This window comes from Euprymna scolopes, chromosome 30 (genome assembly GCF_053919585.1).
Source record: "Euprymna scolopes isolate OS-2025 chromosome 30, ASM5391958v1, whole genome shotgun sequence".
Lineage (NCBI taxonomy): Eukaryota > Metazoa > Mollusca > Cephalopoda > Sepiida > Sepiolidae > Euprymna > Euprymna scolopes.
In genome coordinates, this window is record NC_136511.1 from 46,090,958 (window position 1) to 46,223,822 (window position 132,865).

At 37.6% G+C, this 132,865-nt stretch overlaps 1 protein-coding gene, 1 non-coding gene and 1 pseudogene across 2 annotated transcripts; 2 read left to right on the forward strand and 1 right to left on the reverse strand.

The window, feature by feature from the left end:
* Positions 1-8,876: 8,876 nt before the first annotated feature.
* On the reverse strand, positions 8,877-78,168 carry LOC145254788 (uncharacterized protein F21D5.5-like). Its single transcript, XM_080113575.1, has 17 exons — positions 77,676-78,168; positions 67,714-68,168; positions 56,555-56,725; positions 54,276-54,355; positions 51,747-51,825; positions 48,376-48,462; positions 44,311-44,382; positions 41,231-41,279; positions 37,407-37,474; positions 35,221-35,313; positions 32,478-32,546; positions 27,061-27,088; positions 25,025-25,086; positions 19,952-20,061; positions 13,420-13,507; positions 11,986-12,044; positions 8,877-9,044 (listed from the first exon to the last, which is right to left on the reverse strand). Exons 1-17 carry the CDS (start codon positions 77,809-77,811, stop codon positions 8,897-8,899), a joined length of 1,854 nt encoding a protein of 617 aa, XP_079969701.1. The 5' UTR covers positions 77,812-78,168; the 3' UTR covers positions 8,877-8,896.
* On the forward strand, positions 21,313-21,385 carry Trnar-acg (transfer RNA arginine (anticodon ACG)). The gene has a single exon. It is a non-coding gene; the product is annotated as a tRNA-Arg (tRNA).
* LOC145255011 (U2 spliceosomal RNA) lies at positions 56,226-56,376 on the forward strand (annotated as a pseudogene).
* Positions 78,169-132,865: the final 54,697 nt, after the last annotated feature.

The window sequence follows — 132,865 nt, forward strand, 5'->3', positions numbered from 1 at the left end:
CGGCCTTGATAAGTAGTGACGCCTTGTAAAAAAAAACAAAAAAAAACTTCTATCCAGTCATGGCTGATGGAACAATAACATGCTACCCCGTGGATTAAATAAAGGAATTTGTTTGAAATTTCATGCAGATTCCCTAGTGTTACTCGCTAAACCTGATGAAGGTCATAGGTTACATTGACCGAAACGTTGTGAAAATAAGACTCAAGATGAAAATAATAAAATCCAAAGAATCTAAACATGAAAAGTTAATCTTTTTTTTTTTTTTTTTTTTTTTTTTTTTTACATAGGCATCACCACATTATCATGGCCAAGAGGCCACTCAAGGATAAGGGTTAAAGAGTGTACAGTAGAAATTGGACATTATAGTAATCATTAGTAATGAAAATTTGGTAAAGTTGATAACTTATATGGAACGGCTCATCAAGAACTTATTTACGTTAGACTTGAAGACAACCATATTGTAGTCAGCCGGAAAGCAGGAAAACGGAAGACAATTCCACAGGCGTGCAGTTCTAAGAAAGAAGCTTTGTTCATGGAATCTACGTTTAGGTTTAGGCACAGATAAAGAGTGGGGGGAATTATTGATAGTGTTTTCAGCTAGACGAGTGTTTCTTGTGAAAGTTTGGCGTGGGGGGACCATAGATTGAAGCTCAGTCAAACACTTTCCATGAAAATAACGATACATCAGAGACAAACTCGCAACATCTCTTCTGTGAGATAAAGATTGTAAGGAAGAGAAAAGGACATCTCCTACGAGGCTACGAAGTCTATTTTGAACTCTATCAAGGCATTTAGAAATATAAGAACACCAACATTTTCTCAATTTCACACTAGTCTAGCCCAATTAATAATTTAATGACTAAACAATATTAGAATAATTAAATCTATTTTTAAAATTAACACAACAGCAATAATAAAAAAAAAAAATAAAATAAACATGGTTTAAAAAAAAAATCCAAAGTACTGACTGGGTTTAAAAATGTCTGATCGATTTTATTGCAAAACATTTTCTCGATTTCACACTTATTTGGTTTAATTAATAATCTAAACAAAACTGCAATTATTAAATCCAAAAAGAAAATATAATTTTTTTTAATAACAATTATAATAATAAACAATAGTCAGTTCAAAACAAAACAAATGAACAAAAGCTTCTTTCCTAGAACAGCCTTTTTTTTTTTTTTTTTTTTACACGGTGGTCACCACTTATCAAGGCCCGGAAGCCACTCAGGGATAAGGGTTATTGCAAGTACAGTACGTTAGTGTGGAGATTTAATGAAGTGTTTACTTAAGGGGGCGGTTCATTAGGAATTTGTTTACGTTGGACTTGAAGACATCCAGGTTGTAGTCAGGTGGGAAGCAGGCAGACGGACGGAAAAGAGTTCCACAGGCGTGCAGTTCTAAGAAAGAAGCTTTGTTCATGGATTCTATGTTTTGATTTAGGCACAGATAAAGAGTGGGGAAAATTTTTGATAGTGGATTCAGCTAGACGGGTGTTTTTCGTGAAAAATTGGCGAGGGGGACCAGAGATTGGAGTTCAGACGAGCACCTGCCATGGAAATAACGATAAAACAAGGATAGCCTACCTGTGGAACTACTAGCCTACTTCCCGGTTGAATACATGTTAGCTTCAAATCCGATGTAAACAAATTCTTGCTGAGCTGTCTCCTTGAATAAATTCTACCCAATTTACACCATTAACGATTACTACACTACCACCTTACTTTCATTAACCTTCATCCCCGAGTGGCCTTTGGGCCTTGATTAATAGTAACTTCCAAGTAAAAAAAATAAATAAATAATTGTGTTAATAACTAACAGAACCTGTGGAAATTTCACGGTAGTTGAAAATTTTTAAAACATAAATAAAATGAATAAAAACTAAAATAAAATGATGAATTTAAAACAATTTTTTGAGCAAATTCTTTTTTTAACCTTTTAAAGCTTACAAGAAACCCTCTCTACCACCTATAGCAATGGCCAACGACTCTTTATCTGAGAGTACATCTTTCAAACTGCTTGGCCTAATGTTCACAGGAAACATGAGTTGGAACAATTACATTGAAGGCATTGCCAGGGCCGCTGCAAGAAAGGTGGGCTCCCACTACCGTGCTAGACAACTACTAACACCCGAAAGTATCCTGTACCTCTATAAGGCCACCATTCGCCCATGTATGGAGTATTGCTGTCACATCTGGGCTGGTGCATCTGCTACTAGTCTCTCTCCCCTTGACAAGGTTCAAAAGAGAGTCGCAAACCTGATAGGCCCTGAACTGGCATCTAAGCTTCAGCCTCTGTCCCATCGACGAAATGTTGCATCCCTCTGCCTTTTCTACAAGTATTTTAGTGGTGAATGCTCTGACGAACTGCAATCACTTGTGCCCCCACGATGTGAGCACCCTCGACAAACCCGACAGGCTGCTAAATCCCACCCCCACACTGTAGAGATCCCTAGATGTAAAAGATCTTTTTACTCCAATAGTTTCTTCCCTAGAACCGCTAGACTCTGGAATTCCATTTCAGGTCCCTACCTCCCCAACAGTACTGACGTGCAGAAGTTCAAGTGTAACGTGAACCGACATCTTGCTGCCCAAATCCCTACATAGTACCCCAGTAGTTGTTGCTCCTGATAGTAGCCCCCTACACCAAAGTGGCAATTTGCCTTGTTTGGGGTGAAAATGTAATAAAAAAGAATAAAAAAATAAAAAGAATTGATTTAAAAAATTAAAAACATTTTTATGAAAATTCAACAACACAATGTAATGTTATTTTTTCTCTGAATAATTTTTTTATATAAATTATAAAAGGACATGTCAATTCACTTGCCTATTTTTTTTTAATTTTTAAAAGAAACTATAATAAAATAAAATAAAAACTTAGTCTCCTCAACATTAATTTTTTTTTAATTATAAAATTTGAAACCATAAACAGACAGCCATCTTTTTTTTTTTTTTTTTTTCTTAATTTTTGGAGAGGAAATTGTTTGATTTTTAACTGATAAAGAGCAATTATAAAGAGAGGTAATTCGTTTCTCATTAATTAATGTTTGTGATTTTTTTGTTTTTTGTACACTGGACGTATGGACAAATAAATTAATATTTAGATAATAAAACAACATATTAAAAAAAAAAAAATCAAAAGTATTAACAATTTAAAGATGTCTGATCAATTTTATTGCAAAACAGACTTTTTAATTAAATAGCATTTTCATCAATTAAATGATCATTCAAAAATGTAATAATTTCTTGTAAGAATTGGGTGCACAAGTTGGGAAATGAACCAGTTTTTGTGCAAGAGGTGTAAGGCAATGGAGACGGATGAGAAGTCAGATGTGGAGAAAATATTATTGGATGGCGAGACCATTGAGGTTGTCCAGGAGTTTTATCACCTTGTTGGTATCATTGGAGTATAGGGTGGAGCTGGTGTTGGTGTGATCATAAAACTGGATGGAATAAGTTTCCTAAACTTATTCCAGTACTGACAAACAGAATTTTGACCAAAGGAAGAATCTATCAAATGTGTGTGCACAGCGTGATCATTAGGGCTATGACGAGAGAATATTCTTATTGTTATGACTTTCGAGTATATATCTGACACAGTTAACCAATCACTATCTAAAAACATAAGATATTAACTGATATATACTCGAGAGTCAAAATAATGAAAAGAATATTATATTGTCATAGCCTCAGTGATCATGTATGGAAATAAAACTGAGTTGAGGACATGTGTTGCATGAAAAGAGATATGAGAATGGGTATTGAAAAAATTAGATCTTGTGACATCAGAAGAAGATTAAATCTGGACAGTATGGTGTACAGAACAGGAGACTTTGTTGGTTTGGTCACGTTGAAAGAATGAACGAAAGTGCTGACTTATAGATGTAAAACAGTTGAGATAGTGGAGTCAGTTGGCAGTGGAAAACATGGGAGGAAGTAATACAGATGGATTTGAGAGAAAGAGGGGCAAATAAAGACCTGGGCTGAGATAGGTTAGTGAGGAAGTCAATTTCTAAAAGCTGTTCAATACATGGCAACATATAAAACTGATGATGATGATGATGGTATGAGAATGATATGATGGATGTATAATGCGAATCTTAAAGATCTGATGACCTCAAAGAAAGATTAAATCTGGACAACATAGGGAGATATGTGCAGAACAGGACATTTTGTTGGTTTGGTCACATTAGAAAAAAATGGAAGGGAATACTTGGGTTAGTAGATGCAAAACAATTGCTGTAGCAGGGGAAAACAGGAGGACATGATAAGGATGGTTTTGAATGAAATAGGGATAAAGACCTGGCCAGAGATATCAGCATGTAAAACAAACATTAACTTGAATGATGCTGATGTTGCCTTCACACAAAATTTTAAAAAAATATTTTAATAATAATAAAAAAAAAGGCTGCACTAACAATAAAAAAAAGAATGGTAATATTTTCTTTGGTTCTTGTCCTGAATATCCTTCTCTTACAAAACAAAAATAAAGAAAAATCTTTATAATGTATGTACCCGATGATGAAACGAAAATATCATATTCCAAAAATCATGTAAATTGATCAAGTAGTTTTTTTTTTTTTTTAAATCATTTTTAGGCGATTAATGAAAATTTTTTAGACATTCTAACAAAAATCTGATTATGTTAAGTTAACCCTTGTTTTTTTTTTGTTCAAAATGGTGGGCGAGGCAGTCATTCCACTGATACTCATAAAATTTGATTTTCTTATTTAAAAATAAAACTACTTTACCAATTTATATGACACATACATCATATAGATTTTTCTTTATTTTTGTTTTTATATGAGGGGGGAATTCTCAAGAAAAACCTTTTCTTTGTACTGTTTATGCTCAAGGTAGCAAAGGAAGGCAACACGTGGGAAAATATTGTAAAAAAAAACAAAAAAACTTTGAACAATTTTGCGTGAAGACGAAAATGTTAACAAGTAGCATGGATAAGAGTTTTATATTTTTTTGTTTTTCCTTTTAAGATGTCTTTATTGGTTTAATAAAGAGCGCTATGTTTTAGTTTTAATTCCACCTAGCAAAATGTATAAACAAATTTTTTCAATTTTGACCCCTTAAAACCTTTTTTTAATCAGCTAAAGAACCATAAAAGAACCTACCATAAAAAATCTAATCATTTGAGGCCCCTAGCACGACTTTGCAACTTTTAGTTTCAGGAGAGATAGAGTTTGAAAATATGAAGACAGACAGACGTATAGCCTTTTATATATTGGATTTAGATTATAAGTGTGTGTGTGTGTGTGTGTGTGTCTGTTGTAAAAGGTGAAAACTTATTTTATTAGAAGCTATTTTTTTTTTAAATAAATTTTTAAAAAATAAATAAAACAGTAGTTCATACCACCCCAAGAATAAATTTAAAAAAATAAAAATCTTTATGATGTATGTAACCATAATGGAAAGAAATTATCATACACCAAAAATCATGTTAATAGATCAAATAGTTTTATTTTTATAAGAAAATCATTAGGCACTTCTACACTATTGGGATAAAATTTCGGACATCGTAGCATTGTATTTCACATGAAAACAACAGCATCTACATATACCCCATATTTTTAAGATGATTATATCCAAAAGTTACGAAAATTGATAAGGTAGAAAAATTTTTATTAAAGAAAATAGAATTTAAAGAACACGATCGTGTATGCTTATGTAAGACATAGGAATGTCACAAAGGAGGAAATCCAACAGTTGCTAAAAACTTGCATATGTTATTTTTACAATATTTAATTTTTAGGCGAACAGTTTTTTATATATTAAACAATTATGAAATAATCTTAAATGAAAACCAGACTCCAATTCGTTTCGCTTAATTTTATCAAAAGGCGGCGGCAATTTTTCAACTGTTAACATAATTAAAGTTTTTTTTTTTTAATAATTCATTAATAATCAGGTAATTTCGACTGCATAATTTGGAAGCTACTATTGTAACTTATTAGAATTGCAAAAAAATCTGTTTAAACCATTGTTTTTATCTGAAAACTCCATTTATCGACTACAAAATCTTGTCCCAATTCTGTAGAAGCAGCAATCATTTTTAAGCGAATGTTAGTTTTTCCAATGCACCCCCTCCTCTTTTCATGTTAAGAATGGCTTTCTAAAATATCTTAAAGTTTGAAATATTTGGAATTATCTCTCTTGTCCTGCAAAATAGCATTGAAGTGATCATCTATTAGCCATAAAATTTTATTTTCTTATAAAAATAAAACTATTTGATCAATTTACGTGATTTTAGTGTACTATATTTTCTGTCACAGGTACATACATCAAAGATTTTTTTATTTCTGCTTTGGGGGAGGGGTGCATGGATTTGCACCTTTTCTTTCATATTTACAACCTTTTTTTATTCAAGAGATAACATTTGTTTTCTTTCTTTTTTTTCAGCTAAATAATAAAAACAAAACAAACTTGTGGTTACTTCTGCAGTATAAAGACTGTCCTAGCGTTAGAATCATCTGGATAGTTTACGGAAACCGGCGGAAGTTGTCAGCAAAACGTTGAGTGCCTTAACGCTAATATAAAAAAATCAGAAAAAATTTATTTACCATCATTGGTTTATTATAAGAAAATAAATATTTATTTTGGTTTGAATGAAAAAATCATGAAATAAAACAAAAAAAATAAAAAAGCATTTTTTTGCTATCAATTGTTTGTGGTTTAATAAATATTTATTCACAGAACTTAGCGTTTTTTTTTAATTCAAATTTTGATTTTCTAAAAGTTTTGTAAAAATCTTGCAATAATTATTCAAAAATATTTTCATTTTTCAATTAATTTTTCCATTTTATTAGTTTTATACTGACAGAAATAATATATATTTAAAAAAAAATATCAGAAAACTTTTGTTCAGCACCTTTTGGTATTTTCCGTAAACCACCTGGATGATTCAGACGATAGCACAGTCTCTATACTGCATAAGTACCAACTTTTTGTTGAAACACTCAATAATTTCTTGCAGAAACAAACTGTTTTGCCTGAAATAAATTTGATTCATTATAATTCCTGTTTATAAATTTCTTGGAAAAATGAGAAGGAAATGTAAAAAATTAAAAAGATATCGACTGACTGACTGAAAATCTGGCCACCAGTAGAGTTTCCATACTGGGTAAACATTAAAAGTTGTGGCCAGAGAAGAACACTAAAAAAAAATTCTGTATAGGCATTAAAAATGGTTTCATGCTGTTGTTTTTGTTATAGATTAATAAATGAGGAATCATTTCGTTTTAAAATCTAGTTAGTATTATGCATGTAAAATTGGAAAAAAGAAAAATCACGCTTGAAATGTGTCAACATTATGTGAATAAGGCTACATTAAAACAAAATGGCCACCAAATTTGACCTGAAATTGTATTTAAAAACGAAACTCGAAATTATTCCTCATTTAATATTTATTCTCAATCTCAAAAGACAAAGGATATCCCCTGTAGGGACAGCTGCACATGTAATTGTGTGGCAAGGGTTATGCAATCCCCAACCACACCTCTCCTGAATTAGCACTGCTTGAATTCAGTGGCAAGTAGAAGGCCAGGACTACTGGAAACAATGCAGAGATAAGCGGAGAGCACATACAGAATTTGGAAGCCCCAAATGGTCACCCATATGATACTGGCCAGGCTCATCATTGCTTAACTTTGGGAACCGGTGTGTCAAATGTGATTATGCTGCATTAATGATATTTATTAATCATGATATAAATTAATAATATTCAAATAAAAATAACACAAAACCAATTTTAATGTCTATACTGAATTTTTCTTGTGTTCTTTTCTGACTGCAACCTTTAATGTTTACCGCAAATGTTAAATATTTTAGTCTGTTACAAGTATGGCCTTTGCAAACGTAACATTTAGCAACAGACACATCATTTTCATAAGTGGTATTAAATTTCTCATGTTTATTTGTAATTTGGATAGTTTTCAATTTTTTGCTTAGAAAACTATTGTAAAAGTAATACTGAAAAAAATTAAATAATAAAGATATGACGGTCTTTTCAGTATTGTCACAGGAAGTGGATATGATGTTGAAATATCAATGTTTGGTATGATTATTCTAATCTATTTTGTTCAATAGGGGAACGAGGTAAAAAAAAAATATATATATATATATATCTATCAAAAATAGTTTTAAAAAGAAAAAGTTGACATTTTCTGCAGATACGAAAAAGTTTGGTGCTTATTTAGAATTATACTTATTTTCAAAACAAAAATACAGAAAAAAATCTTCAAAAGCCCTTATGATGTACGTACCCATCACGGAACGACGTCATATTCCAAAAATTATGTAAATTGATCAAGTATTTTTTTTTTAACTAAAAAAAAAAGGTATTATTTTGATCCACCATGAATCGTTTTCATCCATTTATTTCTCCATATTTGTGTCTAACCATTTGCACAAACCTCATCCTAACACTTTAACACTTTTTCTCCTTTTTCAAGAGCTTATGCAAATTATTCTGGTCTGGTCTCTGCTGTGTTAAAAAAATCCCTTAACATACTATTTTTTCTTTACAAAAATTTCAAATACTTTTTATCATATTCAATAAGAGAGAGACAACTCAATATGAACTATTGAAATCAAAATCGACTTTATAATGGATACAATTTCATATTGAAATTGCTAAAAATTGTAACAAAAATAAATAAATAAAAATAAAAAAATGATTTTCTATATATAAAAAAAAATCTACTTGACCCATTTACGTGATTTTTGGAATATGACATCTTTGTTCTGTGACAGATTTTTTCTGCAATTTAGTTTTCTTAAAATGGGTTTATTTCTAAATCAACACAGAAAATTTCAAACTTAAACGGATCAGATTTTCTATTTTTCTGAAGCGTACATCAAACTGGATTTTTATTGTACAACATTTTTTATTTCTTATCATTTTCGTTAAAATAACGGTCAAGAAGGAAAGATGTGTACAATTTCTCGTGCATCGTTGACTGGAAATTTGGAACAAAGTTGACTTTGAGAATTTCTGTAAATCCTTCATCCATGTTTGGCTCCACAAATTTTTTTCTATAAAAAAAAAAAATTTTATTAGCAGCATTTATATTACTGAAATTTTGAGATGAGGATTCATAATTTGGATTATTCAGACTACAAGGCAGAACGCCCTAAAGAAAACAACACTACAGCTTCATTTTAAAACTTATTAAAAAAAATCAATTCAAGTAACTTGATTATGTAGTAATCTATTCAATGTAGCTACCTTCAGCCTCAATCACCACCTTGATATGGGTCCAGAACTATGAGTATGTTTTTCCTAAAAATGCCAGCGGGAGCTTGGCAGATGGCGGCGATCAGGCTGGCTTTGGTATTGTGGGAGGTCATGTTGGTGATGTTCTCGATGTATAACTAAATGAAGTAGTCCAGCAGATTCAGGTCAGGGGAGAAGTGGAGTCAGCGAGAGAACGGTACAAAGTTGTAGTACTCCTGAAGCCAAGCCTTTAGATTTCTGGGCCAGCGCTGAGTCCTGCTGCCATACCCAGGTTCTGCCAGCGGCCACCTGATTGCACCAGAGGTTGCAACCTCTTTCTCATAGAAGAGACGTTGCGAGTTTCTCTCTGCTTTATCGTTATTTTCATGGCAAGTGCTCGACTGAGCTCCAATCTATGGTCTCCCCACGCCAGACTTTCACAAGAAACACCTGTCTAGCAGAAAACACTATCACTAATTTCCCCCACTCTTTATCTGTGCCTAAACCTAAACGTAGATTCCATGAACAAAGCTTCCTTCTTAGAACTGCACGCCTGTGGAATTATCCTCCGTTTTCCTGCTTTCCAGCTGACTACAATATGTTGTCTTCAAGTCTAGCATAAACAAGTTCTTGATGAACCGTTCCATATAAGTTAACAAATTTACCGAATTTCTATTATTAACAATTACTATATTGTCCAATTTCTACTGTACACTCTTTAACCCTTATCCTCGAGTGGCCTCTTGGTCTCAATAAGTGGTGATGCCTATGTAAAAATTTTTTTAAAAAACCCACTCTTCAGCACATTCAGGGACACTTGTGTTGACTTTCAAGCCGACTTCGATGTGGCCCTCATTTGAAACCAAAGATCATAGCTGTGGCCGGCAACTTCATTGAGCTGTACCCTCAAGCGTTGAATTGCCCAGATTTGCATTTGGGACATGCTGGCAATGGTCCTGTTGCCCTAAGTTGGATTGGTAGAGAGCATTTATACAGCAGCGTATCTCCGATTTCACTCATTGAACATTGTGTCACTTTCAAACATGATAGAAGGCTCCTATCGCTCTTGGGATTTGTACACAACTGACCAACTAGTAGATAGTCTGCAACAAAAAAAAGAAAACCGGTTTTCATCAAATGGAAATGGAATCAGGTTGTCTTTTCTAGAGCAACAATTTTATTGTTACACCTTTTACTGTTCTCTTCTTGAGTGTTATTTTCACAATGTTTTGGTTGATGTAACCTCCAACCTTCTTCAGATGTATCTTGTGGAACTCAAGAATTCTTGTATTTAATCTGCAAGAATGCTGACGTAATGAATAAAGCACTTGGGAAATTCAGTTTTAAGTTACACTTTACTGGAGGATAAAGGTTCAATCCTCAGTACAGGCGACACTCAACATATAATTGCAAATTAATTAGGAAAGGGTTCCGTTTGAGATTCTGTGCAGATTCCAAAGTTCAACAAGATTGACGGTTACATCACCGAAAACGTGAAAATAACACTCAAGATAAAAACAACAGTCCGAACAATCCAAATAATTTGAGTTTCTTTTTTATAACTCTTTGTAGCTCCAAACAAAGAATATTGCCACTTCGATACAAAGTCTGACCATAGTGGAATTCTATATGTTGGATAAAGGAACTTGGAGATCATGCACATACACAAATTCCAGGTTTACAGAGAACAAAGAAAATACCATGCTGGGCTTTGACATGCATAGTGACCTCTGATGGAACAAAGAAAATACCAAGTCGAACTTATACACATAATTTGACCTCTGATGAAACAAAGAAAGAATTTGTCAATAAAAGCAAGAGATCTGACAAACAAAAAGACAGAGAAAATGAGTGACGGAGAGCGATGCACGATCGTTACGTCGTTAGCGCGTCAATTCAAACCTCAACTTTCAACACCCTTGCTCAATACATCTGACGACCATTGACAGGCAAAATAATAATTAAATAAAAAAAACACTTTTGTTATGAAACCGTCTCTGTGTTTGATTGTCAAACGGCTGGAACAAGCCAGAGTGTATATATTTATTTAGCAGCACACATCTTTGTAGAAGTGCAACAAACATGATTATACATACGTGACAGTGATAAACAGATAAATCGTTACAGAAAGAACAGGCTAAAATGTCTGAACAATGTACAGCAAGCTTTCAGTGACCTACAACTCCATCCATGATCTCGTCCCTAAATCACAAAAAACACGAAAGTGCAGATTTATCAGGAGCTTGTCTGTATGATCCTTCTCTACAGCTGCACATCTCAAAAGATTGAAGTGTTTGATTTATACTACCTCCATCAAATTCTGCAGGTCTGCTGGCACAATTTTGTTTCCAACGCACAAATCTGAACACGATGCATGAGGATATCCCATAATCAAGCGCTTTTAAAGAGACATCATTCGTTCAGCCACGCTGAATGCTGAAAGACAGGAGAGTTCATCTACAAAGCTTCAGAACCGTTCCAAGATTGGCAAAAATGCCTGGGAGGCCACCTGAAGACATGGCTACACACCATCAAAGCCAATGTTGAACCTACCTCAGATCTATGATATTAATAAAAGAAAATCTTTCTAGACTGAGACAATTAAAATTTTTTTTTTTCCAATCCAGAGTATCTCATTTTTGGGAATTGGATTCCCCCCCCCCCCATTAAAACCCGAACCAACCTTGTGTTTAACTTTGTCCTCATGGGGAGGCAAGTAAATAGGAACAAATTTTACAAGTTGATAAATACAGAACTTACTTGTATGAATGCATGATAATGTCGTTAACGGGTTTCGTTTTATAAATCATCACTCGAAACTGAAAAAAAAAAAAAAAAAAAGACATGAAAAATATTTATCATCATCTGCTTCAAAATGTATCTTGAGTTTCAAAGAAAACTATTAAAAGTATGTTAACGTTAAAAAGATTTTCATTTATTTTTGTTGAAAATAAATGAAATTCTTTTAATCAATGGTAAAGAATAGTAAAAACAAAAACACAAAAAATCAACAAAAAATCCAATAAGACAAAAATAAACTGAGCATGAGGCATCCCCCTCCACGAATGAAAAATTTACTTTCACCATGACTAATGCTTGTGTAAAATTTTTTTAAAAAATCCAAGGTGCGGTTATTGAAAAAAGTATGAATGGATAAATGGTTTGGGGGTAATTTTACCCCTATAATACCCCCCTAAGGGACCAACCAGAGTTATCCTGAAAAATTCGTTTTAGCAAAAATTTACTTTTACCATGGCTAATGTTTGTGTAAAATTAAAAAAAAAAATTCAAGAAGTGGTTATTGAGAAAAGTGCAAACAAACGAATGGACGAACGGATGAATGGGAGTGAATTACCAGGTCCAATTCCTCCCTTTGTCGGGAGCAGGGAATGGGCGGGCAAAAAAATGACAAAAGAAAATCCAAGGAGACAAAAAAAAATTAGGAATGATAAAGGAGACATGTTTGAAGGCTATGAATATAGTTTTCTAGAAAAACACTGTTGGGTTCGAGACAATGTAGGTAAAATGAATAATTAAACTTTCAAGATATACATCATCTTTAAGACGAAGAAAAAGAAAAAATATGTGAAATCGCTTAGTGGAGGTGGGTTAACTATGGCTACTTTAATGGTTATTTAGTTTTAGTGCTAGAACAACAAATGTTACAAGCCATATGACTATGAAATTAAAAAAGTTATTTATTTCATTATGTTTTAATATATTTCAGTTATTTTATGGATCTAACCAAGAATTGCCCCTAGTGACCCCAGATGGAACTGAAGGAAAATATATGACAATTTGAAATTGCAAAAAAAAATTAAAAAATGATGGCAAAAAAAAGTCCAGAAACTTATTGAAGGCACTACATAAATCCTACTAGCATATATACACACGCACACACACACATGCAAAATATATACACACACACACTAGCAGGACTCATGTCCTGGTGTTGCTTGGAATGAAATATAAAAGAATGATTTAACAATAAAAAATATCCATAAAATATTTTAGGTTTTAGAGTGAGGATTGGTTGATTATTATTATTTTTTTTTTGGGGGGGGGGGGGTCAATACTTCTACACAATATGAACGTAACTACTGCTGATGACAAAGCTGAAACAAAAGTTAATATTTTACTGGTAACATCATTTTCATGAAACCCCAAAGTGCTTCATACTTTTCAACCACTTACCTTTTCATTGTGACGTGCGTGGTTTAACGAGGCAGTAAATCTAAAACATCGACATGGGACCATCATCTGCTTGGCAATATCGATGTATCTAAGAAGGAATAAAGAGACATTTAGAAAGAAGCTGAAAGCTGCGGTGTTACAAATTGGAAATCAAATGGTAATTTTCAATAGCGATGAATACAAAATATAGACAATTTATAGAAGGTCACTAACAATGTGGAAATATGCTGGGTTGTTAGAATACTGGAAATAAAATGGAAATAAGTTTGTTTGGTTTAAACTGATTTATACTTTTTATTTATGTTAGACAAGCAGGGGGTACCCGGCGTTGCCCGGGGGTTTGGAGGTAAATCAAAACTCCGGGGGGTTAAAATATAAAAAAAAGTTTTGGTAGGTGAGTATGAGGATCGAACCCGAACCCTTGAGGCAAAGTGTGAAAAAAAAAAACATGCGACGTTAACCATTGGGCCACCGCAACATACAAACAGAAACACGTTTGAATTTATTTAATAACTTAGATTTGGCAGGTGCACATTTTAACGACTTAATGAGGTCAACTTTGACTGCGGGATTTTTATTTTTATTTTCCCAAGATGTGTGTTGGGGGGGGGGGGCCCAGTTCCCCTTGTCCAATTTGAATAGCAATTGTTTGATATAAGGAAAATATTTCCACATTGAATAAAGCTGATTGCTTTCGGACATTTCCGGCGATCGCCACCGGAAAAATACCACCAGAATTAGTGTTGCTTTTATTATAGGAAAAAGCCTAATCCACACACGGCGAGCGAAAACTGTTGAATATTTATCTTCCAGAAGTCGAGCAAATAAAATAGACAGGCGACCTCCGTTGTTAACTCGGAGATATTACAATTTATATGTGATATAAAAAGTTTTAAGAAGTTGTGAGCCGACCGACCACTTCTCTGAAAAAAGCCTTTCTTGGACATACACAAAAAGGGAACATACATACACACATTTTCGCTTTTATATATTATAGATGGATAATAAAGGTACACCTAGAAAATAAATCTTGTACCCTAAAGTTATCTCCCTTGCCAAAAGACATTTTTTTTTTAAGCATGATTAATCTGATCACAGTTATCTGCCCCTACATTGACCATCGGGCATACTCACGTTGACACACCAAAGTTAAGCAACATCGAGGTATGTAAAAAGAAAATGGCCACCTCCTTGTAAAAACTGCAAAAACCTAACATCGTCATCTTCCCTGGCTGGATATACATGCGACTGGGGACTGTTTGTGAATTTGATATTCATTAGATACTTCCTTCTTCAGAGGAAGCCGCTGTTTTAACATGCCTAGGATAAATGCTGCTTCATTCATTCATTCATTCTACACTGAACAGAGGATAACAAACCAAGAAAATTAAATGAAGTACACTTCAAAAATTGGCTCAGCATCAGGCAATTAAATCCTCTTTGTTTCATAATAATTCTTCCAGTTGATCTCTAAGAATGGGTTTCATTCAATTTATTTCTTAATATTTGTGCCTCACCATTTGTGCAAAACACATCCTATCCTTTTTTCTCTTTTTCAATTGCTTATGCAAATTATTCTGGTCTGGTCTCTGCTGTGTTAAAAAATCCATTAACTTACTATTTTTCTATTTTTTCTTTACAGACATTTCAAATATTTTTTAACATATTTTTGAATGACAGAATAAAGGAAAAGCAGATTGATTGTAAAAAAAAAAAAAAACGTTTTTCAAGTTCAACATTGTACTAATAAATATTAATTTAGTTTTATTTAAATTTCTTTTATAGTTTTGCTTTACATAGAAATAATTCCCGCGTTGTAACAGAAATGTGTAAGGAAAAATTCAAGATGGCGCCCGACTCTCTCTTTAACACGGTAAGTTCAGGAAAAGATGTTATAAATGTTGCAGCAATTCAATAATCTTTTTACACCGGTTCTGCACGGATTCCAACAACGGTAAAATATCCTCACACGGCACAAGAAGCAACAGCCACACGATTCCCCAGCCAACTCAATCGTCGCTCCTCCCATCTTTCCCCTCACCCGCTTTTATCGTCGTTCTAGGCCGGCTAAATTTGCATATTCCGAGAATTCGTGTGACTTTGCGAGACATCATAATTTACAAAAGACGGCGGCCACCATCTTGGTCTTTCTTTTCTATTTTTGGTCGGTAACGCTGAGCTGGTCTCGAGGTAAGTCTTTTTCCCCTCATCCGTCTCTCCCACGTACCCACACAACATGCAAACACGCGGGCGCTTATCTCCTGGATGCATGTTACACTCCCCCCTGATCTGATGATCACATAGAGAGCACTGGGGGGGGGGGGGCTTTTAGTGCGTGTGCTTCTGCGAAGAGGTACATTCACTGTTTCAGATTCGGGCTCTGGATCTGGTTCCGCCTCATCAGATGAAGTATCGCTATCAGTCTCTGGAGGGGGCTCACTGAATCCGTGCATCAGCAGCTCATCGCTAGACGCTTCACTGCTTTCTTCTGTAGTTGTGTGACGCACCTCGGTAGCTGGGCGAAGATCTCGCACATGTCGTGGGGTTCTATCGACCAAAACAGACTGCTGGCTAATCACTCCAGATATTTGTCCTCGCTTAAACTTGTCGGTGCACCGATTTCCTGGGGGCCGCACCCACACTGGATCTCCCACTACATATCTGTTATATGTTCCCTTGTCGGTTGGCTGCGTAGTGTTGATTCCCTTCACTTCGACTCGGTACGTGTAAATAGCATTTGCAGGTGCGGTTGAAGGGGACGTCCCGTCCTTTGGCGTAATGTTGTACCAATATGTGGCTTCCGCAATAGTACATCGCTTCCTGGCAGCAATTCTCTTGATGCTGCGATGACTTCTTTCAGCAATGCCATTTCCTGACGGCACATGCGCACATCGCAACCGTAGTCGGACGCCCCACTCATCTAACAACTGCCGAACTTGTTGGCTACAAAACACTGCATCATTGTCAGTCAGGAGCTCTTCTGGCGCACCTCGCTCAAAAAAAAATGGATGATAGGTGGCGAACAACATTTGCTGAATCCTGTCTGGTCATCTGCCGCCACACCGCAAATCTTGTAGGCCCGCAATCAATGAGAGTTAGAAAGGGCTTGCCACTGTAATGGGTAATATCCATGGCCAGCCGCTGCCACACACTCTCAACTTCCAAGCGACCCTTCTGCCATCGCTCTGGTGCAGGATCAATAGACTGGCAAGCCTCACAATTTCTGACGATCTGTCTGACATCCATCTTGGTCACTGCTGGGTATGCGCGCCTCACAAAATAAAGGGTCCTCTTGATACCCGGATGTCCGCTCTGTGCATGAATTTTTTGTATTTGACATGGGTCGATTGCAACTGCACAAGATCGAGCAGTAATCTCCATTCCCATCTTCGCGGCTTCATACCATTTGTGAGGTACACGGGTCAGTTGGTCAGCACGATTACAATGTGATGGCACCAGAGTGACGCTCAGTGATAGCCCATACTCAGATACCAGGTTTTTTAGCGTGTCTAGCCTTCTCCGTATTAACATTTCGCTTGCTGCCTTGGTACGGATTCGTGTCCGTCCTGAAAGTGTGTCAGACACCCAGTGGTAGACACAGAGAGAATCTGTGTACAAGGTCAACTTCTTAGACTGCCACTGCAGGGCCAGATTTACCCCCTTTACAACAGCGTCCAGCTCTGCCAGGTTGATATGCTGAGAATCTGTTACGGGCCGCAGCCAACACGCATCCTCAAACACGTTTCCTCCTTGCTCCAACGATACTCCCAACGCCAAAGAACTGGCATCAACCCACACACCTACATTGTCTCCGTTAACACACCACCGCCCACAGGCAGGGTCCTTCTTGTTCACTCTCTCCAGTGTCTCTTTAATCATCAGAGTTAGTAGGACATCATCGGATATGTCATCCCAACCCATGGTTGTTAAATTTGCTCTGCGTTTAATCACACCAACAGCTGCGCGGAGCCAGCCACAGACCGGTAAGTGACCAACAAGTTTTCCACACCAAGAAAAAACGGTCCGCCTTGTAACGAGGTTGGGGATGCTTGGAATTTCACTGCCACGCCTCCATTGTAGGGTGCCATCTTCTTCATAAACATCCAATCCCAATACACGTGCTCCTTCCCTTAAACGTTCTGGATCCTTGTACGGCCTATGAAAAATTTGCTTCCCGAAAACTTCTACCGGAGGAAAGCGTGGACGTTTTCTTCGCTGAGTTAAAGAAACTCGCAGTTCTGTTCGGTGGAGGGGTGTCGGAGCGGACGCTCGCGTACGCGTTTGTGGCGGGCCTTCCCACTCGGGTGAAGCAGCTACTGAGAGCCTCAACCAGCGTTTCAACAACGACCATGGAACACTTGATGGAACGTGCTCGAGCCATCATCAAAGATGAGGAGGACCTGGGGGAACCAGTTGTGATGGCGACACAGACAGGCCAGATTGGCGCTCGGGAGATTCCGAATCAGAACCCTGCAAGCAATGGGAAATGTTTTTGCTGCGGCCGACGCGGACATTTTGCAAGGAATTGCACCAACAGGGGGCGTGTGCGCTGTTTTAAGTGTGGCGGTTTGAGGCATCTAGCCCAAAACTATGCAGGAAACGTATCAGGGAAGAGGACGTCAGCGCCGCCCTGCTCCCCGAGCAAAATTTGAACAAGGCGCAACCAGTGATGACCGTCTACGTAAACAGGATACCCTGCTCAGCACTTCTCGACTCGGGCTGTTCGCATACTATAGTGAGCGCCAGGCTGTGTCCAAGTTGGACTAAGAGGAAGATCAAAGTCACCACGATAGGAGGCGAGACCCAGACATGCTGTGGAGCTGGAACTGTCAAGATCTACACGGACACCGGTGCAGCCACTAAGATCAATGTGCTCGTGACCCAAGGAAATCTCCTGGGGTTTGACCTGTTGTGTTACTTTCATCTTTCCCCTCTATTAGATAGAGATATAAGCCACCTAATAATACTTTTAATTCTTTTCTATTTAAAGGGAGAAAACTCTTTTGTACTCTAAAGTTATCTCCTTCGGAAAAAGATAATTTTGACGTATTGATTGATTTTTCCAAAAATTATCTGCCCCTAGCTAACTCAAGGATAGAATCGACTTCGCAGCAAACAATTGAAACCTCATAATAATTCTACTAGTTGTAAATTGTTAAACAAATCATTGTATTGTTAATTTCCATAGAACTGTTTTCATTTCTCCACTGACGAGTTATTACAGGAAAGGACCTAAATACCACCCACCGTTAAAATTCAGGTAGATATGTTACATGAAAAGGGATGTCCCCTTTTCATGTAAGTAAAAAAAAGAGAATTAGTTAAATGAAAATGATATCAGATAAAACGGGAATCGAACCCTGTAGATAAGTTTTAAAGAACAGTAGGTTTTAAATGGAATGTCCAGTTAAATTGTTAATTCTTTTAAAGTATTTTATAAATAAAATTTGGCTGGAAAATCTATTCACATTCTTAGAAAGAATGCATAATAAAAATATCAGTTAGAGAATTAACAAGTAGGTTAAATTCTTTTGTAAAACAAAGAGAATGGGAAATTTCCTGGTCGTCAGAAATGGTTTCAAAACGTGCAAATCGCGCATGTTTGAAACGTGAGTAACAATGCATGTTTAAACACAGAGGCATGCCATGCCATGTGTCTAATATGCACGTGTTGGTCATGCAATGACGTCGTGGGTCTCAATATAGTCAGTCGGGGACTCAGTCAGTCAGGGGAGAAGGGAGGAGTCAGAGGCAGAACTGATATAGAAACTTGGAAGCAGGGTTAGAAGAAGAATCATGCAAGACTTGAATTCCTTGATGCAAAGCCATTGACCGGTCGTATGGAAAAATAAACATCACCATCTTCTGCATCTGCGTCTTCGAGTTATGTTTTTCAACAGAAAGGTATTGTGCATTTATATATCATAAGAGCTTTGTGAAAATCATCATCTCAAAAATAGGTAAGAAATATATGTCAATGTTTATGGAAACACTCCCGTTCACAGAACTGTCAAACGTAATTGCCAAACGCACTATCTATATATATATATATATATATATATATATATATATATATATATAATAAATAAAAATAAAAAAATTGAATTATCTGTTAATTATTTATTATTCATTTATTTATTTATCTTCACACAACAACTGTACATTCCTGCATTGTTCAAGCCTTCTAAAAATACTTTTTGTTTTCATCCATTTATTTCTTCATATTGGTGTATTAATGGCTAAATTCAAGGACAACAACTCAATTTGACTAAAAAGATTTTGTTAGTATTCAAAATAATTAAAACTTTGTATATATAAAAATCGTAAATTTTGATTTTTTTTAAGTTGCAAAAAAAAAAAAAAAAAAAAAAAAAAAATGTATTCAATTTACATGATTTTTGGAATATGATATCTTCCGCTCCACAACGAGCACGTACATCATAAAGATTTTTCTGTACATTATTTTTTTAATTAAGTCAAAATCTAAATATGGACCACCATACCTTAAATGTGTGTCTTATCTTTTACTTACCTCTTGCGTGATTCAACATCAGGATTCGTGTTGTCGACAACCACACTTTTGCCAGTTGTTAATGAACGTCTACATAACTCGGCACACTTCTGCCAAGAACCAAGCGTATCCTGAAATGAGACAAAATTCAACATTTATCAATGACTAGCGGGGAGTACCCGGCGTTGCTTGGGTGTTTGGAGGTAAATCAAAACTCCGAGGGAGGGTGGGGTAAAATTTAAAAAAAGTTTCGGTAGGTGAGTATGAGGATCGAACCCGAACCCTTGAGGTGAAGTTGGAAATTAAAGTGTGAAAAAAAAAACATGCGACGTTAACCATTGGGCCACTGCGCAATACTAAGGGGAACACATTTGAATTTATTTAATTACTTAGATTTGGTAGGTGCCCGTTTTAATGACTTAATGAGGTCAACTTTGACTGCGGGGTATTTCATTTACTGCGAGAACGCTTTTTTTTTTTTTTTAATTTTCCAAAGATGTTGGGGGGGAGAGGACCAGCTCCCCTTGTTCAAATTGAATAGCAATTGTCTGATATAAGGTAAATATTTCCACATTGATTAAAGCTGATTGCTTTCGGACATTTCCGGCAATAGCCGGAAAAATACCGCCAGAATTAGTGTCGCTTTTATTATACGAAAAAGCCTAATCCACATGCGGCGAGCGAAAACTGTTGAATATTTATATTCCTGAAGTTGAGCAAATTAAATAGACAGGCGAGCTCCGTTGTTAACTCGAGATATTATGATTTATATGTGATATAAAAAGTTTTAAGAAGTTGTGAGCCGACCGAGCGCTTCTCTGAAAAAAGCCTTTCTTGGACATACACAAAAAGCGAACATACGTACACACATTTTCACTTTTATATATATAGATAAACTAAAATATGGCTTTGTTTTTTTCTTTTTTATGGAATACCAATCCTATTTATGCTTTAGTTAATGCTGAAAGGCACATTGTGATTATTTTAAACTATCATTTCACAATTCCTATTCACTACGTGAAATCATCGAAATGAAACTAATCAATAAAAGAAAAGACAAAATTAAATTAATTGCATTAAAAATAGAAATCATCAAATTAATAAAATTCTAAATGTTCATTTATTTATTTACGTGTGTGTGTGTGTGTATATATACCAATAAAACTTTCAAACGGATGCATCGAATTGAAATATTCTTTTTTTCCTGAAAGGTGTGAGTCTCTAAATTGTCCTTATCTATATATGGTTCGTAACAAATAACGCCGAGTCACACAAAAAGCCCAAAATAAGAGCTTTTGGGCTGTTTCGTGCAATTGCCGAAAAAGTTACCTGTCCATCTCAATGGAATTTAGCACTGTCTAACATTTTTCAGCATACGGATAGGACTTGTAGCGCAATGGATAACGCGTCTAACTACGGATCAGAAGATTCCAGGTTCGAATCTTGGCAAGTTCGTGTAATTTTAACCATCATTTTATCCGTTTACTTATTATCTTTACTCTTAGTTATGGTATTTTTGTTTTTTCAGTGATTTTGTTTTGTGCATATGGAATTTTCCATACTCCAAGTTCACAAGGTAAGTGTTGATGATAAGATAGCGTTGAGTGTGTTTGATGTTGAGTGTAGTCGATTTTGTTTGATTCGGCATTGTGTGTGTCGACATGGTGCAGCCACTAGTTTATAATAAAACCTATTCTAAAAAAAATAAACTGCAGAAAAATTTTTGATGTACGTACCCATTATGGAACAAAGATGTCATATTCCAAAAATCCTAAATTGATCAAGTAGTTTTTGTTTTTACAAAGAAAATCACTTTTTAAGGTTTTTAGCGATAACAGAAAATTCTAGCTTACAAGGCTGCTTTTTATCTTAATAGTTCGAATTGAGTTGTCTCCCCTTATTAAAAATGGCAAATCAAAACATAACGTTTCATTTTGTCATAAAATTTGATTTTTTTAGTTAAAAAAATACTTGATCACTTTACAATATTTTTGGAATATAACACCTTTGTTCTGCAACAAGTACATACATCAGAAAGTTTTTTTAAGGATTTTTCTGTATTTTTGCTTTGAAAATAGGTTTAATTCTAAAGAACACAATTTGATTTTCTTATTTAAAAATAAAACTACTCGCTCAATTTACATGATTTTTGGTGTATAACATTTTGGGACCAAGTAAAGAATAGATACCCTGTAGCAGACGACGCTGCCTGGCGGTGACAAGCGCACATTTCAACTAACACCGGTGATTCGACCTTGACATTGGCATAAGCACATGGCGTCGGTTTTTTGTAAACATGTCAAATAGCAAACATGCTTGAATATTCGGCAACAATTTTTTTTTTAAATATATTTACAAAACTTTTGAAGATTTAAAAGAAAAAATATATATTTACAAAACATTTTTTTTTAAGTAAGTAACAAAACGAACGTATTTAAATAAAAGATATTTAAATAAATGGGTGTCTTTCTGTTTCGAATTTTTTCGACACAGTACATAAAAATCAATCTTGGTCGCAAAAATCCGAAACAGAAAGACACCCATTTATTTAAATACATTCGTTTTGTTACTTACTTAAAAAAAATGCTTTGTAAATATATTTTTTTTCTTTTAAATCTTCAACAGTTTTGTAAATATATTTAAAAAAAAGAAAATTGCTGGCGAATATTCGAGCATGTTTGCTATTTGACGTGTTTACAAACAACAGACGCCATGTGCTTGTGCCAATGTCAAGGTCGAATCACAGGTGTTAGTTGAAATGTGCGCTTGTCACCGCCAGGCGGCGGCGTCTGCTACAAGGTATCTATTCTTTACTTGGTCCACATTTTCTTTCTGTCACAGGTATAAACACCATACAGATTTTTCTTTATTTTTGCTTTTTTAATATAGGGGGATTTCTGGACAAGCACCAACAAATTTTTAAAAAGTTTTTCTTTAAATGAAAAGTAATTAAAAAAATGAGGTGTTATTGCAATTTGGTTCACTTTTCAACAAAGTAAATTTTTTTTTCATTTTCTTAGAATGAACCAAATTTCTAATAAAAATAAATATACAGTTTGGTACAAAAAAAAAAAAAAAAAAGCACCACCCTATTTTGCTTTTTCATGCCAAAGTTGTTTTTTGCAATATTTTTCTATATTTTACAAGTGGCGTAGACAGTAGACATGGGAGATTCTTTTAAAACCAATATGGATGCAACTGAATGCTATACTATGCAGCAGTGGATAAAAATCCATCGAGGTGTAGTTTGCCACAACAGCAATGCAAGAAATATCTTGGAATGAAACAATGTACCTGGTCGTAGCCAAATTTCGGGAAACAAAAAATGTGGCAGATATCCACAAAGTCCACAGTGGTTGACATTGTTCAGTCATAATTCCTGAAAATATTCAGAATTTACAGGAACACTTTGAGGAGTCTCCCAGAAAATTAATACACTGTCTTTTATAAGAAACTGGCATTTCAAGAATATCAGTCTAGTGGATCCTCCGTGATGACCTTAATCTTTTTCCTTACAAAATTCAGATCTTGCAGAAGTAAACCGATCATAATAAAACAGAACGAGAAACATTTTGTGAAGATTATTTTTGATTTAAATGGATTGAAAACTATCCTGGCTTGTTGGATTGGATTTTCTTTAGTGATGAGACACACTGTTACTTGAATGTGCACACTAGAGCAGAATATGTGTTCCTGGGCTCAGGCTTAATCCCCTGAACATATTCATCGCCCTCTTAGCCAACAGAAAGTGACTATGTGCTGGATGGATCATATTACCGTACTTGTGTATATGTCAATCTTTTGTTTACTTTTTATTTCTGTTTTTCCTTTTGTTTTTTTTTTCTTTTCTTTTTTTACTTTTTATTTCTGTTTTTCCTTTTGTTTTTGTTTTTTTTTCCTTTTTATTTCTGTTTTTCCTTTTGTTTTTTTTTTCTTTTCTTTTTTTACTTTTTATTTCTCTTCTTGGTGAGAAGATTTGGAGTGAGTAAAAAAGAAAAAAAAAAAGGAAAAACAGAAATAAAAAGTGAAAAAAATTGACCTATACACAAGTACATACGGTAACTATTATGGACAGATAACTGATATTGTTTCAATTTCACTCAGATTTGAAGGATGAAATCTCCCATCATTCAACTACTATTTAGTGAAAATATTTAAAAAAAAAAAAAATGTTCACTGGGGAAAATTTGAGATGAGGAGGGGTGGGTCAACTTTTATTTAATTTTTAAATTGCATTGTTTACAATCTGCAAACTTCAAATTTTTTAGCAATTTCGAACATGGATTTAAACATTTTTCTAATTTTTAAAAGGTAAATGAAATATTAATTCATTTGCTAAATAAAATACTCTGCTTCAAAATATACATAACTTTAAGTTGATATGGTATTCTATTATTTTTTTCAACAAAAGAAATATTAAAAAATAATTTAGATTCTTATCCACAATTCAATTTAGTCAAAAGAAAAAAATACAGAAAATTCTTTATGCTGAAACCAAACTATCACAGAATGAAAATGTCATACTCCAAAAATCATGCAAATTGATCAAGTAGTTTTTTTTATAAAGAAAATCAATAATTTTAAGTGATTATTGTGAGATAGTATTAAGGCTGATCTCGCAAGTTTGAATTATTGTGAAGTTACCTGCACTTATATATTTCAAGAGGGTGATGCAAAACAGTCCCTTTTTGCTTTATCATAAAATTTTATCTTTTTATTTAAAAAAAAATAAACAAACTATGTGATTACTTTGTGATTTTTGGAATATGAAATTTTTGTTCTATGCTGGGTACATACATCATAAACATTTTCTGTATTTCCTTTTTCTTTTTTTTAAATTAGGCTAAATTCTGCACCAAAATTTTTTATTGTTCATTATTTGAGCTGTTGTTTTTACAGAGTTACTTTCCATTTCTTTTCCTGCTATCTTTCAGTCTTATTTTTTGTTTCTTTTTATGTCGATAGGAGAAATTGCCTAGTGTGGCTCACCCAAGAGTTATAAACAATCACAGCACCTTTAATTCCAAAACTGCATGAAGGAAAAGAGCATTTTTTTTATGATCAATTAAACTTTTGTATATTTCGTCTACTTACTCTATTCGCATGGACATATCCTGCAGGTTTAAAATGCGTCTGTACAAACGTGGATTTTCCAGCTGGAAACAAACAAAAAAATAAGAATAATCATAACAGAATATTTTTAATGTCATTCTATGGATTATTTGAATTATTTGGAATACTGTTCTCATCTTGAGTGTTATTTTCACAACTTTTCCTTGATGTAACTTCCAACCTACTTCAGGGGTATCTTGTTGAACTTGAGAATCTTTGTGAAGATTTCAGTCAAAAGATTGAATATATATATATATAAGCTGAGCTTCATTGTTTGTTTGTAAATAAACAAGCAGCTCAAGCAATGTAAAAGCAGTAGGCGAATGTCTATTTAAATGGACATTTGATGAGATCGTTTGCAGGCACCAATCCCATGGGCCGGTGGGTAGAACTGCCGACTATCAACGCAATCCCCAGCTAGGGAAAGGTGCTAGTCTAGTCACACTGATGACTTATGATACAATGAAACAGTACTGCATATGGATGACATATATATATATATATATATATATATATATATATATATGTAATAATCTGTAATAACAATTAGTTATTTATAGTGATAAGTAATAAAATTTCACATCTAAAAAACAAGAACAGGTTGAGAGTTCCCAAAATTCATAATAAAATTGTCTGCAGGAACCTGGAGGTTGAAGTTTCAATCCTCAGTGTGGGTGATACTCAGAATACAATTGCAAATTACTTAGGATTTCTACTCAGTCATGGCTGACTGAACGAGAACATGCCACCCCTGAAATTCAAGACATTTATTAATCCAGCTGGTGATTGAAATTAGGTGCCTGCTACGTTGCTACATTGTCATCTTTTCCTGACCCTCTTCACTTCCTAAGAATTTTCAGTCAGTCTTTCCGACTCACTTGGATTCCTCCGATCGACTGCCTCGGACTGCCTCTTTTCTAGTCTACCTTAAATGTATATATTAATTCTATACTTCTTTGTGACGTCAGCACGCAGGCCAGACATGTGAATTCCATGCACATACTTCCAACATGTGTTCTGGCAACACAAGTTCCAGATTTTCTCTGTGGATATTCTTTAGTTCCATTGTTCCATTATTTATGCTCCTGACCGAAATTAAACCAACACAACTTTCTGTTTTCTGCATTCTTTGTTGTATAAGTTATTTCTCTTGCATTCCATACTACAATGGATAATTCAATGCATTCCTGGAATCGTATCTAACTAAAATGCATTCATCTTAATTTTTAATGACCACCTTCAATTCCAGAATTCTTCTTCAATATTCGATCCTAATTATTTTATTTCTAACTAAAAACCAAGAGTTGTCCCCTTCAATATACAACACCTTCAACTGTGTTCAAATGAAAACTGTCTTCAATTTTGTCATCAACTGTCACAAACCAAAGACTGTCCCCAATTGTTGCAAAAACTAACCATCACATCTAAAACTGTTTGTAAATTAATTCTAAATCTGTCCAGTTGTTTATCCGTCACACCTTGATTAACAATCCTATTCAGCTTTCCGTTGTGTGCCTTGGTGAACAACTTCCTCTCCATCATTCTTCTGATAAACTGATTTCCTTTTTTGTGTGTCATATTTCTTTTTCTCCCCCACTTCCTAACACTTGGGTCAAGGACAACAAGGAGAACATCGATAGTATCACACTTGACTGAGCTCCAATTCCTGACACTCCCCTCTGTAAAACATTCACAGCAAGAACTAGTCTAGCTACAATCACGGTTTATGGAATCTTCTATCAACAAAGTTTCTTTCCTAGAACATCCCATCTGTGGAACAAAATACTATGGGGCTGCCTTCCAACTGATTACAACATGAAATACTTGTTGAGTTATCCTCTTGGATAAGCAAATTTTGATCATTCCATGCATTGTTTCCAAAATTCTTACATAGTGGTTTTCTTCGTTGTTCAATTGACAATCTTTTTAATTCTTATGCTTGAGTAGCCTCTTGGCCTTGATAAATAGTTACCCATTAGTTAATAAAAAAAAAATTAAAAAGAACTGCAATTACTTACATGCTGGAAATCCAACAAAGATAACCATCTACAAAAAAAAAAATATATAAAATAAAGAGAAACAGTTTAAATAAAAATTCATAAAAGCTTTTAATCAAATCATATTTTAATCAAATCATATTTTAATCAAATCATATTTTAATCAAATCATATTTTAATCAAATCATATTTTAATCAAATCATATTTCAATCAAATCATATTTTAATCAAATCATATTGTTTGTTTGCAAAACTGGAGTTTTTTTTTTGTTTTTTTTATATCTACAGTACAAAACGCTGGTTAGAGTTATTAAGTTTTTGAATTCTTTTCAAAGCAATGAATGATTAAAAATTACTTATTTGAACAGAATATTAGACATAATTGAAAAACTCACTATCTCAAATGTTCAAATTGATAAATATTATCCAGACAACGCTGATAATGTACACCAATGAATTCACAAAAAATGTGAAACAGGTCATTACAGCATAATTTTCGAAACGCGTTGTATATGTATGCGAAAGCAGATGAAAATGTTGTTCATGTTGTGTCATAATCCCTTTCGGTTTCAGTTGAGGTAGTTTATATTCCACTTTGCACTAAAAAAAAAAAAGGCATGAAACTATTTTTCCCTGTAATATATTATTGACAGATTTAGATAATCTCTAATTTTTCAGTTTATGTCCAGAAAGCCCCCCCCCCCTTTAAAATACAGAAAAATCTTTGATATATGTACTCATTACAAAACAAAGATGTCATATGTCAAAACTCATGTAAAGGCAGATTGTTTGTTTATAAAAAAGTGTCATAACAAAATTAGAGAGACATAGCGTGATGTGGAGTGGCGCATGACAGAACGATTCGTGGAACGTGATTTTGGGGGAAGATTCATACAAATTAGCAAAAGAGTCTGTTTCAGAGAGTCAAAGAAAACAGATCAGAAAAGGTCTGTCTCTGATTCCCTGAGAGTATGGATCGACAAAGTTTTCATGGAGGCGACGAGATAGAAATAAATAGCAGCTAAAACTATAGTAAAATAAGGACCCCCCCACCCTCCTTCTAAAAATGAGAAACAATGACGTTACTTCAATCGTGGAAAACTATGAGGACTGAATAAAACCCATTTGTCCAGAAAGAAATGAAACTTGCGTCTGTTGCTTTGCATTGATAAAACCCATTTATTCCAGATCCGATGAACGGTGAAACACAAACCATTCAGGGACACAACCAAAACGCATGAGAGTTAAGATATAAAAAGTACGTTCGGTTTAGTTTTTATAAACCCTCCCCAAAATGGTTGATGTGCCGTAATTGCAAACATTGATGCAATATCACACAGTCAAATTTCTTCAATCTTTATAACTTACATATGACATCCACATATAAACATAAATATAAAACCTGTATATTTCAAACGTAAATAACGGCACGAGTCGACAACTAAATTTTCTGGGATTATTAAGGACATCTCGAATGTGCCAAATGAGAGTTTTTCTCAGTTAGAGCAACTTTTTTAAGTACGATCACGTCAGGGATCCGACTGCTGGGAATTTTTCCCATGATTTCAGCTTTCACCTTGGGATCAACGATCGGAATTTGAGTAAAATCATTTTATAAGTTAATAAAAATTACAGTTGGGAAGGTAAAAATGATTTGAATATCGTTTGTTTCGTTTTAAACCATTTCTTTGCTGACAGGAATAATCTCTATAATGTAAATACCTTCCCCGTTTTTTTTTTTTCTTTTGCAGATTATATGAAAATGTAGTGGAGTCTGGAAAGGTGAAAGTAGGAAAACACGACGATTGGTGAGAATACGAAGAACATTTATATCCAGAACAGGGTTAGTGATACAGGAAGATTAGTAAGTCCGTGGGGAGTCGTCTCTATACGACATCCAGATAGCTCTTATTGAGCAGTCTATACTTGCTGCTTATATGGCTAATGGATAAGTCCATCTTAGTGATTATAAGGGTGTGTATGTCCCCACAACAGAAAACTAGCAAATGTGCCTAGCGTTGCCCAGTTGTTTGGAGGTGTGTATTGAGCAAAAAAAAAAAAAAAAAAAAAAAAAAAAAAGTGGTAGTAGGCAGACAGGCAGGCTCAAACCCGTACCACGAAGGAGGAAAAGAATGTGAAAAAAAAAAAAAAAAAAACGCGACGTCTTTGCCGTTGCGTCCATCACCAAACTGGAAGTGGCGAAGGTTTAAATTAAGGCTAGTCAATCGAAAAGAGGGGATGACTTTCGAAAATATTGGCGTAAAAAGCGATCCCCCCCTTGTAGAAAAGTGCCCAGTTGAGCGTGAAGGAATTAATGTTTTTAGCCAATTTTTTGATATTTGTCGTCCAAAGTCTCAGGCTTCAAAACGATACCAATCTCGTGAAAATCCATTGCCTCTGTAGAAAGTTTTAAGCAGACATACATACATATATATAAACAGACAGGTCAGATTTATATTATAGACTAGCGGAGGTACCCGGCGTTGCCCGGGTGTTTAGAGGTGTGTGTGCTTTTGGGTAAATCAAAACAAAAAAAATAAGCGAAGTAATAACCCTAAAACTTCTTAAAAAATCGTTGCCTGGTTGTTTGTGTAAGGGGGGGGGGGAGTAGTTAAAAAAAAAGTTTTGGTAGGTAAATAAGAAGGATCGAACCCAAAGCCTTGAGACAAAGTTGGAAAATAAAGTGTGAAAAAAAAATGTGAGACGTTAACCACTCGGCCAGCAAGAAATAGTAACTGAAAGATGTTTGAATTCATTTAAGTATTAAGAATTGGCAGGTGCCCGCACTTAATGAGGTCAAATATTAGTAGCAGAGTTAACTTTCACTGCGGGGCAGTTTTTTATTTACTGCGGTGCAGTTTTTTGGGTTTTTTGTTTCCCCAAGATGTTGGGGGGGGAAACCTGCTCCCCATAAAAAGGGGATTGTCCAAATTGAATAGCAATTGTCTGATATAAGGAGAAACTCTGCATTGATCAAAGCTGATTGCTTTTGGACGTTCCCGGTAATCGCACCAGGAACAATGCTGCCAGCTTCGAATTAATTTCGCTTTTATATGAAAAAGCCGAATCTACACGCGGCAATCGAAAAAAAATGTCGAAAATAGAGCGTAAAAGTCGGGGAAATTAAAGACAGGCACGACCCCCCGTTCTAAAGTCGTAGATATTATGATTTAGACATGATGTAAAAAGTTTTAAGAAGGAGTGAGACGACCAATCGCTTCCTTGGAAAAAAGCCTTTTGCGGACATACACACACATATTTTGCCTTTTATATATATAGATTAACTAAAAAGTGAATAGAGGGGGAGAATTGTTAATCTATGTGAGTAATCTCCTTGAAGACTCTACCAGCTAATGAAGTGGCTTTCGGCTAAAAGTTGTACGGCTGCCATTACTGTAAATACATGTAGATAGAAGGAGCACAAATAAAAGATATTCTCGCCGTATCCGTTGTCGAAGTTCGTCATTTCACATGTTTATATTCTTATTTATACACATTTAACAGTCATCGATTTTCAATTAACATTAGGACTTCAGCTTTCACCTTGGGATCAACAATCGGAATCTTGGGAATTTGAGTAAAATTGTATATAAGTTAACATAAATTACAGTTGAGAAGGTAAAGATCGTTTGAATATCATTAGTTCCATTTGAAAGCATTTCTTTGCTTATGTGCTCCACATGAACGGTGCTTAACTGCTTGCATTTGAAGTTTCCTCTATGACCCACCATCAACTGTTATATGTAGTTCGCAAAATAAAACTACTAACAACACGTTTGCTTCTCATTATGTTTCTGTCAGCTAGTGGAAACATGGGGCTTTAGTTGTGTCCAGTATGGTTCAGTTGTGTTTGAGATGAGGCTGTACTGTTGTGCTGTGTGATCAATTTCCTTTCACTGTTTTGCATTTGTGTTAGATTTTCGTGTCAATTTAGTGTTTTATTTTAGTATATGTATACTATATACACAGTCAGACAAAAAAAAAATCATCTGAAGTTTAGAATTTTTATAATTAGAAGGAACAAATCATAGTACTGATCACTACTTCTGCTGTATTGATGTAACTTGAATTAACAGAATGAACCAAAGTTAGTCTCAAGTTTCTTGACTTAACTTTAATCAGCGCATCATTTGGTAGCTCATTTTAATAAAATCTACTGCTTCTTTTTAGAGAACTTCTTGATATTAATGAGGAAGATTTTTTCTAGTGTTCAAAAATTATGAAATCGTTACTTAATTATGATGTACACATTCATTAAAAAAAAATTAGCGCAGAAACCAGACTGGATTGAGAAAAACAAATGTCATTATTTTCAGATCTACCAAATTATCCTAAAGCATTTGAAAAAATTAACTTAAATTTACGAAACAGTTTTGATATGATGGCATAATGCCGAAGACTCGCCACTTCAGACTAGGAAGTAGTTCAGAAGAAAGCGGTGTAAGGCGAAAATCAGTTTTTGGTTAAACAATTTTTTATGATTAGCAACAAATATGGATAAAATCGTTGACAATTGACCTACGTTTTATCGACATCTTTAAAAAGCTTCTTTCTTAGAAGTGCACGCCTGTGGAACTCTCTTTCGTTTACCTGTTTCCCACCTGACTACAACTTGGATGTCTTCAAGTCCAACATAAACAAATTCCTCATGAACTGACCCCTTAAGTAAGACACTTTATCAAATCTCCAATACTAACAATTACTACGATACTATCCCATTGATTACTGTACACGCAATAACCCTTATCCCCAAGTGGCCTCCAGGCCTTGATAAGTGGAGACCACCATGTAAAAAAAATATTAATTATCGAAAGGAATGACTGAAAACATTAAAATGGTATTTAGAAGAATTAACAAATCCCTTTCCCTTTCATATTAAGAATGGATTTCTAAATTTGCACTGGGATGTTAAAATGCACAAGGGACAACTATTTTGGGACAGAAACACATTTTCTTTATTAAATATGTATGTAATAAAAACATATTTGACTATTTAGAGACAAAAACAGTTAAATTTCCAATTACAAAATTCATATTTTAGGACAAAAACACATTTTTATTAAATTATGTAAAAAAAAAAATTATTAAAAATATTTTCACTATTAAGTATTTTGTACAAAAACATATTTTTGCTATTAAATATGTAAATACAAAAAAAGATATTCTCTTTGAGTATTTGTACAAAAGAAAATGCTCAAATTATAAGAAAAATATTTAGAATAAAAAAATAAATTATAAATTTCCAATGCAAAAAAATCAGTTTGATTTTCTTATGCATTGACCTAAAATACACCGGGAACTAATTTTTGCCCTTCATCGCTTTCATCTGAACTAGTTCTTAACCAGAAATAGCAAGTCTTGAGTGTTAAGCATTAAGTTTGTTTTTTTTCTTTTGTAACCAATTTGACAAATATTAAATACACTCATAGATTACTTACTTCTTGCTTTTTTAAGGTGAGAGATGCTTTGAGAGGATCTGTAAGAGGATCTGCCTTTGATAGTCTGCGCTGAAAAGCCAACAGAAAGTAAGGAAATAATTTTAATCACATGCAAACTGAAGTTGTGGAACGTACAGAAAATATAAGATTTTTTTTCACGTTAAAATATATATATATAAAAAAAAAGATCTCATATTTATTCATTTATTAGTGGTATTCACCCAGCATTGTCCATGTAGAGACATAACATGAATTAGAATATTTTTAGATTTAAAAAAAAAAAAATTTTTTTAAATATAATCACATTTACAATTTTTGATTTGAAAGATAAAACTAACATTTGTCAATTAATAAACAAAAAAAAAACTGTTACATTAATGGTATTATCAAAAACAAAAATAAAAAAAATTATGTTTCTGAATTTTTTAGATAATGATTGGTTATTCATATTATTTGGATTCTTCAGACAACTGTTCTCATCTGAAGTGTCATTTCCATGTCTCAATCATAGCATACTGAATAAGGTACTTGGTAAAATTCAATTGTAAAATTACACTCTGCTTGAGGTTGAAGGTTCAATCCTCAATACATCCGGCACTCAAAATACAATTGTGAATCACTTAAGACTTCTACACAGTCGTGAACGAAAGCATGCTATCCTTGTAAATTAAATAAAGAGTTCTATTCGGAATTCTGTGCAGATTCCAGAGTTTGACAGAAACATTCCCAAGTTCGACAAGATACACCTGAAGAAGGTCAGAGGTTACATTGATGAAAATGTTGTGAAAATAACACTAAAGATGAGAACAATAGTCTGGAGAATCCAAATAATATGAAAAAAAATATATTGTTTAAAAAAAGTGTAATAAAATGTTGAATAATAAAAAAAATATTGTTAAAAAAAGGTGTAATAAAATGTTGAATAATAAAAAAAAAATATTGTTAAAAAAAGGTGTAATAAAATGTTGAATAATAAAAAAAAATATTGTTAAAAAAAGGTGTAATAAAATGTTGAATAATAAAAAAAAAATGACATTCTCACAAACAGCTATAAAATGACAAACAGCTAAAAAATGATAAACCGCTTTAACAAAACTAAACAAATTTGTTTATTTCCAATGTTAAAAATACCAATAAAAATATTTTTTTTTTAATATATTCTTTACAGATGTTTTTTATTTAATATTTGCTTTATAAAACAAACAAAATTTGTTTAAAAAACTGAATTTCCGTTCTTTACATTCCAACATATTCCAATTATTTTATGAATCTAACCATTTTTTTTTTACCATAATATTTCAAATAAAAAAATCTTATTTTAATCTAAATGCAGATTCCATGAACTTTCTCAGAACTACCTGCCTGTGGAACATTGTTCTGCTGGCCTGCTTCCCAGTTGAATACAACATGGTAGCCTTACAATCCAATGTAAACAAGTTCTTATTGAGCTGTCCCCATAAATAATAAAATTCTACTCAATTTACACCATTAACGATTACTACACTACAACCTTACATTCCTTAACCTTCATCCTCAAGTGGCCTTCGGGCCTTGATAAGTGGTGACTCCCAAGTTAAAAAAAAAAAAAAAAATAGTTTGAGACCCAATGGAATCAAAGGAAAATTTTAATATCTTAATGTTTCTTGAAAAATCTAAGCTGTATTTAAACTTATTTGAATGTTCTGTTAACATATTGATTTCTATAACAAACAAACATTGACTTTATATATAAATACATTTTTGTTCTGCCAAAATGGCATCAAGAGATTGCAGATAATCTTTCAGCTATAAAATTTGATTTTCTTTTTTAATAAAACTATTTGATCAATTTACATGATTTTTGGTGTACAATATTTTTCTTCTGTCATGGGAATGTAAACCATAAGGATTTTTCTTCATTTTTGATATTTTTGGGGGTTTTTTTCATGAAGGGGCAGAGGGTAGTTATGGACTTGCACCAAAGTTCAATCCTTACTAGAGTCGATACTAATTAAGAAAATAAAATAAAATTTACTTTAACACTTCTACCCAATTATGGCTGAGAAAACAAGAACAATCTACCCTTAGGCTTAAATAAAAGGTTCAGTTGGAAATTCCATATAGATGCTTTGAGTTAGAAAAGCTGCACCTGAAAAAGGTCAGAGGTTATATCTATTTTAACGTTGTGAACATAACAATCAAGATGAGAATACGATAATAGTCAGCTAGTGTCTTCCATAATTTTCTGCGTGGCGATACTGGAACTCATGAAAAAGCTAAACAGTACCTTCGCTCTTTTTATTATATAATTATTTCGTAATTTGAAGCGATTTATTGAAATAAAATATAGAAAAGGATGTTATTGAAAAGTATATTTTGATTTCAATAATTTTATAAACATATAAAATTTCAATTATAAAAAAAAATTATTTTAATAATTTCATAAACATATATTTAAATTTCAATTAAAAAAAAATGAAAGCATAAATAAAAACTGAAAGCATAAATAAAGACTAATTGTGTTATTTTTATCTGTATATTTTTGTTATGTTTTTTTTTTTTGCATACTTTTCAATATATTTTATTTTAATAAATTGCTTCAAAATACAAATAATGAATAACAAAAAACATTGAAAGTACTGTTTTGCCTAGCCACCGGTTCCAGTAGCAGTCACGCAGAAAACTAAGGAAGACACTAGCTGACTATTGGTGTGAATAATCAAAAACTCTGAAAGAAAGAAAAAAAAAAAATGTATCCACGCACTGGATCAAAATCTGGCATGTTGAAAGGTGCTGGCTTTTCTGACAGGAAGTATTCCTCGGGAGTGTAGAACTTGACCCCAATGTTAATAGCGAACTGAAAAACAGACAAGAAAAACATCTAAGTATTTTTTTTTTCTTCATATTATTAAAATAGAAAAACACATTCAATATGTTGAATTCCTTTTCTTTTTTTACTATGGAGGGTCACCTCTTATCAAGGTCTAAAGATCACTTAAGAATAAGGGTTAATAATTGTCAGGTGACTAGTGACTAGTGTTAGGTAACAATCAATAATGATTGAATTTAATTATTTAAGAGGACAGCTCAACAAGAACTTATTTACATTAGATTCGAAAACAACCCTGGGTGCTTCTATATTAAAATCAAGAAAAAATATTGAATTTCAAATAAAACAATTGGTACCTACATAATTTTCATATTGCAAATAGTAACATATCCAAAAATTACCAAAATCAATAAGGTAGAAAAACAATTATTTATGAAAAACAGTTCCGATAAGGTGACATGCTGGGTTAGACATATTGGATCAATTGACATAAACAAAAAGGGAAGCAACTCAGTTGAAACGTAATGTGTAGCAGAGAGAATTTATTCAGAAAACGATAAATATAACATACATAATTTGTGAAGTTTTTAAAAATAAAATTTTTTGTAACTGTTTGGATTTTTTATTTTGTTTTATAAAAAAAATAACTAATTTGTGAGAAATTGAAAACTTAATTAACTCTCCTGTTAATTCTCTAATTCAAATCAGTGGATTTGGAAACCTAATCACTAAATTTTCCAAATGTTTTTCCATTAATAATTATTTTTCTACTTCATCATTTTTCATAATTTTTGGATATGTTACTATTTATGACATGATGATTACATAGGTATCATTTGTATTACTTGAAATTCAATATTTTTTTCATTATTATAATATAGAAGCACCCAACCCTGTTATAGTTTACTGGAAAGCAACTCCAGGAATGGGTAGTCCTAGAAAAAAGCTTTGATCATACTACATTGATAAAATAAAAGTTAACAATCTCAAACCGACATTTAATTTTCATTATAAACGGTGCTTCTATAATGACTATGTTATAGTAAGCTGGGGAACAGCCCTAGGGTATTGTGGTCCACAGATGGATAGTTCTAGGAAAGAAACTTCGCTCATGGAATGTTAAAATGTTGATAAAATAAAAATTAAATATATAAAATTAGCATTTTATTTTTATCATATCTATAAACGATGCTTCTATAGTATTGGTCACAAATGAAAATCGTATTTCAAATAAAAACTTTTTTTGATATACATACGTTTCATGCAAAGTAAAAATAAATATCCTCACAAAAAATTAGATCGAGTAGAAGATCAACTAGAACTTTTTATTAAAAATCAAAAAAAAAAAAGAAATCAGTTTTTTTCATCATATTTTGTCGATCGGCCATTAATAAGAGTACAAGTACCAGTTGCCAAAATAACAGACTGCATTATCTCCCCTGTTTTTAGAGTAAGCTTCAATAGTAATAGTCAGCTAATGTACTTCCTAACTTCCAGTGTATCAGAAGCGATGACAGGGTAAAGCAGTTCCTTCACGTTTTTCTTTCCTACCTCATTCACTATCATATATATCATATCTTTTGCCCGGTAGAAAAAGGCAAAAGTTATAGACTGTTGACTTAGAATGGCTTATTGCAAAATTGATGGTTGAATGTGGTTAAATTTGTGTTCATTTTTGCATTAAACACTAATTTCTATTAATTCCTAACTTTACATTGAACAAATACCATAATACTTAAATTGTTGCACCTTATCATAACAAAGGTTCACACAAAATTTCAGTCAGATTGGTCCAGTACATTCCAAGAAAACTTCTAAAATAAATGTGGTATTGTGAAGATTAATCCTTATTAATCCCTAACTACGCATCAAACAGATATCATAGTACTTTGTTCATGGCACCCTACCATGCAAAATTTCAGCCAGATTGATCCAGTAGTTTCCAAGAAAAAAAAATGGAACAGACAGACAGATTAAAAAAAAAAAAAAATTTTTATGCATCAGTGTTTGTCGTCATCCATTTAAAGAAAGCAGAAATACAAAATGTTGGGTGACATTTTTTCTTGCCGACAACACGCATATATAATACACAAAAAGGCAAACAAGTTTTTGTTACTTACTAAACGATCAGAGCACGAAAAATCCTTTTTTCGTCGAGGCTTCCAATTATCAGGTCTTCCTGCTGCATCTGACAAAAAAAAAAAATGTATTATTTCATCTGCTGGAATATTTGATTGAACAGTTAAAAAGGAATATGTTTCGAATTAGAATTGGAAAAATATGAATAAATGTTTGGTTTATTTTATGGCATATCAACCCTTTTGATGTTATTTAATGCTGAATCCAATCATTTTTATGCTCCAAGTGTAACGTTACCCAACACATTGTAGCCTCAGTCGCAAAGTAGAAAAGAATAGAAAAAAACTTCAACTCGCTTTTTTTTGTTATACAACAACATTTATTTCCTCATTATTCTGCCATGCATGACTTCTCGTTATGGCCGTGATGTTTCTCATGTGATTGTCTTCTCAAATGTGCTCTCGAATGTCATCCACATCTCTTATGTGATCATCTTCTCGAACATGCTCTCTCCTTTTTATAATCTTTTTCCTAGATGGGCTTGATATTTGCATATAGCTGTCCGCACTATATCACACAAGTTCTTGATATCTTCAGATGTTTATTTATGGTGTTTTGTTTGGTTGATTTTTGCAAAAGAAGATGAAAAAGGAAAATGAAAAAACAATAACATTAATGTTTAGTACAGTTTAGGTTAGGAAGCCAGTATCTTCAGACAGCATGATCTGGTAGCACCAGTTGAATAAATGTAATATATTATCTCTTATTATATAAAATTATCTACAGAGTGGAATGATAAAATTGTCACCCTAGAAAAGACATGATTCCATTTCCGTTTGATGAAAACCAGTTTTCTTTTTTTTTTTGTTGCAGACCATCTACTAGTTGGCCAGTTGTGTATAAATCCCAAGAGCAATAGGAACCTTCTATCATGTCTGAAAGTGATGCAATGTTCAACGAGCGAGATTGGAGATGTGCCGCTGTACAACTCATGCTCTCTATCAATCCAAGCTATGACAACAGGACCATTGCCAGCACCCTCAAAATGCATCACTAAATTGCCATAAATAACAGGGACATGCCCAGGGTGATAAAAATAAAGTTTTCGGCCACGGTTATGGTCTTTGGTATGGTTATGATCTTTGGTGTGGCCATCTGCCGAGTATTCGCCGAGCTCCCGTCGGCACTTGTGGAAAAAGCATGCTCCCAGTTTCGAACCCATATCGAAGCGGTGATTGAGGCTGAAAGCGGCTAAATTGAATAGATGTTGGTTCTACTATATAATCAAGTTACCTTTTCTTTTTTTTACATAGGCATCACCACATTATCAAGGCCAAGAGGCCACTCAAGGATAAGGGTTAAAGAGTGTACAGTAGAAATTGGGCAATATAGTAATCATTAGTAATGAAAATTTGGTAAATTTGATAACTTATATGGAACGGCTCATCAAGAACTTATTTACGTTAGACTTGAAGACAACCATATTGTACCTATTTACTATGCCTCCCCACAGGACAGAGTTAGACACCAGGGTCGTTTTTTAACGTGGAGAAAAGGTACAAAAATAAAAATTGTCTCAGTCGTGAAGGACCTCTCCTCCACCGAAAGAGAACAAGAAACAGAAGTGCAGCATACGAAGACAGATACTACACTTTGATCTTGTCCCGAAGGCCAAAGAAGACAACCATATTGTAGTCAGCCGGAAAACGGAAGACAATTCCACAGGCGTGCATTTTGATTTTTTTCAATAGAAGTTTTAAAATAAAACTGTAGTGTTGTTTTCTTACGGGGCGACAAACTTATTGCTTCACAATGTATGTGCATAGGTTTATATATTTACATGTACAAGATTAACTCCTAAACTAACAAGCCAATTTTGGTACACAGCTGCTAGACATAAGAGTGGGTAATGTACAATGTTTTGTTTAATTTTGTGTAAAGTGGGAAGAAGGAGGGTGGAAGCCATTTGTGAAAATCCAGATGCCTCCAATTTTTGTCAAACTTTCACAATAGATATTAGACATCAATTAAGAGTTGAGGATATGCGTTGCATGGAGATAAGATGTGTAATGTTAGTTTTAAAGATAGGCTTTGATCTGATGACCTCAGAGGAAGATTAAATCTCGACAGTATGGGGAGACTTTGCTGGTTTGGCCACATTAAAAGAATGAAGGAGAGTTGTTAGGTTAATAGATGTAAAACAGAAGATGATTATGAAAAAGAAGATGAAGATGATTTCTTCTTTTCAAAACAATCTATAAATATAAAAGCGAAAATGTGTGTGTATGTATGTTCGCTTTTTGTGTATGCCACAAAAGGGTACTATTTCTTATAACTTTTTATTTAAAGTCTAAATCATAATACCCACGACTTACGCACGGGGGTCACATGTGTATTTAATTTGCCTGACATTTATATGCTATTTTCGAGATATTTTTTCGATTGCTGCGTCTTCGAAAAGTGAATGATGGGGCGGGGGAAACTAGGTCAAACATCACACGACTTAACTTTCTCGCACCTGTCAATTTCACTTTATAAACGTTAACGTAAAACACCTATCACTTCCTCTCCCCTCGTGGCTGAGATGGTTAGGTCGCAGGGGTTTTTTCCATTTCGTTTCCACCTTCGCGTCAACACTTTTGGGTTCAAGCCTACCTTTCAACTAAAACTTTTTTTTTTCTTTTACACCTTCAAACACCCGGCCAACGTTTTTTTTTAAAACGAGTTGTTTTGATCTACCCACCCCCAACACATACACCTCCAAACACCCGGGCAACACCGGGTACCCCCCCCCCACTAGTCTATATATATAAAAGCGAAAATGTATGTATGTATGTATGTATGTTTGTGTGTCTGCTAAACACTTTCGACAGACACAACAAAAATTTACAAACTTGGTCTCATATTAAAGCCCTACCCTCCAGATGACAAATATCGAAAAATTAGCCCAAAAGGACCATCAGAAGTGGATCAGCTGATCGATTTTCTGCGGGGGGGGGGGGTGACATTTTAATGATATTTATACGTAATTTAATAAACGCTGAGTCATGTCACGTGACCCTGACGTAAGCAAGCTGTAATGGCGATAGGTATATGAAAACATTGAATGGAGACTTTTGTTATCGGTAAAAAAGACACATTATACACATCAAAATACAAAAATTTCACGAAAGGAAAACGTTACCAAAGTTTTAGTATGTTAAAAATAATTAGATACGATAGTTAAACGAAAAATAACAAGCCAAAAATGTGAAGTAAAAAAAAAATCTATAATAAATCTCACTTGTCTGTTTAAATGTATGTATGTATGTATGTTTGTATGTCTGCTTAAAACTTTCGACAGAGGTGATGGATTTTCACGAGATCGGTATCATTTTGAATATCGACCCTTTCAGGCGACAAATATTGAAAAATTGACCAAAAAAAACCCATTAATTCCTTCACCCTAAACTCGGCCTTTTGTACAAGGCGAGGTCAATTTTTTTCGCCAACATTTTAGCAAGTCATCATCACCATTGGATTGACTTTGGTTAATTTCAACGTTTTTGAACACCATTCGAGTCATGGAAACATCGGCTAAGATGTCAGATTTTCTTTCACTTTATTTTCCGCTTTTGCAAAGGTTGGCGTCTGCCTGCCTACTACCACTTTTTTTTAAACACCTCTCTTCACCCTGGCTGCCTACTGTTGTTTTGATTCCCTCCCCACACTACTAGCATTTTTTTTTAACACCTCTCTTCACATTCACGGGTTTGAGCCTGCCTGCCTACTACCACTTCTTTTTTTTGCTCAGCACACACATACAAACACCCGGGCAATGCCAGGCCCCCATGCTAGTGTACAATAAAGAAAAGCTTCAACTCACCTCCAACATAAAAACTGTCAACAGCATTTACTGGAATGTTATCGTTTTCCTGTATAAAAAAAAAAAAAATAAATAAATTTGAAAAAAATTCAAATAAACATGGCAAAAACAGATAAAACTAATTTCAATGAAGAAAACAACAGGTTCACTTTTTGAGATTCAATCAATTTATATTTCTGAATTTTATTTTTAGATAAGAATTGATAATTCGTATTATTTGGACTATTGTTTTCTATCTTGAGTGTTATTTTCATAACATTTTGACCAATGTGACCTCTGACCTTCTACAAGTGCATCTTGTCGAACTTGGGAATCTTTCTCTTGAACTCAGGGAATCTGCACAGAATTTCAGACGGAACACTTTATTTAATCCACGAGGTTAGCATGCTTTCGTTCTGCTAGCCATGACCAGGTAGAAGCCCTAAGTAATTCGCAATTTTTTTTTGTGTTGCCTGCACCGAGGATTGAACCTTCAACCTCCAGAAGAGCGTCACTTATAATTGAATTTTACAAAGTACTTTATCTATTACGAAACGTTGTGAGAATAACACTCAAAATGACAACGGTTGTCCGAATAATCCAAATAATTTGAATCAATCAATCTAATCTGCACATGGAGTGATGAAACAGCTATTTCAAAATTAAGCAAGACGAACCCATGTACGACTCAGCAGCAAGATTCATCTGAATTCAATGTAAAAGATTTTGAGTTCAACAAAACACCTGAAGAAGGACAAAGGTTACATGACTGAAACGCTGTCACTCAAGATCAGAACGGTAGTCAGAATAATCCAAATTATCAATCCTAACCTCAAAAAATACAGAAACATAATTATGTTGCACTTTTGTCACCTGTCATATATATATATATATATATATATATATATATATTTTTTTTTTATATAAGAAAGTCACCATTTATCAAAGCCTGAAGACCACTCGAGGATAAGAGTTAATATGTGTACAGCGGTCATAGAGACATAGTGATTCTTAATGGAGGAAATAAGGTAAAATTTGATTATTTAAGGGGACAGATCAACAAAAATTTGTTTACATTGGACTTTTAAGATAACCATGTTGTACTTAACTGGAACAGAGTTCCACAGACAAGTAGTTTTGTTCATGGAATTTGTGTTTAGATTTAGGCACAGATAGAAAGTGGGGGAAAATTGTTCTAGTGGTTGTAGATAGATAAGTGCTTTAATAAAACTAGTTGTACTAACCCGGTGTCTTAACTTTCAATTTTGTTTGACTTTTAGTTATACTAGTTTTTTTTAATCAAATTATTTTTTTCTTAAATGAGTATTTTATATTTATTATTTAATTATTGAAATTATTTTGAGATGAGTAATTTGTATATTTTATTTATTTATTTATTTGCGGACTATTATCCTCATCTTTCATAGTTGTTGCTTAACGACGTTTAAGCTAACTATTCCTCCTGCCTTCGTCAGGTTGTTAACTGCGACAGGATAAGAATGCTGAATCTTTAACTGCATCCTCAGTAATTACTGCCTTCCATAGTTGTCGTCTCACCACGTTTTGGTCAACTAATCCTCTGGCCGGCTTTGGGTAGGACTGAAACTGCTATCTTCAGACAATGCTCACCTGGGACTGTAGAGATTCAACATCTCTATCCACTGCGCCACGGGTCCCAAAGGGTGATCAAGGTTGGATTTTTTGGTCTTATAAATCCAAGTTTTTCTTTATTATCTGATCTTCCATTGCCAGGTCTGTACCGAACGGTATTTATTATTTAATTAATTGGAATTCTTCTATTAATTGAATTATTATCTTTTAATGCTGAATTATTTTTTTTTTATTCATTTCTTACTAGAGAGTCAACACTTATCAAGCTCAAAGATCACTTGAGAATCCGGGTTAGTGAGTGTCAGTTGGCTGGTGAGATAACACTGATGATCAGTAATGGTGGAAATTGGGTCTTTTCATTGGTAGATAAATAGTATTTAAAACAGCAATTTGTTTTGTTAATTCGCATTGCACTACTATGACTATTAAAGAGATTTTATCCACACTACAGCATGTGACATCATCTACATCGAGCGTTGATAATGACAATACAAGACAGACATTTTATTTAAAAAAAAAAAAAAAAAACTCTTTCTTTCTCTAATAATGGATAATGCAATAACCAAAACTAATAGAAAAATGTCAAGTTCAAAATCAATGCTTGTGCATTATAATTGGATATCTAGAAAATTCATTTTTAAGTAAAAACACTATTACATAATTGGAAGGTAACCGTGGTTCAATGGTTAACAACACGGACCAACAACCTGGGTGCCCTAAGTTCGAATCCAATTCGTTCCAGAAAATCACTTTCACTGGATGTTGGCAACTTTCATGAGGTCCCTCCCCTAACTACCCGGTGTTTTTCTAAAAAGAATTCTGACAATAAAAATAGTGAGGGAAAACAATGCCAATAATAGAATTTTCGGATTCATATGATATGATGATTATCTAATTATGTATCATTTCAAAATTAGTAAAAAGTACAAAAACTGAGAAAAATGATTACAAGAAAAAAATAAAATGTATTGAATAATGTAGTTTTATCAGTTTCTTTTATTGCAGCCAATTTCATGACAAAATGATTTATCTCCCTTGTTTTTACTTCAAACTTTCAATATTTCAAATTAAAAAATGGTGAATTAGTAATGTCTATAAATTTTTGTAAAAAAAAAAAAGTTCTCTAGCAAACTTTTTACTAAATCATTTTTTGGAATTTTTACTAATTTTTATGGTACATAATTATGTAATAGTGTTTTTTTATTTAAAATGCATTAAAAAATTTTTTTTTTTTAGATATAAATATAGAGCACCAAAAAATCTAATTATTTTTAATAAAATATTTGCATCTTAAACGTGGTTTCAAAGACATTTTGCCTTTTTATTCAAAATGTTAAATTAAAAAAAAGTGTTTCGAGCTTTTTTAACAAACAATTATTTTAGGTAGCCATGTAACGGAATATCAAAAGTTCTTTGCAAATAATATCCTTTAATAGATTACAAGTTTATGTACTTTTCAGGTTGAAAATTTGAAACACAATTCGTTTTACCTTATCTTGTAAGTACGTCCACATACCACTAACGGGTTTTCGAAATACACCGCTGCCTGTTGCCACAAACACCTATTAACAAAAACAAAAAAGGGATTAATATCAAAAAAATCTTTTGAATATGTACATAAAAAGGAAAATACAAACAATCATAAAAATTTAGAAATCCTTAAGTTATTTTATTTTCCTAAGCAGAAAGGTTCCTATCATTAAGGATGATTGAATAAAGGATTCTTGTTCAAAATTCACCCAACATAAAAAAAAATAAAGAAAAATAAAGAAAAATCTGTATGATGGAATACCCACAACAAAACGAAAATATCATATTCCAAAAATCACATAAAATAATCAAGTAGTTTTATTCTTAAACTAGCAGGCTGCCCAGCATTGCCCGGTCATAAAATATGCTTAAATACAATATCTTGATTAATCCAAGTTTCGTATTTATTATTATATTGGACCCAATATATAGTAATGATTTCAAAAGTTAAAAACAAAAATAACTCATGCGCCACCACCAAGAATCGAAACCAAAACACTTAGCTTACAATTTACTTTTTCCTTTGATGTTAATGTCTGAGCTATGAAGACATGTTTGCTGCAAGGTTAAAAATTAAAACATGAACCAATAGCTATTATGTTACACATGTTCATTTGTAATATCGTCGTTTGACCATCACTTGGCAAATTCCATTTTTTTTTTAATTTTCACACTTTTGCACCAATTTTCCCCAGCTAAAACCCAAATATAAAGTTTTATGTCAGTACACCAAAAACTGACAGAGGAGTTTGGCAGGCAAACTTTTTAAACAAATGTATATACGCATACACAAATATATATATATATATATATATAAGAGATTTGTGTTTACTATAACCTTTTTACGCAAATATTATTCAAGTATAAATCATGTAGACTATCTGCATGAATATAATTACACGTAATAGTTAACTAAAGATGATCATCGCATACGAAAAACGAAAAACCTAATAAGGAATTAATTAAAATGAATGTTTAAAAGAATATGCAAATTAGCTAGATCTTTTGCAGATGAATGCAATTCCATGACCCATATATAACAAAGTTGTATTTTCTTTTTACATAAATAGAAAAAGGGTTTTTAATATGAATATCAAAATACAAAAAAAAAAAAAATTCATAGGAGTATAGATAAGAAAATCGAATTTTATTAAAAAAACAAAAAAAAAACAAGATAACTGAAGAATAATTCGTACTTGCAAGATTTATGTTTTGTATATCAAGGGTTGAACATAGTTTATATATGATGAATTAATGTATTTGTTAAGAATAATTTATTTTGTAGAAACAGATTCATTGCAGTTTAAGAATTTGCTTGTTTTTTATAATGGAAAGCATTTTACTGAATGGAGGAATAGGAGACGCCATGTTTGTTTAGTGTTTGCCAATTATATTCAAATATTCCATGAATAGGATTGTAGTCAGATAATCAAAACACCATAAAAATAAGATCCTAAGCTAGAGGGAGTGCTTCTTATTTACTTATGAAAGTTATGTTAGATGAAAGATATCTTGGAATAAGAAAATGAAACAATTTTAATGTAGCCAGATGGAGTGGGGGGCATATAATGAGTCTATGTTAACTTATAAGTGTTAAATGTTCTGATATGATTCGTTTAGAGTATATTTAAGATAGCACATATAACATTTATGATTGTCTTAATTGCGATCTGTGATTGTCTAGTATTCTCTATCGTGTGTTGATGTCTCTTCTTTTCTTTCATATACATATACTAACAGTTTATTGACAGGATGTAAACAAGAAACAGACATCGTTGTCAGTTGGAACACCAGCAAAAACACATATTTCCAATCTTCCTTCCATGCGTCCTGAAATTAAAGATACTTTTCTCTGAAAGTGAAAATGCTCAAACATGAATTATAGAATTACATTTTGATATAATCACTTATTCCTTGCTTGGTTCTTTCTCAGAAATGGCATGCATGGTATAAGATTACATTTTTCTAAGTTGCCCCCTTCTGACTTCCACGGGTATCCTGTCCAAAAACCCTGCTCATCCGCTAACGCGTTGCATATTGAACTGATCTCTCTCATAACTAAGCTCTACGTCTCAAAATCTCTTTTCCATTACATCATCACTACATGTAGCCTAAAGATCTTTGCCCATTTTTGTCACGTTTATATTAAGATCAGCTTAGCTTAAAAAAACGATTAACTAAAATTCCATTTATCAAGTTAACATCAAATTAACACTCCTGAGAATTATTAAATGCAAATTTTTCAACTTAATATAACTTTTTGCACGAATAGCATTTTTCTATCTAATAATTACAATCATAAAAATCAACCATTATAATACTCTTCATAATAATCAACTATTTTACTTTCCGGTGGACTAACAACAACAATGACAGTCTGAGCTGAAAAATGTATCTAATGAAGAAGTCATTTAGTGAGTAAAAGTTATGCTGAATTCGTGTACAAAGTTTTGAAATCAAATGAAACCGACTGATAATTTCCGGAAACATGCATCAGTTATTGGCAGGAGGCATACCTACATTGGATAATACATAGTGCCCGTGTTTATAGCCCTAAGAATAGATAAAAGTTGTTGAATGGAAACAATCAATAGTGTAATATTTTAACTAACAAGAAAATTAATAAACACAGTAATATAAAACAAAAATAATAACAGTGGGAATTATAATAACACTAGCAGGCCGTCCAGTGTTGCCCAGGCATAAGATATGCAGATTACGTATTTATTATTATAGAGAAAATTCTCTATCGATTATTGCATTGAACCTAATATATAGGAGTGAGATCAAAACTAAAAATATATATGACTTGGGTGCCATCAGCTAGAATTAAAACCAAAACATACAACTGTCCACCCTTATTCCTTAGCTTCTGAGCTATATATATATATATATATATATATATATATATATATATATATATATATATATATATAATTCATCTGTCATCCCTTTTTTTAAATTTTATAAGAAAGATGGAATTTCCCGATCGTTGAAGACAAGATTCAAGTAAGCAAGGACAGGCCACAGAGTTTTATAATGATTAAGATTAGTGATAGAAGAGGTACAACAGAAATAATATTAATTAATACTTTCCTACTTTCCTCTATACAAAATACTTGTCTGAATAATATATCGGAGTAACACTTGATACAAAAGAAAATCCAATATGAATAAATTCTATGTAGGACATTGCCTATGTATCTATGTCTAGTCACATCTATCTGAAAATCGTAATATTTGAATATTTTTGTGCATATTCATTCTTCTTGCAGACTGTTATCCTCATCTTCATTGTTGTTGTTTCACTACGTTTCGACCAACTCATTCTCTGGCCTTCTTCGAGTGATTAACCACAACAGGATAGAATGCTGAGTCTTGTAACTATATCCCCAGTAATTACTGCCTTCCATAGTTGTTGTTGCCAACTAAGCCCTCAGGTCAGCTTTGAAACTGCTATCTTCAGCCAATGCTCACCTGGAACCTTAAAGAATTAACGTCTCTATCCACTGCACCACAGGCCCCGAAGGATTAAAAAAAATAAAAAATAATAATAAAAGAATGTATTTGTGTATAGATTGCCTAAATTCATGGATATGTCTATTCATTCGAAAGGTGATTTTCACATCAAATTGACATACATGTTTGGCAACCTTATTTGATTTAATTTGCTATTAAATGCAAATGAAATAAAGGTAAAATGAATCTTGGAAATATATATATGCAAATTGCTGAACAATGGCTGGATTTAAAAAAGAATTTTTTTTTTTAATCCAAAGTAACCAATTATCAAGGTCAGAACGCCACTAGAGGATAAGAGTTAAGTGTTAGGTAGTTAGTGAGAACTCAATGATGATCAGTAATGGTTGAAATTGGGTAGAACTTAGTTATTTAAGAGAATAGGTCAACAAAGCCTTATTTACATAGGACTCTAAACTGAATAAAAGGTAAAAGTGGTAAAAGAACTTATTTCAGGTGTAAGATATATAAACTCTGATTGGAATTAATATAAATGTTGAATTTACCTGAATAGGAATTCCAATTTTGTCAACAATATTTGAAATTTTCTTTTGCATGTCTTCCATTTTTGTTTGCCCTGTTTGAACACCATGCTTAAAAAAAAAAAAAAAAAATTAAGCAGATTTTTATAATGGATCGAAGAAATCAGAATCTCATGCATAAACTTTTCATTGCTTCTTTAAAAAAAAAATTTTTTTTTTGCATCCAAAAGTTATACCAAGCTCTGGCCCCTATTGCATCCCTCAGCTTGTTCTACAAATACTTCCACAAAATGCATTTGTGGTGATGGTAAAGAAAGATTGACAGATAATCGGCCACAATTAGCATGTTCCCACTGTAAAGAAACAGTGGTTGCACTTGCGAGTGAACCTAGAACTGCTTGACTTTGTGGAGATGATTGAATGCACAGGATTATGCAAAGAATGCACTTTTGGCGGCCAAAAAAGCTCAATACACGGAGAGATATGCAGCTAATATTGTATGTGTATGTTTAAATTGTCGCAGTAACATTAGTCCAAAATTCTTTTGTCGTTTTGATACAGATAACATCCCAAATTGACAAGTTCATCTGTTTAAAAAAAAATATTAATAATTCTGCTTGGTTAGTTTGCATATCTACAGTCAAGAGAAAGGGAACCTAGTTTCATGCAAGCCTTCACAGCATATCAACCCTTTTTAGGTTATTTAATGCTGAATCTGGTCATTTTGGTAAATGCTTTTATTTTTATTTATTTATTTATTTTTTTACAAGGTGGTCACCACTTATCAAGGCCCGGAAGCCACTTAGGGATAAGGGTTATTGTAAGTACATTACGTTAGTGTGGATATTTAAAGTGTCTACTTAAGAGGGCGGTTCATCAGGAATTTGTTTACGTTGGACTTGAAGACATCCAAGTTGTAGTCAGGAGGGAAGCAGGCAGACAGAACAGAGTTCCACAGGCGTGCAGTTCTAAGAAAGAAGCTTTGTTCATGGAATCTACGTTTTGATTTAGGCATAGATAAAGAGTAGGGAAAGTTTTTGACAGTGGATTCAGCCAAAGATAGGCTTGCAACATCTCTTCTGTGGGAGAGAGGTTGCAGGGAAGAGAAAAGAGCATCCCCTACTAAGCCATGAAGTCTATTTTGTATGCTTTAAGATGTTTATTTCTTCAAATATTTTTTCATGATGCTTGATTTGTTTTCTTGGTACTTGTACAATTTAATCAAGACATTAAAAAATGAAAAACATCGAAAAAAGGTTATATTGTACGTATGCGTTATGGAACGAAATTCGTCGAAAAAATTTCACTTAATTTCATCAAGTAGTTTTTTTTTTTTTACAGCGAAAAAACAATTTGTTATGATACCGAGTAAAAGGTTTGATTTTTAGGAAGAAAAGCTAGTATTAAAGATGGGGAGGGAGTCTCGGTGCTTTGCATGGAGTTATCTCCCTGTGGCGTGTTAAAGATTTCCTTAATGGCTGACTTCAACGTACTCTCATAAAAACGTGTTTTTTCCGCTGTAAAAAAAAAATACTCGATCAAATTAAATGAAATTATTTTTTCAAAGATCTTCAGTCCAAAACAGATACATACAATATAACCATTTTTAGATATTTTCATTTTTTAATGTCTTGATTAAACTGTACAAGTCCCGTTTTTTTGTTTTACGGCATATCAACCGTTTTTGGATTATTAATGCTGAATCCAGTAATTTAGGTAACTTTTTTATGCTTCAAGTTATTTATATCTTAAAATATTTATTCATGATGTTTAGTTTGGTTGTTTTGTAGAGGAAAATTGTTGTTTTTCGCTTTGCAGAACATGATTGAGTTTTGCAAATAGAAAGAAAAACAATAACATAAATGTTTGGTGACTGTAGCAGCAGTAAACGTGAAAAAAATTGCTTAAAATATTGGTTAATGTCAAGATTCTTTCCAACTCAAAAAAACTTTTACAATGATGACTTTTACAGGTTTTCAGGGGTGCTGAAAAGAAAATATAACAAAAGTGACACAGAAATAATTTTCAAGATATTATAAAAAATTTTGTTATGTGTCAAAAATATCCATGCACTTGTGAATACAGAAATGGCCTTCACTGATAACATAAGGAATTACATTGCTTAAAATCCGGAAAACTACTTGTTTGCAGTAAATTTAAATGCAATATTTGTTTTCAGCATACCCAAAAACCTATAATAGTCATCATTTTAAAGGCATATATATATATATATATTTTAATGTAATTATGTGTGGTCTTAAGAGGGTCTTTGTGAAAAAAGGAGGTTTGCCATTTGGACTTTGGGTTAGTGGTAGGGCTAGAGGTAATTAATTGTGAACATCCTGAAAACTTGACAGAAAAAAAAAATTATTTTAGAGTGGAGAATTAATTTCATATATAAATTTAATGCAAACCAATTAACCATTTCTGGGCTCTTTTTTTTTTTTTTTAAGATGATTATGTGTGATTTTAAGATGGCTTGTATGATGGGGAGGCTGTCATTCGAACTTAGGGTTGGTGATAGAGTTAAAGGAGATGTTTTTGAGGTGGGACTTATCATTCAAATTTAAGGTTAATGGTGCAGCAGGTTCAAGGGAGCCTCTTTTAGGAGGTTGGCTTGTCACTCAGACCTAGATTTTGTGATAGCATAATTATATAATATGTGTGTGTGTGTGTGTGTGTGAAAATGATCCCCCTGTACTCTACATTCGAAATGATTTTTGTTGTCAATTTTTCTTTTTTCCACTAAGTTTTCTAGAATATTCACACATAACTGCCTAAAAAATATTGAATCTTAATTATTTTTTTAATTCACAACTAGAAAGTCATTTATTACTACAATTAAAGTTCAAAACATAAATATATTTAAAAACCAATATTTCTTGAAGGAACCATTATAATACAAAATAATCACAAACTACACTAATTTTAAACCAAAAAGTTTTTTTTGTTTTCAAAATAAATTTATTTCACAGAACTTGTCACTTTAAAGTAACCAGGCGACAGTGGCTGCTGCTTCAGCTACTGGCTAGCTTATAATTATTAACGTTACTAGCCAAATTATTTACCTTTGTTGAAAATGGGTAAAAATTTTTGAGGAAGTCTAATTAAAAACTGCTGGTACCAAAAGAAAAATCAACATAGAATTATCATTTTAACACATAAAAATAATAAAAACATTTTGGCTCTGTGTCTATAGTAGCACACCAGAAATATGACATGTTGAATTTTTTTTAGAAATATTTTTTTTGCAAAAATACATAAATTTCAATGAAAACCTCTGAGGAATGAATGTCACAATTTTAAAATTAGATTTCTTAAAAGCTGTGTCATTCAGTTATGTCTAGATATTCTTTGGAGCAGATTAGTAAATTAGAAATTGTTTATTTACTTACTTGATTTGTGAAAAGTACAATTTTGTAACCGCTATCAAAAGCTTTCTTCAGCTTGGCAGGAATTTCAGGAAAAAGAATCCTTGGAAAAAAAAAAAAAAAAAAGAAACAAGAAAAAATAAAAATCATTAAAAAATCAGAAGGTTTTAAATTAAAAAAAAACAAACTTTACATATAAAATTTATTTTGGTTAAATTTTTGTATATTAACAATTTTAATATTATCAACTTTTATAAATTGTAAAAAAAAGTAAAAAAAAAAAAATTTTTTAAATAAAAAAAATTTTTTGTAAGATTTATTATTTCTATTTTCCAGACTGGTTATCTTATCTTGCTTGTTGTTGTTGTTGTTGTTGTTATAAGTTATCTGCCTTTATTATAAAACTATTTAATAATGTCAAGCAAGAGATAAGAAAGTGTGAAGGAGTGGGATTTTGCTGCTTGTTGAGTTAGTCAGGAGTATACCAAGGGGCACAAGCGCTACGAGTACATCAAAACACATTCCATTTACTCCTGATTCGAGATGGAACACAAATCTATTGCCAAAGCTGCGGGAAAAATGGTGGGAATGTTCTACTGCTCCACTAGATATCTCACTGCTGATGCAATTCTCTACCTGTGTAAGAGACAAGTACATTCAATGATAGAGTACTGTTGCCACATCTGCGCAGGAGCTGCTAGAAGCATCTTATCCAGCCTTGACAGCATTCAAAATAGACTTCGTAGCCTAGTAGGGGATGCCCTTACTTCTTCCCTGCAACCTCTTTCCCCCAGAAGAGACGTTGCGAGCCTGTTTGCTTTATCGTTATTTTAATAGCAAGTGCTCATCTGAACTTTAATCTATGCACCCCCACCCCGGCCTGAATTTCATGAAAAGCACTCGTCTATCTGAAACCACTATCAAAAATTTCCTCCACTCTTTATCTGTGCCTAAACATAAACGTAGATTCCATGAACAAAGCTTCTTTCTTAGAACTGCACGCCTGTGGAACTCTGTTCCGTTTTCCTGCTTTCCGACTGACTACAATATGGTTGTGTTCAAGTCCAATGCGAATAAATTCTTGATGAGCCATTAGTACACTCATTAACACTTATCCTTGAGTGCCCTCCAAGCCTTGATAAATGGTGACTCCTTTGTAAAAAAAAAAAAAAACCAGACACAAGGATGCAATATTGGTGTGATGGGACAGGGGTTAGAGCTTAGCTGACAAAGTGGGATCTATTAGATTAGAGTCGCTTTGTGGACCTTGTCAAAGAGGGAAAGACTAGTAGTAGATGGATCAGCTCAGATGTGGAAACAATGCTCCATGCATGAGTGAATGGTGGCTTTCTAGAGACACAGGATATAGTCAATCTTTTTATATATATATATATATATATATATATATATATATATATATTGTTGTTATGGTAGGAGTGATAAATTCAAATTGAAAGAATTAAAGATAGTGAGGATTAAGATTGGAAGGGTGAGTGGTGGAAATGCAGTGCATATTAATTTTTGAAATTGTTGACTATTTAAAATGTTGGAGTTATTTTCAGGAATATCTATCAAGGAGTAAGTAATGAAGTGAGTGGATGTAAGAGAAATAAGTCCAATAAGCGAGAGCAAAAAGAGTATTAGGATGGGAGCTAAGGGAATTTGTGGAATATGAAGTGGTTGTAGGAGCTTTGTATAAAGGTAGCTGACGGCTTAAATAATGGGAGAATATTAAAGATAGGAAGATATTGATTAAGAAGTTGGAGGGGGTAAAGGAAAAATTATATGTTAAAAGTGTATATGGAGAAAATTAGGTTGAGTTATCCATATTTAGAATTAATGTATGACATATTTTGTATTGTGCGCAAATCTAATTGAAGATTAGTTGAAATTAAATTTGTGGTTTAAAACTAACATGTACAAAAGCAAAGCATTTATAGTGTCATCCAATTTTATGGATCTGTTGTGTTCAATATAAGAAGGTCATATAGCCACAAGGGATTGTAGATATGCTTTCTTGTGTAGTAAGGATGATGTTAGTGCTTTTGTGTTTTGCTGCTAATGATTGTGATTTTGAGTGATGGATTGTACAGTTTTGAAGATAGAGCTGGCTTAAGCAGGGGAAAAATTATGTGTTAATATGATAATCCAGTTAATGTTTTATCAGACATTTTAAAATTGAAAAAAAAAAAGTTAGTGTCCCTCATGATGCTGGTTAAACAGAGCTGAGAGAGAAAAGATAACGAAATATCAAAGTCATGAAAAGAAACTGGAATCTTAGGAAGATCTCTATCAACCAGACTCGTGAGAAAGAATTTCAAAAACTACCTGGTGAATATACCTGGTGAACCAGGTGCAAGAAAGATTCAAACAATTGCACTTAAAGGGATGATTAGAATCTTAGAAAGATCTCTTAGATGGAATATATGAGATAGCGGGTGAATGTCTCACATTTCGGTAGGATGGCCCATCGTCAGCTTCAACAAAATGAAAATTTTTAAAAAAAAGGGGAAGGAAAGAAACATTCAAACTATGCAGTCATACAACACGTACCTCCAATCAGAGGCATCTTGCGGAAAGGTTTTGCCTGATTTTGTACAAATAATTGTGCCGTCCATATCAAAACCAGCAATCTGTAAGAAAATGTATTCGAGTGTTAGGATATGAAACAAAAGACAAAATAAAATATTGTTTTGTTGTTTGCCTACCTGAAAACACTGGAAAGTAAAATAGTCGATCATTATGAGGCGTATCAAAATGGTCAATTATTCTGATTTGTTAAAGTAGAATGTCAGAAATAATGTTATCAAAGTGAAATAAATATTTATAGTTGAAATATTTGCATTAAATTGCTTTCAGGAATGTAACTTGATGGATGCAATGTCATTCTGATATGTTTTTCACTAGGAATGTATCGAGCAGTTTTAGGAATTTAAGGCAAAGAAAATGAATAAACAAAATACATTTTGGAAAAACAACAGGTAATATGTTTTGATGCTACGCAGAGAGTGACGTCAGAAAAGGAAATGAGTTTTAAATTACACATAGAAAGTAGAGACTTAGATTGAACAGTCTGTAACTGAAAGTTGTGTAGAACAGAGACAGGCAATGGCAGTCATGAAAGTACTGAACTGGGTAAATGAAGATATGTAGTTGTGGAGAAATTAGTGTGCCATTTTAAAACTAACAACTCGCAACTACAATAAATTGTACCCCCTCGACGAAAATACCCCCGACAAACTCGACAAGCAGCAGTTCCATCCCTACACGGTTGAGATACCTATTGATTGAGATTGTCGGACTGACTTCCTCATCTTGGTTGTTATTGTCACAAATTTTGCCCTCCGGCCTTCGTCAGGTGTTTTGTATCGAACTGGGGAACCGTTAGGACCACTCGGCCATATGTCACTAGGACATATGGCCGAGTGGTCCTAGACGTTGTATCAAAGTTTACAGTTACCCAAAGGTGCTGAGTTCAATCCTGAACGAAGGCAGTGAAAAAGTAACATTCAAAACAGAGAATCAACAACTATGTCCCAAAGCCTAGCTGGAGTCCGAACACGGTACCCCCGTAATAATAATAAAGGGTTGGGTTCGAGACTCCTAACAAACGGTTCCCCAGTTCGATACAAAACACCTGACGAAGGCCGGAGGGCAAAAAGGCCGAAACGTTGTGAGAATAACAACCAAGATGAGGAAGTCAGTCCGACAATCTCAATCGATGAAAACACCTCATCTCAAAAATACAGACAATTACCTGAGATCCCTAGATGTAAGAAGGCCTTTTACTCTAACAGCTTCTTCCCCAGAATGGCACGACTCTGGAATTCTCTTCCGGTTTCCTGCTTCCCCAACTGCCCTGACATGCAGAAGTTCAAGTGTAATGTGAACAGACATCTTGCTGCTAAATTCCCTACATAGTACCCCTGGAATTTAGGTCCCTGATAGTAGCCCTCTACATCAAAGTGGCAATATGCCTTGCTTGGGATGAAAATGTAATTAAAAAAAAAATATAATAATAAAAGCATGAACCAAGTTGGTTGCTTGAGCTTTTGGTGAGAGACAATGGTTGTAGATTCATGATCAAAGCTTCTTTTCTAGAAACGCCCACATATGGAACACTGTTCTATTGGCCTGCTTTCCGACCGATTACAATATGGTAGTTTTCAAGTCCAATGTAAACAAGTTCTTGTTGAGACGTCACCTTAAATAATCTAAATTCTACCCAATCTACATCATTAACAATTACTAAACTCCCATTTCTTGGCCTTCGGGCCAGGACCAAAGTGTAGTATCTGTTCCGGCAGATACTGCAAGCAAAGACCATATGTGGGGGAAACCCCACATATAAGACCTTGGTCAATGTAGGGGCAACCCTTCATACCAATTGTCACTATCCAGCTCCCATTTTCCATCCATCGGGAGCGGGTCCCCTTTTCCCTCCCCCTCCCTCCACATTAAAAAACGGCCTTGTGCCTAATTTGCTCAGTGGGGAAGCAAATAAATACTTCTTGGCCTTCGGGTCAAGATCAAAGTGTAGTATCTGTTCTTCAGATATACACTTCAATTTCTTGTTCTGTCAGTGGAGGAGAAATTCTTCACGACTGAGACAATTTTTATGTTTGTTCCTTTTCTTCACATTAAAAAAACGACCCAGGTGTCTAACTCTGTTCCGTGGGGAGGCATTGTAAATAGGAACAATTACTAAACTCCCACTTTACATTCATTAACCCTTATCCTCGACCGGCCTTCAGGCCTTGATAAGTGGTGACTCCCTTGTAAAAAAAACAAGTTGTTTAGAAGAATTAGAAATGTATTTTTTTTCTACTTACCTTCGCTCGACTGACAAGACCGATTTTATTATAAATCATAAGTTGGTTGAATTGGCCCCATGTGCTTTTTTCACACGGTTTCACATGGATATTACTCTTCTCGTTTGATTCTGCCTTTGGAGATTTTTTTAATTCCTCTTTTTGCTTCGGGATTTCCTTGATTCTGGCCGTCTTCAAAATGAAAAAAGACAAGAATTTATCACTTAATTATAGCAATCCGTTATTTCATTAAATACAAGAAACAATTTATAACACGTCTTCTTTTTTACAGTACAACAAGAGAGATGTAGGAATTAGGCGAAAGATAAAGAGAGTTACTGAGAAAGAGGGTAAAAGGAAGAGAGGGAAAAAGAGAAAGATACACTAACAACATGAGAGATGGGGGGGGGAGATAAAAAATTTTAAATTAAGATGTTACACACATTATTTAATTTCTATTTAATTTTACATCATCCCAAGCAATGCTGGGTAGCCCTGCTAGTATATTATATAAAAGGCAGGTGTTTGTATGTTTGTATGCCCAGTTAAAAGTCAAAAACCACAAAACAAAGACCTACAAAGTTAGTACATTCTTGACCAATGTTGTCCTAATTTTACCCCCATAATGGCTCCTTGGCGGGGGGAGGGGGGATGGGCAACCAGAGTTATCCCAGAAAATCTATTCTAGCAAAAATTTACTTTCACCATGACTAATGTTTATGCAAAATTTTTTAAAAATCTAAGGCATGATTATTGAGATAAATGTGAACAGACAAACGGGAGTGAATCACTAGGTTCAATCTCTCCTTTGTCGGAGGGGGGGGGGTCAATAATATTTAAAATTTAGAAAAATTTATTCGTTCTCTGCAGATCGACTGAGTCAAGTTTCATCCCGTGGGGGTGAGGGTGGGGGTCGTTTTTTCAATGCTATTATGTACTAATTTGAAAAGAAAACATGAACTCATTCCTAGAGAAATCTATTATATAAAGGAGAGTTTTCCGCGTGTATACCCAGCTGGAGAGGAATGGGCTGAGCAGAGGAGAAAAAGACGACTGGTGAGAGAGAGAGGGGGGGGGTAAAACAAGAAATATAAAGAGACAAATAGGTACTAGTGCACTTATTGATCTGTGCTGAAATAATAACGTTATTATTAAAAAGCCATTCTTAATATGGGGAGGGGAGGGTGTTTTGCAACTATTCTATACTTTAACCTTACAACTGAATAAAAAAAATATCATAAAACTTTAATTATACTTGGAAATATGATTTTAAAAAATAGCGCGGATCAGTAAATGCACTAGCACCCAGAAATATGTTACAAGTTTGCCCTGGGCAACACCGGGTAGCTCTGCTAGTTAATAATAAAAAAGAGGTACAAATTATTTGGATTCTTCAGACTACTCATCTCATCTTAAGTGTTTGCACAATGTTTCAATCGATGAAACCTCTAAACTTATTTAGGTGTATTTCGTCAAACGTGGGAATCTGTCAAACTTGGGGAATCTGCACAGTATTTCGAATGAAACCCTTTATTTAATCCACAGGGATAGCGTGCTCTCGTTTCATCAAACATAACTGGATAGAAGTCCTAAGCAATTCGCAAACGTATTTCTGTATCGCCCACACCGAGGATTGAACCTCCAACCTCACTGTAACTTTTACAACCAAATTTTAACAAGTATTCTATAAACTGTGCCATGGGTCCTTGCAGACTTCCGAGTTCAGCAGAAAGATTCTCAAATTCAACAGAATACACCTAAAGAAGGTCAGAGGTTACATTGACTGAAACATTGAGCAAATAGCACTAAAAATGAGAACAGTAGTCCAAAGAAACAAAACAATACAAGTAATCAATCCTCATCTAAAAAATCCCAAACTGTAAACTATATGAATTTTCACTCAGTTTTTGTCCTTTTTGCATGAGACTAGATGGTGCTTGTAGTTAGGAATACACAGATGAAATATGATAGCTTAAAATAAATTTAAAGGGAAACTATTTGATATACTTACGCATCAGACTAAAGTAGGCATCTATACCAAAACTTACGAAAAATTATCAAGTAGAATTTTAAGCTATTATATAAAGGGCAGTTGTCTGTGTATATGTTTGTATGTCTGGCTAAAACTGAAAGACAACAAAACAAATACCCACAAAGTTGGTATTTTCTTGATTGGCACTGCCCCGGATAATATCTAAAATTTAGAAAAAAAAACAAAAAAACATTCATTCTTTGATCTTAAACTGGCACAGATTTTGTCAGGAATGGAGAGTTGGTTTTCAAGCCAGATTATGTATTGACTAAAAAGAAATATAATTGACAGGGATGATAGTTGGAGCGACAGGCAACTCAAGGAGGCAGCACATATGCTAAAAAATGAAATATTACTAAGCATACCAAGCTTAGAGATTAGTAACATTTGGGAGCCTCCAATTGTAGAAAAAACAAACATTGTACGCCCTTAAAATTTTGGTGACAGAAGGGAGATAATCCCCTGTTGATCATTATTAGAGTTGCTTTTCTATTTTCTTTTCCAAATAACAACCAACATGCCTGAGGACAGTTGAAGGTCAATCCGACCGAAACATTACACTATTAACACTCAAGATGAGAACAATAGTCCAATCAATACAAGTAATATAAACAATCAACCCTCATCTAAAAAATTCAGAACTTTACTAAAGTAAAACAATTTTGACTTTTTTTAAATCAAAGAATAAATTCCATTGTGCTGACTTATTCCTCAAGGAATCTATAAAACTGTTCTGTGTGTGTATGCTTTATCTTGTTTCATTTCTCTTCAGTCGAAGTTCTTAAAGACCAAGGGGGCCCCCTTCCTGGGGCTAACACTTGATCTCTATATGAGATACATAAACATTCCAGTAAAGTTCTTCTTTTACCTCTCAAACACTGAGTTAGTAAAGAAAATGAGAACATAATTTTCCCTTCCCCAATTGACCATTTAAATATGTTATAGTATATCTTTCTTGTGATTTCTTGGATTTATTTAACTCTGTTGTATGCCTGTGAGACCTGCATACTCTATAGAAGAGACCTGAAAGAGTTGGAACATTTTCACCAAATAAAACGGTGCAATATTTTACACATAAAGTGGCAGGACTTAATCATGAACACTGAGGTTCTCCTCCACTCATGGGTAGAAAGCATAAAATCCACAATAACAAGACACCATCTATGCTGGGTAGGACACCTTGCCCGAATGCCTGACAACTGTCTACCCAAGCAAGCTCTTTATTAAAAATTTGCCATTGGAACCAGACCCCATGATGCACCAAAACACTGCTTTAACCCTTTGTGACCTGGTTGATTAAACTAATTCGTTCAGTCATATATAAATGAATATAATGGTATAAATAAAGTGAGAATTAATTCAAACACGCCATGTATGTATTAGTTCAAGGTCTGGGTAGATGACAGATACCTCCAGATTGCAACTTCCCTTTGCTTACATTCAGTATGCTGTCATTTTAAATTAACAAATATTTTTGAATCATCTACATTATAATTCAGATTATAAAGGGTTAAAGATCAGCTCAAATCCACCGTTAAGTCAACCAAATTGGGCACAAATAACTGAGAAGTCAATGCAAACAACAAAGACGAGAGAAGAACAGTATATGAAAAATCTTCAAAAACAACAAAAGACTAAAAGAAGAAACAAAAAGTGTCTGAAGAAAAGCCGGAATATATCAACCTGTGAACCTTCTCCTACTATCCCCTGTGGTGACTGCGACCACCTCTTCCATGCACAGATAGAGCTTGTTTCACATTTAGGAAGTGTCAATGAGCAAAATGCATACACATATCTTAGTTCGACCAATGACAACGACGACATTTTAAGTCATTAATATAGTCGCCTTGAAATTTACATAAAATTCATGTTTCTTCTGGAAATAATAATTTCGAAAGTTTATTTAAATGATATAATACATCTTTGAAATATCAGGTTGCTGCATAAGTTCCCGCAGTTTCATAAAAAAATTTTGTTCTGAAACATGTTTTGATATTTGTCAAAATGTTATATATCATCATAAAGCACTTATTCTGTTCTACAAGATAATAGTCATCATTTTTTGTTCATATAATTTTTTCTCGTCTTTCAGAACCGTCAAATGGATTGTCAAGTAAATAAAAAATCCCATTTTCGACACCTCCTTCTTTTAGCCTTTAATCGAGGTCAAAAAGTGAGTGAAGTGACCAAGGATATTTGTGCCATATATGGAGAAAACGCTGTAGCTGAGAGAACTGTTCAAGATTGGTTTACCAGATTCAAACATGGTAATTTTGACCTCAATGACGCTTCTGGTTTTTAATTTTGGGTGCTTTATTCATGGTAGAAAGGGCTTTATTGAAACATTTGTACAAAAAACATTGAAGAAAATTCGGTTAGGGTGGGTGGATGGTGCAGTTCTACGATAACTTTTTCTAAAATTACTGGATTCGGCATTAAATAACCTAAAAAGGGTTGATATGCCATAAGCCAAACCAACCATCAATCCTCCTTGAACTAATCTGGACTTACTCTGCCTTACATCCTTCTTCTCTCCCCACTCCAATATACAAAGTTTATTTGCTTTGGCTGTTTTTTGTTTTACAGCATATTAACTTTTTTTAGGTTATTTAATGCCGAATCCAGTTATTTTCGAAATAGTATTCATGTTGTATTCAGTTATTTTGTAGGTTTTTATTCTTCAAGATTTTTGTATCTTCAATTGCTAGTTTGTAGTGTTTGGTTTGGTTGTTTCATTAGCAATACCACACCATTTTTTTTTTCTTTAGACTAAATAAACTCAAATCAAGCATCATTGAAAAGAGCATAAAAAACAAAGATATGATATCTTTAGTTTTTTAGAACTGGAATTATGACCATTCAAAGTATCAAAAAATGTGCATTTCACTAGGCATTTTGGCTCAAGTCAGTCCTATTCAAATGCATATAAGCTTGTGACTGAAAATGGTAGGAAATTTGCACGATTTACAGACAAAACCATCTTTAAAAAGCTGTATCTTCAGATCTTTTTAAGGTATTACGATGAAATTTTGAACATATCATAATAGCATGAAGGTTTAGTTGCTGTTATTTACGACCATCTCACTTGGTAACTTGTATACTAATTAGCATATTTCAGTTTCATTTTAACAGCTTTAAGTAGAAGCATCGTAAAAACAACTAAGAAAATGGTAAGTAAGGCTTTTTCATCATAGGAAGTATTATTCTGATGAACATTATCATTTGCCATTATAACATCTTGCCCCCAGGTGTTTTTAGGTAAATCAAAACTCCGGGGGGGGGGGGGATGGGTAAAATAATAAAAAAAAAGTTTTGGTAGGTGAGTATGAGGATCGAACCCGAACCTTTTGAGGCAAAGTTGGAAATTAAAGTGTGAAAAAAAAAAAAACAGTGCGACGTTAACCATTGGTCCACCGCGACATACAACGGAGACACGGTTCAATTTATTTATTTAACTATTATAAACAGGTGTCCGCAATAAAAGTTTACTCTGTTGCTTCGATTTGACCTAATTAAGAAGGTCAAATAGAAGTCACGCAGTTAACTTTTGCTGCGAGGCAGCGTTTGGGTTTGTTTACCCAAATTTGACTGTTTTTTTCCCCAACAGATGTTGGGGAGGGGGAAACCAGCTCCCAATTGTCCAGATTGAATAGCAATTGTCATTATATACAACATTAATCAAAGCTGATTGCTTCAGGATGTTTTTCAGCGCGATGCCGAGAAGGTTGTTAACTTTGAATTAGTTTCGCTTTTTATACGAAAAAGCCGAATCAACACACGAGAAGCCAAAATAGCAATAATTTTGTAAAAGTCGATGTAAATAAATCTATACGCTGTAGAGAATAGGAACGACCGTTAAGACGGGACACACAAAAGAGTGACACCGTCGTCTGATGAGTAGTATAAATAGAGCACGCACGCACGCACCGGTGGAAAAACTATGACTACGACGATAGTCGACTCGGAAACTTTACATGGCGCTACGAACAGGATTTATTTTTCAACATAATTTCTTTTGCCCGATTTTTGGAGTATAATGGCGTCAGGACAACACGAGGATGGCCAATACATGCAGTTGATTCAACAACTAATAAATCTGCAAAGAGAAAACAATGAGCTTCGCGGAGGGAGTGCCTCGAGTCGGTCTAACACCAAGAAACCAGACCGGCCACGTATCGAACATGGATTCACCGACGCGGACTGGGCGCTTTTCATCGACTCGTGGGCCCGATACAAACAAATGTGCGGCCTTACCGACCCCGTGGAAATCCGCAATGAACTAAGGACAGCCTGCTCAAATAAGGTAAATAGACTTTTATTTGACTTAGTTGGGTCTGGAACCCTTAATTCTGTCACAGAGGAACAACTCTTAAGGCATATACAGTTCATTGCGGTGAAAGGTCTACACCCGGAGGTGCATAGACATAAATTTCATAACATCAGACAACAGACGGGGGAGGGACCCACACAGTTCTTGGCAAAGCTTCGGTCCCAGGCACGGTTTTGCAATTTCACGGTTCTGTGCCCCAACGAGAACTGCCGGCAAGCCGTAAACTATTCGGAGGACATGGTAGCTGGCCAACTCGTAGCTGGTCTGGCAAATGCGGAGTACCAGTGTAAATTGCTGGCCGAAGCAAATATTCTAACCACTGTGGAGCAGAAGCTTCACAGGCTGGTTAGTTTAGAAACTACAGAGACGTCTGCTCCTCAGTTGCAACGAGGCTCAGAGGGACACTCAACTTTTGGCCTACTAACAACCAAAAAAAAACCAGCTCGGAAGGAGCAGCCGCTCAAAAACCCTCAGAATAGTCCTTGTGAAGGGTGTGGGAGGACCTCACACCCCAGTGGGTTAAAAGGGCGGAAGAACTGCCCGGCGAGGGGGCTGAAATGTTTTAATTGTGGCGTCACAGGCCACTTACAAAGAGTGTGCCGGAAACAGGAGAGGTCGACCGCGGAGTCAACAAACGATGCCACACGTCAATCGAGTATTTTCGGCAGCAGAATGGAGGGGGCACCGGCATGTTACAATCAAAAAGGTAGAATAGCAGCAGTGTCACACCTTACATGGAGCAGTGGTGGGTTCAGGAGAAGTCCTCCTGAGCCACCACCCTCATTAATGGTCGATGTGTCCCTGATACCAGAGTCCCAGGCTAAATTCGGGTGCGCTTTGGATAAGGGAGTAAGCCGTCGAAAACACCGCATCCAGGCCATTGCAGATACCGGTGCCCAGACGTGTTCGAGTGGCCCAGAAATATTGAAAATATTAGGGTGCACCAACAGGATCCTGATACCTACCACCCACAGGATACGAGGAATCACAGACGAACCCCTAGATATCAAGGGGGTGGTCCTGACTCGGATTAAGCTCGGTCAGAAGGAAACGCGACAAGTGGTCTACGTTTCAGAAAACACGTCAGGATTCTACTTGTCAGAATCGGCCCTCAAAGACCTAGGAGTAATCAATTGCGACTTCCCACATCGAGTATCAAAGGCCGATTTATCGGCTTCAGAAAGTGGGACAGCACCATGTGGATGTCCGAAAAGAGAATCCGTCCCAGACAAGCCAGCGAGGATCCCGTTTACCCCCACTGAAGATAATAGGGAACGGTTAGAGAAGTGGTTACGTGAACACTTTAAGTCCAGCGCATTCAACACCTGCCCCCATCAACCGTTACAAGTCATGGTAGGGAGGCCGCTGGATATAACTTTTACCCCGGGGGCGAAACCATCGGCCATACACACACCCATTCCAGTCCCTCATCACTGGAAGAAAAGGGTAAAGGATGATTTGGATCGAGATGTTGCGTTGGGTATTATCGAACCGGTACCAGCAGGCACACCTACGATCTGGTGTTCGAGGATGGTAGTCGCTCCAAAGAAAGACGGGTCACCAAGAAGGACGGTAGACCTACAAAAATTGAATGCAGCAACGATGAGAGAGACTCATCACACACCGTCCCCTTTTAATCAGGGTTTTCACGCATCCGGGGACGGGTACACGCGCCGGTTCGATGACATCACAGTTGACATGCCTCGAAAGACCCGGTGCATAGACGACACACTCCTATGGGACAGGTCCTTAGAATTGGCTTTCTGGCATACTGTGGACTATATTACCCATTGTGGTAAAAGTGGGATAGTCTTTAACCCTGACAAATTTCAATTTGCTGACGATGAAGTTGAATTTGCCGGCTTTGTGATAACCTCGGACGGCGTGAAGCCAACTAAAAAAATGACGGAGGCTATTCTCAATTTCCCGACCCCAACGAGCATTACTGGTATCAGGTCCTGGTTTGGTTTAGTTAACCAGGTGTCGTATACATTTGCACAGGCCGATATAATGGCCCCTTTTCGAGAGTTGCTGCGGACAAAGAACCGTAAATTTTACTGGGACGACACATTGAATAGACTTTTCGAAGAGTCGAAGAGGAATAGCGTTCAGAAAATCGAAGAAGGGGTGAAAACCTTCGATATGAACAGAGCGACCTGCCTTTCAACCGACTTCAGTAAGGTTGGCATTGGGTATTTTCTGTTCCAGAAGCATTGCCAATGCCCAACGGAATTAGGTCCCAACTGTGGTAAGGACCACTGGAAGATGATTTTGGCCGGGTCTCGCTTCACGAAAAATGCAGAATCTCGTTATTCCCCTATAGAGGGGGAGGCTCTAGCGCTGATTTATGGCTTGGAGTCTTGTAGGATGTTCATCCTGGGATCCCCAGACCTATTGGTCACCGTGGACCACCAGCCCCTAGTGAAAATTTTCTCGGATCAGATCCTGGAGAATATAAAAAATCCCCGCCTGTTCTCATTCAAGGAGCGGTCGTTGATGTACAGGTTCCAGATTAAGCATGTTCCCGGGAAACTCAACGCAGCACCGGACTGCACATCCCGATACCCGGCGCCGTCAAGACACAGCAGACTAAAGGGCACTGACACTTCCCAGCAAATCGAGGGGAGTATACAAGCATCCATCATAGCTGCATATGCACATGACCCCAAGTTCCGAGCGATCACCTGGGATAGGATAGTCGCAGCTGCAGCCACCGATGAGGAGTGCCGAACGTTGGCGTCATACATTCAAGACGGGTTCCCAAGGTCACGCCACAAACTACCACCAGAAATCCGGCAATTCTGGCCGATGGCAGACCAACTATATTGTCTGGAAGGGGTACCCATAAAAGGGGACAAAATTTTGATACCAAAACGGCTAAGAGCCGAGGTGTTAGAGGCATTACACTCCGCCCATCAAGGGCCGAATGTTGTCGAGGTATGTTGGCTAACGCCAGACAGCGGTTATTTTGGCCTGGTTTAGACGCCAGCATCCGACAAACAAGGGCGCAATGTCGGAGTTGCAATTCGATCGCCCCATCCCAGCCTAGGGAACCATTAATGCCACCCATAAACCCAGAATTCCCATTTCAAAAGACAGTCACTGACTTGCTAGATATGCACGGGAAAAGTTACATGGTATACGCGGACCGATATACTGGTTGGATTGAGGTCACACCACTACCATCAGGAAGGGCTGCAGCGGTGTATAACGCCCTGAGGGTTTGGTTTTGCACGTATGGTGCGCCGGAGGAAATATCATCCGATGGAGGGCCACCATTCGATTCACTAGAATACAAATCGTTCCTAGAAGACTGGGGCGTAAAAAGGCGCATATCATCTGCACATTACCCCCAGAGTAATGGCTGAGCTGAACTGGCCGTAAAAACGGCCAAAAGAATGCTGATGGACTGCGTTGATGGCTACGGACACCTACATCATGATCGGGCAGCACGGGCGATGATGACTCATAGGAATACGCCCAGTCAGGACCTTGGATTGTCGCCGGCGGAAATGCTATATGGTCGAACAGTAAGGGGCCATCTCCCCGCACTTCGCAAAAAATACTGCATCCACAAGCGTTGGACGGAGACGAGAGATTTGAGAGAGAGGGCGATGGCGAAAAGGCACGTACTTAACAAAGAACAGTACGACATACACAGCCGCCCCCTCCAACAGCTCCGAGTCGGCGAGTCTGTGCAGGTGCAGAATCAGGAGGGACCAAATCCACAACGATGGGCGAAAACTGGGAGAGTCGTCGAGACAATGGGTAACAGGCAGTACAGGATACGGTTGGATGGTAGCGGCAGGATCACATTACGCAATCGCCGTTTCCTCAGGAAAATCAAACCGGTCATGGATACGCCGGAGTATCCACTCACTCAACAACCCCATCAACCACCTCCCCAAACACCAAGAAGGGAGGACAGCAAACCACCGTGCAACATGCATAAGATGATGGAGGTGGAAGAAGCTGATTGTGACACATCAGAAACAGATATGGAGGTGGACCAAGATCCGATCAACCACAAGCCAATGCAGACGAGTCCGGTCCCACGACGCAGCATGAGGGTAACACGAGCACCAAGGCCACTTTCCCCTCAAATGCAAGGACCAACTCACTACTACATGGAATTCTCCAGTCACATGACCACAAAACGTCGGTAGTGTGGTCACATGGTGGGGGGAGGGCATGTAGAGAATAGGAACGACCGTTAAGACGGGACACAGAAAAGAGTGACATCGTCGTCTGATGAGTAGTATAAATAGAACACGCACGCACGCACCGGTGGAAAAACTACGACTACGACGATAGTCGACTCGGGAACTTTACATACGCGACATGCGTTCTCAAATCCTAGATATTATTATCTATGGCCTATATAAACACTTCTAAGCGATTGTAACCCCCCCCCCCCGGGACCGTGTGCGAGAAAAGCCTTTGCGAGACATACACAAAATGGTCACACACATTTTGCCTTTTATATATATAAATATTCCGATACAAAACCTACTTAAGAACACTGCCAGACACATAAAATACCGTTGTGTGAAATTTCACAAAAATCAGTCCAGCCATTTTAGAGTTTGTACAGAACGAACACACAGACAGACAAAGTTCCTTTTATATAACAGTAGAGATCTTATACCTCACTTTAAACTCCCCCCTCCCTACTCACTGTTTCCATCAACTTTCACTGGTGCTACCAGACCAAGCTCTCTGAAGATACTGGCTTTCTGGTTTAAAATGTTTACGTAAAAAAAAAAAAATGAATAAAAAAATAAAATAAAAAGATTTTTCCAAATTTTTTTTAATTACCTCTTTATGAATTTTTTTTTCATTTTCCGTCGATGACACTGGATTAATTTTTTCCTGTTTTGAATTTAATTTTCCATTGTTCAAAGGGCTTTCAGATTTCTTCCGACTACTCCGACTATTCGGCAGGGAATCATCTTCAGAATGTTTGAATTTATTTGAAGATCTGTCCTTGTGTTCAGTCTTGAGTTTCTTTGCAGGTATGTTTTCTTCTTCCGTATCGAAATGTCGTTTTTTTACTGATTTGTCTTTGACTTGTGAGGAGTTGGGCGAATTCAAGTAATGTTTCCGGACTTTAATCACGTGTGGATATTCATTTGCAAGTATGTGCAGTGTTGAGGTGATGGGTAACCGAGTTATCTCCCCTTTAAAAAGCTCTCTGTCATCAACTGCTGAATTGTTACTGCCCAACTGTTTTACCATGACATCACCAGATTCCCAATCAGCACAAATCTCAACTACAAAAGAATTAAAAAATACATTGCATTATGCGAAGACTTCATCTACAGAGTTCACAATTACACAATATAATCATACATTCATGACAGTTAAACAACAAATGATACTTTTTTTTTACTTTATGGTCACCAAAAACAAAAAAAAAATGGACTAATTATCAAATACATTAAATAGTTACCTTCAGACCAAAATTTTATTTTCATTATAAGCATATAACACATTAATCGACAAGTCCCGAGCCTAACTAATAAAACACAAAAATTCACGCAAAATTCATTTTTACTCATCAACATTGTCTCCTTCTTGGTTGATACACCGATTACAATGCTCCTCTATCTTTTTTTTTTTTTTTTTTTTTTTTTTTTGTAAAACGATTTCTCTCTGCCTTCAAAGTACGCCTCAATTTCTGATATCACATTTTCATTGAAGACTAATCTATTTCCTGGAAGCACCTTTTTTTTTTGCATGGAAATTGCTCCAGATAAGACATGAAGCCATCTTATGTAAAGAGCTAAAATAAAAAAAGAGGGTAAAACTTGTCAAGAGTGCTCTGTTTTACGATTGTTTTGAAAATGGAACGGAAATTTAAATTTCGTTCCATTTTAATCTTTTTTTTTTATTACGCATGCCCCAACAAAAACGAAAACTCACCGTTCACATTCGAAATGTCAACTTTTATAAATTTTCGAGTATGCTGACAAGGTTGAGGGTGTCTATTCCGAAAGCCGTTCTTAACATGAGGAAGTTGGCGGTGTTTATTTTGAAAGCTGTTCTTAACATTGGGAGATTGGGGGTGCCTATTCCAAAAACCGTTCTTAACATGGGGAGGTTGGGGATGTCTATTCTGAAAGCTATTCTTAACATGGGGAGGTTGAGGGTGTTTATTTCAAAAGCTGTTCTTCGTTATACCCGAAACCTATAAAAGTCGACATTTCGAATGTGAACGGTGAGTTGGACTTAATGTAAAATATACCAAAATTTTTACCAAATTGACTTTGTTTAAAAATTAAATTATTTTGTTTTTGTTGATAAAATTTTGTTTTTATAAAAAAAAAAAAATTTTACCAAATTGACTTTGTTTAAAAATTAAATTATTTTGTTTTTGTTGATAAAATTTTGTTTTTATAAAAAAAAAAATTTTACCAAATTGACTTTGTTTAAAAATTAAATTATTTTGTTTTTGTTGATAAAATTTTGTTTTTATAAAAAAAAAATTTTTACCAAATTGACTTTGTTTAAAAATTAAATTATTTTGTTTTTGTTGATAAAATTTTGTTTTTATAAAAAATTTTTTTACCAAATTGACTTTGTTTAAAAATTAAATTATTTTGTTTTTGTTGATAAAATTTTGTTTTTATAAAAAAAAAAATTTTACCAAATTGACTTTGTTTAAAAATTAAATTATTTTGTTTTTGTTGATAAAATTTTGTTTTTATAAAAAAAAAAAATTGGTCTTAGATGCATTAAAAGTAAGCAGCTACTTTTTCCCCGTTGTACCACGTGCTCAAGATCAGAGGAGAGCGCATCAAAGACAACTTGATCGTTTACAGTCTTTGATGTGCTGCCATAGATGGTAGTGTCGTCAGCATAAATGTCTACAAATAATCTTAGAATGTGATTTGGAAGATCATTAATGTAGATCAGGAAGAGAGTTGGACCCAGGATGGACTCCTGAGAGACTCCAGCATAATTACTATGAGTTTCTGATTTCTACCCATCAACCACTATTATGAACATATCAGAGAGAAATGATTTAATAATGGAGAAGACATTTCCAGCTATACCATAGCTGGAGATCTTGTGAAGTAGACCTTTATGCCATACCCTATCAAAGGCCTTTGATATGACAAGAGCAATTGTCTTAGAAAGGAAGCCTCCTTCGAGAGATTCACTAATTCTATGAGATAACCATAAGCACATCTGCTGTAGATCTAGCAGAATGGAAACCATATTGCATGTCACCAAGAAGGTTATTTTTGCTGAGGTGGTTGACTACTTCTCTATTTAACACAGATTCCAGTAACTTACTCATGTCGCACAGGATACTTATTAGTCTATACTGAAAGGGAGATGACCGATAACCTGAATTCTTAAATACAAGGCATACTGATGAGGTTTTCCAGGGTGTTGGGAATTTAATGTAAAATGATAACCCACTTCCCAACGAGATTGTGTTTGTTACTGAATTTTTGAGATGAGGATTGATAATTTGAATTATTCAAACTACTATTCTCATCTTGAGTGTTATTTGCACTACATTTTGGCTGAAGACAGTTTCTTAGACTGGCTAAAAAATAATGGTATAGAGGTCTAACCTATACAATACTACTATTACTACAGGCACAGTGAGGATTAAGCCTTCAATGAAGATTGTGCAGTTTAGCGAACAAATGAAAGAGGTTAAAAAAAAATGAAATATACAAAAAATAAATGTTGCCATACCCCCCCCCCCCAAAAAAAATTTACTTTTATATCTACTTATCTGTAAAAAGTGAATATTTGAAAAAAAAAAAAAAGAGCGTTTAAAACTACTTAAAACCTGATCAAATTATTGTTTTTTTTTTAATAATATTTTTAAGTTAAATTCGATTTTTACAATATTTTTGTTTATTAAATTGTTAAATGAAAGTACAGAATAGTTAGAATACACCCTCCCCTCCCCTCCCTATATTAAGAATGGCTTTCGGGGTTTTTTTACTATACACATAGATTCAAAAAAGTAAATAATAAATGTTCGAAATTTCTTTGAACTTTTTCTTTCTTTAATTCTTTGAATTGTTTTTTTTTTTTACTTTTAGCTTAACTTGCTTTTCTCTTCTCTTCTCTATATAAGTAAAATGAACTCATTTTTTGCCCCATGTGAGTTTGATCTTAATAGGATTAAAAATCACGACATTACATTCAAATGTAATGTCCCCACACTTCAGCACAGGATCTGAGGTGTGCTATAGGACTACTACCCTTACAGTGCCTTGATATTCGTACATTTCTATATTTTTTCCGGTGAGAGTTCACTGCCACAATCGGTTAGAATCAATGAAAGTTGTAAAATATTTTCTCTCTATTCAATTCATACTCCGCCCGCGACCACTTAACACTGCTGCAGATACGTCCACAGGGGAATATACGAGGAACACCAGTTTGAGTTCTTAGTTGCTTAAAAAATATGGATTGGCATTTTTCCGTCGGGTGAAATGCGACTTTACATTCCAGTTATTCTGTGGGTTACTTGTGCCATTTTATAAATTTCTTCTTCTTTTTTTCACTTTTTTCCTCACTTTATATTTTTTCTCTTTTTGTAGGAGGGTGAGGGTTGCGATTCGAAGGATTACTTAAACGAAATGAACTAACATTGGATTCCAGTTTTTACAAGAAACTTTAACAGTCAGCCGCCAGCGTTCTCCAAATCTTGCACCGATTAGTCGCTTTAATATTTTATTTACTGTCTTTATACTTCTATTATGTTTGCACTGATTTCATACGCGATACTAGTTGGGGAGAGCCGACTTCCTATTTTCGGATTAGTTACTTATTCATTATTTATTTCTATATATTGCATTTCTGAGAGTTTCATTAGCACAATTACTACTACGCTATCGATATTGGAATCAGACAACATTCAAATTGGTTAACAGCGACAACAAAGAAAACAATACACCAAAAGAAACCAACACTAAAAAAAATAAAAAATACGGCCAGTTTTCTGGTTTTATTTATTCATTTTTTCTTTCTTTTTCATTGAAACAAAGAAAAATAAATAAATAAAATCTAATAAACATATTTTCATTATACACAGTAAGTTTTACTTTTTTGAATTTTGTTTTTCCATTTAAAAAAAAACAAAAAAATTAGATTTAAATAAACATATTTGCATTTTACGCGGTAACTTTTTTTGGGCGGGGGCTCTTTTTTTCCCCTTTTTTCCTTTGGCATTCTTTCACGTTCGTTTTGTTTTTTTATTTCTTTCAATTTTATGCGTCCTATATTAGCTAAACCAGGGGGGGGATCTATACATATAAAAGCTAAAATGTGTGTGTGTGTGTGTGTGTTCGTTCACCCTAAACTCGGCCACCTCCTGCTACTACGACAATAACGTCATGTTTGACCTAGAAAACGTTCACATTAGTTTCAACCACCTGCAAGTGTTTTTAAAGGGTTAATTTTATCCGTTCTCAATTGTGTGTCTCTTTGGCATAGACGTAACGTGTCAGGCATTTTTTTTTTCACCTTAACCTCGATGCTTCGGGTTCGAGCCTGTCTTTCTACCTGAACCTTTTTTCCTCTTTTACACTTTTTTTTTCTTTTTTTTTTTACATTTGTTTGCTGTTTTGCTTTGTTTTGGTTTTTCCAATTTTTTATAACATCGGGTTTTTTTTAAATGAAAACAGCCCCCCCTCCTACATACACACCTCCAAACATCCGGGCAACGCCAGGTACCTTCCCCCCCGCTAGTATTGTATATTTCACCATTCAGTTTTGTTATGCTTGTGTTGTTCAGCTTGGCTAGTAGAAAAGTAGGTGCTTATGTATTTTTGGTACTGCGCTATTTTTAAATAGTTTTTCAGGTTAAATTCAAGTTTCATGTCCTTTTTTATTATTGTTAAGTGGAAGCACAGAATAGTTACAAAACACTCTCCCCTCGCCATGTTAAGAACGGCTTTTGAAATAATAACGTTATTATGTCAACACTGTATAAAAAATACATAAGTACTGAAAAGTGTTCTAATGCTACACTTCACCTTTTCTGTAGTCAGTGGAGAAGAAATCCTTCTAGAATGAGGCAATTTTTAATTTTGTTCTCATCCAGAGTTGCACGTTTTGGAGAGATGGATTTCTCCACATTAAAAACCGACCTTGTGTCTAACTCTGCCCTCGTGGGAAGGCAAGTAAATAGGAACAAATATGGCAGCTTGTCGAAAATTTAATTCTGAACATAGTAGGGCTGGATGATCCGAGATGGGGGCCGGTTCAAAGGTCGCGAAATGATCGTTATTTCCCGACCCCATATTGGGAGTCAGTTAACCGCTAGTTGAAAAAACATGATGCATTGACTCTCTGGTAAGATATTGGACTAGCTCCGAAAGGAACGAATGACCCCGCATTCCACAGAGGCCCCCGTCCACAGCATACCTTACACCACGCCTAGACTTGGAAGGTGCAAATACGTCGGCAAGCAACGAGTAACAGAGAAAGTACTCACCGAGGTAGTTAGAAAACTGCCTCATCACGTAACACTTTAAACGCAGTATAAGAAAACTACTGGCAGACAGGGAACACCGCAGAACATGGACGATGTCAACTCCCCTCAGAACTCTCTCGAATGAAGTGGTGTGCACCAGGTGATTGAACCAAATAACGACGACCTGACCCAAGGCATGTTCAATATATAACCAAGGACCGGCCAGCCACCCACCACTCCTCCCAGTCGCAACGTAAAATGGCAGAGTCAAAAACGCCCCGGGATAGAACCGACCTTCTCAAAGCTTTCCAGACATTGGACTATCTCTTATTTTTTCCACAAGCTGAAAAACATTTTTCAACGCCAATAAACGCATTACAATACATTAAAACCCCTCAAGAATTTCTGTCATGCGCTCTTGTTCTAAGTTAATAACTAGACACTACTTGTGTTTCAAACTTTAAAATAAGTAAAAACATTAAAGCCTTTTTTTTAGTTTGTTGTCTTTTTTTTGGGAAGGGGGTAATAAAGGTATGTAAAGACACTTTGCAATATTTTTCAATAATTATTTACAAAAAATTTTTCGATACTTGTACAGTTTAATCTAGACATCAATAAATGAAAATATCGAAAAGAGGTTATATTTTATGGCTCCATTTTGGACTGAAGATCTCCGAAAAAAAAAAAATTTCACTTAATTTCATCAAGTAGTTGTTTTTTTTTTTTTACAGCGGAAAAACATGTTTTTATTACATCACATTGAAGGTAGCCATCTTTGAATTTTTGGAACACGCCACGGGGAGATAACTCAGTTTAAAGCACCGACCTCCCCCCCCCATCTTTAATTCTAGCTTTTCTTCCTAAAAATCGAACCTTTTGCTCGGTATCATAACAAATTGTTTTTTTTTTTTCGCTGTAAAAAAAAAAAAAAAAAAAACTATTTGATGAAATTAAGTGAATTTTTTTATTCAGAGAACTTGATTCCATAACGGATCCGTACAATATTACCTTTTTTTTCGATATTTTCATTTTTTAATGTCTTGATTAAACTGTACAAGTACCAAACTTTCTATATGTTCACAATTTATTTTAATCAAAATTAAATTGTTTTCTAAAAATATATTATTTATGTTTACATTTTGTTTAAGTAAAACTAAGAAATTCATTTTAAAAATATTGTTTATATCAATCTTCATTTAAAGGGTTACTTTTCGGAAGCATCGCCGATTTTTGACCTAAACTTCCAAAATTTCAGAACGAGGCTCGTCTGCTGGACCTACTTCCTTTATTAGCACCAATAAAAGCAAGATACGTTCTTTTTTGGATATCCTGGATAAGTTTTCAGTGTTTTTTTATTGAATGTAAAATGTTTATTCGGTTCGAAAACGAGTAATGTTGGACGCTGCCGGGGAACAAGAAATGATGGCTGCGAAGTCTTTGAGGACTCGACAATCACTTCAAAATAAAAAAATAAAACGAAATGGGGTACTGGTCGCGGTAAGAGTTCCCTGCCGAACACCTTAAAAAATCAATGACTTCTCCCCACGCATGCGCAAAGAACATGTTTTAGTTGCCATAGTAATAAAATACATTACTACACATTTATTAATAATATCTCACTTTTAATCACTTTTATCGACTTTTTTTAACTTTTCTTTTTAACTTTTTAATAGCATTTTCTTTTTAAATGACAACGTTAATGTTTATGAATATTGAAATAAAATACATTACTACACATTTATTAATAATATCTTCTTTTTTTTTACTGTTTTACTGTTTGTGTCACTTTTATCGACTTTATTTTTTTCTGTTTTGTTAGAAATTTCAGAATGCAAGGGCGATAACCGCGTGATTTACAATCACGCGATTATTTCAACCAATGGTATTGCGTTGTTCAGTTGCTAAGGAGGATTCAGAATTGGCGGGAATTTTGTGTTTCAAAAAACAGATTTCAACTGGGCGCCGAAATAGACGGACGCACGTAATCTCGCTCCGTGCCTATTGAACAAAGGCATGGTTCTAAAACAAGATTTCAACTCAGCGCCGAAGAAGACGGACGCACGTAATCAATCTCGCTCCGTGCCTATTGAACTAAGGCATGGTTCTAAAACAAGATTTCAACAGGACGCCGAAAAGGACGGACGCTCGTAATCTCGCTCCGTGCCTATTGAACTAAGGCATGGTTCTAAAACAGATTTCAACTCGGCGCCGAAGAAGACGGACGCACGTAATCTCGCTCCGTGCCTATTGAACTAAGGCATGGTTCTAAAACAAGATTCAACTTGGCGTCAAAAAGGACAGACGCACGTAATCTCGCTCCGTGCCTATTGAACTAAGGCATGGTTCTAAAACAAGATTCAACTTGACGTCGTGCCAAGCAGACGCGCGTAATCTCGCTCTATGCCTAATGAACTAAGACATGGTTCTACACCATTTATTTCTCCGCTCATTTAAATGCAGATATTAGCCGGAGGCTAAAATGTTCTACGGATTAATTACTTCATCATCTCTGCCCGCAAAGGGGCATATTATTTTATGATCATCGATCGCAAAGTGCGTTGATCGTATCGACAGTCTGGAAGGATTTCGCGAACCCTCAACCAATTCTACGAGCGGCCGAGTCTACCAGCATCTTTACAAGAAGAAAACTACCTACGCCTTTCAAGGCATGAACTACAACTACCATCGCCTTTCAAGGCAAGAAATACCCGCCATTTGGCAGAAGCTAAAGAGAGCACTCTTTTGCAATATGGACTCCTTTTTTACCCTTTTGTAAATAAAATTATTCTTGGATTTAAGGTGAGCCTTTGTTGCTTTTTCTGAGTCTCTTTCATTCTGCTTAGGCAAAAACGGGTAAGATAATTTCTTACAGTTTTAAATGACTACGTTTTACTGTTTATGTGTCACTTTTATCGACTTTTTCTTTTCTTTTTTAATAGCATTTTCTTAAAATGAATATTAAAATAATTTCCCAACTTTTTTCATTTCTATGTGTTTTTAGTTTTGTGTGTTGAATGAAACTTTTATTTTTCATTACAACAATAGTTATCGACCCCGGTTCTTTGGCTGACAAACGACATCTGTCGGCGGTTCTTGAAACTAAATTACACGCATTCGCTTCATGTTACTGACATTGCAGAAGTGCCAATGGTGCCATAGGTGTTATTGTAAATTAACACTCTTAGCTAATTCCGTAAAATGAGATTCTACTTTTTTAGGCGAATTTGCACCCTCCCCATGTTAAGAATGGCTTTTTAAATAATAGCGTTATTGACACATAAACAGTAAAAAAAAAGATATTAATAAATGTGTAGTAATGTATTTTATTTCAATATTCATAAACATTAACGTTGTCATTTAAAAAGAAAATGCTATTAAAAAGTAAAAAAAAAAGTTTAAAGTCGATAAAAGTGATTAAAAGTGAGATATTATTAATAAATGTGTAGTAACGTATTTTATTTCAATATTCATAAACATTAACGTTGTCATTAAAAAAAAAATGCTATTAAAAAGTAAAAAAAAAGTTTAAAGTCGATAAAAGTGATTAAAAGTGAGATATTATTAATAAATGTGTAGTAATGTATTTTATTACTATGGCAACTAAAACATGTCCTTTGCGCATGCGTGGGGAGAAGTCATTGTTTTTTGAGGGTGTTCGGCAGGGAACTCTTACCGCGACCAGTACCCGAAAGGGTGATAGAAACCCACCCAATAAATGTTACTGTGACATTTAAATTGTTAGACAAACTGTCCCCTCCCTATGTTAAGATTTGCTTTCTAAATAGCACCATTATTTCAGCGCAATAACATGGATGTGCACCTACCCGCCATTGTTGGTCCAGTCATAACGGACATTTACGAGAAATCCGGTTCGTAATATGCACAACTACCGACTTCCGGATCATCATACACTGCATAAAAAAAAAAAGTGCAAGTGCACTTACTGATCCGCGTATTTCCAAGTTTAATTAAAATTTTATATGTTTTTTTTATTCAATTGCAAAGTTAAAGTATAGAATAGGTACAAAACATCCTCCCCATGTTAAGAATGGCTTTTTAAATAATAACATTATTTCAGCACGGATCAATAAGTGTACTAGTACCCCCCCCCCAAAAAAAAGTAAACAATGTCACTTAAGAAACAAACAAAATATTTTTTAAAAATTTGTTATTGTTTTGTTTTAGAAATCAGAATTTTATCTTGTGTAGTAGCCTTTTGGATATTCTAACTCGTTAAACGATTTTACAGGGTCTATATTAGCATTCATGGGGGCCGATCTATTTAAGCACACACAAAATTGAAACGAAACGAAGAGGCAATACTCACGTTGCTCTCTAGAACATCTTGGATTGGAGATTCTTGTCTCTTTGGTCCGACCGATGACCACAGTTTCCCGGTGTGGTAACGGAATGGGTCGGTGCGTCCCTTTCAAACACACCAATTCACAGAGTTCGAACTTCATCGTGGAAATAAACACACAAAATGAAATGCTTTCTGTTTTGACATTAAGAGAAAGCAGAAAATGTCTAAAGTGATCGAAAATCCATAACGAAACAGACACAGCTAATTCAGTAACCAAACAATTAAAAAAAATAAAAACATTCAAGTATGAACAAAACAGACTTTGCTCGGAGAAAAAAATGGTGTCCCCTTCTTTAACCGTTCCTTTTATATTATAATAATGTCAATCTCTTGTTTTGGATGGTTGAAAACTATTACATAAATAAAATTCTAGTTTGAAAATCGTCCGCGTGTTAAAAAAGAAAACGCCATGGAATTAACCGTCACGCACGGGACGTAACTCTGAAGGCTTTACACTGTTTTCTGAATTACGTCCCTTGACAAGGTGATAATCCTGAATGTACAGTCGTAAATTATTTGTAATGAAATTGGTTTTGCCAGTTTCAGTTTCACTGTTTCAAAATAACTTAATATACTTAAAACCATGTTATAGTAAAACAAATAAAGTGAAGCATTAAAAAAGTACGTTATAGCAAGTTTAATCGTACAGGAAAAACAAAAAAGTCCTATCTGCGAGGGCCGGATGTGACACGATGTTACTGGGGCACTGGGGCAGGTTATATAAGGCCGTTTAAGCGTGACTTTAACTTTACAAAGGTCACGGCCCAAAGCCGGTAGAACCACTCAGAAAAACTGTCTGTATCAAACCTCGGCCTTTTGATTAAGTGTATAAATTAAAGAAACGAATTTATTATATAATTTTATTTCTATTAAGATTTTATTTTTACATCGTTTAATGAAAAAAAAAAAAAAAAGAAGATTTGGGAATCTTAAGTAGCTCCCCCCCCCTCGCCATCCTTGACCTCAGTATTTATTGTGGTGAATGAGAACGTTAGGTAGGATCAGCATAGACTAGCAAAGGTACAGTGACGAGGCGACCATAGACCCCACCCCCACCCCCCAAACGCAAATCATGAGTGGCCTTGTGCCTAATTTTTTGTTTTTCTTTATGTCTTTTGTACATTCCAGAGAATAAAAAATATATAACTCAGAGTGTAGTATCTCTACCTTGTTCTTTACGTGAGGTCTGCTATCGTCTGTGCTGTTCTGGCGACACATTCTCATGCCCGGAACACACTGACAATCTTTGTTCTCTTTTTTGGGTTAGCGTTCTGTTCACAACTCCTACTGTGTCTATCTCTTCCCCACCCCCACCTCACGAGGAAGAATCTGAGCCGTTAACTACGACCTTTTCGTGAGGGAAGGTTCGGACACATTTCTGTTTTCCCTCCGATTTACTCCTCACTCCCTCTCTCAGTTCTATCTCCCTCACCACTTCTTTTGGCACCACTTCTTTTTGGCGCCAAAGTCAGCTCCCCACTTTGGACACCGTCTGCATATTGGTCAATAACTCTTTGACCGAGGCTGCAGACACCAGAAAAGAGATATCAGCATGAAAGTCCACATAATAGAGAAGGCTCACCTAAATTAGCCATCAACACCTTCATCAACCACTCCATCCTGAACGTGAACAACCAGGGAGGAGAAGAAGCGAATTGGCATCTTCCTCTTGCCTGAAGAAAAAGGACCCTAAAGCCCTCCTCTTTAAATCAGGGAGGACATTTGCAAGATTGACCCCCTAGCTGCTGGTCAAATCTTCCGTTCCAGCAGAGGAGAAATCTAAAGCTGTTGCTGGACTGGCGATAGATGGATAGATGGGGTGAAAAGACACTGAATCCCCCAACAATTTCTGAAATGCCACCCTCAGAACAATCTCCATCAAGTCGCTTGCTGGTTGCAAAACTCCAGTTTGGCAAATGATGGAGGCAGCCAGGGAGGCCATCCCAGGTACTGAATTAGTTAGAGATAATAACCCTTCTTTGGAATCTTTCAACCCAATGCAAGGAAAGGGTCCCAATCCTTGTACACCCGTCACTGGATTGGATCCTAAAACTAACGTACCTCCTAGACATCGGCAGATTTGTGCAATGTAGTCAAATTATCAAGGAACTGACAACCCTGAGCATGGCACACTGCATTGGCGTCCTCTCACCGGAGGACTTTGGAGACGTGGGTAACATTGAATAGGTGAGTAACCATATGAGAGGCTTGTGGTTTGCAGGCCAGGCAGCTCGAATCCAGAAAGACCTCCTGTCCCTGGGAGTGGATGTGGCTGCACTACAAGAGACACAGTTTCGTCTGTGGATTCTCAGTGGATTCTCAGGTGCTGTCAAGAGATTATGATGTCTTTTCAGCATATGGTAACCCGTGGGGAAAGGGTGTCTCCCTGCTGGTGAAATGCATCTTGTCCACGACAGTAAACATTGTCATAGGGATGACGTGGGCAGGTTGGTCATGGTCGATGTTACCATCAAAAAGTGCACGTTTCGGGTCGTTGGAGTTTGTGTGCCTAGCACCACTCGAGAGAGGGTCTCCTTCTTCCACAATCTCGATGCTTTTGTCGCAGGTCTGAAGTGTGTAATTTCAATAAGGAATTAAAACACCATCCTTGATCTCAGTATAGATAAGGTAGGAGGCGAAGCTAGAGGGTCGGAGAGGTGTGAAACCAGCCTGGCTGATCTGATGCCTACATGGGTTAGCCTAAAAGCTAAGATTAGGAACTTTTCCATCACATACTCTCAACGCCTTACAGCAAATAAGGCCAGAACAAAGAAGTAGCTAGAGAAAAATATAGCTAGAGCCACAGGTTTAAGAGATACTATAAGTCAGGAACTAGCTAGGCAGAACCTTCAACCTGAGGTTAGCAAGCACTAGAAGGGCCAGGTAGTTAAAGCTAGGCTTAGGAAAGTAGCAAACGAAGCCATGAACTCTGATGCAGAAATATGTAAGGAGGTTTCCATGTGTGACTCAGACAAGTATATAACTATCACAAAGCACCCGGACGGACGTACAGATGAGGTTTACTCGGGAGATCTCCTAGGGATTTCGAGAGCATTTCGAAGAGCATTTCATGCAACAGCCCGATCTCCTTGTCCATGAATTTGGCGACTATTTAGGAAACTCTCCCCACCTCGAGGTGGCTAGAGTGGCTAGTTGCAAGGGTAGGATGACTGAGCAGGAGGCCCTGACTGTTCTGGAGCAGGTTGGCTGCAACAAATTATCAGAACTCGATGGTCTGCCCTACGAATTGTATTCAAGGCTGTGGTCCATGTTGATACCGATTCTGATGGATGTGTTCAACCACTGGTTTGACGAGGGTTCCATCCCGGGTCTAGTCACCAAGGGAGTGATCACATTGCTGAGAAAAATGGATAGGCATGGCAGGGAAGAATTAGATGATTACAGGCCCATAACTCTGCTAAACACAATGCTAACAATTTTGGCCAAGGTCCTATTGAATCAGCTACAGATCGTTATCAGTGAATTGATCAAACCAAAACAGAACTATGCCATGAAGGGGGGGGATCGATTCAAAACAACTTGCACCTGATCCGTACGATTTTAGGAGGGATAGAAGATGACACAAAAGTTGCACTGATCAATTTGGATCAGTCCAAAGCTTTCAATAGGATCAACCATCGCTTCCTGGCATCTGTTCTGAAGGCCGTCAGATTCCAACTGGGCTTCCGCAAATGAATCGCCGTACTGTACCATGAGCAAACGGCAGTGGTACAGGTAAACAGAAAGCATTTGAAGTCCTTTACTATCTCCCGGTCTGTGTGTCAAGGCTGTCCGCTGTCTGCCCTGCTTTATATCCTTACATTGAAGCCACTACTTAGCAAGCTGAGGTGGGACAATAGCTTTATCTGATGGATCGAGAGCCAGAGTTTCCACATTCGCTGATTACATCATCATCTTTGTGTCAAGCATCTGAAACCGAGGTAGTGACAGAGGTGCTTACACAGTATGAAAAGACCAGGGAAGCCAAAATCAACCACAACAAGTCAACCTCTCTGCAGTTGGGAGCCTGGAGGAACGTCAACTCCTTTCAGCTGAACTAACAGCCCGGTTCAGATCCTTGGCATGTGGTGTGGACCAGGCCTCCAGCTGGAAAAGAATTGGTCCAAGGTAAAGTTAAAGGTCGAAGCTGCGGTCAACTTGTGGGTTTTTAAGGAAACTATCTTTGAAGGGCAAGGCAAGGCATACGCCACCCACATCTTTCTGCTCATCCTTTACTGACTCACTGTACTTCCCCTGTCTGAGAACTATCTTAAATTCTTACAGAGCAAATTGTCCTCGCTTCTTTGAGACAAAGGGAAACATTGGGTTCACAGACAGGTCTGTGTTAAACGTCTGTGTGAGGGAGGCTTGGGAATGCCTGACTTGAGGTGACATTGAGATGCCGAAAGGTTGGCCTTCCTGAGCCAAACCCTGATAGAAAAGTCTGTGCAGAACCCCACAGTCGAGACTGCTTTTTCCAACCTCATCCTCAACCACAAGGTCGAGGCACGTCAAAAGCCATGGAGTGATACACAGTTCTTAAAAAAGTGTAGGGCCGCACTAAGGATCCTCCCAAGGTCCAACAACCTTTCACAGTTAACTAGAAAGGAATTATATAAGGAACTAGTGAAGGAGGGTCGCCAACGATCCACTCGTCGAGCATTGAGTGTTGTTAAAGGAGGAAATCTGCTCCTGGTGAAGCTGGGCACCAGAATCAAGTGATCTCAATAATTTTTTTTTTTTTTTTTTTACACAGTGATCACCACTTATCAAGGCCCGGAAGCCACTCAGGGATAAGGGTTATTGCAAGTACATTACGTTAGTGTGGAGATTTGATGAAGTGTTTAATTAAGGGGGCGGTTCATTAGGAATTTGTTAACGTTGGACTTGAAGACATCCAAGTTGTAGTCCGGAGGGAAGCAGGCAGACGGAACAGAGTTCCACAGGCGTGCAGTTCTAAGAAAGAAGCTTTGTTCATGGAATCCGCATTTTGATTTAGGCACAGATATAGAGTGGGGGAAATTTTTCACAGTGGATTCAGCTAGACGGGTGAAAGATTGGTGAGGGGGGACCAGAGATTGGAGCTCAGACGAGCACCTGCCATGAAAATAACGATAAAACAAGGATAGGCTCGCAACGTCTCTTCTGTGGGAGAGAGGTTGCAGGGTAGAGAAAAGGGCATCCCCCACTAAGCCACGAAGTCTATTTTGTACTCTGTCAAGGCATGATAGACTGTTTTTGGTCGCTCCTGCCCAGATATGGCAACAGTATTCCATCCTTGGACGTACTTGGCTTTTATATAGATAGAGAATTGCATCAGTAGTGAGATATCTTCTGGAGCGGTAGAAGGATCCCACCATATTTCCAGCGACCTTGGCAACAGACTTGATGTACGTGTTCCATTTCAGATCAGGAGTAAAGGTCAAACCCAGAAGCTTGTCAAAACACGGGGCCTCACCCAGACGAGAGCCATCCATCACAATTGATGCCAGATGGGGATCAGAGCGTCGATGATGTGAGGATAGGAGTTTGGTTTTGGATGCATTAAAGGTAACCAGCCACATCTTCCCCCACTGAACCACGCGCTCGAGATCAGAGGAGAGAGAATCAGAGAGAACTTTGTCATTTACAGCCTTTGATGTGTTGCCGTAGATGGTCGTGTCATAAGCATAGATGTCAACGAATGATTTAAGTATGTGTTTAGGGAGGTCATTGATGTAGATCAGGAAGAGAGTTGGGCCCAGGATTGACCCTTGAGGGACTCCAGCATTTATATTGCAGGCCTCCGATTTTTGTCCATCTACCACTACTCTTATGAGCCTGTCGGAGAGAAATGATTTAATGATTGAGAAAACATTTCCAGTTATTCCGTAGCTGGAAATCTTGTGAAGTAGACCCTTATGCCATACCTTGTCGAAGGCCTTTGATATGTCAAGAGAAATTGCCCTAGAAAGGAAGCCTTTGTCAAGAGATTCACTAATCCTGTGGAATATAACCGTCAGCACATCTGCGGTAGATCTTGCATAGTGGAAACCATATTGTGTGTCACTAAGAAGGTTATTCCTGCTGAGGTGGTTGACTATTTCTCTATTTAATATGGATTCCAGCAACTTACTCATAACACACAGGAGACTTATTGTACTGAGAGGGAGATGACTTATCACCTGAATTCTTAAATACAGGGCAAACTGATGAGGTCTTCCAGGGAGTCGGAAAGCACTTCTCCTTAAGGCAGCGCTTAAACAGTTTCATAAGTATGGGAGCAAGTTCTGGTTGAAGCTTTTTTAACACTATAATTGGGATGCCATCAGGGCCAGTTGCTTTACTGGAATCTAGGTTCTTGATTAGCTTGGCGACCTTATGCACGGATATTTGTATGTTACCTAGCTTGTTCTGTGTTATAGGAGGAAATATGGGGAGTTGATGGCCTTCGTCGCATAGGGTAGAATTAGCTGCAAAGTTCTTTGCAAATAGTTTGGCCTTGTCTGTCGCTGACGAGATGACCTCTGGTCCATTGATAATGGTTGGGATAGAACGCACACTTCTGTTCAGGATCCTATTTGTTATTTGCCAAAACTGGTGGGATCCAAGCCACTGATCAGCTACCTTGGATACTTTGAGTTTTCCTTGACCTGGTGATTGGCCCAAAATGTGTTGCCCCTCAATGCTATACTGAAAAGTGTCGGGCTAGTGAGGTCTTCAGGGTGTCCGTGTTGCAGAACCCCAGCTGAGGAAACACTGGAACACACATTCTTCAAATGTAGCAGATCAGACAGTACTGTGCATATGTCAACGAGGTGATGGCTTACATCGATCCTGACCAGTCTCGCCCTCTGGATATGTCCTATGTCATCCACAGCGCAGAGTCGCCGTGGAACAGGGAGAAATGAAAGGTGTTTTTTGCAATCCTAGCTGTGACCAGAATGGTGATATGGAGTTTTAGAGTGCAGGAGAAGCGCAGGGTTGAATCTTTTGCTGATCAAGATCTGGTCCTCTTCTTTAAGCACCAGTTAAAGGTAAAGATCAAATGTGATTGGAAAAGATTACCCTCCGATGCCTGTGACTCGAGATGGATAAATATTGTGAATCTGTGCATGAGTAGAGTTGCCAAGGTGGAGTTTGTATTCTCCACCTGAGTATGACGCGCATGGTTTCAGATCCTGCAGGACTCCAGACCCCTTACAAAAATTGCTTAGACTAGGTGTTTAGCTAGCAGAGTGAATGGCTCCCTCAATTCCCGATAGAAAACCTCCAAGATCCTCACACACCGATTTTTTTTTGTCCTTGGCTACCCCAATAAATGATCTGGGAACGACCTCATATACCCCTCCAACCCCCAACCCCACTTTCTTTTGATCTTGCCTAGAATTCAGCCCCATGTAGAGAGCAGCCGGCTTGTTTTTGGCGCACAACAAGCTGGAAACAGTAGGCAGTCTATCTTTCAGACAGGGTTGAGAGGGTTCTACTAAGATCTTTTTTGTTTATTTCGTGGACGTTACCTCCCACCCCCCGTATAATTTACGTATAATTTACTCCCATGTTTCCCTTTCTTTCAAGTTCATCCGTATAATTTACTCCCATGTTTCCCTTTCTCTCAAGTTCATCCGTATAATTTACTCCCATGTTTCCCTTTCTTTCAAGTTAATCCGTATAATTTACTCCCATGTTTCCCTTTCTTTCAAGTTAATCCATATAATTTACTCCCATGTTTCCCTTTCTCTCAAGTTCATCAGTATAATTTACTCCCATCTTTCCCTTTCTCTCAAGTTCATCCGTATAATTTACTCCCATGTTTCCCTTTCTTTCAAGTTAATCCGTATAATTTACTCCCATGTTTCCCTTTCTCTCACGTTCATCTGTATAATTTACTCCCAGGTTTCCCTTTCTCTCACGTTCATCAGTATAACATACTCCTATGTTTCCCTTTCTCTCAAGTTCATCCTTATAATTTACTCCCATGTTTCCCTTTCTCTCAAGTTCATCAGTATAATTTACTCCCATCTTTCCCTTTCTCTCAAGTTCATCCGTATAATTTACTCCCATGTTTCCCTTTCTCTCAAGTTCATCCTTATAATTTACTCCCATGTTTCCCTTTCTCTCACGTTCATCTGTATAATTTACTCCCAGGTTTCCCATTTCTCTCATATTCATCCTTATCATTCACTCCCATGTTTCCCTTTCTCTCAAGTTCATCCGTATAATTTACTCCCATGTTTCCCTTTCTCTCACGTTCATCAGTATAATTTACTCCCATGTTTCCCTTTCTCTCACGTTCATCAGTATAACATACTCCTATGTTTCCCTTTCTCTCAAGTTCATCAGTATAATTTACTCCCATGTTTCCCTTTCTCTCAAGTTCATCTGTATAATTTACTCCCATGTTTCCCTTTCTCTCAAGTTCATCCGTATAATTTACTCCCATGTTTCCCTTTCTTTCAAGTTAATCCGTATAATTTACTCCCATGTTTCCCTTTCTCTCAAGTTCATCTTTATCATGTACTCCCATGTTTCCTTGGCCCTTTTCTTGTCACACCAACTGTTCTACATTTACTAACCTTAGGGCAGTATGTACGTTTATCTTTGTTCTTGCTAGTGTGCACAGATGTGTGTGATGTTTTGCCTCCCTGGCGCAAAGGTTAGGGTGGGGTGTTGAGTAGACATTGTTGGGTTCTTTTCCTTCAATTGGCTGTTTAAGGATCTCTTTAGTTTTGGCTGTTTGTCTCCTCGCTTTATAGAGGTTTCCAACTTTGCGCTGGCTTATTATTTCCGCATGTATGTGTTACTCTTTTTGTGGTTTAGAAAGATTTCCATTTGTTGAAAATACTTTTGAGTTCACACGTTTCTGTGAAAACTTTATTGCTTTAGGGAGTGACGAAGAAAGCGAATTCTAATGGAGCAGAGAAGGAAAGAGTGTAAGCAATTATAACGATTTGCATTTCAGCATTTGTAGTTCAATCATCACGTGAAAAGCACGTGAAATATGTGGTATGGTCACTTGCTTTAGTAGGGCCATTTGGGACAACAATGGCCAAGAACTCACCAGAATCTAAATGCAGACTCCATGGACAAAACTTCTTTCCCAGAACTTCCCGCTTTCTCTGGCCTGCTTCTCAGTTGAATACAACATGGTAGCCTTCAAATCCAAGTTCTTGTTGAGTCATCAAACACCTGACTAGTTACACACACTTGGACCTCCCTCTTGGGGGGGAACCTTTGTGGCTTTCGGGCCAAGATCAAAGTGTAGTATCTGTTCTCTGATACATACACAGCGATAGGCAGTCGTGTTCTGGCGACACATTCTCGTGCCCGGAGAGCTTGTTGGGTAGCGTTCTGTCCGCACCCCCACTTTGTCTGTCTTTCTCTGCTCTCCCCCCTCCCCCACGGGGGGGGATCCGAGCTGATAATTTACGACCTTCCCGCGAGGGAGGGTCGGAAACACTTTCTCTCTTCCCTCCACTAACCTCCCACTCCCTCTCTCAGTTCTATCTCCCCTCTTGCCGCCTTTGGCGCCACTTCTTTTTGGCGCCAAAGTCGGCTCCCAATTTGGACGCCGACTCCACGTCACTCATTTTGGTGAATTATACAGAAGAGAGAGAGCTTTTTTCAAAAATGGACACCCCCAGCCCGGGGACCACCAATACAGATACCCCCAGCCAGGAGGCTACCACAAGAAAAACTGCTCCCCAAGAGGACGGCTCCCCAACAGGGGAAGCAAAAAGCAACGGGGCATACCGCCCGGACACGAAACCGAAGGACGCCCCCCAGAAGGGAGAAAACTCACCAGCAGCTCCCCAAGAGGGCGACTCCCCACAAAGGGGAGAAAAAACAATGTTGGACAGGGCATCCCGCTCTGACAACAAAAATCAAGAGGCAGTAGCCCCAAAGGACGATAAGAGAGACAGTGCTCCCCAGGAGGGCTACTGCCCCAAAAGGGGAGCAAATCAAGAAAACGAGGGGGCATACAGCCTAAACCTCCCCAAAACAAAAGGGGCAAAAGCTCCCAAGGACAATGCTCCCCAGGAGGCCGACTCCCCAAAAAGGGAAGTATTTCCTGGAAGAAGTATAGAGCAGGGAGAGTCGGTCCCAAAGGAAAGCGGAAAGGGAAATGCCCCTCAAAATAGCAACCCTTCCGCCAAGGAACAGCAAAAACAGTCCAACCTCACCAAAGATCCAACACCAACAAGAGGGTTGGCATGGGGGAAGACTGTAGAGAAGCAACTGTCCCCTCAAGAGTATAAAGACTTGTACTTGACCAAGTACAGACAATACATAGAGGGGGCAGAAATTAAACCAGTGCCAGGCGCTTGGGAGGCAATCGAAGACAGAGTGCTCTCCCTCATCATCTCGGATATGCCGGAAAACCGCCTCCTAGGGATGAAAAAGGAAGACATGGCAGGGCTCCTACATAAGCTAAATATCCCGGTATTATACCTGTACCAGAGGAGCTACGCCATGTGGGACATCCTCCTACCCACCAAGGAAGATGCAGAGAGACTCTCCCTCCAAGAAATAAAGCATGGGAGAGTCAAACTAACACCTGAATACCAGGGCAAGAGAAGGACTCGGGTGCAGGTATTTAATGTGCCAACCCAAATACCTGCGGAAGTATTAGGATGCCTCTTCAGCCAGTACGGTGAGGTAGAACAGGTGACCCCAATACGGTCAAAAACTGGGACTCACCTGGGCTGCTACACAATAGCAATGAGGCTGAAGAGGAAAGGTTTTCAGGCAATACCACCGCTGCTGACATACAAAGACGCCAGCATAACGGTAGTGGTGGAGGGCCGTCGTCCACACTGTTGGTTCTGCCAAAAGCAGGGCCACATGGCTAGGAGTTGCCCCCAAAGGGTAACCCCTAATCCAATAACCCAAAAGGCGGTCACATCCACTGAGACAACGCCCGCACCAAAACAGGCGGCAACAACCCCTGCAACTGCAGCACCAACCCCAGCTCCAAGGAAAACTCAAACCACCCAGGAGGCCAAGGGGGAAGAATGGAGCACGGTAGTGAGACAAAAGCGGAAACACTTAATCCCTTCTGCCACCGTCCCACCACCAGCCCAAAAATCGAGGCAGGAGCCTCTGCAAATGCAGAAACAACAACAGCCACCGCAGCCAATGCCGCGGAAACAACTGCAGCAGCAACTACTGCAACAGCAAAATCAGCAAGTGCAGCAGAAGCAGCAGCAGCAACGACACCAGCGAGAGCAGCAACAACAAAAACAGCTGCAGCAGCAAATAGAGGAGCAGACACAACCAACGGTCCCCACACCAATCGAGACGGGGATCAAGCGGAGAAAAGACTGCTCCTCTGAGGATGAATCCGCAAGTGAGAGGGAGAGGAACTCAACCTCACCTCTCCCCGGTTCATTCGAAAGAATGAAAAAGAAAAACAAAAGAAGAAAAGAGGAAGAAAAGGTGGCCCCCACTCCCTGTGAACATACACCACCCCTAACAACAAAATCCACTTCCACCCCCAAACCACACACTGCAACAACACCAGACACCGCACCAACACCAGACACCGCACTAACACCAGACACCGCACCAACACGAGACACCACACCAACACCAGACACCGCACCAACACCAACACCAGACACCGCACCAACACCAAACACTGCACCAACACCAACACCAACACCAGGCACCACACAAACACCCGTCCCCACACCAAGGCAAACTGAGCCACTACCCCAAAAAGAAAATGAAAAGAATGAACCGAGGGAGAGGAGAGACTCCTCTGCCTCTTGCAGACCAAAGGTCCTTGCCCCTGAGGAACTATGTTATGTAGACCCTCTATCTGTGGCCACAGACATTTCCCATCGGCAGAGGAAAAACTTAAAACCTCTGCTCGATTACAAACAGATAGAGGGGAAAGATGTAAATATCCCCTCAAATTTCCCGGACGCCCCACTCCTAATAACCTTTGTCAGAACTCCAGAGGCCTGCAAGACCAACTTGTGGACAAGGCTGCAGGCCGCTGAAGGGGCGTTTCCGGGAATTGAACTGGTTAAAAAAAATGACCCTTCTCTTGATGAACTGTCAAAACAATGCAAGGGAAGGGTCCCAGTGTTGGTCCATCCGTCACTCTATAGGGCCCTTAAATTGACCTACCCTTTGGATGTCGGCGGCATTGTGAGAGAAGGTCAGGACATGAAAAACCTGACCACCTTGAGCATTGCACACAACGTCGGTGTCCTTTCCCCGGCTGACTTCGGAGCTGAGTGTAACACACCTTAAGGTAGGTACCATGGCTTTGAATTTGGCTAGTCTGAATGCGAGGGGCTTGAGATCATCGGGCCGGGCGGCTCGCCTCCGGCACGACCTCTTGTCCCTGGGAGTGGATGTCGCTGCGATTCAGGAGACGCATTTCGTTTCCTCTGTGGACTGTCAGGTGCTGGCCCGAGACTTTGAGGTTTTCTCAGCATATGGCAGCCCGCGGGGGAAGGGAGTTTCCGTGCTGGTTAAACGTACCCTGTCGGCGACGGTCGACGTTGTCCATAGAGATGCAGTGGGTAGGCTGGTTGTGGCCGATGTTGCCGTAAAAGATTCTGTGTTTCGGGTGATTGCGGTTCATGCGCCCAGCACCGCTCGTGAGAGGGTCTCATTCTTCAGTCAGCTTGACGCATTTGTAGATTGTCGGAAGCGGGTAGTGCTAATGGGGGATTGGAATTCCATCTTAGACCCCGACATAGATAAGGTAGGAGGCGGAGCTAGAGGATCGGAGAGGTGCGAGTCCAGCCTGGCTGATCTGATGGCTAGATGCGGTCTGGTCGACAGGTTTCGGGTCGAGCATCCAGGGCGGGAGATGTGGACGTGGACCAATAGTGTTTCCTCCTATCCAAATACTTATTTGGACAGGATGTTAGTTAGGAGAGGCGAAGTAGACTTCTTATCTTGTCCCACGTTCACTTGGCTAGGCCAGACGGACCATAAATTAGTTATGGCCCGGCTGAAGCTAGGAAATAGGCCTAAGTTAGCGGGGTACTGGAAGTTAAACACCTCCCTTCTGGAGAGACAAGACTTCCAAGATCAGTTAAGAGAATTGATTAAAAAGGCACTAGTGGGGGCGGTTACCGGGAGTAAGTGGTGGTTAGGTCTCAAAGCCAAGATCAGAAGCTTCTCCGTCAAGTATGCCCAGCGCCTCGCACTAGATAAGGCCAAGACGAAGAAGAAGCTAGAGCAGAAACTAGCCCAGGCTACCGGGGAGGGTGATAGGGTTAGTCAGGAACTAGCTAAGCAGGACCTTCTACGCGAGACTAGCGAGCGTTACGAAGGCCAAGTAGTTAGAGCTAGGCTTAGAAAGATAGGCAACGAAGCAGTCAATTCTGATGCAGACGTGCGCCGTGAGGTTTCTAGGCGTGGCTCGGACAAATATATTGCAAAAATCAAACATCCGAATGGACGCACCCTGGAATCGACTCGGGAGATCTGCGAGGGGTTTCGAGAACATTTCGAGGAGCGTTTTACGCAGCAGCCCGATCTTCCGGTCCTTGAGTTTAGCGACTATTTGGCCGACTCTCCCCGCCTCGAGGCGGCTAGAGCGGCTGGTTGCGAGGGCCGGGTGACGGAGCAGGAGGTCTTTACTGCGCTGAAGCAGGTCAGCTGTGACAGATCGCCAGGACTTGATGGTCTGCCATACGAACTGTACTTGAGGCTGTCGCCCATGTTTCTGCCTCTTCTGACGGATATGTTCAACCATTGGTTTGCTCAGGGATCCATCCCAGGGCAGGTGACCAAGGGAGTGATCACATTGCTGAAGAAAGGTGACGGGCATGGAGGGGAAGAGTTAGATGACTACAGGCCCATAACTCTGCTAAACACAGAGTTGAAGATTTTGGCCAAGGTCCTGTCGAATCGGCTGCAGGTTGTTATCGACGAGTTGGTTGAACCAGAACAGAACTACGCTGTGAAGGGGAGATCGATTCAGAACAACTTGCACCTGATCCGCATGATCCTAGAGGGGGGAATAGATGACGACACAGAAGCCGCGCTGATAAACTTAGATCAGTCCAAAGCTTTCGATAGGGTCGACCATCGTTTCCTGGCATCTGTCTTAGAGGCCGCCGGTTTTAAACCGGACTTTTGCAAGTGGATCTCCATAATGTATCGACAGCCCATGGCTGTCGTGCAAGTGAACGGAAAGCGCTCGAAACCCTTTGTTATCTCTCGGTCGGTTCGTCAGGGTTGTCCGCTGTCGCCCCTGCTTTATGTCCTGGCTTTGGAGCCTCTTCTCCGCAAGCTGAGACATGGGAAGGCAAATTCGGCCCTGCGCGGAATGGCTCTGCCTGGCGGCTCAGCTGCCAAGGTATCCGCGTTCGCCGATGATGTCACGATCTTCGTGTCGGGCTCCAGAGACATTGAGGTCGTGTCGGAGGCACTCACACAGTACGAAAGAATTACAGGGGCCAAGATAAACCGCAACAAGTCGGTAGGACTGCGGTTGGGCGCATGGAGTGGCAACGCAAACCTCCCTGCGCCCTTCAGCTGGACAGATGGCCCGGTCCGGATCCTCGGCGTGTGGTTCGGACCGGGTCTCCAGCTTGACAAGAATTGGTTGGAGGTACGGTCAAAGGTGGAGGCTGCAGTCAGTTTGTGGCTTCCTAGGAAACTTTCCTTAAAGGGTAGAGCTGAGGCGTGCGCCACTTACGTCTTTCCTCTCATCCTTTACCGACTGGCCGTACTTCCCCTGCCTGCACAACACCTAAAAGCTCTCGTCGAACTCTTGTCCTCGCTCCTTTGGGACAGAGGAAGACACTGGGTGAGCAGACAGGTCTGTATTCAACGTCCGTGTGAGGGAGGCTTGGGAATGCCGGACTTGAAGTGTCATCGAGATGCTGAGAGACTGGCCTTCCTGAGCAACTATATGCAGGAGGACCAACCGTGGCACCCCGTGGTTACTGCCGCCTTCCCCGACCTCGTTCTCGACCCTTCCATCGAGAGCCGTCGCAGGCCGCGGGGAGAATCTGCCTACATGAAAGAGTGCCGAGCCGCGCTAAAACGACTACCAAGGTCCAGTGACCTTGTGACTGCTACCCGTAGGGAACTCCACAGGGATCTAGTGAGGGAGGCCGCTGACGACCCGCTATGCGCGCGTTTGGGGTGGCAGCAGAGTGAGATCCGCTCCGCGTGGAGCTGGGCGCCAGGTTCGAGTCATCTGAACAATTCGGAGTTCTCTCTGACCTGGCGATTGGCCCGAAATGCACTTCCACTCAACAACATACAATGCAGTTCTGGGTTTCTGGAGTCGCCCGATTGTCCCCGTTGTGGGACAACGGCTGTGGAAACTACGGATCACGCTTTCTTTGATTGCCGCGAACTCCGCCAGTACTGGTCGTATGTCAGTGGGGTGACGGCTCGCATCGATCCTGAGCATCCTCGCCCAATTACTGTATCCAATGTTGTGGACAACGTGAGGCCGCCGTGGGACCGGGAAAGACAAATGGTCTACGTTACGATTCTGGCCGTGGCGAGAATGGTGATTTGGACGTCGCGTCTGCAAGGTTGCCGGGGGGTGTTGTCTTTTTCTGATCAAGATCTGATCGCGTTCTTTAAACACCAACTACGGGTGAAGATCAGATGTGATAGAAGAAGGCTGCATCGCGCGGCATTTGACAGAAGATGGATACATGTGGCAAGTCTGTGTGTACGAAGAGGAGCCAAATTCGAATACGTGTTCCCCGCCTAGGTGTGGAACGCGCAGTTCTGTAAAGTTAAATTAAACAAGTAGTCTCTCAGCTAGCTGAGTGTGTGTTCCATCCCTCCCCGATTAGGAAGCCTCCAAGATCCCCATCCCCTCTTACCTGCAATTTTTGTTTTTCACCCCTTCCTCTAAATTTTACCCATCTTGGAGAAAAAGAAATACAAACTAACCTCCATCCCTTACCCACAAAATTTTCTTTTCTCCATTCACCCCCATCTAGAGGGCATCCCCACCTAGAGACTGACCCGCAGAAGCGAGGTTCCTTTTACAAACCTAGTGGAACGGGCAGTCTATCAACTAGACGGGGTTGGGAGGGTCCTACTAATCACCTTTTGTTTTTTCTTCCCCCTCCCTCGACACAAATGAATTATTGTTACCATTTTATTGTTATCTTTTTTGTTTTTACACGTCAATAAAAAAAAAAAAAAAAAAAAAAAAAAAAAAAAATGTTTTAAAAATTGGGAGTTACTAGGACGTCCCCCAAGATGAAAGGGTGAATGCGGTATTATGGTGAAAGAAGATACTAGCTGGGAGAAACTTTTGACTTTGTTTAGTTCTGGAGCGACAAGGATGACCAACGACCCCCAAAATCCCCCCTTTTGAGTTGGCCATGTGCCTAAGTTTTTTGTTCACCGTTAATTTTACTGTATTTTTTTAACATGAATAAAAGATTTAATATCTCAAAGTGTAGTATCTGTTCTCTCAGTTACTAAACTTTTCGCCACCGGGCTTTCGGGCTAGGTTAAGGTGTTTTCATACTAACCTTGGTTAGCAAGGACCGACCCCCTCCTTTGGGGAGTCAGGACCTAAAGGACCGACTCCACATTTGTGGGAGCTTGGACTCGGAAACCGATCCCCTTTTTTGGGAGACTGGAATCTCGGGACCAGCACCACTAGCTGGTAGTTGAGACCTGCTTTTGTTGTTTTTTTTGCATGCGTTTTTTCTTCGTTCCGGTCTCTTCCCTCTAGAGACAGGGGATGGTCTAATTTCTCCACACTTAATTGCCTGAGCAGCACTCTGACCTGCCAGGCCCAAACTTTGTCTATCTTCGCTGCTCTCCCAGTGGATCGAGCAGACAGGGTTCTCTTTCTCGCTTCCGTTGGGGTAAGTTAGTGGGTAGGGTGACGTGGGGTAGGGCGGGTGCTTCGTTTCTGCTCCCCTCTGTGGGCAGGGATGCCTATCCCCTCTCTCTCTTAATTGCGACGCGGCACTCTGACCCGCTAGCACCCACTGCGTCTTTCTTCTCTGCTCTCCCCCCTCGCGGGGGGATCTGAGCTGCTAACCCGACATCCCCGTGAGGGGAAGTCAAAAACTCTAATTTCTTCAAAGTCCGCTCCTCCCCCTCCATTCCCCTGGGTTTTCTTTTCCCCCCACTACACTTTGGTCCGCGCCAGCGGCCAGTGCAACCGCCACGATGCCAGGCAGGAGGGGTACGTCACCCCAAATGCGCAGCATCTCAACTGCTAACGACTCCCTATGTGAGGGAGCTGATGCATCTCCCGGCGAGACGGCGCCAGGAAACAAGGTAGGGCCCCGGCGCGCGGCGACCTTGGAAGAAAGCGGGAGGGTAGGGCCGCAGCCCGCGGCGACCCCCCAAAAAGCACCTGCAACCGCTCCCCACGAGGGCAACCCAGCGGAAAAAGCTGCCGTTAACTCACTAGCTGGGGAAAGTGCAGAACCCAGCCAACCAGCTGCACCCCAGGACGGCAGAACCAAGGGAGGAAGACCGGGGAACCCATCCCCCGCTCCCCCAAAGGGCGACTCCCCAACAGAAAAGGAGGAAAACAGCACCGCGGACCAAACCGAGGTGCTGGACGAAGATGTAATAGCCTCCATCTGCTCACTATTCGGCGGGGAAGACAGTGATTGGCCCCCCAACACTCCCCAAGAGGACCAAATACGGAAAAGGGGTGACTCTCCGGCCAGTGGTAACAAAAGCAAGCTGGAAGGAGAGACACCCTTGACAGTACCCACCAAGGCTCCAGCTGGGAACACGGCACCAGAAGGGGAGACACCTCCATCCCCCAAGGGGACAGCCACCCAGCAAAGAAAGAAAATAAGAAAGGACAGCGGCCCGGAGAGCAAACCAAGCCAGGACGAAACAACGCCAAGGACACAATGGCCTACTTTGCCTGGTAACGGCCCAGTTCCGAAACCAAAAATGCCCATAACAGGAGAGAGCCCCACAACACCAGCTACGCCCCCCAACCCGAGTCCAGCTGACACCCACCAGGATGGAGGACCAGCATGGGGCCCCAAAGAGCAGCAAGGGAAGTTGACGCCCGAAGACTACAGAGCACTCTTCGACTCCACTTACAAGGAGTATACCCAGGGGAACAACATCCAACCCCTCCTGGGTCAAGTGGAAGTTCTGGAGAAAAGAGTGCTCTCGCTGATAACTTCAGACACCAAGACAAGGGGTCTGACGGGCGTCAACAAGGACACCATGATGAACGTGTTGCTGGAGCAGAACATTCCCGCCAACTACATCTGTAGAAGGAGTTACGCACAGTGGGATGTTCTGCTCCCCACCTCCGAAGACGCAGTCAGGCTGTCCAGGACCTGCCATCAGAGCAGGAACATAAAGCTCCAACCCATCTATATGAACAAGAGGAGAGCAAATGTTTCTGCTCTAAACGTCCCCTGCTATATGGAGGCCAAACAACTGGGGGCTATCCTAAGCCAGTATGGAGACGTAGAGGAAGTCACCCCGGTCCGCGGATTGAGAAACATCATGACCGGGGACTACAAAGTACAGATGGTCCTGGACAAGGCTGGATTCTACGCCATCCCAGCCACACTCAAGTTCGGAGAGTGGACACTCTCCCTTATAGTGGAAGGGAGGAGGCCTCATTGCTGGCTGTGCACACAACAAGGGCATATGGCGAAGGACTGTCCAAAGAGGAATGGAGGGAAGAAGCCCACAAAAGCGGCGGGAATAAGCGTGACAACAAATCAAGCCGCTGCTCCCGCGCCGGCCGCAAATCCTTCAGAGGCACCGACAGGCTGGGTGACGGTCGTAAAGAAAGGCAAGATCAACAAACAGCCATCCTTGCAGACAGTCACCCAAGACCAAGAACAACCGAAGAGCGAGACGGAGAAAATGGACACACAGACACCCTCCTCCTCAAACAAGAGGAAACTACCAGAATCTGAGGAGGAGGCCACGTCAGAGGCAGAGGAAGAGACAACAACAGTCTCTATGGCCCTGAGCGCAACAGAGATCAGGAGGGCCAGGAGGAGGAAAAGCCGCAAGACACGCGCAAACCCTCCTACCCCCACTGAGACTGAGAAGGACTCCCTCGCAACAACAACACAGGATGAGCCCCCTGTGATCCCAACACCCCAGCAACCCGAACAACCTTCCCCCTCTCCTATAAAGGCCCCAAGAAACTCTTCCCGCCCCTCATCCCGTGACAGGAGCCAAAAAGAAGAAAACGAGCAGGCTACCCCCTCCCCAAGCGCTCAGCCTCCCCATCAACCAAAAGAGGTCCCCTCCCCCACTCCCAAAGTCCGCACTGAACGGACCAAAAAGCTCCCCTTTCTGCCAGGAAGCAGGATTTGTGAAACAGACCCTCTCCAACCGGCTCCGGACCTTAAAGGACAACAGAAGGTCCGGTACAATAAACTCAAAAACTTTGAGAAAGTCGGTGGAGACCTAGTAACAGACCCCACTAAATTCAAGGACGCTCCCTTGTTGACCACTTTCGTTAGGGTCAACAAGGACGGTAGGACTGGAGGAATGTGGGCAATGATTAAGGCAGCGAAGAATGCGATCCCAGGCCAGCAGCTGGTGGATAGGGACCATCCTTCACTGACCAACATTTTCTTTAAATGTGAGGGTAGAATCCCCATGTATGTACACCCATCGCTATACAGGGCACTCAAACTAACCTTTCCCCTGGACGTGGGGGGCGTGGCCAAGGATGGATCACCTTCATCGGATTTACTTACCGGCAGCCTTGGCCAGGCCTGCCATGTCCTCACTGCCCAGGATTTCAGACCCGTCTGTGACAGTGCTTGAGGTAAGTGATCATGTCTTTGAACTTGGCTACATTGAATGTGAGGGGCATCAGGTGTCGAAGCAAGGCCTCGCGCGTTGTGAGAGACTTGGTGTCCCTCAAGGTAGATATTGCCGCTATCCAGGAGACCCACTTTGTTTGTGACGCGGATTGTCAGGTGCTGGTAAACGATTACGATGTCTACTCAGCATATGGCAATACCTATAGTCGTGGAATCTCCTTGCTAGTGAGTCGCACCCTGTCAGCGTCGGTGAATGTTGTTCACGCAGGCGAGGACGGGCGGGCGCTTGTTGTTGATGTTGCTGTTAATTGTAGTGTTTTTCGGATTGTTGCTGTTTATGCTCCCAATGCTGCTGTAGAGAGGGCAACCTTTTTTCGACGGTTGGAGGGCTTCTTAGTGGATCCGGAACGGTTAGTTTTAATGGGGGATTGGAATGCAATCCTTGATCCCAAAATAGATAAGGTCGGGGGGACTAGCGGGTCGGCGTGGTGTGACAGCAGTCTGTCTGACTTGATGGCCTCGTGCGATCTCGTCGACAGATTTCGTCTGGATCATCCGGGGCGGGAGATGTGGACGTGGCATCCTGTAGTGCCTTCCCATCCAAGCACTTACTTGGATCGGATGTTAGTTAGAAGAGGCGATGTAGACTTCCTATCTTGCCCCACGTTCCACTTGCTAGGACACTCGGACCATAAACTTGTTATGGCCCGTTTGAGCTTAAGCGCTAGGCCTAAACTGGCCGGATACTGGAAGTTCAACAGCACCTTGTTGGAGCTGGAGGACTACCGGTTGAAGGTCACTGAGCTAATTCAGCGGGCTTTAGTGGGGGCGGTTACAGGGAGTAAGTGGTGGGTTAGTCTCAAGGCCAAAATTAGGCGCTTCTCTGTCCAGTATAGCCAACGTCTCGCGATAGATAAGGCTAAGGCAAAGAAGCGTTTAGAGGATAAGCTGACCCGGGCGGTGGAGGGGGGGGACCCCCTAGAGTTAGCACTAGCTAAACAAGATCTCAACCGCTTGGCTAGCGAGCGGTATGAAGGTCAAGTAGTTAGGGCTAGGTTAAAGAAAGTTTCTAACGAGGCTGTGAATGTTGACGCTGTTGAGCGTAAGGCTGCTTTAAGGCGCGGTTCGGATGGGTACATTCGTAAAGTACATAACCTGGAAGGACACCCCTTAGTATCGACTCGGGAGATCTGCGAGGGGTTTCGGGAGCATCTATCGGTGCGCTTCACCCAACTACCCGGACTCAGGGTTGATGAGTTTGGCAGCTATTTGGCTGACTCGCCCCGCCTCACGGCGGCTCGGGCGGCTAGCTGTGATGGTCTTATTACTGAACATGAGGTCATTACTGCGTTGAAGCAGGTCGGCTATAACAAATCCCCGGGGCTTGATGGTTTACCCTACGAGTTTTACTTGAGGCTGTCGCCCATGTTGGTCCCTATTCTGAAGGATATGTTCAACCATTGGTTTGCCCAGGGTTCCATCCCTGGACAGGTGACCAAGGGTGTGATCACATTGCTGAGGAAAGGTCAACGGCATGGTGGGAGGGAAAACTTTGATGATTTTAGGCCCTTGACTCTGCTAAACACAGAGTTAAAGATTTTGGCAAAGATTCTTGCGAATCGCTTGCAGGTTGTCATCACTGACTTGATCGAACCGGACCAGACTTATGCTGTGAAGGGGAGATCGATTCAAGACAATTTGCACTTGATACGCTCGATCATAGAGGGGACAGAAGACGACGCCGAAGCCGCGCTGATCAGTTTGGATCAGTCCAAGGCATTCGATAGGGTCGACCATCGGTTCCTAGGATCTGTGCTAGAGGCTGCCGGATTTAATCCGGACTTCCGCAAGTGGATCTTTGTTCTGTATGACAGGCCGACGGTAGCGGTGCAGATCAACGGTAAGCTGTCGGAGTCATTCGCTGTCTCTCGGTCGGTGCGACAGGGTTGTCCGCTGTCGCCTCTGTTGTATGTCCTGGCGTTGGAACCCCTCCTTCGCAAGTTAAGGGACGAGGCGGCTACACCAGTCCTGCGCGGAATAGCTCTCCCTGGAGGCACACGAGCCAGGGTTTCCGCGTTCGCCGATGACGTCACCGTGTTCGTGTCTTGCCTCACGGACGTTCAAGCGGTGGTCGAGGCGCTCGCTCGATACGAAGAAGTAACAGGGGCCATCTTCAACCGTAGCAAGTCTGTTGGCCTGCGGTTGGGGGCCTGGACCGGGGTAAACTCGCTTCCAGGTATTTTCAGCTGGACCGATGGACCGGTCCGCATTCTCGGTGTCTGGTTTGGACCGGGACTTCAGCTGGAAAAGAATTGGTCGGAAGTACAGTCTAAGGTCAAATCGTCAGTAAAGACTTGGATTGGAAGGAAATTGTCCTTGAAGGGTCGGGCGGAGGCGTGTGCTACATACGTCTTTCCGCTCATCCTTTACCGTTTGTCTGTACTTCCTCTCCCTGCAGAACGACTAACCCGCTTACAAGGGCGCCTCGATTCACTTTTGTGGAACGAGGGTAAGCATTATGTCTGCAGAGAGGTCTGTGTTCAAAATCCGAGCGAGGGAGGCCTGGGTCAGCCCAGTCTCTTGTGTCATAGAAACGCCGAGAGATTGGCTTTCCTGGGTCGTTCGCTTGAAGGAGACGCTCCTTGGGTCCCTGTGGTTGAGAACTCGTTTCCCAACCTCAAACCCAACCCTTCGGTAGAAGGTCGTCGTAGACCGAAGGGGGAGTCCAAGTTCTTCTCCGAATGCCGAACCGCTCTTAGAGCTTTGCCGGGGACCAATGTCCTCGATCAGCCAAGGAAGAAACTGTATCGGGATTTAGTGGAGGGGACCGCGAAGGATCCACTTTGTAGGCGGATGGGATGGTCGATGGAGGTTGTCCGTTCTCAATGGCGTTGGGCGCCGGGACGGGAGATTCTGAATAACTCGGAATTCTCCCTGACTTGGCGACTGGTCCGAAATGCGCTGCCCCTCTTCGACGTACTTTTCCGGTATAAAGAACATACCAGCCGCTTCTGTCCGTGCTGTGACGAACGCGAGCCCGAAACAATCGAGCATGCGTTTTTTAGTTGCAGCCGGATACAGCCCCTATTAAAGTACGTCGAGGGGGTAACAGCTCGCATCGATGCCGAGTGTCTGCTCGATCTCGACGTAGGAACTTTTGTGTACAACATGGAGCCGCCGTTCCCCAGGGAGGAAAGTTTGGTTTTCCTGGCGATCCTAGCAGTAGCGCGCATGACCATTTGGATCGCGCGCCTCAAGTTGGTCCACGAAGGGACATCTGTTCCTGATCGGGATCTGATCGTTTACTTTAAACATTTGCTTAAAGTAAAGATCAGATGCGATTGGAAGAGGTTGCCTAGAGTGGAATTTGACAAGAGGTGGGTGCACAGCACTAGTTTGTGCATCCGTCGAGGAGCCAAGTTTCAATACGTGTTCCCTCCTTAGGCATGGCATGGGCGGTGCTGGGTCCTACAGAACCCATCCCGCCTAGGTTAGCATTATAAGTTCAGTAAAGTAACTCTTGACTGGTGGTACAAATGAGATCCTGTTCCTGATTTTATTTTTTGGTATTAGAGAACCTCTGAGTCTGCCCAACCCCCCTGCTCCTCATCTTTATTTTCTGATGCCCCCGGTCATCCCCCTACTCAGAGGTCACCTTCCTACCCCCTCCATCCGTTGCTTTATTTTCTCCCACCTCCATTAAGGCGACTTCCCCAAACCCCATTAGGGATGCTCTGCTTGTTTTCGGTTCCCCGGAAAACAGTGGGGGATCTAGCCACATAGAATAGTACAGGGGGGTCGTACTAACAACACATTAGTAGTTTTTTCTTTATTTTTGAAATGAACACTTTCATTAGTTTTTCCCACTCCACGAACATTTTATGCCAATTAATTCAAGAACTCTTTCTAATGAAATCGAACTTTATTTTCTCACACATACACACACACACACAAAAAAAAAAAAAAAAAAAAAAAAATGCACACACAACATACAGAAATGGATATACAAATTGTACATAGTTAAATTTTACATTGAACGCTGGGGTTATTAGTTAGATTAGGATCCACAGAGTGATTGAGGTATTTTGGTAAATGTTGCCAGTCAAGAGTAAGACTTCAAAGTCTCATCTGTTACATAGTCAAAAAGACCCTGTACCCTCCCCCTCCCAATTTCTTGTAGGGCCTTGTGCCTAATTTTGTTGAATTGAATTTTTTGTACGTTTTTTTTATGTTCAATTTTTTCTTTCTCAATAAAATATATAAACAAGATCAAAGTGTAGTATCTGTTCCGACAGATGCTGCACTTAAGATGATTTGTACCAGTCAATGGAGGGGAAACCCTCTATACTGGGACAATTATTATTTTTGGTAACCAGAGTGACCCCTTTTAGGGGAGCTGGTTTTTACCTCACATTAAAAACGGCCTTGTGCCTAATTTGCTCAGTGGGGGAGCAAATAAACACCATCTGTTCCGACAGATGCTGCACTTAAGATAATTTGTACCAGTCAATGGAGGGGAAACCCTCTATACTGGGACAATTATTATTTTTGGTAACCAGAGTGCCCCCTTTTTGCCTACTTTTAGGGGAGCTGGTTTTTACCTCACATTAAAAGCAAATAAATACCATCTGTTCCGGCAGATGCTGCAAGCTATGACTAGCTATGACTAGCAAAGACCAGATGTGGGGGCAACCCCACATGCCTGACCTTTAACCAGCTCCCATTTCCCACCTCTAGGGAGCTGGTCCCCTTTTCCCCTTCCCCCTCCCTTCACTCCTCACATTAAAAATTGGCCTTGTGCCTAATTTGCTCGGTGGGGGAGCAAATAAATACCATCTGTTCCGGCAGATACTGCAAGCTATGACTAGCTATGACTAGCAAAGACCAGATGTGGGGGCAACCCCACATGCCTGACCTTTAACCAGCTCCCATTTCCCACCTCTTGGGAGCTGGTCCCCTTTTTCCCTTCCCCCTCCTTTCACTCCTCACATTAAAAATCGGCCTTGTGCCTAATTTGCTTGGTGGGGGAACAAATAAATACCATCTGTTCCGGCAGATACTGCAAGCAAAGACGATATCTGGGGACGACCCACGTATAAGACCTTGGTCAATGTAGGGGCAACCCTTCATACCAATTTTCACTATCCAGCTCCCCTACTCCTCGGGGAGTTTGTCCCCATTTCCCCTTCACTCCTCACATTAAAAATCGGCCTTGTGCCTAATTTGCTCGGTGGGGGAGCAAATAAATACCTGGTCCATGTGTGTAAATCACTATCCAGCTCTCATTTCCCACCTCTCGGAAGCTGGTCCCCTTTTCCCTTCCCTCTTTTCCCCTCTCTCCACATTAAAAAACGGCCTTGTGCCTAATTTGCTCAGTGGGGAAGCAAATAAATACAACACCTGACTAGTTATAATCACCAAGATCAAAGTGTAGTATCTTTTCTTCAGATGCTGCACTTCCATTTCTTGTTCTCTTTCGGTGGAGGAGCAGTCCTTCACGACTGAGACAATTTTTATTTTTGTACCTTTTCTATAATAATATGAAATCTGCATTAATTAAAATATCATATTTAAGCATATTTTACGACCGGGCAATGCCGGGCAGCCTGCTAGTATATCTATAAAAGTAAGAATGTGTGCACGTGTGTGAGGACAACTTTCAACCTTATATACTCAACAAATTTTTGATCTACAGATTTGAAATTTGGTATATAGGGTATTCAGACACGTGGAATCGGTTTTCATCCAGAAAAAAGGATCGCTAAGAGGTCAAAATTGAAAAATTGGTAGTTGGAGAGGGGGGGGTATGGGATGTTTATTTGTTTATCAATTGTTGCACATGTGTGAAGTTCACATGACAGCTTCCTTATGTCAAGAATAAGTAGGTTTGAAAACACTTTTTAAAGATTGTTGCAAGCTGGCCTAATGGTTATCATACTTAACTCACTGTCTTTAGGTTTTGGTTTCAATCTCAATTTTTTTTTTACTTACAAGAAATGAACTGTTTAGAAAAAAACATAATGCTCGCATGCACATTATTATACTAGCAGTTCAACCCAGCTTTGCTCGGGCCCTATGTACTGTTCATAACTTTATGTGCATATTTTTTTTTTTTTTTTTTTTTTACATAGGCATCATTACTTATCAAGGCCAAGAGGCCACTCAAGGATAAGGGTTAAAGAGTGTACAGTAGACATTGGACAATATAGTAATCATTAGTAATGAAAATTTGGTAAATTTGATAACTCATATAGAACGGCTCATCAAGAACTTATTTACGTTAGACTTGAACACAACCATATTGTAGTCAGCCAGAAAGCAGGAAAACGGAAGACAATTCCACAGGCGTGCAGTTCTAAGAAAGAAGCTTTGTTCATGGAATCTACGTTTAGGTTTAGGCACAGATAAAGAGTGGGGGGAATTATTGATAGTGTGTACTGCTAGACGAGTGTTTCTTGTGAAAGTTTGGCGAGGGGGGACCATAGATTGAAGCTCAGTTGAACACCTTCCATGAAAATAACGATACATCAGAGACAAACTCGCAACATCTCTTCTGTGAGATAGAGGTTGCAAGGAAGAGAAAAGGACATCTCCTACGAGGCTACGAAGTCTATTTTGAACTCTATCAAGGAGGACAAGTCCTTTCTAGCAGCTAAAAAATGTGGATATGTACGGTAATGTCTTTCTATATATTAGGCTTCCTTTACTACCATAGAGAAAAGTTGGTAGAGATTGCAGAGGTTAATTTTTTTAACTTTGACTCCATTTTTGACCCCTTAACATTTATTGTTTTGAGCTTAAATGAAATTAAAAAGTTTGACCTATGTCCAAGTAACCTACATCTAAAATTTTAAGTGTTTAGGCCCAAAATTGGCGGAGGAGTTTGGTAGAGTCTGCAAAAGTCAACTCTTTCAACTTTGACCTCTTAGCAACCAAATTTTTGCCCCAAAACTGATTAAAAAGCTTGTCTGAATACCCTTTATGTAAAATTTCAAATGTTTAGACTAAAATTTGGCTTAGTATTTTGATAGCGACTGCAAAAGTCAAATTTTTTTAACTTTGATACCATAGCATTTTGGGGCAAAAAACAATTAAAAAGTTTTCTCTATATCTGAATACACATTATGTAAAATTTCAAATGTTTAGACCAAAAATTGGCTGAGTAATTTGGTAGAGACCATAGAGGTCAATTTTTTTTAAATTTGGCCCCAATTTTATTTAACATTTATTGTTTTGGGCTCAAATCAAATTAAAAAGTTTTACCCTACATTTCCAATTTCAAGTGTCAAGACCCAAAATTGTCAGAGGAGTTTGGTAGACTTTTCCAAGGTAAAATCGTTGAACTTTGACCTCTTAACAGCCAAATTTCTGGCTGAAAACCGATTAAAAAGGTTTTCCCAAATTTCAATATCCCTTATACCAAATCTCGAGTCTGTAGACCGACAATTGACAGAGTAGTTTGGTAGGGAAATGCACACACACACACACACACGCGCACACACACACACACACACACACACACACAAACACACACAATTTCACTTTTATAGATATATAGATAAATTGGGTACACTATAACAATCAGTAGAAGATTGGCTCTTGTTATCATTTTCTTATTAAAGTGACTTTCTCTTATTTGCATATCTCCTCTCACGTGATCTCGCGGTTTGCTTTTTCTTTATTTTTTTATTTGAATACTTTCTTTTTTTTTTAATTTTATTAACATGCATTCCTGGACACTTGCCACATTTGTTGTTGCAAAATTCAGTTGAATAAAAGCTTGAAAAAAAGCTCCTCCTGCTTGCATCTTCATTACATTACATTACATTACCACCTTCTTGGCCTTTTGGCGAAGATCAAAGTGTAGCATCTGTTCCGGCAGGTGCTGCACTTAAGATAATTTGTACCAGTCAATGGAGGGGAAACCCTCTATACTGGGACAATTATTATTTTTGGTAACCAGAGTGCCCCCTTTTTGCCTACTTTTAGGGGAGCTGGTTTTTACCTCATATTAAAAACGGCCTTGTGCTTAATTTGCTCAGTGGGGGAGCAAATAAACACCATCTGTTCCGGCAGATACTGCAAGCTATGACTAGCTATGACTAGCTATGACTAGCAAAGACCAGATGTGGGGGCAACCCCACATGCCTGACCATTAACCAGCTCCCATTTCCCACCTCTCGGGAGCTGGTCCCCTTTTTCCCTTCCCCCTCCCTTCACTCCTCACATTAAAAATCGGCCTTGTGCCTAATTTGCTCGGTGGGGGAGCAAATAAATACCATCTGTTCCGGCAGATAGGCCTTTTGGCCAAGATCAAAGTGTAGTATCTGTTCCGGCAGATACTGCAAGCTAGGACTAGCTATGACTAGCAAAGACCAGATGTGGGGGCAACCCCACATGCCTGACCTTTAACCAGCTCCCATTTCCCACCTCTTGGGAGCTGGTCCCCTTTTTCCCTTCCCCCTCCCTTCACTCCTCACATTAAAAATCGGCCTTGTGCCTAATTTGCTCGGTGGGGGAGCAAATAAATACCATCTGTTCCGGCAGATACTGCAAGCAAAGACCATATGTGGGGGCGACCCCACATATAAGACCTTGGTCAATGTAGGGGCAACCCTTCATACCAATTGTCACTATCCAGCTCCCCTACTCCCCGGGGAGCTGGTCCCCTTTTCCCCTTCACTCCTCACATTAAAAATCGGCCTTGTGCCTAATTTGCTCGGTGGGGGAGCAAATAAATACCATCTGTTCCGGCAGATACTGCAAGCAAAGACCAGATGTGGGGGCAACCCCACATGCCTGACCTTTAACCAGCTCCCATTTCCCACCTCTCGGGAGCTGGTCCCCTTTTTCCCTTCCCCCTCCTTCACTCCTCACATTAAAAATTGGCCTTGTGCCTAATTTGCTCGGTGGGGAGCAAATAAATACCATCTGTTCCGGCAGATGCTGCAAAGCTATGACTAGCACAGACCAGCTATGACTAGCAAAGACCATATGTGGGGGTAACCCCATATATCTGAACTTGGTCAAGGTAGGGATCACCCTACGACCACAGTTACTATCCAGCTCCCATTTCCCACCTCTCGGGAGCTGGATCCCCCTTTCCCTCCCCCTCCCTCTCTCTCCACATTAAAAAACGGCCTTGTGCCTAATTTGCTCAGTGGGGAAGCAAATAAATCCACCCACATATCTGACCTTCGTCACTGAAGGGGCAACCCTTCATACCAACAGTTTCTAATCCAGCTCCCACTTCCCACCTCTCGGGAGCTGGATCCCCTCTTTCCCTCCCCCTTCCCCCTATCTCCACATTAAAAAACGGCCTCCTGCCTAATTTGCTCAGTGGGGAAGCAAATAAATAAACAAAGTGTAGTATCTGTTCCTCGGATGCTGCACTTCCATTTCTTGTTCTCTTTCGGTGGAAGGGAGGTCCTTCACGACTGAGACAATTTTTATTTTTGTACCTTTTCTCCATGTTAAAAAACGACCCTGGTGTCTAACTCTGTCCCGTGGGGAGGCATTGTAAATAGGTACATTACATTACATTACAGCTCTAATAATAATAAATGCGAAATCTGCATAAATTAAATATCATATTTATGCATATTTTATGACGAGGCTATACTGGGTGGCCTGCTGGTATGGAAACAAATTAAACATTGAGAGAATAGAACGGTCACCAGGTAGCAAGTGCAAACTAAAACATAAGTATCATTAACCAATTTAAGCCACTGTCACTTTCCTGTTGGTCATGGAGATACTAGAGTTCCACATATCTTTTACCTTTTTGTAAATTTAAACAGAAAGAGATATCGATCTATTTTTTGTGATGAAGCTTAAACTGTCATGTACACATTCTATGTGATTTGAACACTATATGTTATGCAATATGGATTCTAGCTTGAATAGAGTATAAACTATGGTCATGTATTTTAAAAATCTATCAAGACCCACACTGACAGTTAAAATGATATAAATGCTGAAAATGGATGAAAAATATAAATGCTGAATGAAAGAAGAAAATATGAATTTTTGAGATGAGGATCGATAATTTGGATTATTTCGATTATTCAAATCACTGTTCCCACATAAAAAAAAGGTAAAGTTCAGTTGTTAGTGACACTCTTCTGGAGGTTGAAGGTTCAATCCTCAGTGCTAGTGATATGAAGACTACATCTGCCAAACAAATATCGTAGGCCAACAAAAAATAAGCCACTGCAGTCACAATGGCCCAGCTTTTGTCGGACTGATGGTCCAGGACGAATCCTTGACTGGATATGATTGGTGTAAGAAGGAAGACGGCTTTCTTTGTTTCAGGTTGTTGTTAGTTGCAACATTGATTACGTCAAGTAATGACTTGTTGCTTTGTCCCTCACACCGCGATCGCCATCATTTCTCGTCAGACAAGTTTTCCAGTGTTTTTGTCACACACTAGTGAGCAATAAAATAGTGCGTTCCCATTGCCCAAGGACACAGTCAATTTTTCTTGGTTGTTTGGTTTCTGATTTATCACACCCTTTATGAAGCTAACAAAAACAAATGATTTCCACCTTATATAAATAAGTAATCATCATCATCATCATCATCATCAACAACAGCAACAACAACATCATCATCATAACCATCGTCATCATCAACATCATCATCAATAACAGCAGCATCGTCATCAAGATTATCAACATCATCATCACCATCATCATCATCATCATCGCCAACATCCTCCTCCTCATCATCATCATCATAATCATTGTAATCATCATCAACAACAACATCATCATCATAACCATCGTCATCATCAACATCATCATCAATAACAGCAGCATCGTCATCAAGATTATCAACATCAACAACATCATCATCACCATCATCAACATTATCATTATTATTATACCCATCATCATCATCGCCAACATCCTCCTCCTCCTCATCATCATAATCATTGTCATCATCATCAACAACAACATCATCACAATCTTTGTCATCACCAACATCAATCATCATCAACATTAAATTTATTATCACCATCATCATTAACAGCATCAGCATCAGCATCAGCATCAGCATCATATTCAGTTTAACCTCTGTTTTACATGATTTTAAGAAACTGACATCTAAACTTGGCTATCTCCGGCCAGGTTTTTATTTTTCCCTCTTTTCCTCAAGTCCATTTTTATCATTTCCTCCCATATTTTCCGTAGACTTTTGTGAACTAAACCAAAGCACTAGCCATGATTGGCTACATAAACAAGAACCTAAGCAATGTCACCAATTGAATACTCAACTTGAAAAACAAATTATTGGCAGTCACAACACTCTAACATTGGCTACAGACATCTCAGCAAACAATACAAGAAGCAGCCATGGACTACTAAAATATAGCAACAGCTTATGTACAATCTTATAAACTCACTTATACACAAGTCTACACACATATGGATCAAACAACACTTTATTCGTCTGTATTATTCGGTCACAAACTTTTTGTGGGGTGGGGTGCAAGAACTGAAAAGTTGATGTATATTACTAGATTTAAGTCTAAGGGAAAATTTTAGGCAATCCGGCATATTTTTTTAAGCATTTCGTTGTTGCATTACTTCCCCTGTTTTCTAGACGGTGATAGATGATTTGGTGTCACCGACGAAACATCTTCCAACAAATATTTTAACTGAAGGAATTTATCACATTCTTAGACGAATTATTATTATTATCATTATTATTATTATTATTATTATTATTATTATTATTATTATTATTATTATTATTATTATCATTATTATTATTATCATTATTATTATTATCATTATTATCATTATTATTATTATTATTATTATTATTATTATCATTATTATTATCATTATTATTATTATCATTATTATCATTATTATTATTATTATTATTATTATTATCATTATTATCATTATTATTATAATTATCATTATTATTATTATTATTATTATCATTATTATTATCATTATTATTATTATTATCATTATTATTATTATTATTATTATCATTATTATCATTATTATTATTATTATCATTATTATCATTATTATTATTATTATTATTATTATTATCATTATTATTATTAGTAGTAGTAGTCGTAGTATTATCATTATTATTATTATCATTATTATTATTATCATTATTATTATTATTATTATCATTATTATTATTATCATTATTATTATTATTATTATCATTATTATTATTATCATTATTATCATTATTATTATTATTATCATTATTATTATTATTATTATTATTATCATTATTATTATTATTATTATTATTATTATTATTATCATTATTATTATTATTATTATTATCATTATTATTATTATTATCATTATTATTATCATTATTATTATTATTATTATTATCATTATTATTATTATTATTATCATTATTATTATTATTATTATTATTATCATTATTATTATCATTATTATTATTATTATTATCATTATTATTATTATCATTATTATTATTATTATCATTATCATTATTATTATCATTATTATTATTATTCAATCTTTCATTACCGCCGTGATGTCTCTCACATGATCATCTTCTTGAACATGCTCTTGAACGTCATCCACGTCTCTAAGGTGGTCGTCTCTCTAATGTCTTCTTTCTCCTTTTTATAGTCTTATTTTCTTTACCGCCATTTACATAGGTGTCTCCGCACTCTGTTAGATGTGTATGTCTTGATTATTATTGGTGTGCAATAAAGAAGGCTCACTTTCACAGCGAAAGTGTTTTATTTCTCTATGGAGAATTTTGGAGACTTTGATATAGTTTTGGAAAACTCTCTCGAATACAATAGTTTGGAAATCGAATCCTTACTATAAAATTATGTGGGCTCCATTCTTTGCAATGTCTTATCCAAGTAAAGGTTATTTATTGAATTTTATTACCTTTTTAAAAAAATACATCTTTGAATATTAATGTGGTTCATGGGAAAGACCGTGGACACGCGTTAGTATATAAAGAATAATGACAATATTAGAAGGAATTCTAAATAATTTTCAATTACAAAAGAAAGCCTCGCCAAACAGTTGTATATGTTCCTTTTATTTTCTCCCCTAAAGAAGAGATACTACTCCTGATAATTAAGAACATTAACACCTACCATCTTGTACGACACATTATGTTGGTAAATAAAAGTAATATAATTTAAAATTATTGAAAATTCTTTTTAATATTGTTATTATTCTTTTATATATTAACTCGCGTATGGTGTTTCCCATGAACTGCATTGATATAGCCTTCAAACACATTACATGTAATTACCTTTGTGTAATAGAAATCATCACCCTTGCAAATAACTTTGTGTTTGCTTAGTCTGTAAAATGCCATAAGGAAATGTAGAAAAGAAAAGACAAGAATAATTTTGTAAATTCAAAAGCATAAGAGTTGAGTTGAGTTTTTGTTGGACAGTGTAGAATGAGAACGAACGGGTAAAAATAATATCGAATACACGAGGATTTACTGCAAGTTGAGGAAAGAAAGGAAAAAACGACTTTTGTGTGTTGTATGTATCGACAAGTTTGATGCTGCCAGTTATTTTTTTTGGGGGGGGTTGTTTGTTTTGTCCCTTTCCATTTTATAAGCTACCTCGGCGTTTTTATTTTATTTTATTTTCAAGTGACTTTGATAAATTGGATGTAGCATTTTTTCTTTTTTTTTACATGGAGGTCACCACTTATCAAGGCCCGGAAGCTACATGGGGATAAGGGTTATTGTGTGTACAGTAATCAATGGGATAGTATCATAGTAATCATTAGTATTGGAGATTTGATAAAGTGTCTTACTTAAAGGAGCAGTTCATCAGGAATTTGTTTATGTTGGACTTGAAGAAATCCAAGTTTTAGTCAGGCGGGAAACAGGAAAGCGAAAGAGAGTCCCACAGGCATGCACTTCTAAGAAAAAATCTTTGTTCATGGAATCTACGTTTTGATTTAGGCACAGATAAAGAGTGGGGAAAATTACTGACAGTGGTTTCAGCTAGACGGGTGTTTTTCATGAAAGATTGGCGAGGGGAGACCAAAGATTGGAGCTTGGACGAGCAATTGCCATGGAAATAACTTAACAACTATTTTATTTGCAAATTACCCTTTACAATGTGTGAGAAAAGCGAATTCATTGTTATTTAATTTATTATGCGACGAGGTAAGAATCGAAAACCTTTATACATATATTTTATTAGACATGATTTAAGTATAAGGTAGCCTTGTTTTTTAATAAGAATATATATTCAATATTTCTTTACTTATATATAAAGTTTTGGCAGTCAAATTCCTCATCTCATGTGAGATAGTCTTGAAGAAATCCTTTTTTATGATATGTGTCTGGTGTCGCTATCATGTCTATCTCAAAACATGAGGCCTCCCTAAGACGAGGGCCATCCATTTCAATTGATGCAAGATAGAGATCAAAGCGTTGATGATGTAAAGATAGAAGCTTGTCAAACCATGAGGCCTCCCTAAGACGAGGGCCATCCATTTCAATTGATGCGAGATGGAGATCAGAGCGTTGATGATGTAAAAATAGAAGCTTGTCAAACCATGAGGCCTCCCTAAGACGAGGGCCATCCATTTCAATTGATGCAAGATAGAGATCAAAGCGTTGATGATGTAAAGATAGAAGCTTGTCAAACCATGAGGCCTCCCTAAGACGAGGGCCATCCATTTCAATTGATGCGAGATGGAGATCAGAGCGTTGATGATGTAAAAATAGAAGCTTGTCAAAACATGAGGCCTCCCTAAGACGAGGGCCATCCATTTCAATTGATGCAAGATAGAGATCAGAGCGTTGATGATGTAAAGATAGAAGCTTGTCAAACCATGAGGCCTCCCTAAGACGAGGGCCATCCATTTCAATTAATGCGAGATGGAGATCAGAGCGTTGATGATGTAAAAATAGAAGCTTGTCAAAACATGAGGCCTCCCTAAGATATCTATTATTTGTTTGTATGTTATTGTGTTTACATTTTGTATTGCATCTATGTAAATCGTTTTCATTTATTTTCATTGCAGTTTCCACAAATTATTCTAAGCAGTTGATAGTTATCTCAAGCATATCAGAAGGCTAAAGGAACCACACTAACTACAGAAATGTAGTGGAGTCTGGAAAGGCGAAAGTAAGAAAACACGACGCCTGGTGAGAATACGAAGAACATTTATACCCAGAACAGGGTTAGTGATACAGGAAGATTAGTAAGTCCGTGGGGAGTCGTCTCTGTATGACATCCGGATAGCTCTCATTGAGTGGTCTATACTTGCTGCTTATATGGCTAATGGATAAGTCCATCTTAGTGATTATAAGGGTGTGTATGTCCCCACAACAAGAACCAAAACTGTAAAATGTTTGGAGTAAAATTCAAAAACAGCATGAAGTGAATGCGATTGGATTCCTCCGGAGTGTTCCAGCAACAGAATCAAGCTTCTCTTTAAGTGTCATTCTTAGTATCAATGTAGTTTGCTACAGCCAAGAAGCCACACACAGTTGTTATTTATTTGCTTCCCTACTGAGCAAATTAGGCACAAGGCTGTTTTTTGATGTGGAAAGAGGGGGAGGGGAAAAGAAGACCAGCTCCCCCGAGGGAGGTGGGGGAGCTGGATAGTGACAATTGATATGAAGGGTTCCCCCTACATTGATTGCTACAAGAGCAATGGTCTGATATGTGGGGTTGCCCCCACATATATATTATTTAGTGCCAGAACAGATACTACACTTTGAGATATTAAATCTTTTATTCAGGCAAAAAATGGACATGAACAAAAAACTTAGGCACAAGGTCAACTCAAAAGAGGGGGGGGGGAACAATGGTCATCCTTGTCACTCTAGAATTAAACAAAAGTTTTTCTTAGCTAGAATCTTCTTTCACCATAATACCGCATTCGCCCTTTCGTACTTGGAGACGTCCTACTTAGCACCTAATTTTTAAAACATTTTTTATTAGCGTGTAAAAACAAAAAAGATAACAATAAAGGTAATACAATAATTCATTTGTGTCGAGGGCAGGGGAAGAAAAAAATACAAGTAGTGTGGTTAGTATCCCGGGCCAAGTAGGCCATACACAGTTACTAAAGAGTTGATACTCACGTGCTTAAAACACTTATTGATCAGAAATGAAGTAGAGTACAAGCATGACTTGTTTTCACTCTCAGAAAACATAGAATTTTGTCGATGCCTTAGGACATCAAAGATCAAGTCATCAATCAACTGCAGTTCACAGCTAGATTAAAAAATAGGAGTACTTTAATGAATTAGTTTTTTATAACCTTCCATATATAAAGTAGTAACGTTCGTGTGTGTGTATGTGTATACAACTCTCCTATAGCCCACAGTATTAATGCCGGTGTCCCTCAGGGGTCCATCCTGGGCCCAACTCTTTTCCTGATCTACATTAATGATCTTCCAAATCACATCCTTACATCATTTGTAGACATTTATGCTGACGACACTACCATTTATGGTAGCACATCTAAGACAGTAAACGACCAAGTTCTCTCCAATTCTCTCTCCTCTGATCTTGAGCATGTAGTACAATGGGGAAAGGAGTGGCTGGTTACTTTTAATGCATCTAAAACCAAGCTTCTCTCTTTACATCATCAACATTCTGATCCACATCTGGCATCAATTGAAATGAATGGCTCTCGTCTTCAGGAGGCCTCAAGTTTTGACAAGCTTCTGGGCTTGACCATTACTCCTGATCTTAAATGGAACACGTACATCAAATCTGTTGCCAAGGCCGCTGGAAAAATGGTGGGATCTTTCTATCGATCCAGTAGATATCTCACTGCTGATGCTATTCTCTATCTATATAAGAGCCAGGAACATCCAAGGATGGAATACTGGGCAGGAGCTGCTAGAAAGGACTTGGCCTGCCTTGATAGAGTTCAAAATAGACTTCGTAGCCTCGTAGGAGATGTCCTTTTCTCTTCCTTGCAACCTCTATCTCACAGAAGAGATGTTGCGAGTTTGTCTCTGATGTATCGTTATTTTCATGGAAAGTGTTCGACTGAGCTTCAATCTATGGTCCCCCCTCGCAAAACTTTCACAAGAAACACTCGTCTAGCTGTAAACACTATCAATAATTCCCCCCACTCTTTATCTGTGCCTAAACCTAAACGTAGATTCCATGAACAAAGCTTTTTTATTAGAACTGCACGCCTGTGGAATTGTCTTCCGTTTTCCTGTTTTCCGGCTGACTACAATATGGTTGTCTTCAAGTCTAACGTAAATAAGTTCTTGATGAGCCGTTCCATATAAGTTATCAAATTTACCAAATTTTCATTACTAATGATTATTATATTGTCCAATTTCTACTGTACACGCTTTAACCCTTATCCTTGAATGGCTTCTTGGCCTTGATAATGTGTTGATACCTATGAAAAAAAAAAAAGAAAAAGACCAATGTGAACAAGTTCTAATTGAATCGTCCCCCTAAGTAATCCAAGTTACAAAATTCCCACTGTTTACTATGCTAAAATCACAATGACTAATGTATACCTATTAACCCTTATCCTTGAGTGGCCTCTGGGCCTTGATTAGTGGTTACACCCTTGTAAAAAAAAAAAAATAGCTCACACTACTGTACCGATCATGATCAAACCTTGCATTATGATAGTCCCCCACCTGGGCATGGTGCGCACCATTTTTCAAGGTTACGGTCAAAGTTCAAGGTCATAGCATATATATATATATATATATATATACTAGCATGGGTGCCCGGCGTTGTCCGGGTGTTTGGAGGTGTGTGTTGAGCAAAAAAAAAAAAAGTGGTAGTAGGAAGGCAGGCTCGAACTTGTACCGTAAAGGAGGAAAAGAACGGGGAAAAAACGTGACATCTTTGCTGTTACGACCACCGCCAAACCGGAAGTGACGTAGGTTAAAATTAAGGCTAGGCAATCAAAAGGAGACGATGACTTTCGAAAATATTGGTGAAAAAAGCGACCCCTCCCTATAGAAAAGTGCCCAGTTGAGAGTGAAGAAATTAATGTTTTTCGTCAATTTTTCGGTATTTGTCGTTTGAAGGGTTGAGCTTCAAAACGATACTGATCTTATAAAAATCCATCACCTCTGTCGAAAGTTTTAGGCAGACATGCAAACATACATGCATACGTTTATATATTGGTAGCTCAAATTTTCGACTCAAACTGATTAAAAAGCTTGCCCTATCTCTGAATATCCTTTATGTAAAATTTCAAATGTTTAGACCAAAAATAGTCTGAGTAATTTGGTAGAGGCTGCAGAGGTCAAAATTTTTTTAACTTTGACCCCTATTATGACCCCTTAACATTCATTATTTTGGGCTCAAATCAAGTTAAGTTAGATCCATGTCCAAGGAATCTATATCTAAAATTTCAATTGTTTATAACCAAAATTGGCAGAGGAGTTTGGTAGAGTTTATAACCAAAATTGACAGAGTTATTGTGCAGGGAAGTGTAAACATACAGATAGACACTTTCACGTGTATATATATATATATATATATATATATATATATATATATATATATATATATAAAGCCCACACTATTGGACCAATCATGAACAAACCTGGTATTATGATGGTCCACCACCTAGGGATGGTGCACACCATTTTTCAACGGTCAAGCTCATAGCCTATGTATATATATATATATATATATATATATATATACTCTCCTACAGCCCACATGACTGGACCGATCATGACCAAACCTGACATGATGATGGTCTAGGGATGGTGAACACTATTTTTTAAGGTCAAGGTCAAAGGTTAAGTTCAGGACTTTGCTGTATGTTCGGGTACAATAAGTCCTGGGAAAAGCACGGGTATCTTTGCTAGTAAAAAAAATAAAGAAATTAAGGTATAATATTTTTTAAATTTCTATGAACTATAACAAATCCATTTTTTATAATAAAATTAAAAATAATAAAAAAATATTATTGCAATTTTTGTTTTCATATATATATATATATATATATATATATATATATATATATATATATATATATATATATATATATGAATAAGCGAGTGAAGATAATATTCTGAAATATATGACATTTAGGGGGGAGTAATTATGCAATTTATGGGTCGCGGGGTAATTATACAATTGTTAGTAAAAAGTAGGTATTTTTTTTAATTCAGTATCTAAAGACTTCAATTTATTAATTATTTTTTAAACAGTCCCAGAAAACTGACATTTAGTTTTCAACAGATTTACACAAGCTATTTCTTCAAATTGCAAATTTGACTAAACTTTTTACTTTTTAGCCGACATTTTTCATTCTAAACTTTTTCACTAATAAGTATACATTCTTTTTACTTTTAGAGCTTGTACCTTTCAAACGCAATCAAGATTTAAACAAAAACTAATAAAGATATTTATGATAAGCCCCATTTTTAGTAACCATAGTTTGTACAAGATAGAGATATTTTTTGCATGTACCTAAAAGATAAACATATTAATAAAATAAAATTATAATAACATAAAATTAGATGGCCATTTTAAAAAAAGATGGTCACTCTTTTCTAAATGTCCACAAAGACATTAAGATATATTAAAGAATGATTAGATAAACATAGAGTAAGAGTGGACGAGATAAATATTAAGGACAATTGATTTGTTCATCAAAATAATGGGTAACAATAAATGGAAGCAAAAAATGGAAGAAGACAAAGGACCATATTAAGACTCGGAAAATAAATTAATTTAGTCTAAATTTATTAAAAAATAAAAGGCAGTTGATTTTGTTTCCCAAAGCAAAGTTAAAATTTATTAAAGAAATAAAAGCATTGTTTTTGTTTTCAAAGCAAAGCCCAAATTTATTAAAAAAATAAAACAGCAGTTGCTTTCGTTTCTTAAAGCAAAATCAAAATTTATTAGAGAAATAAAAAGCGGTTGCTTTTGTTTCCCAAAGCAAAGTCAAAATTTATTACAGAAATAAAAGACAGATGTCTTCAAGTCCAACGTTAACAAATTCCTAATGAACCGCCCCCTTAAGTAAACACTTCATCAAATCTCCACACTAACGTAATGTACTTGCAATAACCCTTATCCCTGAGTGGCTTCCGGGCCTTGATAAGTGGTGATCACTGTGTAAAAAAAAAAACAAAAAAAACAATTGCTTTAGCTTCCCAAACCAAAGGTTAAAAACAACCAAAGTAATTAAGAAAACATAAAAGATACATTAAAAGGGGTTTCTTTAAAGAAAATTCTTTAAAAAGGTTTATTGATTCGAGCAGCAAGTAGATTTGTCGACCAAAACAAAAACAAATTGAAGAAAATACCAGGAACTAGTCTTGCATTTCTACTTAAATATAAAAAGTCTTACATGGATTATACAACTGAAAATTAAGAAACATGAAAAAATATAAAAATCGTCTTTCTTTAACTGTCCACTTCTCAGTCTTTTTCTTTCTTTCAAAACTAATACTTTCAGAAGGTACAAAAAGTAACATAAAACACTGTTTCTTATTGTTAATCTGTGTGAGTGATCTCCCCTGAAAACTCTCCCACCGGTGAAGTGGTTTCCGGTTGGAAGTTGTGTAGCGGCCATTACTGTATATACTGGGTAGTTAGTAAGGAGTCGAATAAAATATTCTCTCCGTATCCGGTCTCGAAGTCCGCCATTTATATGTCTATATTTTTCTTTATATATATTAACAGTCCTGTATTCCTCTACTAACACTTACAATTCTAGGTGCTTGTTAAGATAGTCAACAAATCGATTTTTTAAATATATCGTTTTAAACAAAAACAATAGTATGTACTAAAATTGTCATATTGGAAATAGTAATATATCCAAAAATTACAAAAAGGATGACTGATAATGATAGCGACTGATGAGTCACATGCAAGCGACATGGACGAGAAGGGACAAACTCTTACCAGTACACACTTACACCACTTGATGGCTCCAGGGTTAAAAATAAAATTCTCAAAGTACATAAATAAGCTATGAGAGAGATAAGTTAGCTATTCAATTCATTATAAATTACAATTAAAACAGGATGTTTTTCAAACATAACTCATATTTTAGCATTAAAGTTTATTGAAAAACAGCTTTAGGGAAACAAACGTTGATTTATTTACATTTAGCCAAATAATGGATGGATATAAAAAAAAGTACTGTCCAAACAGGGCATGGATAGTCTAATTTAGTATATCAACTAATGTTGGAACGATTAATTAGAATCGGAATTCAGAATCGGAATAATCAGAACTTTTTGGGGTTTCAGAATCGTTATTGGAATCAGAAAAAAATTGTGCCTGTTTTCCGATGCCAAAAACGATTCTTATAATTATCTTTTTTCATTTGAGTTTGGTTTAAGAAAAATCTTCCACTGCTGGTTGTAATAATAAAATAATAAATATTTATTGATTTTAAACTACCAGTAAAACTAAAATCTATAAATCACCCCTCCCCCTCACAAGTGTGTTTTTACGTTTGCAAAAATATATGTACATTTAACATGCATTTCATGGTAATCGAGACAAAATAACTGTTTTATAGTTAAATATTTAGAGATTTATAAAGATTCGGAATCAGAATCGAGAATTGTATTGGAATCAGGTATTTAGTACAGAATCAGTAATTGTATCAGAATTGGGAAAAATATTGGAATTGTTCCATTACTAAAAACGTACTGATCAAACGGGGCACGGATAGTGTAGTTTAGTATATACTACTAAAACTCTGATGATCTAGCTTAGTTGTGATCATGCACACTTTTTATTATACGAGGGGTGTTCCAAAAGTAATGCCTCCTACTTTTTATTTTGCCTTAATGAATCACGGTGTATTGCAAATTGCATTGTTATGATGACTGAATTTATGCATTCATGACCTTAAAGTTTCATCTCTCTGTTGCAAATATTGACAGTGTGAAACTCTAAAAAAGCAACCTCTATCATAGACATGTGTCGGAAGCAGAGATGTGTCATTGAATTCTTGGCAAAAAGTACATTGAGAATGGTGTTGACTATGTAGAAAAATAGATTCTTGAGCACAAGAGGTTGCTCGTTTTAATGGTACCACTTTAGTCGTTTTAGTTCTTCAACTTTTGGAGATAAAAATAAAAAAATAGGAGGCTTTACTTTTGGAATGACCTTCATATGACAAGCACAGCCATCATTCATCACTGGCTAAGGTGCATTGTAGAAATATCAATTCTGGAGCACAAAAGGTCGCTTGTTTTAATGGTAGCACTCCCGTCTTCACAACTCTTCAACGTTTTAGTTTGAAATAAGAAAAATAGGATGCTATACTTTTTTTTTTACATGAGGGGGGGGGGTCACCACTTATCAAGACCCAGAGGCCACTCGAGGATAAGGGTTAATGGGTATACATTAGTCATTGTGATTTTAGTGCAGTAAAAATTTGTGGGAATTTTGTAACTTGGATTACTTAGGGGACGGTTCAATAAGAACTTGTTTATGTTGGACTTGAAGACAATCAGATTGTAGTCAGCTGGAAAGCAGGCAAACAGAATAGAGTTCCACAGGCGTGCAGTTCTAAGAAAGAAGCCCTGTTCGTTTAGATGTACAACCCTTGCACTTGAAAATGTTTCTGGGGAACAGATTGGGTTTGAACTTGGGTTGCCCAGGTTTTCATTCCATGTCATTAACCATTCAGCCATTATAACCCCCTCCTTTTATTTGTCTTATCACACTGCTATCCGCCAACATTTTTCTGTCTCTTTCCTGTTGTCCGCTTACAGACATCACATGTGCACATGTCACAATCCAGCCTTGGCCCCTTTGCCTCCAGTTTGCAAAAGCTCTCGGCAATAACGCAGACAAAATGAAAAACATTTATGAACTATTATACGACCAGTAAAGCGCACAAACGCTGCACTCCAAATTCACATGTACACAAGTTCATAGATGCATAAACACTTTCACAAACAAAACTCATAAGCACACGCATAAACCCACACACATACACACACATATACACATACACACATTCATACATACACACACACACACATGCACACACACACACGCACACGCCTTCATGCCTATTCCCATTTACCCTATCAAAGGCCTTTGATATATCAAGAGCAATTGTTCTAGAAAAAAAGCCTCCGTCGAGAGATTCACTAATCCTATGAGATATAACCGTTAGCACATATGCTGTAGATCTAGCAGAATGGAAGCCATATTGCATGTCACTAAGGAGGTTATTTTTACTGAGGTGGTTGACTACTTCTTTATTTAATATGGATTCCAGCAACTTATTCATGACGCACAGGAGACTTATTGGTCTGTACTGTGAAGGAGATTACCTATCACCTGGGTTCTTAAATACAGGGCATACTGATGAGGTTTTCCAGGGTGTTGGGAAGCAATTCTTTTTAAGACAACGTTTAAACACTTTTGTAAGTATGGGAGCAAGTTCTGGTTGAAGCTTTTTTAACACTATAATTGGAATGCCGTTGGGGCCAGTTGCTTTACTGGAATCAAGGTTCTTGATTAACTTTGCAACATCATGCACAGATATTTGTATGTGGCATAGTATGTTGTCTGTTACAGGAGGAAATTCTGGGGGTTGATGGCCTTGATCGCATAGGGTAGAATTAGCTGCAAAGTTCTTGGCAAATAGTTTGGCTTTGTCTGATGCTGACAAGATAACCTCAGGTCCATTGATGATGGTTGGGATAGAACACACGCTTCTGTTCAGGATCCTGTTTGCTATTTGCCAAAACTGGTGGAAACCAAGCTGCTACTCAGCTACTTTTGATTTAACAGACTGAGCATATAGCTCTTTTGCATTTATTATTACTCTTTTACAGTGGTTGCTAGCAGTCCTGAAAGTGACTTTAGTCTCAGTACATCTATTATGTTAGTAGCTCTGGAAAAAGTGGTTTCTGTGTGCAATGGCAGCAGAACATTCTGGCTGTTAGGTTTTTGTTGGAATTTTTTGGAGGGTATGAATCAGTCTATACCTACTATTAACTACAATTAGGTCTGATACTATAGAGGACGCATTCTTTTTAAAGATGGAACACAGGGGTAGATTGGATATAAATATACGGAAGCTATCTCAGTCATCCATAGAGTATCAATATACTGTACAATGAAAAGGTACATCTAAGGACTTAGTACATTTCATTTTTATCTTAACTGATACAACCGAGTGGTCGGAAGATCCCAGAGGAGACAGAATGGAAGGACATCTAAATGGATTTGCCACTCCTTGAAATAAGTGAGTATCCAAGGGAGCTAGGTCAGGAGAGTATGCAGAATGAGACAAGATTTTCCAACCAAATTCTCCTAGGAGATCTTTGATCAATAGTGCTGTACGATGACAAGCATTATCATCATGGAAGATGTCTTCCTTTCTGTTGACTAAAGAAGGTCGTTCTCGGGTTAACATAGATGTGAATATTGCAGGCAAATATGAATGATGCTTTAATTATCTGGAAGAAAAAGTTATAAAATTAATCATGGTGATATGTTTAACTGTTATGGTGTTAAATGGTAATAAAACGAAACGAACATGGGACTTTTAGAAACAAACATGCATTCACATATAGGCAAGGCAGGTTGAGCAATACCATTCCTCAACTGTTGGGCGTTTGCATACGACCTCCTTGGCCACATACCAATCTCTGACTCCCGGGCACTGGTACTCGTTACCGGAAGTGACGTCACCAGAGGAAGTGACATCATGAAATAGCCCATTAATCCCATCGAGGGGCAACGTTTTAAAATGCACCTCTACAAACCTATTTCCTACAATGAAGTGTAAAGGAAAGTATTTCCCAGCTGATGTAGCCTTGATTTCCAGAGTCAGGTTGTTGTTAGAGGATTCCATGAACAAAGCTTCTTTCTTAGAAATGCACGCCTATGGAATTGTCTTCCGTTTTCCTGCTTTCCAGCTGACTACAATATGGTTGTCTTCAAGTCTAACGTAAACAAGTTTTTGATGAGCTGTTCCATATAAGTTAACAAATTTACCGAATTTCCATTACTAACGATTACTTTATTGCCCAATTGTCTACTGTATACTCTTTAACCCCTTATCCTCAAGTGGCCTCTTGGCCTTGATAAGTCGTGATGCCTTTGTAAAAAAAAAAATCAACTGGTGGTGTTCTACAAAAACGGTCTTCAGAGCTGCATTAAATGATGGGAGAAATGTGTAACTCTAGGTGGCTCCAATGTAGAGAAAGACTAATAACCCTGCCAAGTTTTGTTGCTCTACTACTATGAGAAGTTGGTCAGGGCATTACTTATTGAACACACTTTGTAGATGCATGAACTCCCTCACTAATAAAACAGGTATGCTCATAAACATATGCACATATCTTCATGCATATTCCCTCACTACAGCTAAACACACCGGTAAACGCACACTTAGGTAAATGCACATGGCTTCAGCCGAAATTAACATGTCTGCTTAATTTCTTCTTTACACACAAGGTGGTATTCGATACAAATGTTACCATAACGAAAAGGATGTGTGTTTATTCTTATTCTCTATTATTATTATTAAGCATTTATTACTACGGTTTCTTTTACTGGTCAGTGTTTTATCACTGTTCTTACATATATGTGTGGGTGTGCGTGTCCTTACGTATCTTACATGAAGTTCACTGTTATATGTCGTGTAGATGTGTGTGTTCTTATTCTTCTACAGTTCTTTTGCCTTGGAAGTTTCCGAGACGTGTATGTGCAAACAATATCATGCGAACATACCTGATTGCCTTGGCCAGCGGATGATGCCTTCTTGGTCGCTGGTCTCCATCTTGCTGGGGAGTGGGGTGCTGCAGACAGATTCATCAATGAACAACAAGATGGAATTTGAAGCTTCAATCTTTTTTATTCAAGGCAAACCTAACATCTCGGACCCTGGTTGTTGGAGACCTGAAATCTCCCGTCTGCATTCTCTGCTGGCCAAAACCACTCTCCCCATGTGGTTGTCAACCAGAAGCCTACGACCACAATTCCCATGTCACCCTTTAATTTTCGGTACATTCTATCTAGGTCATTCAAGGTGACTTGGGTTGATGCCTGTCAAACCTAACCTTCTGACCCTACTAAATCGCTGATGGGAAATCAAAATATGCTATATAACTTTCTATTTCTGAAACTACATATATAGCAATTAAGCTGGGATTCCAAATACTACACAAATATGTAGACTCAATTTCTGCAAAGACTCTCTGAACATTCCTATTCTATACACTCTATATTTTTCGTGTCTTGAGTTATCTATAAATTTTTTTTGTTTTCTTTTATGGAGTTGGTCATTTTTTCTTTTAATAATGTCCTATCCTTTTGAAGTGAATAATGTAAATAATAAAGAGAGAAGGAAAAAGGGAAGGAAAAAGCAGAGAGAGATAGTATAGAAAGAGGAAAGAAAAGAAAAAAATAGAGAGAGAGAGAGAGAGAAAGAGAAGGGAAAGAGAAATAGATGGGCAAGAGTACTCGAAAATTGATGATGTCACACAATAGACTTTATTTTATTCAAAAGTTGCTAGAAGCTGCTAGCTACTATTCATCCTTTATGACGTCATCTATTTTCAAGCTTACTTCTAAAACAAAATTATTAACATTAGTAATGAATATCAAAATTCAACAATTAACAAATTAGAGCCTGTGTTAATGTACAGTGTAACCCTGATATAAAACCCCTGAATATAAGAGAACTGTAGGGACCGCAAAAGTATCTTATATCAGGGTTACACTGTATGTGTGTGTGTGTGTGTGTGTGTGTGTGTGTGTGTGTGTGTGTGTGTGTGTATTAGTGGCCTGGCAAGGCTACAGAGGACACAACTAAGCAAAAAAAGCCCTAAGCAAAATTCATCACAAAGCAGCAAAACTAAAGATGACTTACCAGGACACTATATATACAAATTGTAGGCAAATTTGGGCATATTTTATTGGTTTGAAAATATAGGTTCTTTTTTATCAACTGTCATAAAATTTTAGCCATAAAATAGTATTATAATCTTCAAAAAGCCTGCAAATTTTCATGTAGCTTTGTCCCATAGAACCAAATATATGAGTATTTTAATATTCAATTTGGCTCCGAGTAATACAAATATCTGTACGTGATGTTGCCAAGCTAATCAAAAACCTTGATTCCAGTAAAGCAACCGGCCCTGACGGTATTCCAATTATAGTACTCAAAAAACTTCAACCAGAACTAGCACCCATACTTACAAAACTGTTTAAATGTTGTCTTAAGGAGAATTGCTTCCCATCACCCTGGAAAATCTCATCAGTATGCCCTGTATTTAAGAATTCAGGTGATCGTTCATCCCCCTCTCAGTGCAGGCAAATAAGTCTCCTGTGCGTCATGAGTAAGTTGCTGGAATCTGTGTTAAATAGAGAAGTAATCAACCATCTCAGCAAAAATAAGCTTCTTAGTGACACACAATATGGTTTCCGTTCTGCTAGATCTACAGCAGATATGCTTACAGTTATATCTCATAGGATTAGCGAATCTCTCGACAGAGGCAACCTTTCTAGGGCAATTGCTCTTGACATATCAAAGGCTTTTGATAGGGTATGGCATAAAGGTTTACTTCACAAGATCTCCAGCTATGGTATAGCTGGAAATGTCTTCTCAATTATTAAATCATTTCTCTCTGATAGGTTCATAAGAGTAGTAGTTGATGGGCAAAAATCAGAAGCTCACAGTATAAATGCTGAAGTCCCTCAGGGGTCCATCCTGGGCCCAACTCTTTTCCTGATCTACATTAATGATCTTCCAAATCACATCCTTACATCATTTGTAGACATTTTTGCTGACGACACTACCATCTATGATAGCACATCTAAGACAGTAAACGACCAAGTTCTCTCCGATTCTCTCTCCTCTGATCTTGATCATGTTGTACAATGGGGAAAGGAGTGGCTGGTTACTTTTAATGCATCTAAAACCAAGCTTCTCTCTTTACATCATCAACGTTCTGATCCCCATCTGGTATCAATTAAAATGAATGGCTCTCGTCTTGGGGAGGCCTCAAGTTTTGACAAGCTTCTGGGCTTGACCTTTACTCCTGATCTTAAATGGAATACGTACATCAAATCTGTTGCCAAGGCCGCTGGAAAAATGGTCGGATCCTTCTATCGATCCAGTAGATATCTCACTGCTGATGCAATTCTCTATCTATATAAGAGCCAGATACGTCCAAGGATGGAATACTGTTGCCACATATGAGCAGGAGCTGCTAGAAAAGACTTGTCCTGCCTTGATAGGGTTCAAAATAGACTTCGTGGCCTGGTGGGAGATGTCCTTTTCTCTTCGCTGCAACCTCTATCTCACAGAAGAGATGTTACAAGTTTGTCTCTGCTTTATCGTTATTTTCATGGAAAGTGTTCGACTGAGCTTCAATCTATGGTCCCCCCTCGCCAAATTTTCACAAGAAACACTCGACTAGCTGAAAACATTATCAATAATTTTCCATACTCTTTATCTGTGCCTAAACCTAAACATAAATTCCATGATCAAAGCTTCTTTCTTAGAACTGCATGCCTGTGGAATTGTCTTCCGTTTTCCTGCTTTCCAGCTGTCTATAGTATGGTTGTCTTCAAGTCCAACGTGAACAAGTTTCTGATGAGCTGTTTCACTTAAGTTAAATTTACCGAACTTCCATTACTATCGATTACTATATTGTCCTTTTGACTACTCTACACTCTTTAACCCTTATCGTTGAGTGGCCTATCGGCCTTGATAAGTAGTGACGCCTATGTAAAAAATATATATATATATATACACACACACACACATATATATATATATATATATATATATATATATTACAACTTTTTTTGGCAATTTTATAAGTTCCAAATTTCAGTGACTATTGATCAGAATTTTACAAATGAAGGCTCGTTGGAAAGGTAATGACCTAAATTGTGTAGTAGGCTATGTGACATTTTCCCTTAAGGTCGCACATTAAGAGGATCATCCATCATTCAGAGCCTATTTTTTGCACATTTTTACAGCCATAAAATGTTCCAATCATAGACATTTCTTTTCCTACTTTTGCATATGAATTACAAAATATCTGGTATTTCTCCCAAACCTCTGGCCTTGATGGAGGGGGAGACTAAAACTTGGTGTTATGGTTTCAAATGATCTGAAATAACAGCAATGGGGAGACTTGATTCCAAATATTTCTCATATTTTATTCCTCCCCTCTTTGATTTTTATACATAAAGTAAAATTCACAATGTATATTATTCATAATCGTACCCTATTTCCAAAAGAGGGGAGATATAGCATATGAGAAATATTTGGACTCAAGTCTCCCCTTGCTGTTATTTCAGATTATTTGAAACCTTAGCAGCAAGTTTTAGTCTCCCCTCCATCAAGGCCAGAGATTTTGGGGAAATACATATCTATCTTTTACTCACGTTCACCCCTAACAAGGCATATTGCCACTCGGGCATAAAGAGGTACTATTTGGGACCATGCCTAAGAAAGATTAACAAGATTTTGGCTTATGTTATATTTAAACTTTTGCATATACATACAGTCAAGGAAGCAGGTAGCAGGAAGGGAATTCCAAATTCTAGTTGTTCAAGGGAAACTATTACAGTAGAGAGCTTTCTGGCATTTAGGGACCTGAACAGTGAAAAGGTGAGATTTTGTTGCTAAGCAGGTTTTTCGGGGATATGTAAATCAAGGGAGAGGTCAGTTGTAAATGCACCAGCCCAGACATGCATGGGCGAATGGTGGCTTTGTACAGGTACAGGATTCTCTCAGGTATTAGTAGTCTTCTAGCTGGATTGAGGGAACCCACCTTCTTTGCAGCAACCTTTGCAATGTCCTCAATTACAATTCATATTTTCTGTGAATGTTAAGCCGAGGAGTCTGAAAGAAGAATTCTCAGGTAGGGTGTTATTTGTCATGGATATCAATGACTGGACAGGCTTTTTGTAATTGTTAAAGGGGAGCAGTTTAGTCTTACTAGCATTAGATGTTACCATCCATTTGCAGCCCCATTCCACTACGGTCTGGAGGTCATTTTCTAATGATACTGCCATAGTCTTAGATTTACGTACATCAGTTCTTCCTTCATGCATGTTATAGTGTTGTATCATCAGCAAATATATCTATCTCAATCACATTATTATCAGAGATAACATTGGACTTGAAAGTTACCATATATCAGGGAGGTCGTTTATGAATATCAGGAATAATAGTGGTCCAAGGATCGACCCCTGTAATGCTCCTGCATAATTGTTATGCTGCTTGGATGTACATCCATCAATGACAATCTGAATGGTCCTATTGTCTAAGAAGGATCTAATTATGTTTAGTATACGTTCAATTATACCGTACAATTTAATTTTCATTAGCAGCCCTACATGCCAGACTTTGTCAAAGACTTTGGATATATCAAGGTCTACAGCCCTGATTTCGCCTGCCTTATCCAGTGCATGGTATATGCGTTCAGAGATGACTGTTGAAATGTCTACAGTAGAACGACATTGTCTAAATCCATACTGTTTGTCAGAGAGATGAATTGCTTTTGTGAGATGGTGGACTAGTGCTTTATTCATTCAGGTCTCAAAGATTTTAGCAAAGAGGAGGAGGAGGAGGAGGAGGAGGAGGTGGGGGAGGAGGAGGTGGGGGAGGAGGAGACTGATAATGCGATAACTGAGAGGGTCAGTCCTTTCACCAGAATTTTTGTACACTGGTACCACACCGGCCATCTTCCAGCTATTAGGGAAACAAGATTCAGCAAGGTATTTATTGTAGAGCTTGGAAAGTATGGGGGGCTAGCTCAGTTAAACATTTCTTGATTAGTATCATAGGGATGACATCAGGCCCACACACTTTGGAGGTGTCTCAGTTTTTTATGATATACTAGCAGTTCAGCCCAACTTTGCTTGGGATCTATGCATTGTTCATAACTTTATGTGCATATATATATATATATATATATATATATATATATATATATATATATATATATATATATATATATTAAAAAGTTTGACTCATGTCCAGGTAACATACATCTAAAATTTCAAGTGTTTAGACCCAAAATTGGCGGATGAGTTTAGTAGAGTCTGCAAAGGTCAATTCTTTCAACTTTAACATCTTGGTAGCCAAATTTTCGCTCAAAAACTGATTAAAACGCTTTCTGTATGTCTGAATGCCCCTTTATGTAAAATTTCAAATGTTTAGACCCAAAATTGGCTGACTAGTTTGCTAGAGACTGCAAAGGTCGAATTTTTTTAACTTTGACCCCTTGACAGCTAGATTTTCTGCCAAAAACCGATTAAAAAGCTTACCCTATGTCTGAATACACTTTATGTAAAATCTCAAATGTTTAGACCAAAAATTGGCTGAGTAATTTTGGTAGAGACCGCAGAGGTCGATTTTTTAAAAACTTTGACTCCCTTAACATTTATTGTTTTGGGCTCAAATCAAATTAAAAAGTTTGATCCATGTCCAAGTAATCTACATCTAAAATTTTAAGTGTTTAGAGCCAAAATTGGCAGAGGAGTTTGGTAGAGTTTTCAACGGTCAAATCGTTTAACTTTGATCCCTTGACAACTAAATTTCTGGCCGGTAACAAATTAAAAAGATATTCCTAAATCTCAATACTTTTAAGGTCAAATCTCGAGTCTGTAGACTGAAAATTGACAGAGTAGTTTGGTAGGGAATACATGCACACAGACAGGCAATTTCACTTTTATAGATATATAGATAGATATATATTAAGTGTCCATCTCTGTCTGTGTGAGGAAGGGTCTTTAACAAACTACTGTGTCAATTCTTCATCTGCAAACTTGAAACTCAACATATAGTGAATTTGAACCTGTGGAACAAATTTGAGTTGATTTTTAGTCAGTAAAAAATAGCTGCTAAAGGGTCAAACTTGAAAAAATTGGAACTTGGCAGGCGTAAGTTGACTTAAAGTGCTCTTCTACGCATGCACAAATGTACATTTATAGTTTAAACAACGGTATTTAAAAAAATTTTCTATGCATATGGACATGGTTAAGAGGGTTATGATAAGGCTGGGGAGCTATATGTTTTGGTTTCGATTCTAACTGATGGCACCCAAATCATATTTTTTGTTTATTTTTTATTTTTTAGTTTTGAAATCACTACTATATATTAGGTACAATATAATAATGGTTAGAGAATTTATTCTATAATGATAAATACGAAATTTGCATGAATTAAAATATCATGATGTTTTTGAATTGATATTCTGCTGAAGGTTCAATCCTCAATGTAGGCGACCGAAATATACATTTGTGAATTACTTAGGACCTCTATCCAGTCATGGCTGACAGAACAAGAGCACGCTACCCCCGTGAAGTAAATAAAAGGTTCCCCTCGAAATTCCGTCAAAATTCCTGAGTTTGACAGAAACATTTCCGAGTTTGAAAAGATACACCTGAAGAAGGTCGGAGGTTATATCAACTGAAACGTTGTGAAAATTACACTCAAGATGAGAATAGTAGTCGAATGTATAATAATACAAATAACTTTAAAGGAAGTCACCACGTATCAGGCCCAAAGGCCACTCAAGGATAACGCTTAATGAATGTAAGGTGTGTAGAGGACTAGGATATATAAATCCTAATCCCGTTACAAAAGAAAATAATGAAACGAATGGAATTGAAGGAAACAAAAACTCAATTGATGGATAAGATAAACGTCGTTTATTTACTGTTGAAAGAATGAATGTTTTAGATATAATATGTGTTCATGATCGCGTTCGGGTGTAACCATCATTTGTTGCGGGACTGGTGGTGTAGAAAAGAAAAAGGAAATGTGCGTTCATCTCACGTTCAGGTCACTATCGTTTGTTCGCGCGTGGGAGGAGTGTGTAATGCAGTGGAAATTGGAATGATAGTCCAGCGTGTACACAAAGACAAAGATAGAGGGTTGACATCAGTTAGCAGTCAGCTACGCGAAGGTATTCTCAGGGACAAGTTGTATATATAGAGAGAGAAAGAGTGAGAATGTCAATCCCGTTCATGGAGAGAGAAAGTGTATAAAGTGTATGTACTGTTTGTTAACTTTTTGTCCCACATAGTAGCAAGTGGCGTGAGGCACGCGCGTGCGCGTGCCAGCCGAAACGGCGGCAGCTGGTGCGCCGACCACCCACCTCGGATAGCGAGTTGGGAAAGAAAGATGCTGCTTATTGCTCTTGCTTTTATAATTGTTTCCAGTGGTCTTTTGCGCATGTGTGGATTTCCTTTGGAAGGGGAAGTGACGTCGCTCATGTGTGCATATGTGTGCACGTATATGTGCGTATATGTGAGTACATGTGTGTACGTTAGCATGTGTGTGTATAGACGTGAATGTGAGTGTATGTACACGAACGTGAATATATGTACGTGTGTGGACGTGCGCGCGTATGTTTGTGTGCGCGTATGTATATGACAAGTAATATAGCTTGAGATGTGTACGCGTGTTTTTATGTGAGACTATAAAAGGCTCGCGCAGGTGTCATAATCGTTAATGGAGTAGATTGGGTAGAATTTGGATTATTTAAGGGGACAGTTCAACAAGAACTTGTTTACATTGGACTTGAAAGCTACCATATTATAGGCAGTGTTCCACAGGCAGGGGGTTTAAGAATATGTCTCTCTATATATATCTACATACTACCAAAACTTCATGGCTCTTGCTTGTCTGTGCACTATGCAATATGAATAAACATAAAAAGTTGCTGGCTTGTATAAGCTACTCTCTTTCTTTTTCCATTCGTTTAGCTTGGTCTTTCCTTTCTCACCATCCCCTAAATGTAAAAAAATCAAGATCCACATTTTCCAACTAATGAAAATGATTCCCATGTGTTTGAAATTGAAGTTGGCGAGCCAGTGTGAAATAGTGAAATCTTAGAAAAACAACAATGAGACAACCAAAAACAAAGAAGAAAAAGAAGATGAAGAAGAAGAAGAAGTAGAAGCAGAAGGAGAGGAAGAAGAAGAGGAAGAAGAAGAAGAAGAAGAAGAAGGAGAAGAGAGAGAGAGAGAGAGAGGGAGGGAGGGGGGTATCTATTTTAGAACATTTTCCTTAAGAATTAAGACACTGCTATTTTGAAATGTTTAAATCGTGTTTTTTCTCTATCTTTTTTATGAATATATATCTATAAAATAAAGCTGAACGTCTCTGTGTGTGTCTGGTCACGAATAGGCTCCTATATGGTTGACTAGTATAGAAAACTGATCACATATAATGATAGAAGATGTATCGAGACACAGGAATGGGTATGTTTGATCTGGCATAATGATTATTCCGTAAAATTCTGGGGTCTGTGTACACGCCTGGTCCACAAAGTATGGATATAAAAAATTAAAAAATTAAAAAAAAAAAAAAAAATTGATATAGATGTACATAATAATACTTTCATAAGTATGTTTTAACTTAAATAGGGATGGTATAATAAAATTTTGGGGTCTGCGTTCGCGCCTGGACTCCATAGAACCAGTCAACGGCGGGTACTTGTGCTAGTATATATATATATATATATATATATATATATATATATATATATATATATATATATATATATATATTTCTGTAGAAATATATTTTCTTATAATATATATCAATCCTTCTTTAAGAAGCTTAATGTAATTACAGAGCTATATACAGAATCAATGACAAAAAGTTATATTCCAAAATTCATGATGTTGACCATCTTATAATTTATTCCTTTAATTCAGTTGACTGATACAATTCTTGACAGTATCTGTTTCGTAGTACAAAATCAATCACTTAATTATTATATCAACCAGTAAATCTATTAAGGGCATAATAGATTCACTGATTGATATAATAATTAAGTGATTGATTTTGCGCTACGAAACAGATACTGTCAAGAATTGTATAAGTCAACTGAATTAAAGGAATAAATTATAAGATGGTCAACATCATGAATTTTGGAATATAACTTTTTGTCATTTATTCTCTCTCTCTCTCTCTCTCTCTCTCTCTCTCTATATATATATATATATATATATATATATATATATATAGATAGAGAGATAGATAGATAGATAAATAGATAGATAGATAAAACAAAATTGATGCCTGAAAATGGTTAAATTTGTGCTCATTTTTCCATTAAATACCAATTCCAATTATTTCCTAACTGTGCATTGAATGGATACAATAATACTTAGTTTGCTGCACATTACCATAAAGGTTCATACAAAATTTCATCTAGATCGGCCGTGTTATTGTTTCTTATTTATAATTTTATATATATATATATATATATATATATATATATATATATATATATATATATATATATATATATATTCCAGGTTAAAATATCCAAAAGTAAAAACCATTCAATTTTAATGATAGTACACGAAAAAAAGAGCCGAATATTGTTTTATTCAATTTAGGTAAACAAAATAAGTCACTACAATAAATCTACTGTTTCAAATTCTATCCTTTACGATCAGAGCCACCT

What these genes read in the sequence shown, in the direction of transcription:
- LOC145254788 (XM_080113575.1), bottom strand. Translation starts at nt 77,811, where the DNA reads ATGAAGTTCGAACTCTGTGAATTGGTGTGTTTGAAAGGGACGCACCGA. An exon ending in AAGATGTTCTAGAGAGCAAC is followed by an intron (nt 68,169 to 77,675) that starts GTGAGTATTGCC and finishes ATTCTTTTGTAG; the next exon opens with TTGAGATTTGTGCTGATTGG. An exon ending in TGACAGTTTTTATGTTGGAG is followed by an intron (nt 37,475 to 41,230) that starts GTGAGTTGAAGC and finishes TTTTTTTGTCAG; the next exon opens with ATGCAGCAGGAAGACCTGAT.